Source organism: Ursus arctos, unplaced genomic scaffold (assembly GCF_023065955.2).
Source record: "Ursus arctos isolate Adak ecotype North America unplaced genomic scaffold, UrsArc2.0 scaffold_14, whole genome shotgun sequence".
Classification (NCBI taxonomy): Eukaryota; Metazoa; Chordata; class Mammalia; order Carnivora; family Ursidae; genus Ursus; species Ursus arctos.
Window position 1 is genome coordinate 30,067,912 of NW_026622808.1, and position 142,710 is coordinate 30,210,621.

Below are 142,710 nucleotides of genomic sequence, written 5' to 3' on the forward strand. Positions count from 1 at the left end.
TGGGCTGGAATGACACCTTGGCTCCAGCAGGTCTGAACACTGACCTCGGGGCAGACAGGGAAGTATCCAGATTCCAGGCCACATGGCAACCTCTGAGAGTATCTGCTGGCTTGAGTCCTTCTGAGGGGCCAGCCTACAAGCCGATGCTCTGTTTCCCGGCAGGGCAACTCAACTCTTGGTCTGGGGAACTTTTTTTTTTTTATAAAGAGATTTTATTTATTTATTTGACAGAGAGTGTGGGGGAGCAGGGAGGGAGAGAATGAGCAGGGGGAGAGGCAGGCAGAGGCAGAGGGAGAAGCAGGCTCCCTGCTGAGCAGGGAGCCCAATGTGGGGCTCGATCTGGATCATGACCTGAGCCAGAGGCAGACGCTTAACGACTGAGCCACCCAGGCGCCCCTGGTCTGGGTAACTTTACCAACAGGCCTTACGTCCCCGTGGAATGCAAGACAACGCTACTTCCCTTGTCATAGTGTTTGCTTTATTTAAATCCTGAGGTTAAAAATAAAACTGTTTCAAATGGTGCAGCAGACGCTATAAAGGAGTACGTTTGGGGTACAAAGCTTTCTCACCCCCATCGCGCAGGTGGGGTGCTGGCATTTGATGGGCTTCTGGGTAGTTCTTTGGCAGGTAAGAATGCAATGGGTTCCCAGACCCACTATCCCATAAGGCCTCGAGCATTGAGGATTCGTCAATGAAAGTGCAATTTGGATTTGGAAGCCGTCCAAGGGACGCGCGGGCGTTGCTCTGCGGCCCCCAGAGGCAGGAGCGTCTCTGAATAACACTCGTCAGGAATAACACTCGTCAGGAGGTTCTAAGGAAGCCTGTTCATCGGCCCTGTCTCCTGAAATCTAAACATAGACTATATTATTTTTAAAAAGCGATTACGAGGGAAAAAGGCGTTATTAATTCCGTCTTTCCCATCTCCTTGGAAGAATCACAATGCGATGAAAAAACTTCTCCAGGTTTCCACGAAGAAGCTAAGTGTTTTGTAAACGTGACTGGCTGGCTCACCAGTCTGTGCGGGGCGACCCCTGTTTCTCTGAATCACGGACGCCTCTCTCTGCTCTCTCAACCCCTTGGAGCCACGGATGGGGCTCTCGTGTCGTTACGAAGGTGGACTTTAAAAAATGAAACTCCTAAAAACACTGAAAAATCAGCGGCCATCTAACCAGTATCCCATAAGGCACAGACTTGGAGCCGTCACCCCCAAATGGGATTTCCTTTCATTTGAGTCTAGAACGGCTAGCCCACCCAGGGAGCGGATAACTGAAAAATTTCAGAAAAGCCATCCTCTTGATTTTTCAGTTATGTCATGTGGCTTTTCCTTTCCTACTTTTCAAACTCGGTAGGGTTTTTCAGTTCTAGATTCCTTCTTGGTCCGGTTGACCTGGAGTCCCACAGGCTCCGGCCACAAGCGTGCTGCAGTGGCCATGCTTTATCCCGACGCCCTTCCTCGCTGTGGGTGAGTGTGCCTGAGGGGCCGTGTTCTCGAGTAAGGTTAAGATTAGTGGCTGGGGCCCAGGCACAGGCGAACAACGCAGCGGGATCAGTGCTACAGAGGGAATGGCTGTTATTCAGAGAGCCGGGCCATCCGGGGGCTGCTGGATTTTTGCTTTGTTGTTTTGTTTTGTGTTGAATAGTGATCTGGGGTCCCATTGATGATTTCTAGTGTTACTCAGTCTACAGGCTGGGGCCACCGCCTTTAATAGTTGCTTTTCATTGTCCTCTGCATTTTTTTTTAAAGTACCCCAACCTGAAAAATCCTCAGTAAAGTCGGGAACCTGTTTAAAATAAGAATAAAGCTATTCATACAAGCCACGCTGAAACAGGCCACCACGTTCTCTAGTTGCATAATGCACAGCAAACTCGGGCTCACACGGCAAAGTAGCAAGGGAAAAAAAGTCTGTCCAGCACAAAAATAAATAGGTTGCGGAGTCAAGACGTGCCCGCTGGGGGAGCGGGCAGTCCTCTGAAAGCCTGTAGTCAACATTCCAGGGGGTACACACCACAAGGGGCCCCTGCTCTCTGGGGGGGGAGTGGCTCTGGGCTGGCTTTGCAAGAACCGAGTAGTTTTTAAGCTGTAGTTGGTCCCCTGCCGGGTTGAGTGACAGAGGTTCACCAGGGGGCTTGGATGGAATGTTCCAGAATGTTCCAGGCCGTTCGCAGGAAACACAGGGGCTGTTAGCTGCACAGGATGGTGGCAACACCATCCGCTGGCCAGTCTCCACGGCATCCTGGGAAAGCACTCAAAACAAGACTCCAGACTGCTTTGGGTTCTCTTTTGCTAGTTTTCTTGTGGTAAACCACTGATCCTGATGACCCTTTCCAGAGGAGAGGGTGGGCTCAAAGGCAGGGTAACTTGCTCTGGACAATCCTCAGGCTCTGTGGGACACGCGTGAGAACCAGCGTGAGGCTAGGGAGTCTCTGGGAGCCTGGCTGCTTTCTGCCTTGGTGCTGAGCACAGGCAAGGCCTTGGCCACCGGGAGATGCTCGGGACCCTAGTGGTTTCCTGCCAGAGGCGGCTGGCTGCTCCAAGGAAAGAGGGCAAGAGGTTCGGCTTCTCTCCGGGCTAATCTCTCGGGAAGGTTCTGTTCACCGCCCACTCCCCCGCCCTGTCTAAACTGACTGCAAGTGGCCAAGTCCCCTATTTGAGTGAAAGCTCCGAGTCCCCTCTGCTGGGTGGGGGCTGTGGGGTCTGCGCTGCACCCGGCCTGGTGGCCCCGACCTGTGCTTGACCTCTCAACATCAGCCCGACCAGGACCGTGGGTGACAGAATGAAGCTTCCACGTGGTGTGACTTGACTGGTCACCAGGCCAGCCGGGGGACGGGCTGGGCCCAGCGCTCAGATCCCCAGACACGCTGCCCGGCGCTCCCCCTCATCCCTGGGCAAAGTGGGCCCCGTCACCAGATGGTCGGCTCACCTGTGCAGGTCTGAGCCCTGACTCCAGGCTCCAGCCTCCCCGAGAGGCCAGCAAAGGTGAGCTCCCTACAGTGGGAGGAGAAAAGGCCCAGAGACAACAGGAAGACCATCTCCCTCTTGGCCAGGGAAGGGAAACTGGATTCATCGGCCCCCCGGGGAGATGGCTCCTGGCTGTCAGGTGTAGACTGAGCCAAAGGAAGTGGGCACACGGGCTGCCGGGGACCAGACGGGTGGGGAGTGGGGACCACGAAGTGACCTCAAGGCAAGTCATGAATTATGCCTGTTACACTTGAGTCACCAAAGACTTTTGTCAAGAAGGCCCGATTTTTGGACGTGGTTCTTACCCTGTTGACGATCATTAGTAAACGTGTCTGAGAATGAGGCGGAAGCTCTTGCTTACACACACAGACAGCCCAGCCGCTGAGTAGCGAGTCCTAAGGGCCACGCACAGTGCCGCTTTGTGGTCACGGTGTCGTCGTCCGCGCAGACAGCGCCTTCAGGACGCGTCCTCTGTGTGGTGGCTTTGGTTTCCCCGAGCATCTTCATTTCTGATTTCTTGGCCGATGTTTTCAACTACTGAGGGGCCTGAGTGAAGGGCTTTGCACGAGGACAGAACTTCCCAGATGGAAGGGCCAGGAAGAAAGTGTAGCTAGAGGCCCCTCCGAAATTGCTGCGTGTTGGAGCAGCCCCAAATTTACTGGGGCAGGAAGGGACAGAGGCCTGATGGGAAGAGGCTGGCTGGGGCTTCAGGAGCCCCCCCACCCCCATGCCGGGGCACCCTGACTCTCACGATGGCCCTGTGGCCTCCTTTTCTTGGGAAGAGGGCCTCGCAGCCTGAGGACTCAGAGGGTCTGGCCAGGACATCCCGGCTCATGGTCACCCAGACGCCTGACCCCCCTTGGGCAGAGGGGGCCCTTTCTCTCCACGCGCAGAAGCTGGGATCACTGACTCTGGCCTGTGCAACTCTCCATGGAGGCCGGGGACCAGCTGTGGCTCCAGGAGGGGCCGAGGGTCTCCTGAGTGTTTAAACCTTTGGCACAGTGTCCCTTTGGGTGTGAGGACAGTTGGGTCCCTAATCCCTGGAAATGTTGCTTGAACCCTTAAAAGCCACAGAAGCTAAGAGTGACGGTGCAGAGCCCTGAGGACACAGTGCTTTGAGGGGCGGCCGGGGGCCTGTCTCCCAGAGTCACACATTGGTCACATTCAGAGCGGCTGCTTTTGGGGGTTTTTTTTGTTTGTTTGTTTTTCAGTGCTTTATGTGAAAGGTGAGCAAGAGTAGTGTTTCCTGTGGATAAAGTGAAACTATTAGAATCTAGAATCCAGGTGCTTGAGGCTACGGGAAGTCACTTCCATCGTAGATCACAGGCCTGTCAACTGTCAAGTGATAAAACACTTTCTTGGAGACAAACCTGAGGAAACAGAAGTGGAAAAGGAGGGTGTCAGTCGGAGCGCCAAAAGCCGGGGGGCCACGGCGGCTGCTGGGGCCTCCTCAGGGGCGGGGGGGGGGCTGCAGGGACGTGGCTGGGTGTGCATGGGGGCTGGTGGGGGGGCCTCACAGGGGAGCAGAGGCCCGGGCCCCTCACCCCATTTCCTGTCTGTCCAGCAGAGCTCTGCCCAGGCAAGGGTCGGGGGTCCCGGGACGTCAGCGTGACTTCCCTGGGGCTTGGTACACGAACACAGACACCTGTTCTGAAGCTGTGGGGGATGTGGGGGCTGCAGGGGGCGGTGCAGGGAGTGGACTCTGAGAAGAGGTTTCTGGAGGAGGCCAGTATGGATTTCGGCCCTGCAGGGCACTAACTGCCATCCATGGTTTAGAAATCTCCAGCACGGAGTCAGGTCGGGGTGGGTCAGAGCACCGTGGCCGCCTCCAGCGGGAACCAGGGGCCTGCTTGGGGCATAGGACTGTGCTCTGCCCTCAGTGTGCCTCCCCTCGGCCTCTCCGACAACCCGCCGGGAATTTCAGTGAGCTGGGGGGTGACAATGCTCACTGTCTCTGCAGAGACAGGGCTCAGGGGCACTTGGAGCTCTGAAGGCAGCTCTCAGGATACGCTGCGCCTGTGCCCCAGGAGTCCAGCTAGTTCAAGGTATGCGTGTGCTCATGGGGGCTACATGGGGAAGGGGCAGGACAGGGGCCAAGTGGGAAGCTCCTCCTCTTAGCCCCTCCTCTGGTGGACGGCCTTGGCCACAATCCCTGGGCGTTCAAGGCCGGGAAGTGCTGAGGGGGTGGCACAGTTTTCCCCTAGAGTACCGTAGCCAGTTATTCCGCCAAAAGCCAAGTGAGCTGGGAAAGGTCTCCGTGTGGGGGGATGTGGCCGCTAGCTCAGGGCCCCACTCAGGGAGGACATGGCTGGGTGCTGGTCAGGCAGGACTCCTAAAAAAGGCGGCCCCAGCAAAGAGCTTATGCTGAAGCCAGAAGACACCAAAGGGATGGGTCCCAGCAACCTTAACTGCCCCATCTCGTGTCTCTATGAAGTGGGACCCAGGCTCATGGCAGATGGTCAACCCATGTGTTCCTCTCCCCAGTTTCCTTCCTCGGCTGCCCCTCCAGCCTGTCTCCCTACGTCCCCAACTTCCTGTCACCCAGCCCTTCACTCCTGGACCCGTATCTGGTGTTTTGATGCAGTTCCTCCCCCAGACAGTATACACTGCTCCGGCTGCCATGCCAAGAAGGCCCGGGGCCCCCATCACAGCTCTTGTCCTGGCCTTTGTTTCTCTCTTGATTGTCTGTCCGTCCATCCATTCATCCATCCACCTATCCATCCATCCACCCAACCATCCATCTATCCACCAACCCAACCATCCGTCCATCCATCCATCCATCCATCCATCCATCCATCCATCCATCCACTGTTTCTACTGAGCCCCTCCTTTGGGCCGGGCAGTGGGAGCCTGGACATCCAAGAGAGTCAGGAGGGCAGACTGGTGAAGTCCAGAGCCTGGAGGCAGGCCCTCTGGGTTCCAACCTGGCTCTACCAGCTGTGCGACCTGGGGGTGCGTTAACCCCCTGGTCCTCAGTCCCTCAGCAGTGCCATGAAAACGGTAGTTCCTATGACATGGGTACTGTGGGGCTTAAGTGAGTTAATAAGAGTGGAGGGCCGAGGATTCACCCGACATGTGCTAAGACTCTAAGTACTAGCCTGTGTTTTATAAAATCTGTAACAGACACTAGACCACCACAGTCTAGGGCTCTAAAACTTAAAAAAAAAACTATTAATAATAAATTACTGATAATTAGATAGTCTCTTTTAAATGTCCACCTCTGTTCTTGTGGCAGGCGGCAGGTGAGCTCTTCCGGCTGCTGACGGTGAGGTGGCCCTACCTGGAAAAGGTGTTGTCGAAGATGAGCATATAGATGCCCGGTGTGCGGACCTTGAGCTGGCCCTGGATGTTCTCCTTGTGGGAGCTGCAGCGGGTCGTGGGGATGAGGACCTGGGGCGAGAACGGGTCAGAAAGAGCGTCACGGGAGCCGAGGGCCTATGGGTCCTCTGGGCAGACCGTTATTTTGGGGAGGGAACGAGGCTAGGGGCCCTGTCTGAGGTCACAGCTGAGCAAGGCTGGGGCTGGGATCAGTCCCAGGACCCGGGGGGGTGGTGTCTGGGATCAGCCACAGCACTGGGGGGGTGGGTGTCTGGGATCAGCCCCAGGACTGTGGGGGTGGGTGTCTGGGATCAGCCCCAGGAGTGGGGGTGGGTGTCTGGGATCAGCCCCAGGACTGTGGGGGTGGGTGTCTGGGATCAGCCCCAGGAGTGGGGGTGGTGTCTGGGATCAGCCCCAGGAGTGGGGGTGGGTGTCTGGGATCAGCCCCAGGACTGGGGGTGGGTGTCTGGGATCAGCCCCAGGACTGGGGGGTGGGTGTCTGGGATCAGCCCCAGGACTGGGGGGGGGTGTCTGGGATCAGCCCCAGGACTGGGGGGGGGTTGTCTGGGATCAGCCCCAGGACTGGGGGGGGTGTCTGGGATCAGCCCCAGGACTGGGGGGGGGGTGTCTGGGATCAGCCCCAGGACGGTTAGGGGGAGTGTCTGGGATCAGCCCCAGGAGTCGGGGGGTGTCTTCCACATGCCCTGCATTTGTGGATCACCTGTGGTAGGGGAGGAGACTATGAGCACGAATTTCACCCAGAATCATGAACTAGTTCCCAGCCTCCTCTCATCACAGCCAGAATGTTCCACCATCTGGAGGAACAGGCTTTTTTTGGCTCCAGGAAGCCTGGGCTTATTCAAGGTGAAATCTACCTGTCTGGCTCCTGTTGGGCCTTGTGCTGCCCGGGGTGAGGGTGTCTCGTGGGACAGGCAGAGCCCCTGTCCACCCGCCATCTCTCCAGCACTTCGTGAACCGCTGAGCCCTGCCCGCTCTGGCCTGAACACGCCCGGCTCCACCCGTGGCTTCTCACGCGGCCCCAGCAGGCTGCCTCCCCTCCTGCACCCCACACGTCCGCGGGCCCCAGGGCCCTCTCATCTTTCCGGGCCTAAGCCTCAGCCTCCTATTTACCCTCTGCCTTCCCCAAGAATGAGAGATTAGTCCCAGGAAATATCTAAGGGCCTCACGGTCGGGGGGCAAAGCTGAGCACAGGGCGAGTGCCGGACGGGGCCAGGGTGTGTGTGTGGGGGGTCTCTCGATGGCCAGTCTCTCCCACGAGGGCAGCGTCTGCAACCTGCTGACCAACTAAGACACAGTTTAAAACTGAAGATATGGAGGGTGCCTGACTGGCTCAGTCAGCTGAGCATCTCATAGGAAATGAGGAAATGGGAAATTAGACAAAGCCAACCAAAATTCCGAAAGATTTTAGAAGTGATCAATACCCCAGTGGGTCTGGTCTCAGAAAGCATCCTTAAGCCATCCACGTGGGGCTGACTACACATGAATGGTCACACCGACCAGCGGCTTTGCAGACCACGGCTAACACCTTAGCAACCTGGAGCTCCTAGGGCGGCGAGCTGCCCCACAAGGGAGCATTTTTATTCTTTACAAAATTAAGTGCTGCTCCTTTCTCAGAAACACAACTTTGTGAAATTCCGTTATCTATTCCTTGTAAGCATTTTTCACCCTGCACAAAATGACTGAATCCAAAATGCCTGTAAGGATGTGATGGCTTTTTCAACTCACACTTGAACAGAGGCACATTTCTGGAAACCCTACACATTGGCCACAGAGTTCCCAAAGTGAAGTAAGTTTCCACCAAAGGTTCTGCCCTCAAAGATCTTGTGGTTTAACAGAGACAGCAGACAAAAAACCATTCAGTTGTAACAGTGAGCGGGTCACGAGGGGAGAACCGGGAGGGGTGCCCATCCCAGCCCCAGGGGGAGGAGGGGAGAGAGGCACGGTGTCAGGGAGGGTATCCTGGAGGGGGTGATGCTGAGCTTGGACAAGTTAGGTGATTCGAGAGAGGCCCGCCTGTCCCAGGCAGAGGGGAAAACACGTGCAAAGACATGGGAGAAGAGCTAAGATTTACTCTGCCCTGAGATAACCAGAAATAGACAAAATATACAGGACACCGGACATTAGGCAATGGAGGAGAGTGGTCTCTGAGGGAACAAGGTGAGCCCCGCAACTGCCCCAGCTCAGCACTTTGGGAGGAGACGACAGCAACAACCAGATGGGACAAACGGAAAACAAACAGTAAGAGGACAGACTCAAGCCCAGCCTGATCAATAAGCACATTAAATATCTAAACATCCCAAATAAAAAGCAGAGATGATCAAGCTGACCCAACCCCCATCACGCCCATAAGAAGAGACAGTTTAAATATAAAGACACAAATAGGTTCGAAGTAAAAGCACATAAAACGATATATTGTGGTAGCACTAAGCCAAAGAAAGCTGGATCGACTACGTTAATATCAGACAAAATAGATTTTATATCAAAGGATGTGGCCAGGGATGACTTCATAATGATAAAGGTGTTAATGCATCAGGATGATGGACGAATCCTCCACGTTTATGCCCCTAATGAGCTTCAAACACACGAAGCACAAGTGGTCAAACTCCAAGGAGAAATAGGTAAATTCACAAATAGGTAAATTCAACCCAACCGACACTGATGGAACACTCAGGACATACCTTCCCCAGTGCGCCGGGGACACCCAGGTAGGCCATCTTCTAGGCCATTAAAAAAAAAAACCCTACCTCATACTTAAAAGGATTCAAGTTGTACGGTCTGTTTTCTGACGACAATGGAATTAAGTTAGAAATAAACAGATCTCTGGAAAATACCATAAATATTTGTAAACTAAAGAACACACTCTTCAATAACACGTGGCTCAAGGAGAAATCAAACATCAAAAGAAAGATCCCACAGGCATGGGAGACAGCGTGTGCAGCGTGCTCCTGATACCGCAGGACATTTGCACTGGCTGGGAGCTGGCGCCGGTGAGGGAGTAGGAAGGGCCTGAGACAAGCCTGGAGGGGGAAAAGATTCACGAGGACTCACTCTGGGTAGGATCTGGGGCTAGCCACTTCTGTGCTTGGTCTCATTACGTTCCATTAAGGTTCTATCATACTCTAATTCCACCCGGGACTGAGAATTCTGGGAGGTTGCAACGTTGGTTCTGCTTCCGGGGTGTGAGACCTAACAATTGTGACCCTGGATGCTCCAGCGAGCACAGGTGGGAAGGAGCCGCTGGACAAGAAGGCCTGCTGTTTACACAGGGGCGTCTGGGCGCCCCACACCACACCTCAGCCTCAGCATTTACTACCTTGACTGCAAAACAACAACTGAGAGCTTGTTAGGCGGGCCCTCTGAAGAGGGTATGTCTATAACAATATGCTTCATTTCCTTAGAACATTCTAGATGATAGACTTTTCGTTCATCTCAGCTCCGGTTTTCCCACCATGGTCGAAATCTATGAGATCTTCTCTGGTGCCAAAGCTCCGCAGCTGAGGGGGTGGGGAGAGGATGGGCGTCTTGGGAGTAAACCCGAGGCAGGTCTCCGCTGGGTGAGCTCTGGGAGCACCTCCCACCAGCCTCTGGTGCCTGGGCGGCCGTGTCCTCGTCCATGCCATGTGTCTGCAAGACAGTCTAAGTTGGTTTTATCGATGTTTGGACGGGCTCCCGCGGCCTGACGCTCTGGTGCAAAGCAAGGGTCCTATGCTCGATGGAAGAAGTGAGTCACAAAAGGCTACACAGACAAACAGGCTGGTGGCTGCTCGGGGTGGGGGTTGCAGAGTGACTGCTCGTGGGTAGTTTCTTTTGGGGATGATGAAAATGATCTAACATTAGAGTGGCGACAGCTACACAACGCTACATATCTTCAACGGGTCGATTACTTGGCACATGAATTACATCTCAATAAAACTGTCTAGAAAACACAAAGTCAAGGGTCCTTGCTCCCAGTCCTGGCTCCTCCTCTGACTCCCTGCGTCCCCAGGCAGGCCGTCGAGCTTCTCTGGCCAAACATGGGTCCTCTGCCCGGAGAGAGGGCAGGGCCTGGGTCCTGTTTCGTGCTCCGTCCCCAGGCTTCAGGACAGTGGTCGGCACACGGACAGCCTCAAGTCCTGGATGGACTGTTTCTTCAGTCAAGTGTCTTCCCAAATTCACCACCTCTGATCTCAGTGCTGAGGCACGACCTTGACCGAGGAAGCACTCTGGAGAGGCGGTGGCCCCGGGAGGCCGGGCAGCGTCTGCTGGGTGCCGCCACAGATGGGGCTGGCCTTGTCCGTGTGGCTCCCTCTGCCAGGGTGCATCTCCTGGTCTGGCCCGAGGCCTCCTCCCCTGACGGCTGCCCCCCGGGTGCCCGCCCACCCCCAGCATGATACCCTCTATCTGGAGCCATGGCTGTTCACCAGGGGCTCTCGCCTCCAGGGCGGATGCCACGTTGTCCCTTCTCTTTCTAGCTCTGACGGGCACAACTGAGCCCGGGGTTGAGCCGAAGCTTGGCAGATGGCCCCGAGCAGACCGCAGGCCCCTGTGTCTGCGCCTCCGTCATCACGCCCTTGAGTGCTGGCATCTGCTCTGCACGCGGTTTCCTGTAAGGCCCAGGCTGGTCAGGGGATCCCGGGGGGAGTCCCCCAGACAGATGCTGAGGATGTGCATCTGGGGACAGGTTCCCAGGCTGATGTCCGTGCAGGGGGCCTCGGGCAGAAAAAACAGCCACTCCACGGCTGGCTGCTGATGCTGGGCTTAGGAGGGCACCTGATCGCACTTCTCACTGACCCTGAGTATGGGCGCCTTCTGCCCCCTGGCGTCCACTCTGAGAAACACACTGGTAGTCCTGACCCCCAGAGGCCACCTGGAAGTTGGAGAGGAGGAAGGCTTCTCCTCCAGGCCTCTGAGCCCGAGCCCTGAATCCTGGTTAGAACCACACGGATCTCCCAGGGCCATGAGGATTTGGTGGGTGAGTGACTGAGCAAGGGGAGAGGCCCACGGCTCGGCCACGTGTGGGCAGGCGGCACGGCAAAGGCCTGGACACGGGATGGGAGTCCCTTCCCCCCTCTCTGCCCCACACCAGTGTCTAGTGTGGGAGGACGTGGTGCTGGTGCTCGGTAGGCTTTGGGACTATGAGGACGAACAGCCAAGGCAGCGAGGCGAGCTCCTGGTCAGTGCAGAGCTGACAAGCACGCCGGTTATGCCGCCGCTTGACTAACTGCGCTGGCAAGTCACTCGGCATCTCAGTTACCTCGTCTGCAAACGAGGACGGGGGCCTGCCCCACACCACCCTCCCTGCGTGCAGCTGGCGGGGCTGCAACCGCACCTGTTCCCACCACCGCGAGCCCCACGACCTCCTGGGGCAGGGTCGGAACCTCAGGAAGGAAGGGCTCCAAGCGGGGAACGCGGTGTGGCCATGAGCCCCCCGAAAGGAAAGGAGGAGCAGAGCAGTTTCTAAATAAGAATAAACACGAAACTCCACAAAACAAGGCCAACTCAAGGAGGCTAGAATTCAATTTTCAGCGTGCATTTGCAGAGGACAAAAATGACAAAGCAGGCTCTACGATGAGCAGGTCCCAAGAGGGCGGAGACGCCAGGAGAGCAAGCCAGACATGCACTCTGGCACGTGGACGCGCCCTGCGCCGAGCCTGCTGGCCCTCAGCTCTAGGCCCCCCACCCTGGCCCTCGGTGTGAGCCCCCTGCAGCCAGCGGCCCACATGCAGGAGTGACACAGGGATATTCTCACACAGACCGCATGGGAGTCTGCTTCCGTGTGACTTCCAATCGCGCTCCCCCACCTTGCTTCTTGCCGTTGCTGGAACATGGAAGTTTCTGCACGTCTAGCAGCCCGACGTCCACTCTAAGCTCCCGGCTGGCCTGTCTGTCTTCACCGGTCCTTCCACCCACAATGATTCAAATGGGACTCGAGTTTCCACCCAAACCAGCTCCACCTCCTCTTGTACTGAGTCAGGTCAGCCACCCACCGAGTCCTGCTCAACCTTCTGTCCCGGGCTCTGGATCCCACCACCCTATCCTTTCTACTCTGGCTGCCAATCCCTTGGGCCAGGCCCGTGACTCTCAACCTTAGCTGCTCACTGGACTCACCTAGGGACGCCTGTGTCCCAGCCCCAGGGACCACTCTGATCGAGTGGTGTGGCTGTGGCCTTGGGAGTGAGTGTTTCTAATGTGTGGCCAAGACTGGGACCCATGGTGCTGGCCATCGTCAGCATCTCATGCTTAGCCTGTCTTAGGACTTTATGAACATGGGACCGGCCGCCAAGACTTCAAGTGTCACCACTCAAGTGCCACAATGGCTAGGTGTCTCTACCGACGTCTCTGAGGCGAGATGCTGAACACCGCAAGCTCATAACCCCCTCCACAGTGATCTATTCTTGCTCAGCACAGCTCTGTTAAAAAACGATCCTTAAACTGGCTCGCACGTCTGTATCCTCTAGGTCTTACCTAGTGATCTGTCCCAAGGTCAGATGGCAGTTCTCTGACACGGGAGCAAACTCCAGACACCTGAACAGAGTGCTCTCCAGCCTCCAGGCCTTTCCCTCCCCAAGCTGGCCAAGGCCAGGTGCTTTGTGGGCTCCATGGGACACAGCCCAGAGGGCTTGCCCATCTGCTTTGTCCCCGTGCCCCTCTCACGGCTGCGGCCCGAACATTCCAGGAGAGGCCTGCCCAACACAAGGCAGGATGGCCGCGGCCCTGCGCCAGTAAAGGCCCACCCGAGCACGCTGTGGTATGAGCAAGTGGGCCGCTGGTGGGGGCCGGCCTTACCTTACACTGATCCAGTGGTGTGTCCTCCGCCTCCTGGAAGACCACGCTGAAGGAGATACTCTTGGGGTCGGAGGAGAAGACCCAGCTGATGGTGAGGCCTGCCTCGGCTACGGTGATGGGGATGAGGCTGTAGGTGCTGGAACGCACGAACAGCTCCCGGTTGCTCTCCCCGAAGTTGGCGATCTCTTCCACCGTGAGGGGTAATTTTATCCTAAAATCCAAACACAGACAGGGCCCTGGTCAAACGGGCAACGGGCCTGAGTCTGCTGGCCAGGTCACCTGTGGCGCAGAGGTGGCTGGAAGCCGTGGAGGCTCTTGGGAGGCCGAACCCTGGGGAGCCTTGCCCGACCTGCTTAATTACGGGAGCAGCCTGGGTGCGCAGCTCCCGCCCACAGTGAGCACCGACTGTGTGCCGGGCATGGTGGTCGGCGCCGGGGACACAGAAGTCAAACGTCGGGATGACCATCCCTGCCCGCGTGGGGCTGGCACGTCCCTGCAGGCGGTCGGAGGTGAAGGCCGGCCTGAGATGCTCCGTGTGCCCACGGACGGAGGCGGCTCCAGAGGCCTCGGCTTTCAGGAGCATTCCCGAAGCGGCCCTGCTGCCCAGCTGGGTAGGGTAACTGGCTCTCTCCAGCTCTAGGGTAACTGGCACGGGCAGGAAGCACACCCATCATTAGAAACTTCCCACCCTCTCAGCCGTCCCTCTTCTCAGTGGAAATCTGGGGGCTGCTGGAAGATTCCAAGGGGGCACCCTGACTTTTCTTAAATGGGTTCCAGTACCTGCCTTTATCCTGTCTGCTATGGAGCTCACCCCCTCGTAAGTCTGAGGTTCCTCCTCTGTCCCTCTGCTGTTGGGTGTGAAGAGTGCCTCCGAGGGTGAGCTGGGTGTGAGTGAACAGGCTCCTGACTGAGCGGCGCCCCCTCCTGGACGGTCCGTGCTCATGCAGGTCACTGGGACAGGGCCTCCTGCCACCTCAGCAGTGGTGTGGCCTGGGGCCAGCCTTGTCTGCTCAACTGTGAACTGGGAAGGCGATGGCTGGGCTCCCTGCTCGCAGGCTTCATGTGCCAGATCCACGGCTGCATGAGCAGGCACGATGCTCCCATCCCACATGAGGAAGCCAAGGTCCAAACAGATTAAGAAACTGGATCCAGGCCCACCCAGGTCTGATATGAAACCATTACCTGTCCCCTACACTGAACTGCCTTTCATGGCCAAGATCTATTACTGTCCTCCTTAATGCAGCAGTGGAAACTAAAGCTCAGAGAGGTTAGGTAACTCGCCCAAGACTGCACAGCACGTAGGTCATGGGGCCGAAGAGTTCTGTCTGCCTTCAAAGCTGTGGAGACGGATGGAAATATTCTCAGAGCTATGCTGAGAAGAGTAACCAAGGATGAAAAAACCCAAAATGCTCTAGAGAGGCGCTCTGACAAAAATCATTCCACTTTTGTGAAGATTTAACTCCATGTAACGTTTTCCCATGTGTTCATCTAAGCTTCACTCCTAATTATAGTACAGAAAGGCCTGTCCGGGGGCGCCTGGGTGGCACAGCGGTTAAGCGTCTGCCTTCGGCTCAGGGCGTGATCCCGGCGTTATGGGATCGAGCCCCTCATCAGGCTCCTCCACTGTGAGTCTGCTTCTTCCTCTCCCACTCCCCCTGCTTGTGTTCCCTCTCTCGCTGGCTGTCTCTCGCTCTGTCAAATAAATAAATAAAATCTTTAAAAAAAAAAAAGGCCTGTCCAATGTTTACAATTTTCAAAAACCTGAGAGTAGGCAGAAGGGACCATTTTGGAAAAGAGGTCTTCCTTGTAGGGCGGAAATCTTACTGCACGGCCGTGTGTGCAGTCACCCTGACAGAAGGCCCCACCGATGCTGGGCCGTTTTATAATTTTACGTTCCAGAATTCTCCCCTTGCACCCAGTCCTTCAGATTGTGCTTCTAGTACTTTATTTTATTTTATTTTGCTTTTCTACACCTCATCTGTTCAGTGAGAAGACGATACTCAGTCTCCCCAAAGGAGAGGCTAAAAAAACAAATTAAGGGTTTGCCATCTCTGCTCAAATATAATCTTTTTTTTTTTTTTTTTTTGAGAGAGAACGTAAGCACGGGAGGAGGGGCAGAGGGAGAGAGAATATTAAGATATTAAGCAGGCTCCTCGTTGAGCATGGAGCCCAACACAGGGCTCGATCTCAGGACCCTGAGATCATGACCTGAGCCTAAATCAAGAGTCAGGAGCTTAACCAACTGAGCCACCCAAGTACGCCTCAAATATAATCTTAAATAAAAGGAGCCCACTGTCTACAGGACTCACGTCATAAATGTAAACTCTACCGGCTTCCAGGCTTCTGCCCTGTCCCTCCACAGTCACTCTCCACATGGCAACCAGAATGATCTTTTTTCAAATGTAAATTAGATTAAGTCATTGTTCTATTCCAAACCTCATTTTTGGGCTCCCATCTCCCTCAGATTAAAAGGCAGAGTGGCCAAAAAGGCCTGATGGGAGATGGGCCCCCTTCCCTCTCTGACTCAGTTTCTCTCACTCTCTCCGCTTCAGCCACACTGGCCTTTGCCCTGTTCCTTGAACATGCCAGATGCCATTCTACCCCAGGGCCTTTGCACGAACCGTTCCCTCTGCCTGAATGCTGTTCCCTCATAGAGCTGCAAGGCAACTCCCTCATCTTACCTTCTTAGGGCCACTTTATTCAAGATCACAAATTCCACCCTCCCCATCCTGCTTTGTTTCTTTTCCACAGCAAGCATCACCTTGGAATGTACTATGTCATTCACTTGTTTACTTACGTGTACTGTCCACCCCTGCTGGGATATAAACTAAACACGAGGGTGGGCATCTCTGTTTTGCTCACTGATGTGCTCCAGGGACCTAGAACATACCTGGCTCCTACTAGGTGCTGAGTAAGTAGCTGTGGGTGAGGGAGTGAATCTATTCAGTGACGATGAAGCCCTTATGCAGCCATGAGCCACAACACGGGAGAAGAAGGATGGGATATGTGAAAATACTCATGCAGTGGTGACGTTTTAAAAGACCATGAAATAAGATGTAGACTATTTTGTGTTGAAAATGATGTACATATGTATTTTTAAAAACTGGAAGGCTATACACTGAAGTGGTTTGCTTGTCTCTCTTTTCCTATTTTCTACAGGGAAAAAGGTACTGCTCTTATAGTAAGAAAAGCGAACAAAGTTATTTTCAAAAAAAGAACACAGGGCACAGGCAGGTGGGGGGCATGGGGAGCTTCTGAGGGTGAGGGAACTGTTCTCTGTCTTCACTGTGGTCACACGGGGGCGACACTGTTCTGTTCCAGACCTGGGTCGTCCCCCCACCCCCCGCCCCCGGCAGAACTGGGGCGCGGAGCCGGCTGGGCTCGGAGGCCCTTGAGATCACTTAAGCCACTGGCCGAGCTGGGCGTGGAGCTCGGCAGGACGACTGGTGATTACGCTGTATTATTTGTCAGAATCTAAGCACCAGACACATAAAGGGGGAATTTACTGTATATAAATCGTACCTTAAAAAAAAAAAAAAAAAGCAGAGACTGAAAGGCACCATCAGTGCCAAGTCAGAGCCTCTGGGGTGCTTCCGGCTCCTTCTCCCCAAGAGCAACAGCCTGGGGAGTCCCGCTCGGGGACCCGTCACTTACATCAGTTCTCCGGACTTCAGCAAGCAGATTTCGGCATCCTGCCCTGGCGGCATGTCTTCAGCGTCCTCGGGGGTTAGCAAGGTTGACATGGTGTCCCTGAAATGCCACACACAAGAACACACAGCCGTTTAGCCATCGGCACGTGGGGTCCCACGTCCTGGGGCCCCCAGCCTTGGAGTCACGTGGCCAGCCTCAGAATGCGCGGGATCCTGCAGTCCCAGAGGCCATGACAGAGGGTCCGGCAGGCTCTCTAGGTAGGGGCACAGGGGCCGGAGCTGAGCACTCAGGGCGGGGAGAAGACAACAGGGCCGCCGTGTCTTCCCTGGTGTCTTTCCAGTGACCAGGGGGAGGGGCTGCCCACAACTCGGACGGGCCACCCTCCTATCTCACACCAGCTGAGCACCATCAGCAGCACCTCGGGGTCCGGCCTGGCCAGCGCCTGGCTGTGACCAGCCAAACCTACTCTGGCCCATCTCCGGGGAGCAAGGACACATGCCCAGGAAACGGCGTAGCCCAAGAGGGAGCGGTGGGACAGAGAGTGGACCTAAGCCACACGGCCTCTCTCTGCTCATGACCCACCATCGGCTGCACTGAGAGCCAGCAGCGGGGGCCCGTCGGCAGTGCAGACACGCCACGCTTCCCATGGTGCTCCATGGAACACCAGGGCCAGGGGCGGAGGGCACCACACGCTCCCTCTCGGAGCGCCCCGGCACACTGCAACTTAAGTTCGAGGCTCTAGGAGGCGCTGCAGCAAAGACAGCTGCTGGACTTGAACTCCAGCGTTCGTGTGTTTTAAACTCCTACTGAGCTGCTTACTCTGGGAAGGCAGACGGCAGTCTCCCTCCTTCACTGACAGGGACACGGAGGCCAGAGCCCCACGCCTGACTCGAGCTCACTGCTCGTCCTGCCACAGCCGCACACCCGGCTCGGCCAATGGCTTGTGTGATCTCAGGGCCCTCAAGCCCCACCAGCTCAGGTGCCCAGGTCTGCTCAAGGGAAACTTAGTCCAGAAAAGAACCATTTGCCCCACGGACAAGTGTTAATAAGGAACGTCTCCCACCTAACACAGCTTCTTCCCAAACTGTCGCGATAACCCCCTTCTCAACCGCCCTAAAGGGCTCTCCCCAGATGTGCCCCGAACTGCCCCCTCCCACCCCTGACACGTACCCCTTGGGCTCTCACCAGCTTGGCCCCGGGGACACTTGCTCAACCTCTGAAGCCCCAAGGGAACACAAGCGAACGCAGTCTAGCCCCACCCCACCCACTGTTGTGCCCGGAGATGTCCGCCCAGGTCCGCGCTGGGACGCTCTCCATCTGAGTCAGCACCACACACACACACACACACACACACACACACACACACACACAGCTAGAAGGAGGGGGTCTGCGGCCCAGGCAAGGTCAGCGGCTGGCCGCAAGCATCCAGACCTCGTGCTCAGACGTTTCTGCCTCTACCACTTTCACACCCACTTGGGCACCAAGTTCACGGCTCCCCCCGGAGTGCAGCTGTGATGTGTGCTGGGAAATGACAGTGCTGTCTGGGCTGCGTGGCGTGCCAGCCACGGCCACGCCGGGGATGGGCTCTGCAGGATTCCCAGGGAATTCCTGCGCTCAGGTGAGCTCAGGACCTAATCTAACATCATCTCTGGGACATCAGAAAGTCACAACAGCCCAGCAGCCACACCCGACCGCTCACAGAGCTTCTCAGCTGTCACCTCTGCTTGCAAGGGATCCCCCGGCACATCTTGCTCACAGTTCACTGCCAGGAGAGTCCCAGGGCCAAGACCACTGCCATGGAGGCCAGTCCTTCCACAGCGAGAGGCTGCACGTGGTCTACCACAGTCTACGCCCTGCGTCTGAGCCCGAGGCTCCCCACTCAGTCAGGAGAACCTGAGGGTACACCTGAGCACCCAGGGGCTCTCTGGGTGGCAGCACGAAGGGGGAGTTCAGGGTTGGCAAAATTCAGTGAGTCTCCCCTCAGCCTGTCCTGGCTGTCACTCAGCCGTGGGGGCGGGAACACTGCAACGCGTCACAGCACACCTGCATGAACAGCACAGAGCCGTGAATCTGGGGGAGTCTGGGGGATGAGACAGGCAGCTTCACCAGGGGCGGACACACAGGCATCTGCAGCCTGCTCCCACCCCGCGTGCCCCTCCCTCCCACTCCCCCCGGGCCCCATCTGTCATTATCTCTTCTGGGTCCTCTCTCCCCTAGACCCAGAGGCCTTTGGAAGAAGGGGCTGCAGCTGAGCTGTCCCCACCCTACAGGACCGGCACGCGGCAGGTCGGCCACCACCATTTGCAGGAACCGAACAATGTACGTGCCCCTTGCTAAGAAGTGGAGATTCGGAAAAGGGCAGAGGAATGCTGACCAAGTCCAGGAGAGAACTGAGGCCGGGTGCCTAAAGGATGAGGCCCCCGAGTCACGCGTGGAGTGGCAGATGCAGGGTCGAGGAGCATGCCGACTGCTCACTTACAAGGCCTCTCTGCCTGCAGGAGGACAGGTACTGCCTGGGGAGAGGCCTCTGTCCTCTTGGGAAACCTCTGAGCGTAAGACGGGGCGTCACCGGACGGGCCCCAACATCACGCCTGCCCCCCACCAGACCCAGCAGCTGCTCTGCCATTTAGCCCCCCTGCCCCTGCCTCCTCCCCGTCTGCGGTGGGGCCGAGGCTGCTGGGGGTGACACTCTGCTCTCGGGGCGCCTCTGCGAGGGGGCGGTGGTGGGGGCCGGCACAGGGAGCCGCCAGGGCTGCCTAGATCACCAGACACCCACTGGCACCCTGTTGCCCGGCTGGGGCTGTCTGGGCACAGTCCCCGTCAGCCCATGGTAAGCGGGGGAGCCCGTCCTCACGAACACCCTGCCCTTCAGGGGCTGAGCGCCGGGAGCCCTGAGCAGTGGGGGCTCCATCTCTCTAGCAGGAGGTCCTTGGGGCTCCAGAGGGCAGGAGAGGGCATGTGGCTCCTGGTGGGGACGTCACTCCAAGGTGGTTCCGGTCTTGGTTTTATGACTGTGACTCTGGGTGCCTTTCCCTCCTCGGAGGTTGTTCTCTCTTCTCTACATGGGAGGAGGAGAGGGAACCGGATGGACTCCAGGCTCCTCTCCGAGCTCCAGGCTCAACTGGAAAAGGCTGGAGGTTCCAAAGGACTCCTCCCTCGGCCTTCTCCATGCTTCCCAAGGAAGGTACAGCAAGAATATGCTTGACCCACCTGCTGCCACCGAGGGCAAGCCTGGTGCCTCGCTGTTCTTCTTCCTCTCGGGCCCAGCCCCTCCACCCCCAACCTCCACCCTGCCCACCCCTTTCCGTGGCTCTTGTGACCACTGGCTTCCAGATCCCCATCCTTCTCCCGGGAGAAACAGAATTACAGAACGTCGGTGTGAGAGGCTGTTCAAGGGATCAAGTATACAACACCCCCCCCCACCTCCCCAGTACATGATGACCACAGATATGGGGGCCTGAGGAGCCAAGACAGGCCCAAGGCCACTCAGGCCTGCCTCAGCTCCTCTGCCTTCATCCTTGTGCAAAGTGCAAATGCCGTACAAGAGAAAGATAAGTTAACATCTGACAGAACAGGCTCTGAAGCTGTAATTGGTTCTCAGGCTTTTCCTGCATTGAGGATAAAAGAGGTCCTAACCCATCACTCCCTCTCCTCCTCCAGCTCCCCCTCTTGCAAGCCCTGATTACCAGCCAGTAGTGCTTCCCAGGGGAGGTACCCAGCCCCTCCCAGTCCTGGCTGAGGCCCTGCATGGGGGGAGTGGAGCAAGGTGGTCAAAGGTGGGGGATGCCATCCCAAGGGTAAGGATCAGAGACACAGAGGTTTCTTCTCAATGGCTTTGCAAACTGTGGGTCGTGACCCATTCAGTGGGTCATGAATCAATTTAGTAAGTTACGACCCCCATTAGAAGAACTGGAATGGAAAATGTCTACAAAGCAGTACACTGCGTGTTGTCAGGGGCAGGACTGTCACGGGGCTCTTGCTTTGCCTTCGTGTCTACACACGCACACCCGCGGGTAATCAGGTAAAATGTGTTATCTTACCGTGAGATGCAGCAGAAGAGCAACTCCTTTAGATGGCAGAGGACTAAAAACGAGCTTGAGAAGGACAGGGACAAAAGCCACTTCTTTTGTGGCCACTAGGGGGCACCCTCTCTCCTGCCAGAACCATTTCCTTCTGCTGCCACTGGGGTGTTTTCCTGAGAAGTTGAGACACATTCACTGCCCACAGCGCCCCTCCTTCCTCCCCTTGCTCCGGCCACGGAAGCCTCTGGCTGGCGATGGTGACTTTTGATGGCATGTCACCCCTTCCTGCTTAGCTTCCGTCCCTGAGCCTGTGGTCAGGAGAGCTGAACCTGTCTTGAGGCACACACATTTGTCAACCCGTTCCACCCTCTGGGGCTGGTCATCCCAGCATCCCCGGAGATCCTGCCCTACACACTGTCTATGCTCTATCGACGTCCAGATTATGTGCCCAGGGTGAGCCGGCTTTCTGTCCCATATGCCCCCAACAGAGGACATGACCAAAGGCTCCACTTGAGAACCACGTGAGAATTAAGTGGTGGCCACAGACAAGGCGACGGTGAGGAAGTCCCCGGCAATGCAGTCCAGGGGTCTGTGCCTGCCTGGATGAGGGGTCACGGTGTTGGGGGGGGCAGTCCCTCGGCTGGAATCCACCACAGCTTCCTCTCACAAATCAAAATGCCTCATCTGCTTTTCCATTGAATTACTGTACAACTTCAGTCCTGCAGATTGCCCCAGGGGTGGGGGGCAGATCCTCTGGCTGTTGGGATCGGTGGAGGAAGAAAGGATGCTTAAAAAGCCCCCATGGCCTGAGTGTCTTGCTGACAGCCTTCCCCGGAGGGCTCCACCTGCTCCTCGGCCTGCTAAGCAGCACAGTGAGAAGGGTTACTTCGCCTGATTACCCAGGGTCCCCGGTCCCCAGGTCAGCTTCTGTCCGTGGTCAGCAGACGGCTCTATGTTTACGACACACTGCCCAATTCAGCCGCCACTGGCCTTGTGGGGACGGCTGAACCCAAATTCATCACAATTTTTAAAAAGCCAACAATTTGGCTCCTTGGTTGCACGGTCCACACCTCAGGGGCTCAATGGCCACTGTGCGGGACGGCGCAGACCCAGGACACGTCCGTCCTCGCAGACGGTGCTCGTGAGCAGCACGGGCTCGGAACGTGGTGCTGAGCCCACTCTGTGGGATCTGAGGGTATTTTCCCATTTTACTATTCAAAGTAAGTTCCTGGTAGTTTTTCTTTCAATCATTGGCTTCCTTTTTGCCTAAAAACCGAGTGACGAAGAGCACTTCTGGTATTTTGATTTCTGATTGCTTAGTAACCACGGTCCGACCACAACACCCAAACTCGTATGCCCAACCTCAGAACCAACAGCTGGGCAGCACTGGGCTCGCCTCCCCGGCTCTAGTCGGAGCTGCCTTCTGGTCCGACTCTTTTTCTGAGGCTTTCGGTCCTAACTCATCCTCCACAGCCCCCATCAACCACCACTGCTTTGCAGGGAGACTTCTGCCAGCAACAGTAACCGCCTCAATCCCGGGTTCTGGGACTGACGTTCCTTCCACCTAGGGCTCTGGATCGGGAACGTCAGGGGCTTTGGAAAAGCGAACAGGTCAATGCACCCTGACTTCCAAGATGCACCTGCAGTGGGCATGGCTGCTGTTTCCTGGCTATCCTTACCCCAGTGCTGTTTAGAACATGTGCAAGTGTTCCAGGGGAAATCTAAGACATGTGATGGGGCCACTGCCCTTGGGAAGTTCAGAGTTTTGTTTCAAAGAAAAGTAATGCCCTTGACACACTAAGCACTACAAACTGGCACTGTGTACAGTGACTGAAATAAGATTCTGGCCCCCAGGGGGTGAGCGGCTCCCTCCTCCAATTTAGCTGCAAGCCTTTCACTGGAGAACTTTCTGCCGGAGAACAGTGATGACAAGCGCAGCCGTGATTGCCCAGATGCGCGCCCGCCCTCCCTGCAAGCCGGCACACAGCTGTGGAGGAGGCCGGGGCGAGGGCCCTTGCTTCCCACGGAGTACGAGTGCTTGTCCTTCCAAGACAGAACGGCCTGGCCGCGTGAGCGTTTGACAAGGCTCAGGCTGTTCTAACTCCCTCTGGGAACTGGTCCCAAATGACACAGTTGGCTTGACCCTGGGAAAAGCTCATCTCTCGAAACTCAAGAGATTCCAAAACGAAAGGCTGGCTCGCTCCAAAGGGATGTCTTGCTTTAAAAGGTCTCTTTCGGAGGATGGGTGCTTTGGCCTACCTCCCCTGCACTATTTGGCTCATTGTTCATCATCCGTTGGCCCCCGTGTCCACCCACCACCTGTCCAGGGGCACACTCTCTACAGAGCCTCACGGCTCCTGCTCTCAGGGAACAGCTCATTCATTTGCACGAGTGTGGTGGAAGGGTCTGAACTAGCCCATTTGAAAAAGCCTTGAAAATCCACTAGTGGTCTTCAAAGCTTCGACTAGCGCCCCCTGGGAGTAGTGCAGGGCGCACAGCTAGACAGATGCTGGGCGCTCCAGGGACGTGCATGCTCTCGGGCAAGTGAACTCATCTCTCGACCCTTCTGCTTACTCATCTGGAAAGGCTGACGGCTGGACGGCTGGACGGCTAGGTGGGAAGCACCCAGCACAGAGCCTGGCTCCCAGTGGAACAGAGTGCTAGTCCCTAGGTCCTGGGGTCATGCCTGGTCCCCGCTCCCAATGCCTGACAGCCCGCCCTTAGGAAGAGCCATAGGAGCCGCTGTGCCCAGCAGACACGCACCAGCTGTGACGGGGAGCGGGCTGAGTGGGGTGCAGAGTCAGGGGACGGGGGTCTGGTGAGTCGGCACGAGGGCAGCTGCTTCTGGGAAAGCAGAAATGGAGTTCATGCCTCTACCGAGCAGCCTTTCCCCAGAGGGGAGGTGCCGGAGAATGTGAGCCCGGCAGGCATCCCTCCAGCTCCTGCCTTCCGGGGCCTTCTTCCCCAGAAGCATCAGCATTGCTGGGGCAGGGCGTCTGACAACTAGAATGGTGCTGTCACCTGGTGGTCAAGATCTGGGGAGTTCCAGGAGTGGGGACAGCCTCAGGGAACCAGAGGACTCCAAGTCACGTGGGTGTAGGTAGCAGGGCTGCATCAGGCTGACCCGTCCCCAAGGAGCCCTCCGGTGCCCTAGCAACGACGACAGAGACCTGGGTTTGTTTCCTGGAAGCGCCCGTTTTTAGCTGTGTGCACGTGGGGCCCTCAGTGTTTTCATCTGTAAAATGGGGCAGTACCTACTCTGTAGGGCTGCTGTGAGGACAGGGGCTATCGTGTGGGAGCGGTGTGCATACCTGGAACCCGGACCCCAGCATGGGCTGCGCATTGGTCCAGGCCCCGATGGCTCCAAAGAGACATGACTAGCGAAGGAAATAATGTTAGGGTACAAATGTCACCATTCTCAGTGCGCTGCCTGAGCCAGACCTACTTATTGCTCCCCTTCAATTTTACAAATAAAAACCCTCTGAGGTCCTGAGAGGTGGTCATGTCCATAGCCAGGCAGCAGGGAGTGCAGGACAACAGGGCCACCGCTTCCTATCTCTGACCCCCAAATTACGTGGGTACAGGCTGGTCATGTGGATTCTGATGAACGAGGCAGGGGTGGGTAGGGCTGGGTCTCTTATGATCACCAACCAAGGGCTCTCAGAAGATAGTCAACGGAAACACGGACCACATCACAGAGAGACAGAAGCCGACCTTGCTGCTTTGAACAAGCTCATTTCTGGGACAAAGTGACAGAGCCTCTCCGCTGGTGAGTCATTCATTTTCTTGTTTGCGGCGTTAAAAGGCAGGTACAAACCTCAGGTTGCTGGGATCCTCTGATCCCTGCCTGCGGGTCAGTGTGGGGTAAAATGCCCAGGCTTTAGAGCTTGGCTGCTCTCGGTTTGAATTCCACCTCTGCCCCACAACTCGAGAACTGTGAAGTGACTTCACGCGGTTCTGGGCACAGAGTAAAGTGCTCATGAGCCGAAGGTATTGGCAGTGCCCTCCCGGGGAGATGGGGAGAGTCTAGCCACTCGCCACATCTGTTCGCTGCATAATCTGATTCTTGGTTTTCGTTTCCTTTGCATTATAATTTAGAACACAGGCTCTCAGACAGTTATCTCGTTTCTTTTCCCAATGTAAGTCAATATACCACTGCAAAAACCTTGGAAACGATAGAAAAATGTAAAAGGAGAAGGGAAATAAGTCATCACGAATTCCACAGCTAGAGGTAAACTGCTGATAAATTCTGGGCATTTTTTTTTTTTTATGTTTTAAAAAATAGAGTCAAAATTGAGGTGCCTGGCTGGCTCAGTTGGTAGAGTATTTGACTCTTAATCTCAGGGTTGTGAGTTCAAGTCCCATGTTGGGCATGGAACCCACTTAAAAAAAATATATATATATATATAATATATACATATGTAATCAAGATTACATAGCTCATCGTGGATTCTTTTTTTTTTTTTAATTTGGGGGGAGGGGCAGAGAGAGATAGGGAGAGAGAGAATCTTAAGTTCCCCACACCCAGCACAGAGCCCAACGCGGGGCTTGATCTCAGGATCCTGAGATCATGACCGGAGCCGAAACCAAGAATCTGATGCTTAACTGACTGAGCCCCCCAGGTGCCCTATCATCGTGGACTCTTAAACAAGGGTCCAGAGAATATGTGGCAGAGGGACTCAAAGGGCTGGCAAGCCCTCAGAACTCCAGGCAGGGATGCACGTTACTTCTGAGGAAAGTGTCTGAGGTTTTAGGACACTCTCAAAAGGGTTTATGATCATAGACAGTTAAGGATCACGATCAATTTTACATCCTTTCGGCCGTGTACTCAATGTGACAGTAAGAGCCACGGCTGACTGGGCACGTTTACTTTGTGCTGTCGCTGCTGTGAGTAGTTTCAGTGTAGTGCATTCTCCAAAATCATTTAAGGCACTTCCTACACATTTGACTTATGTTCTGTTTTATGTCTGAATTGCAATTTGCTAATTTATTTATTATCGGACATTTACACTGCTTCCAAAGTTGAATATATTACTTCAAAACAAACAAACAAAACCAAACTGCATCAATCAACACGGAACTCTGGCTATTCAAGATAAAGAAATGAGTGATTTTAACATTTCTAGAAGGGAAACTAACTTTTTTTAAAAAAAGATGTATCCATTTATTTGAGAGAAAGAGAGAGAGACAGCACGATCGGGGAGGAAGGGCAGAGGGAGAGGGAGAGAGAATCCCAAGCAGACTCCACACTGAGCAGGAAGCCTGACGTGGGGCTCGATCTCACAACCCCGAGATCATGACCTGAGCCCAAACCAAGAATCAGATGCTTAACCGACTGCACCACCCAGGCGCCCCAAAGGGAAACTCACATTTTTAGTCCTCTATCTGCACAGAAGTGTGCAGTCCCAATCTGTTAGCATAACTCATTACAAATGAATTTGCAGGGGCCCTTCGAGGAAATGTGTCATGTGAGTGTAAGCATGTCAGCAGCAGCCATAATAGGATTTTCTTATGAACAGGCAAGAGTTAAGTCAGCCCATAATGGAGATTTGATATGGCTCTCAAGGAAAGCAAAGCCACTCATTTCATAGTCTAAGCATGAAGCAGTAACACATATCCACTCTCAACTGACCTATTTAACCCAGCAGCCCGCAGAGCTGGTTGGGGCCTGAGGACTACAGCTGGCCTATCACCCTTACACATAGCACATTTTGCGGTCTAAGAGCAGGGACCTTTCACTGAGTAGTCTTATTCCAGAGGTGAGGTCCTTCCTTGGAGAGAAAGGGTGTCCTGTCCCCACGAGGACGGAGGGGACAGCGCGAAGGCTGATACCATCTCCAGTCAGGACAAGTCTTCGAGTCGATTAGAAAGGAGACATGATCTCTCCTTGGATATGCCCTTGTCTGGCCAGTTGACATTCTGACTTTGCTAAACCAGATGCCTGTTTTTCTGGAGACTTCTTAAGGTCCTAGCAGGATATGGCACTGAGTCACCAGAAATGAGCCACTGTGTGCTAAGTATCTGCAGGTCAGTGGCCTGACACCCTGCCACAGCCAGCCCTGCTCCCACGCCAGAGAACCTGCCCCCGGCCCCCCTGCAGCAGCCCACCCATTTCAACCAGATCTTCCACTTGTTAAAGGAGACCCCTTGAGCCTAAGTTGCTAGTCACACAAGCTAAAGTAATGTTCCCTTCTGGGGAAGATTCCCAAAGATGGGGAAGTCTTCCAGAAACCAGGCTCTGGTGGTGGAACAGGGCACGCCAGGCGATAAGGGGCAGGCTGGGCCGTGCTGTGAGGAGGGCTGCCTGATGCCCTGGCCGCGGCCGGCTCCGCCACGGTGCTGGGTAGCCAGGCGCTTTCTGTGCTTTGTTTCTCCCGCATCTAAGTCTAGGCAGTGGAGGGCAAGAAAAGACAGGATGGACTGTCTACCCAGGCGGAGAAGTCCTGGTCATCCCCCAAACCCCTTCAGGTCCCCAGAAGTCTCCTCGATGGACTCCCCCTAAAGGGGGGGCTACTCGCCTTAGCGACCACAAAGAGCAGGGGTCTAATTTAACAGAAGATGAGGCACAGGATGGGCAGACGAAGGCAGGCCTGCCCACTCCAAAGCGGTTCCGTACTTCCAGAAGGACACCACCCCCACTCTACCACATGGGGGACCTTTGCTTTCAAGACCAGTTGGCACAGGATTTTCTGGACTGTGAGTGGGGTCGGTTATGTGTTGTCTCCCAGGTGGGTGAGAGCCTTAGGATTTTAGGGCTAATTAAGGGTCCCTCATCCTGTCTGAGCCATCACTGCTCAGCACGGGCCGTCTCCAGTGCCCTGGACTGCGCTGTCCCCGAGCAGAATGGAGGTGGGTTCAGGAGATGACGACCTGCCCCCTACAAGTGGGGCAGCAGGACTGTGGGAGAACAGGAGGTGTCACTCTCGGCCCCGACTCTGATTCCTGTGTTTGCCTCCCAGATGTTCACGGGAACGCACGCCATGGAGGAGGACGACTACGTCGACCCCGTGTTCTTCAACACTTCCAGTAACGGCAGCCAGGAGCACGAACGCTTCCTGGAGTTCCGCAAGTTCTTCCTGCCCTCCGTGTACCTGGTGGTGTTCGTCTGTGGCCTGCTGGGGAACTCTCTGGTCCTGGCCGTCTACATCTTCTACCAGAAGCTGAAGAGCCTGACGGACGTGTTCCTGATGAACCTGCCCTTGGCCGACCTGGTGTTTGTCTGCACCCTGCCCTTCTGGGCCTACGCGAGCCTCCACGAGTGGGTCTTCGGCAGTGTCTTGTGCAAAACCCTGCTGGGCATCTACACGTTGAACTTCTACACATCCATGCTCATTCTCACCTGCATCACCGTGGACCGCTTCATGGCCGTGGTTCGGGCCACCAAGGCCTACAACCAGCAGGCCAGGCGGATGGCCTGGGGCAAAGCCATCTGCTTGGTCATCTGGGTCATCTCCTTGCTGGTTTCCCTGCCGCAGATCATCTATGGCAATGTCCGCTCTCTCGACAAGCTCATCTGTGGTTATCACGACGAGGAGATTACCACTGTCGTGCTCGCCACGCAGATGACGCTGGGGTTCTTCCTGCCGCTGTTCGCCATGGCTGTGTGCTACTCAGTCATCATCAAGACCCTGCTTCGTGCCCGAGGCTTCCGGAAGCACAAGTCTCTGAAGATCATCTTCCTGGTGGTGGCTGTGTTCCTGCTGACCCAGACGCCCTTCAACCTCGTGAAGCTCCTCCGTAGCACGAGCTGGGAGTACCACACCATGACCAGCTTCCACTACGCCACCATCATCACAGAGGCCGTCGCCTACCTGCGGGCCTGCCTTAATCCTGTGCTCTATGCCTTCGTTGGCCTGAAGTTTCGGAGGAACGTCTGGAAACTCATGAAGGACATTGGCTGCCTCCCTTACCTGGGGGTCTTGAGTCAATGGAAGTCTTCCGAGGATGCTTCCAAGAGTTGTTCCGCCTCTCACAACGTGGAGGCCACCAGCATGTTCCAGCTGTAGGGCTCTCCCGGGCTTGGAGAGCGGCTCGGGAGCTTCCGGGAGCACGGCTGCGTGCTCTGGATGCGATGAGGAAGGCTTTGTTTATGGCTTGCACATTCTCGTGGAGAAGTCACCCAACCCTGTAGCCGGGGTGGGACGCTGCTTCTCGGGCACGAACACCTTCTGTCCTCCTCTTGAACACCCAGGCCTGAAGCTCTGTGTGTGGGGGCTGGAAGCTCTGAAAACCGCAAGGGCTTTCCTTCCTCTATCCCCAAGAACGCTGGCTCCAAGGGAATGACAATGGGACCCTGAAGACCTTAGGCTCTCCTTCGTGGGGACGGGGGCTGAACACTGAAGAGGGGACATGGCCACACAGCTGCTGAGGGCACGTGATACTCCAGGCTCCCAGCTCAGAAGATGCCTCTGGCCACTGGGAAGCCGGGAGATTAGAGCAGCCATGAAAACAAGTGCTGGGCCCACATGGCTGGGACCTCGATCACCAGGTACCCGACAGAGAGAACAGGCTCTGCTTCACCTTGGGGTTGGGCCTTTATGTAGAGAGATGCTTACGTTCTCTTTGATTAATCCCGGAAGGAGGAACACCACGGAACATGAATGGGTCCAGTCAGCTGAGGATTCCAGGGGTCCACAGAATGTTAGGAAAATGTGCAAAGCAGAGTTTAAGGCGATCGTGAATCTAAGCGGCATTTCTGAAATGGAGTCTTTGGTGGGTCTGCTCATTTAAAAACTAAATTGTCCAATGCCTGATACACGCACGCACGTATAAATCATGTATTAGTGTTTAGAGAATACAAACACGCCTGTATCAAATAGCATATGATTTTCATGACAAAAAAATAAAAACTTTAAAATCTCTAAACTATGTTTGTCCTTAGGCACATTCTGCTTTCATGTCATGTGCCTGGAATATACCGGAAGTGGTTACTTAAAGGCTCGGAGCATAGGAAGCAAGTTAAAACTGTAACCTTTCGAGGCACTGCTCGATCAAGGAAATGGAATATGCCAGTGATCACTCCCTCACGGTGGCTTTCAACCTCCTGACCAACATGAAGTACCTTCGTGTGACCTCCGTAATATGGTCACAGGATGAGGCAACGCTAAATGCCAGACACCTGGGTACGTTTATTAGATCCCAGCGATCTGCTCGGTAGGTTAAGTTGCCTTTTTGGCTCATGCTTCACAAAACCACTCACCAAAACGGAGAGTGCTGATCGCCAGCCGTGCAAGCGAGGGCACAGGGTGGTGGGCCAGACTGGGCTTAGCAGCATGGCTCTGGGGTCCGGACTGACCGGAGTGGAATCCTAGCTCCGGCTCTCACTCGTTGGCTAGACCAGTCGGTACTCTCTTTAACCTCCTTTGTTTTGGTGAAACACGGGCCGTAAGGGCACCTGCCTCTGGGGGCTGGCGTGGGGAGGACCTGCGATGGTGCGCACCATATGCAGCCAGCACGGTGTGCATTCAGGGGCGGGAGGGCTGCAAGGACGGGAAGAGCAGCACGACAACCAGCGACCCGCGGAGGCCGCAGGTCATCCTTTGAGAGTCGGCAAGGCGTGGGAGGGTGTGCTTCGTGCCTCCAGGGTCGTGTGGCATGTTCCCCACACCCTGGTCCAGCTGCGCAGAGGCCGGGCCTTACCGGGCCCACATGACCCTCCCGACTGTCTCCCGCTCGGGCCTAAATGCACCCATGACAGCAGCCGCCTCCCCTGCACACAGGCCACACGGACCGAGGGCTTCCTCGCTCAACACCATCTGCCCTTTCTATGGTGACAAGGCTGATCTTTCTCATCTTTAGACACAAAATAAACAATCCCCCTCCCCCAAAACATACAAAAAACCAACCAGGAAAAAAAAGTACTGAACGGGTCTCAAAGTGGGAGTTCCTGTCACCCTCCTTTGTGAGCTCATCTTAAGGTTTAGCACTTCTGAGAGCGGGGCCACCAGCCCCTGACTTCCACAGAATGAGACAGGGCCCTACCTGGAAAGGAGGACGTGAGGAGGTGGGGAGCCAGGGCCCTGCGGTGCCTCTACACGTTCCCACAAGGGAAGCGGTGTGGTGTGACGGGCACAGCAGGGCTCTGGGGTCACTCAGACACCGGCTCACTGACTGCCCAGCTCTGTGCCTCCTTGGGCAAGCCAGTCAGCCTCCCCAGGCCTGGTTCACCACCCGCACCACGCCACACGCTCCCTCCAGAAGTGCTCAGGAGGCCTGCACTAGGAGCGCCAAGCTGGGGGCTGCCCGGCCAAGGCAACAGAAGGGCAGCTGTGGGGCTGCTGGCTTCTCCCTCACCAGGTGCCTGCCAGGCTGAGCCGAACCAGACCAGGAACCCAGCAGATCATGCCCCGCCGCGGGCCTACGTTATACGCCCTCTCCAGGCTCCCTGCAGGAAGGCTGTGCCCCTCCTTCTACAGCTTAGGAAAACCCAGGACAGCACAGCCATGGAATCTTCCTTTACCTTCTCTGCATCCTCAGTCCCTCATCATCCCTGTATCTCTGGGCCCTTATCTGCCACACCTGAGAGTGGGTATGTTCCCAAGCCCTCCCCTGGGTATACGGCATCACCGCCAACAGAGGCGGGCACAGCCCACACAGGTTACAGAAGGCTTTCACGTCCTGACTTTGTTCTGTCCGCATAACAGCCCCAGGAAGGACAAGTTCCCAGCCTCAACCCTGCTGGGCTCCTCCCCTTGACTCTGCTCACACATGATGGGGTACAGGTGAGGGGGGCGGACTGCAGAAGGGGGCCGGGCTGCCTTGCCACCGGGTGGCCTCAGGGTCTGAGGGTAAGCTCCTCCCCCACCATGTTCCCAGCACTTTGGGGCGGGCGGGGGGTGGTTAGAGGCCCTGGACGGTCGCGCTGCCTGAGACGTGGTGAGCCCAGGTGATTTTGGTAGGCATTCCGGACTGAGGCACAAAAGGGCTGAAGCTGCCCCTGTGGGCAGCGGGGTGGAGGAAGGGCAGGGAGCACGGGGTCCAGGAGCGGAGGGGGTGCTCGCTCTGACCTCCTCCGCCAGGGCCCCTCCAGGCAGCGCCCGTTCCGTTGGCCTGGTCCTCTATGGCCTGGGGTAACTCCCAACGCCGTTCGGTGGGAGGCCTGGCACTATCGTCCCCACTTTTCAGGTGAGGAAACTACTTTAGAGAGATGAACACCGGCTGAAGCTCACACAGCAGAGCGAGGGCTAGGACTCCAGTGAGCCGCCTCTCTCTCTGTTGGCCGACAGACGTTTCCTGCAGCTGGTGGACTTCAGGGACCCACCAGCTCTGTAGTAATCATCGAGGGGGAAGATGCTGGGTTACCCCAAGCACAAGGTGGCTTTCTAACCTTAACCATCCTTACCATATCCTGTTCTTGTGTTGTTTCTGAGACGCAGGGATCACATCTCCCGGTTGGTGACAAACCCACCATATCCCCCGCAAAGCACTGTGACCATGAAGTTCCAGTCATAAAACGATTACCAGCAAAGGGGCTCTGAGGCGCAGGGACAGGCTCCACGAGTTTGGCTCAGTATCACTGGGCATCTGCGTGGTCTTCCTTGGAGAAGGACTGGGGTGCTAGGGACCAGGTACAAAGGGCACAGCTCAGCCCCTGACCCCACGATGCGCGTGGAGCATCACAGACACAATGAGCCTCCATGGAAGCTTCCCGGGCTCCCGGGCCCCGGGCTCAGTGCTTGACGTGACACAGCCTGTTTGTCTGGTAACCAGAAGGGGAGGCCAGGCTTGGGTGGAACCTAAGCAGAGGCCAAGGGACCCAAAGCCCAGCTCTGCTACTGGCTGCCAAGAGCTTTCTTTCTGTCTCTGCCTGCCACCTCAGGCCCGAGCACACACTTGGTCCACGGAGAGGCCTCAGGGTGGGCCTGGGGGAGTGTGGGGAGCAGGTGTGAACAGGCATGTCTGGAGGGCTCTGAAGAATGCCATCTTTTCTCCCCAGGTGAAGGGCTGTGCTTCTGTTTCTTTTTTTTTTTTTTTTTTTTAAAGAATTTATTTATTTATTCGACAGAGACAGAGACAGCCAGCGAGAGAGGGAACACAAGCAGGGGGAGTGGGAGAGGAAGAAGCAGGCTCCTAGCAGAGGAGCCTGATGTGGGGCTCGATCCCATAACGCCAGGATCACGCCCTGAGCCGAAGGCAGACGCTTAACCGCTGTGCCACCCAGGCGCCCCTGTGCTTCTGTTTCTTGCCACCATCCTAGCTCTGAACACGTGGGGGGGTCGGGGGGCAGTAGATCAGGGGTGTGGGGACCTCTCCCTGTCCCTTCCCTGTGCCAGGAGGGGCAAGGCAGACAACTTCATTAGCCCAACAATGCGTCCATGTGGGGAGGAGTGGACACGGGGCAGGCTTCTGATTGGCAGATGGGGAAGTAGGACCCAGAGAAGAGAACCGAACTCTTTAGAACGGACCTCTAGCCCGTGGACAGAGGGAGGGCCTCTGGGCTCAAAGCCTCGTGCTCGCACTTACAGCCATGTGACCGGGAGCGGCTTATCTGGCCTCCAGAGGCTTCCGCAGCTTTACCTCCTACGCCTGGAAGGGATGGGCAGGGACTGAGCAAGGCCACACACAGAAGTGACCGGCACAGGGAAGGTGCCTGACAGAGTTACTTTCAACACCACTGCTGCCAAGCAGCCTTCTCTCCTTCGGGGATTTGGACACACATGCTGCTTAATCCCTTCTGGCTCACTTCTCACTTTGGACCTGCTCATTTCTTTCTCGAAGTTTCCTGTCAGGGAGGCTTACACAAATCCAGGGCTCTAGACCACTCACGTTTCCTCAGAGTCCTGGTGTTTCTGATTGGCCTTAAACTCAGGAAGAAAAAGAACGTACGAGAAAACTACCAGAGATGCTGGGGTCTTCTCTAACGCACAAAGATGGTGCTTGAGGGTTCAGGCCCTTAGCTGACTGGGAGGGCGGGCTCTTCCCCGAACAGATGGAGCGCAGGGACTGTATGCTGGCAGTTTCATTTCCCTGGAACACTTCCCGATTTCCCAGGACCAACACACAGGTATCTGTCAGTGGTCAAAGTGCTTTCTGTTTTTGTTCTTACTGGGAAAGGGGAAGGTGAGGGGTCACTGAGGCTCCGGCCCTGCTCCCCTCACCACCTAGGCACCTGGCGGGGAGTACGGTGGCCGGGTGATGGTGGCACACTGGCTCAGTGCTGCTGGAACAGAGCAGGCCCTGGGGAGAACACTGTAGGCTGTGCAGTCGGTGGGGCGGGGGCGGGGGGGCGCTTCAGAAGGGGAGGCAGGGGTTCCAGGAAGGAAAGGGCGAGGTCCAAAGCTGAGGAAGCGACAGTGCACAGGGCTGCAGGGCTGGGTGACCGTGCTGGCACTCTCCGTGAGGCCATGACGGGGAGTTCAGTCACCCTCTCGTCAGAAAACAGGGGAGAGGGGAAGGGTACACTTAAGCCTCAACGCTCCTGCCCCGAGAGCAGAGCTCTGTGAAGATTAAATGTATCTCCTCCCACATGGCAGAAATCCTACTGAATAATCCTAGCCCTCCTGAATTCTGGGCAGGAAGAGACAGACAGAGATCTCAACATGGGTGTTGGCAAGAGCGTCATGAAACTCCCCAAGTGCAGAGAGAGTGGGTAAATTCTTTCTTGGCTTTTAAACAGCCGGGACTTTATTGTAGAAACTGCATTTAAGCCCAAACACCAGGGGCTGAGAGACACTAAGCGAGGCTGCCATGGGGGGTGGGGGCTTGGCCTGTCCCTACGGGTCCCCGGCCACAAACTCTTGACGTTCTGGTGTGGTGGCACTTTGTGTGGTTCATTCCTCACAAATCTTGTTGGAAAACGGATGAGAGGCCGGCGGAGAGTAGGTACTAACGGACTGTCAGGACACAGAGACACCCGGGGGCGCGTATGCACAGTCGGGTGATGGTGTGAGGCAGCGGTGAGCGAGCGGCCGTCTGCGAGCCAAGGAGAGAGGCACCAGGAGAAGCCCACCCTGCCGACACCCTGGCCTTGGCCTTCCGGTCTCCAGAACGGCCCCGAGCACTGTTCAGAGGCACTTTCCCTTAAACACAGACAGCCGATCCTGCTTCCAAAGTCTCACTTTCCCGGTCCTTTAATCAGAAGGCACAAGGGCCCAGCACCCGAGGAACACGCACGAAATAAAGGCGAGGCCTACTCACTGTTCGGGCAAGTTCGGGTCAAGGGAGTCGGTTTCGGTGGGTGTTTCAGGCAAGGAGGAGCCGGACTCCTGGATCTGGCACAGCTCCTCATCTGTGATGATGTCAAACACGGCATCGTCCGGCGGCCTGCAGTCGGCGTCTACACCGGGGCCACGGAGGCAGATGGGGAGAGAAGAGACAGACACAGTGAAGCGCAGGACAGAGAGGGCGCACTGTGGGGGATGGGCTACCAGGACACGCCCCCAAGGCCCACTCGACCTACAGCTATTCTGTCTGGGTGTGAGAGAAATGGCTGCCAGGACATTCCCGAAAGCAGCGGGACTACGGGTGAAACTGCACACAACCTGCAAGATTTGTCTTAAGCTCCTCAATCGGGCCTTAAAGAGATTGCAAGCGCTTACATATTCTCTGAAGCCTCTTATTTAGAAGAAAAAAAAAACCTACCAAATCCTTATCAGGCAAAAACCTAAAAAAAGAAGAAACACACTTTGTACTGCTGAGTCTCGCTCCCTAAGACACAGACACGGCTTACTTACGCCTTTTTGAACACCAGATTCTGTCTGACCTGCATTTTCACCTCCATGCACTGGGGAACCTCCCTCTATTCAAGGTGGCAGCGACCACTGTGCCTCTGACCAGGGGCCTGGTGTCTAACTTTGCAGGCCACTCAGGAGGAAGGACGCCCTTTGTCCACTCCTGTGCTGGTCACCCACCTGCAAGTACTCTCCTGTCTATGTCATGGAAAATGTAATGGTAGGCCTGAGGCGAAGAAAAGGCAGAGAGAAGGAAAGACAGAAAGAAATACAGACAGACAAGGTGACAGGAAATGTCAGAAATCAAAACAAGTGACCTCAGTACTCTGGCAGAATGCCACCCTCTGTCTTTGCTGGAACACCTGCCGTGAGTCAGGGCAGGGGAGATTCCTGGACGGTTTACCAAGAACAGTTCATGCGAGCTACAAGTTCCCAGCTGGCCCCGCCATAGGGCTCCTGGGACAGGCTGTGCTTTAGATGGAACATCCTCTTGTCTGAGGCCTGCAAAATGGAGGGCTTGAGACACAGGCTGAGAAATGGGACCAAGGACTGATTTCTTTCCATACGCCCAGCCACACTTCTGAACCTGCCTTCTGAGGCTGGCAGAGGGAAGGAAGGAGGACAAGTAAAGAAGGGACAATGAGCATCAGGAGAGAAATCAAAGAAGACTTATATGGAGAGCTATACCATGTTCATGGATTGGAAGACTCAATTTTGTTAACATGTCAATTCTCCCCAACTTGATCTAGAGACTCAATGTGATCCCAATCAAAATTTCACTAGGATTTCTTATAGAAATTGATGATTCTAAAATTATATGGATAAGCAAAAAACCTAGAATAGCCAACACTTTCATAAAGAACAAAATTAGACGACCTGCGCTACCTGATTTAAAGACTCATTAGGAAACCATGGTGATCTCAACAGTGTGGTATTGGTGAGAGAAAAGGCACATGGATAAATGGAATAGGACAAAAAGTCTGGATACAGACCCGACCCAACTGATTTTTGACAAAGGTGCAAAGGCAATTCTATGAGAAAAGAACAGATTTTTCAACCAATGATGTTGGAACAACTGGACAACCATATGCAAAAAAATGAATCTCTATGTGTATCTTGTAGCATAAACAAAAATTTAACTCAAAATGGATCATAGACCTAAAACTATGAAATTTCTAGCAGAAAACAGGAGAAGATCTTTGTGTCTTTGGGTTAAGCAAAAATAGATATGATACCAAAAGAAAAAAAGTTGATCCATAAGGGGAAAAAATGGAATGGACTTCATCAGAATTAAAACCGTCTGCATTTTGAAGAACATTTCTGCTCTTCGTAAGAAAGTGAAAAGAGGTTTTTGGCTGGGAAAAAAGTATTTGTAAACACATATGTGATAAATAACTTCTATCCAGAATATATAAAGGACTCTCAAAACTTAGTGATAAAAAAAAATTTTTTTTAAATGGGTTTGAAGAAGATACAGGAATGCTATGCCCAGTACATTCCACCATCCCTGTCCTTTGTACCAAATACAAATAATGGGGTCTGCCAACTTCCTTGATGATCCAGTTAAACAAAAGAACTAACAGTATCTCTGAAGGCTGGCTGACCTGCATTTAGGCAGAGGCCAAGGAAGAGTCCATAGAGACCAGCTGCAGGAGGTGGTGATGCTTGAGCAAAGACAAGACCCTGCCATCTCGGCTCTGCCTCCCTGGTATTCTACATCCACAGTCTGGTCTATGAGAGGACAGCCTGGTCTGCTCGGTAGGACTGTGCTGGGAGCAGGAACAGGAGGAACCAGATCCCACTTCCTCTTACGGAGCAGAGTGAAAGGATAGGAGAATACATCCTCCTTGGTCACTGAGAGACAGTGTGAGCCACAGGGAGAAGGTGAAGGATGTGGTCATTTCCACACACAACTTTTGGCCTTTGGTTTCTCTGGTAGGAGGGCTGGGTATCGGGGCTGAGGCTCTGGAGACAATATTTTTCAAGGTGTGGGGTACATTCCACTGGAAGCATGTGAGTTAAGAGGTACACAGACCTCACATTAAATAACACTGAATCATACCAGGAGAACGTTATTCCCTTTTCAATTCTCTTTCAAGCTTAATTACATCAAAAAGAAAGTCTCAAATTGGTGCGATACACTTTTAGCACCTCTTTAATGCATAAGTTTGGAAAACCTTGAATTAAGCTCATTACAGCTAACTAGCCACACTGGAGTAGTGCGGGGGGGGGGGGGCACCTAAGAACACAGAAGGCAGGAGCAGGAGCCTGACCTTGGCCTCCAACGGCCTGGGGCCCAGCTTGGGCTGGCGACAGTGCAGGGCTGGGCTCCCCCTGGCTGGTGCTGGAACTGGCGCTGTCAGGGGAGCCGGGGCCGTCGCTGAACTTCCGGAAGCAGGCTCGGCAGCAGCGCTCCTTCTTGCCACTGGGCTTGGTCAGGACGTAGTTGTTGCAGCAGTAGTAGCAGAAGACGCGGCCGCAGATCCTGGGGTGAAACGAGCATGGGCTGTGAGGGTGACACACCGTGGGTCTTCTGATCTGCACTGGGCTCTAGAGGCCGCGTGGCTCTCATCGGGCCTGGCTCTGGCCCTCACTGAGGAGTGTGGCCTTATGGTCAATCTGATAAGATCCCAATAAAGCCATCTTGATAAGACCACTGGGAGAAAATGTTTTACTTCCCAAGGTCCTGAGAGGCAGGGGGATAAAGTATGTGGCTGAGCCCCCCTTCTCTGCCACAACAACACGGGCGTCCATTGCATGCCTCGGGGGCTGAGGCTCTAAGGGACCACAGACCCCCCTGGGCCTGTGCTGATGATATTCCACCTGCCTTGGCCCCAGCTGAGGTTTATTTTTGCCTACTCTTCTTTGGGCCCTAGGAGGGTCTCCGCTGTCCACGTTCCCCCAGCCAAGCCTCCGCCCAAGCTCTCCCCGGGCTCCAGTAATGCCACTTCCCCTCTGGTCCCTGTGGGCTGAGGGAGGCCAAGGGTTGCTGGTCCCCTTGATTCTGCCCACACCCCTGTATCAAACCCTCTTCCCCTTCAGGGATCCCCGCATGTCCTGCTAGGACCCTGCCTAACACACCCCCTCGCCTGGTTCCCTTAGGAGCAGACAGCAATGTGCTCTTCCCAGACAGACGGCGGCGGGGCCCGCGCCTGCCATCGATGCCCCGCTCAGCGCCTTTGCTCCGGTGCTGGGTCCCACCCGCAGACCTGCAGTGGTGCCGTCGCACCATCCAGCTGAACTCTCGCTTGCAGTTGTGACAGTGGCTCGCCTCCGCATCCCCGAGCCACCGCTCCTCAGCACTGAGCTTCTGCTGGAATTCCAGGGCATCTGACTTCTGCCAGAGAGCATCCTTGTCCCTGAGACAGAGCCACATCAGAAAAAGAGAAGAATCCGTGAAAACAACAGGATGATCCCCAATTCATTTCCAAAGCCTGATTCCGAATTTCCCAAGACATGGGAGGAAAATGGACTTTCCTTGGAGACACCCCCACTCTAGGCCTCGTCTGTCCCCCGCATCAGTCCCAGACTCAGCTGCTGGCACGCGCGTGACGGCAGAGGAAGGCCATGATGCAGGTACGCCCACAAGGGTCACACACACGGCTCAGGCGTCCAAGCGACAGTGCACATGGCCACCTGCAGTGGGCGTTGTAGCAGGCTGTCAAGGTTACATGACAGCCTGAGCACTGTGAGCCCGAGGACCACGAACGTACTGCCCGCACAAATCTGAAATGTGTTCAGGAACCTTTATGTGCTTATGCTTTGTTTCAGGAACAAGTGATCATCGGAGAAGACCCACGAGTTCACTGCCTGAGAGTCCGCTGGGCTGTTAACATCCCCTGCTCCTCCGAGAGACAGTATGTGCTCCAAGAAGCAAGACTGAAGCAAGAGGGCTTTTCAGAAAGGTCTGGCAGTGTCAGAACACGGCCGAGGGGCAGAGGCTTCCGTATTGCTGCTCACGGTCATTTTCGAGGCTTATGGCTTCTTCTTCTTTTTTTTTTTTAAAGATTTTATTTTATTTATTCAACAGAGATAGAGACAGCCAGCGAGAGAGGGAACACAAGCAGGGGGAGTGGGAGAGGAAGAAGCAGACTCATAGCGGAGGAGCCTGATGTGGGGCTCGATCCCATAACGCCGAGATCATGCCCTGAGCCGAAGGCAGACGCTTAACCGCTGTGCCACCCAGGCACCCCTCGAGGCTTATGGCTTCTGACTTGGGAAGGTTTTGTTCTTTTCAAGATGGAGCCCAGCCGCCTGCCATCCTAAGGTTACTGTAGCCCCAGCGGCATCTCAATCCCAAAGACCAACACCAGAGCCACTGAGGTCCTGTGAGAAACTGACACCATCACCAGCCAGAGACTCCAAATCCACAGACCTCTCTCCTTAAATACAAAAGCCAGGACAGGGCCGCCTGGGGTGGCTCAGTCAATTGAGCATCCGACTCCTAGTTTTGGCTCATGGGTTGTGAGATCGAGCCCCATGTTGGGCTCTGCACTCAGTGCGGAGTCTGCTTGGGATTCTCTTCCTTTCCTTCTCCCTCTGCCCCTCCTCCCCACACTCTCGCTTGCTTGCTCTCTCTCTCTCAAATAAATAAATCTTCAAAAGCCAGGACAAAAGCCAGGAATTGACTGGCTCTTCAAGGATGCTTGAAGCTGTCAGGAAACAGGACGACTCATGCCCTGGACCAGCATCATCCTCCCAGCTGGTTCTCAGCCCATCCCTTCAGTCCCCAGGAGGCCAGGCACCCACACCCTGGAACGTGGGAAGCTGTCAGGACCAGGGCTTTTCCATCCCACACCTCGGGAAGGTGTCTGAGTTCAGAGGTCATAAATGCCCTGAGTTCCAAGTCTGCCAATTGATGACATGTGAGCAGAAGCGTTACACTTCCAAATACCACCATTTTGCAACCCCAAATGAATTAGTAGCTTTAGGCACTGCTTATCCACTGCTGCTAACATCGCAGAGAATGGGCTCATCAGATCTTATGCAGCTCTTGAAAGAAAGACCCAAACTATAAACCAATTCTATGTAGCGTTCTTGAGAAAATTTTGAAACTGGGTCTGAGTAAGCCTAGAGCAGTGGTACTCAACTCTGGCTCACTGATGTCTGGACCCCACTCCAAGAAATTCCAACTGGGTTGGTCTGGGTAGGGTCTGGACATCGGTATCATTTTAGTAACTCCCCCAGCGATTCTAATGTGCATTTAGCGGGGAGAACCACGACTGTGGTTTTCACTAACAATTTACAGGAAATACGAAGGTCGGAAGAACATGTTAAATGGCACCATGGGGTTGCAATCAGCAAAATCCAGGCTGTGGGAGACCCGGCCAGATGTATGACCTAACTTCCTCAAAAGTCAGTTGCAAAGAAAAAAACAAGTTAGAGAGATGGTGGCCAAATCACAGCCTAGGGAAGAGAGATCTAACATATCACCCTGTAACGTATGGATCTGATCTAGACCCTCATTAGACCAATTATATTCTCAATCAGAAGTAAGGTGATCTGGGAAGTTGGGCCCTTTGCCTGTGTGGTGACAGGTGTCAGGAGCAGAACACACGCGTCCTCCAATTTCTGAGTGCCCTCCTGGCCCTTACGCTGGCCGTCTGCTACCTGTGGGCGCTGGAGTTTGGGAGGCCTGGTACTGGGGGAAAGCGGGGGGGAGGGGGGGAGGAGAAGGGGAAAGGGGCTCCCAAAAGAGGGACAAGGGAATGGAGAGATTTCTAAAGATACGAGATGTCACTTACTGTCACGCCTGTGGCTAAGCGCACAGAGATTTTGCAGATAATGCCCCAGCAGTATGGCGACACAAGCCCAGTGGAGCATGAGTGGGAACAGTGAAATCTACTCTTCAAGGCTGCCAAGGGCCTGGGTGGACCCCGTCCGTATGGGGGAGGGCCTCAACAACGCAGCACACGCAGACACGGGCCCATCTCCCTTGAGAGGCCTTTCAAGAGCAACTGCGTTTCTTTAAAGAGAAAGCCTGGCTCGGGGGAGGCCCCCCGCCGCCGCTGGTGCCGACGCTCACCTGAGCAGCTCGATCAGCCGTTCCTCCAGGTACTGCTTGGTTCTGTTCAGGTCATCCAGGTCTGCAAGCATCTTCTGGTCGTTCTTCTCCCGGTTTGTCACCTCCTGGCAGAGTCTGCTGTAATACTCTTGGATTTTTGTCGTGGCTTTTTCAAGTTCCTTCTGGGTCCTGATAGAGAAGTGGGAAGCCCACTGATGAGCCACTGCTTCCAGCTTCCCCTGTGCCTCTGGGCTAACTCGGGCCTCTAACAAGGTCCCGCTGCCCTCCGAGCCTTTTCCCTCTCACAGTGGGGCACCCCTCAGCACTACGCACCACAGGTTGTGCCTCAGCCCCGGCCTTCAAAACTCCCCTCGCACCCCCAAACTCTTCACACACCACCCCCCCCGCACCAAATACAATGGGCATTCTGGGAGAACAGGTGACCTCAGGCCGCTAAGAGCTCCCCAGGTGAGTTGAACTCTGCACTGGTTTTGGGGCAGGGGCTGAGGTTACGGGGGAGCCCAAGGGTGCAGTGCATGGGCTGGTGATGGAGGGGTTTGCAAGAGGAAAATGGAATTGGAACAGAACACAGATGTCTCTGCCTGGAGGCAACCACATGGACGAGGACCTGCCTCCCAGGTGACTTTGGGGCTCTACACACAGGGCGTGGTGCTGGGCAACCCAGCCGGCATTCGATGGGCACTGGCAGGCGCTGCCCCGACAGCCAGGAGGCCTAAGGAGCTCTGTTCCCTCGGCTCAGTCTGTGGCCAAGGGGCTGGCTGCACAAAGCACTGTCCTCCTGCCCTGGCCCGCTCCACTTGCAGCTCGCCTGTCCCCGAGGGCAGTGGTGCTCCAGGAACGCTCTACAAATCCCAAGGACCAGCAGGGCGTTCGTAAAAGCTCCATTAAGCACAGGGCTCTGCAGAGACTAAGTAATCCGTATCTAATCCAGCCTTCCTACACCCCGTATAAAGTTGCCAGAAGGTTCTTTACAAGACACTGTCCACCAAAATGATTTCATGGGTGTACAAGTGCATGTGCGTGTGCACACGTGCGCATGCACGCACACACAGTGAATAAAGTAAAACCTGATCCACGGCAGACAGAGTACGCAATATCGGGCAGCTAAAACAACAGCTCTGAGAGCTTACAAATAAGTACTGGTGTAGCATTTTTTTTTTTAAATGCCACCCACTTAGGAGGTTCTGGTACTTATACTGTCACGTGAATCTGACCCGGGCAGCCAGAGCCCTATGGCGTTTGACTCTGGAAGAATCAGAGAAGAACTGTGCATGTTGGGTGACTGAACACCCAACACGCTCTCGATCTCCCGCTGAGCCCGGGCCCGCCCTAGAAGCCGGGTGGTAGGAGGCAACGAGGGATGGGCAGAAAAGGTAAAGGCTCAGGACAGTCTGGCATGCCAGTCTTTGCTGGGGGTACAACAGGTGCCTGGGTCCCAGCATCTCCAGCAGGACTGCCTTGGCCTCATCACCAAATGGTGGGCTCACACTCGTAACTCCAGGTGGCCCCCCGGCCTAAAGACGAGGGGGCTCAGGGAAGTCTTGGGGCTGCACAAGCAGGACCACACTCCAAGGTTAGGACAGTCCTGATGAAGTGTGACAGCACGATGTGCTCGCCACAGACACAGCAGCAGTCTGCAGGCAGACCAGCTGGCCTGGGGCTGGGTACCCTCACTCACCCTCGGCATGTACCTGGGAGACCCCCCGCCCCACCCCCAGCCCTGCGGCCTCTCATTTCACAAAGGAAACCAGGAAGAGCTTGAGTCACAACTTGTAGCGGGGAAACACACACACACCCCCCAGGACCCTAACATGAGACCAGACACAGACGTATCTGTGCACTTTGCAGGGTCACTGTTGAGGAAACAGACTCTGGAGCCAAGCGGCCTGGGTTGCACCTCCCACCATCACCCATGTGCTGTCAGATGCCGGGAAAGCGACTTAACTCCTCTGAGCCTCACTCTCCTCGTCTATAAAACAGGGACAAGTCATAATTCCCTCTTCAAAGGACAGTCAGGAGCAAAAAAAGGGACAAATAGACGCGAAGTGTTTAAAACGGTGCCTGGCCCATTTGGGGCATTACTTAAGTGTTCGCTGTTATCACTACCATTATTATATTCCAACTTTTATTTCATGTCAGCTCTTCCAAAGCAGAAACGTGCCCCACCGGAGGTAGGAAAATGGCATCAAGAAAGGCTCAGCGGCTGCCTGCAGGGGGGTGAGAAACGGGCTGCCCGCCCTCTGTGGCATGCTTCTGGCAAAGCGCCTTCTGAGTTTGTGGCTTTTCTTGCAAGAAGACTTCAACCTGCTCTGAGTGGCTGAGTTTCTAAATGACTGCATCAAATACCCCCTTCCCTGAAGCCTCGGCCGCTGGGGCCGTGTGGGCGGAAGTGCATCACTAACCTGTCCAAGCTCTCGCGCAGGGCGGCCCCCTCCTCATCCTTCTTCTGCATGGCAGCCTGGCTCTCAGAAAGACGCTTGCTGGTGCCGCTCAGCTGCTCTCCCAGATCTGCCTGCGTGGCCTGGCACGGGACAGCAGGGAGAAGACACTCAACTGACGAGAGCCCGCGCCGCAGGCCAGAAAGGGGCTGGTGGGTTCTCCGCCCCACCTGGCCGGGTCACTTCTAACTGGAGGGGGTTTTGTTTTAGGTTCCAGAGCCTGAGAATCTTTGAGTGACCCACTCCTGTTTGTAATCCTATCTGTCAAATATTAATTTCAACTGGCAGTGGAGGTCGGAGGGGCAGCAGGAATCAGAATCCTGGGGTGGGGGCGGAGGTGGGGTGGCAGGGAGCAGGGTTCCCTGGAGATGGTGATTGCAGCCCCCGCGCTGAGCCCCCTCAGTTCAGGACCACTGATTCAGGGACGCCTGCGGAGGCAGCTAAGAAGGACACCTCATATCCTTTCCACCGGGCTGGCTGAGAAACACATCTGGCAGCTCCAGCCGAGTGTCCAGGAGGCGGAAGGGGCCGAGATGTGCACTCAAGACATCCACAGAGGTGAACGGGTGGGAGCTTTGTTTTGGGAATTGGGAGTCTTGCACACGGCCCTTCTAAATGGTCCAGTGGAAACCAAACCAGACCCCTCTCCCTGACGGGCCCATATCCTGGGGGTGGGAATGACCAGGCAGAGGTGGGCACGCCAGTGTTTCCTGCCCAGGCAGCCAGGCGGCCAGGCCGCAGACCAGCAAACTCCCCGGGGCCTACCTTCAGCCTCTCCACCGCCTCCTCGGCGGCCTGCAGCTGCCGGCCTCGCTCCTCAAGCTGGTCTCTGAGGCTCTGGCACTCTTCACTGGCAGTCTGGGGATGATGAGAGAGGGCTCGTGAAAGTGGGGTCCTTGCACAGAGACCCCCTCAGCCCCATTTCCCCAAACGGGTAAAAACAAGCTCCCTCTCTCTTTTTCACCAAACTCAATAAACCTTGGGCTTGACTGGTGACAACATCTTTCCAAGTTTACTAAGGGACTTAGCCTGGTCCTCACACTTAGGACTTCATTTCTGCAAGGAAACAAGTGCCCTGTGACCCACACAGAGCAGCACAGGATGGGGGCCATGGTATTGGAGGCACATCTGCAGAAATGCAACAGTTGTGTATCTGGGAGTGAGCACGGACCGCAGTGCTAATGGGCGAGTGAAAAGCTCTGGAAACCAAAGCCCCACAGCCATCCTGCTTGTGTCCTTGGTCTCCGCCACCCTTAACCCTTTCCCTTTGTGCAGTACCGAAAGCCCATGGTAAGCACTGGTCCCGTAAGCCCGTCCACCCCAAGAGCTTTGTGAAAACACACTGAGCCAGTTTCCCCAACAGCACCTGCCATCGGGATGGCACCGCAGGGACAGAAAACCCACAGACGAGACTTGCAGGCAGGGGCTGCTGGCACCTACAGTAGGTTCTAGAGACTAGGAGAGGGTCTAGGGCAAACCCACAGGCCCAGAAGGGCTGGGCATGTACATAAACGAGTATAAGGAAAACAACAGAAAGTGCATGCCTCCTTTACAGGGGGCATCCGCCACGCAGCTCTTCGTGACTTCTGCAGGGTGGGAACGAGGGCACAGGCTTTAGGATCTCCTGAATCTGTGAACACCCAGCTCTTTAACCGTTGGTTACTACTGTACAGCAGCCACTCTGTACAAGCCAAATCTGTCTGCAGCCAAGCTGAGTTTACACTTCCCGGCTAGGGCATCGCTCCCGACATGTGCCCCTAGTGTCCCTGTGAGGGAAAGAGTGCTGGGACCTCGAGAGCAGGACAGCTGCGTCTGCCCGGCCGCCCAGTACATTCTTGGGTCCTCAAGTGCCACGTGGCTGAAGGCACACCCTATCCTCTCGTGGACCCATCGGGCCCCACTGCAGGAGACCACCTCAGCCCGGGGGGGGGGGGGGCATCAAGGCGAGGCAGGACTACCTTCAGTCGGCTCTGGTGGTCCATGATCTCGGTGCTCAGCTGGAACTTGAGGGCATTGAGCTCCTCGTGTGCGGTCTCCTGGAGGCTCTGGGCCCGCTGCTCGGCCTGGGCCAGCTGGGCCTGCAGGCTGGGCAGGGAGCGGGCCGCCTCCTCGGCCACCTTCAGCCTCTCCTGCAAGCCGTCCCTCTCTCGCTGCAGTCCCGCCACTTGCTGTTCCAGGCCCTCTCGCTGCCTCGAGGCCTCCCGTTTGGTGTCATGGAGCTCCTGGACGGCGCGGGCCAGGGCCTCCTCGGCCCGCTTTTTCTCAGCAAGCTGCGTGCAGATATGGACGCCCAGCTCGTCAGTGGCTGGGCTGGCCATGGGCAGCTGCTCCTGTGGCTCGGCCTGTTCTAGCCGGGATTCTGGGGAGCTGCATTCTGCCCTTGACCGTTCCTCCTCCTCAGTCCTCTCCTCCCGCAGTGCCCCTTCCCGCTCCGAGCGCTGCAGTGGCTCCTGACCGTGGGCCCCCTTGAGAGCTTCGTTCTGCTCCTTCAGCTGCTGCACCAGGGCCCTGTGCTCCCTCAGAGCAGCCTCAGCCACGCTCAGCTGGCCCTGTACCTTCTCCCGGTCACCCAAGGCTGCCTGGAGCTTGGCCTGAAGGTCCAGCACCTCAGCCGGCAGGTGCCCAGCCTCTCCCTGCTGGGTCTCCACCTGGTCCTGACACAGGGCCAGCTGGGGGGCTGGGTCCTGGGGTGCACTGTCTTCAGGTGCACCGAGCCCCTGTTGGCCTTTCTCTGCAGCCGTGAGGGTCTCGATCAGCTGGGTTTGCTGGCGGCACTGGCTCTCAAGAGCCCTGAGCTCCCTCTCCCGGGCCTCGGCCAGCTGCCGGCACTGCCCCACCTCTTCCTGCAGCTGCTGGCACTCGGCCTCCTTGTTCCGCAGGGCGGCCTCCTTCTCGGCCATGTGGGCCCGCATGGTCTCCTTGGCCTTCCTCACAGCCAGGAGGCTTGCCTCCATCTGGTCACCCATGTGCCGGATGCTGGCCTGCTCAGACTCCAGGGAGGCCAGGGAGCCCCGGATGGCTGCCTCCCGCTGCTGCAGGGCCTGGTAATCAGACTGCAGGGCCTGCAGCTTGCCCTCGAGGAGCTGGTTGAGCTCCAGCACATTCTGTAGCTCCTTCTCCAGCTCCCTGTTGGCCTGCTGGAGCTTCTCCTCCTGACCGCTCCCTCGCATCTGGGCGTCTCCCGTCTGTCCCTCTTGGGCGCTTCTCTGCTCCTCCTCCAGCTTCTTGAAGACCGGTCGCAGGGTGGAATCTGGGGGGCCCCGGGCCTTGGGCTTCTCCCCTGCCATGGGCAGATCTGGGCCCGGCTGCCCGGCAAGCCGCTCCAGCAGCCCCACCTTCTGGCTCAGGTGGTCTTTGTCCCGAATGAGCTGCTTCTTCTGCTCCTCCAGGTCACCCACATGCTGGCTCAGCTGCGCCAGCTGGGGCTCCAGGAACCGCAGCTGCCGCGCCAGGGCCCTGGCCTCTTGCTCCAGCAGCTCCTTCTCCTCTCGCCGCTGCCGCTCCTCCTGCCTCACCTCCGCCAGCTCCTGCTCCACGGAACTCAGGTGGGCTAGAGCCTCCCGAAGCTGTCGCCGGAGCTGGGTTGCCTCCTGCCCCTTCGCAGCCAGCTCTTCCCGGAGCGGGGCCGTCTCCTTCAGCAGGCGCTCCAGGTCGGCCTGGGCCTCCTCCTTCAGCTGCAGCTCCTTGGCCAGCTGCTCCAGCTGCGCACTCTGCTGCCTATTGAGCTCCTGGGTCTTGGTGCTCTCTCTTTCCAGGGCTCGAAGCTTCTCCCGCAGCTCCTGGACCTCCGGGGCCAAGTCCCTGGGGAGGAGCTCTTGCTGCCCTTTTGGGTCCGGGGCCATATCTGCCTGCTGCTCAGCCGTGCCCGGCTGGCCTGGGACATGAGCTAACTGTTGGTTCTTCCGGCCCAGCAAGTCCCGTGTGGCCTCCAGCTTCTGCGCCAGGGGCCGGAGCATGGACTCCAGCCGCCGCAGGGCGGAGCGGTGGTCCTCTTCCTTCTCTGCTGTCCCCAGCTCCAGGGCCTGCAGGCACTTCTGGAGCTCCTTCACGGTGTCCTGGGTGGCCTGGGTCACCTCCCACTGCTTCTGGAGCTCGGCCATCATGCAAGTGAGGCGGGCGTTGTCCTCGGCAGCGGTGCGACCTCGCTCCCTCTCCACCTGCAGCTTCTCGCCCTGCAGGCTGACAGCTGCCCTCAGCTCCTGGTTCTCCCTGTCCAGCTGCTGCAACTGCTCCTGCAGCCGCTTCTCCCGCACCTCCAGCTGGTCCAGCTCCAGCCGCATCTCGTCGAAGCCCTCCAGCGCCTCGTTGTTTAAGGGGCTGCTCACGTCGAAGCTGGAGGCCATCTCCTGAGTCTGTGGAGGAAAAACAACACACAAGTGGCTCTGGGACAGAAGCTGCACGGCCACCGGAGAAAGCTTTAGAGGTTAATGAGAAGTCACTAAACTCGCGAGTCTATCGAGCCATTCGAAAGGCTAGAAGCACTTTGCTGGAAGCATCTGCCAAAGGAGGTCAGAGCACACCCTAAAGACATGATGTCGCACACGGGAGCTCCCTGGGCTCTCAGAACCTGCACGTCCCACCCAGCCTCCTGGAGCTTTGGAAGCATAACGGACATTGGTGCATAGATTATTAAGTTACGCTGAAACTCCTGTTCAGCACTGAACCTACCTACAGCTCCTGCTGTGATTCAACACAGAACAGGGTTCAGGCTCAATTTGTTCTCCTCTCTCAATGCTTCTACTATTTTTATGCTGTTGTATTTTTATTTTGTTTTGATTTACTGCACTGTCCTTACCTTTAAAACTATATGCGGCTATGATCCGCTCACATTTGTAACACAACTAACAAAATTCCCCCCACCCACGAACCTGACCGAGACTCACTCGCCTACATCAAGCCCTTAAGTGCTCCTTCCCCTGAGCCGCACCATCACCTTCTGAGCGAGAACGACTTCTATGACCCCCATCTTCCAGATGACAGCGCCGAAGTTTCGAGCGGGTAAGTGGTCCGCCCAGGGTCACACGACTGGTGGGGGACAGTCAGCGTCTGACTCTGCTGCTTTTCACCCAAGAGCTAAATTGCTTCCTTTAAAATACTTGAAAAGCTTCTAACAGAATTTAATTTTTCAAAGGCCTAAATTCTGGGGCGCCTGGGTGGCTCAGTCGTTAAGCGTCTGCCTTCAGGCTAAGGGCGTGATCCTAGGGTCCTGGGATTGAGCCCCGCATCAGGCTCCCTGCTCCACTGGGAAGCCTGCTTCTTCCTCTCCCACTCCCCCTGCCTGTGTTCCCTCTCTCGCTGGCTGTCTCTCTCTGTCAAATAAATAAATAAAATCTTTTAAAAAAATAAAAATTAAAAAAATAATAAAAGGCCTAAATTCTCTTGCGTCATAAAAACCCGGCCTCTAGGAAATAACGGGGATAACGGAGGGTTCATATTACTCAGGTTGGGGCAAAGGTGTCTGAGAACATCCCCCCGAGTCGCGAGCAGCCAGGGCACACACAGCCTGGTTCACGCTTTGGTGAGGAAATCCCCAGCCTTTCTGGCGTTACCTGCAGGTAGCTGCTCACCAAACTGCTCATGCTGGAGCTGCGGCTGGGGGGTCTCCACAGGTAAGCAGAAGAGCCGGGGGCCAGCGTCCTCCTGCGGGGCCACGGGACAGACAAGCTGCATCAGAGCAGGAAACACGCACACGCACACACGCACACACGCACACACACGGAGGCCTCGATTCTCACAAGGCACCCAGGTGGTGGATGGGGGCACTGCCCTCCCAGAGAGAGTGTACAGAGGCAAAAACCCAACAGCTTCTACCAAAGAGCACATGTACGCTGGTCTGCAGCTGACGGGCTCCACTGCGAAGTGTCAGCATAAGGCCTTTCCAGCTGCTGCCAAAGGAGAACTAAGTGGACATGTCATTGCCCAATTCGGGCTTGAAATCTTCTTTACATCTTTGGTGCCCGTCACAGTGTGTCTGCTAGTGAGGGAAAAGCAGCAGTCAGTCTGATAAGCCACAGGGACAGCGTGCTTGGGGGCAACACTGGAACGGTGACGGTGGCAGATCTAGCCTCATACCTCTGTACCACCGGGAAACAGACAAAGTGGGCTTTAGTCGTACAACAGAACGCTGTACGCCGGGCATCGGCAATCTTTTCTTATGAAGGGCCAGACAGGACAGACCTTACGCTTGCCAGCCTTCTGGTCTCTGTCACAACAACTCCTGCTACAGTGGCAGCAGGAGAGCAGCGATGGACAACAGGTAAATGAACCGGGAAAGCCATGTGACTGCCCCCCCCGCCCCCGTCTGTGGGCAGTGGCTGGCCGACCCACTCTCTACAGCTATAGAAAGCCATGCACAAACACAGATAAAAATCTAAAACAACGTGAAATGAGAAAAGCCAGTTGCAAAAGGATAGCTACCTACGATTCAATGTAGGCAAAATTTATAAATACATACAAAATAAAACCACACACATATAAAATATGTATAGATACACATTTAGTGACACACAAAGATATTCGGGAATGACGTGTGTCAACTACACAGGGCTGTGATTACTTCTAGATGGGAATTAGGGGACAGCATGACAGTGGGGTGGGGCTTTATTTGGATCCGTGACCTTTTATTTCCATATAAAGCAAAGAAACAAAAAAACACCACCAAAGAACCAGCTCAAAGGGGCTCCTGCTGGCCAAATAAGCATCAAAATAAATGATTACAGTGACAGAACATAGTCCACTGAATAAAATAAGAATCCATGAGTCAACTCTGCTATAAATGAATAAATACATACAGACAGACAGACACAGGGGTGCCTGGCTGGCTCAGTCAGCAGAGCGTGCGACTCCTGAACTCGGGGTTGTGAGTTCAAGCTCCACGTTGGGCACAGAGCTCACAAAAATCATATTAAGGAAAAAGAATCTTTTTGTTTTTTAATTTTACTTATTTATTTGAGAGAGTGTGTGCAACAGAGAGAGCATGAGCAGGGGGAGGGAGAAGCAGACTCCCCACTGAGCAGGGAGCCTGGGATCCCAGGACCCTGGCATCACGACCTGAGCCGAAGGCAGACGTTTAACCAACTGAGCTGCCCAGGCACCCCAACAACCTAATATTAAAGTATCTTCCTGTAAAAAACATACTGATTACAGAGGGAGAGACAGTAACTTTAGAGAAATCTGGCAAACGCCCCCTTAACCTCATGGTCATGGTCAACGGCCCCGGTGCTGGAACAAATCAACATCGTGTGTCTCTGGACATAACGTGCCGAGGACGACATGACATCCGGGTACTCCCGCCGGAAATGCTCACCCTGACCCTAACCATGAGGGGCCGCTACGCAAACTCCAACGAAGGAACATTTTACAAAGTAACCAGCCTGTGCTTTTCAAAAACGCCTACGCTGTGAAAGACAAAGACTGAGAAACTGTTCCAGATTCAAGAAGACCAGAGAGACTGGCATTAACCGCAGCATGTGCTCCTGGGCCGGCGCCGGGATGATAAAAGACGTTACTGGGATCATTCTTAGAATCTGAATAGGGGCTGTACAAAGGTGGCATTGTATCCATGTTAGTTTCCTGATCTTAATAACTGCACTGAGGTTATATGTAAGAGGGTAAGAGGGTGTCCTTGACTTGAAGTCCACAGTGAGTACTGCGGAGTCGAGGGGAATCGAGTCTGTAACTTTTTCCTCAAATGGCCTAGGGAATAAAGCAAGATGTACTGATAAAGAGAAAGAGTGATACAACATCGTAGTAAAATGCTGGTAACTGGGGAGTCGAGGTGAAGGCTGGATGAATGCTCTGTGGCATTTAAGGGGCAACTTTGCTGTAATTGTGAAAAGATTTCAAAATTAAAAAGTTTTAAAAAGGACATGTGCAGTAAATATGACAGAATGTTAGCTTTTCATCTTGGTGGTCGGCACAAGGGCGTCATCATATTCAGGACTTTCCTCTCCACAGAAAACATTTCCTAATAAAAAATATAAAAATTGACATTTAAAACAATCTGTATTAACAGAAAGCAAAACAAAGAAGGCCGGACTGGGGGTTGCCTGGGCGGCTCAGTTGGTTAAGCGGCCAACTCTTGATTTCGGCTCAGGTCATGATCTCAGGGTCATGAGATCGAGGCTCTGCGCCGGGCATGGAGCCTGCTTGAGGTTCTCTCTCCCCCTCTCCCTCTGCTCCTCCCACCCCATGTGTGCACACATGTGTGCATGCGCAGACTCTCATGTGCACGCGCAAACTCTCACGTGCACGCTCTCTCAAAAAAAAACAAAACTGCTGAACTGTAATTGAACTCGAGTCTGACACCCTGGTGGTGCTGGGCGACTGTGGGTAAGTCACCCACTGTCTGAGCCTGTCCCCTCCCAGAGTCCCCACCCTCCTGGGGTGGCAGGTGAGTGCTCTTTTCCAGCAACCCTTCCGTGGGTGAGCTGTAGCTCCCTCTCCACTGCCTGCAAGGTCTCCGTGGTAAGTCTGCAAGAACAGGACCAGGAAAAAGCCCACTGGCTCCCCGCTGGCCACCCCCAAATCCCTTAACACACTTGAAAAAACCTCAGGTTTTGCATATGCATCTCCACTGACTCATACCACCCGGCCGGTTAGGAGAGTCAGGAGAGTTTCGAGAGTTTTGGGTTGGAGACTTCAGATGTTACAAAACATTAGTCACGACTCAACAAAGTCTAGCAAATTAGCAGGCGTAAGAGTTGCAAAGCCTTATGTCATTTACTGCGTGACCGAACTGTTTTGAGTAGACTGGTGGCGACCTTTAGAACTTCAAACATCTCCTTCCCCTGTCTTTTCAACCAAAAAATCCTTCAAAATACCTGGCAAATGTCGGCCAGGCAGCGTCCAAGTCATAGCCCCTCGACGCCAGGTCAAACTGAACCTCGGTCAGCTCGTACAGCTGGCCCACGATGTCGGAGCTCAGCTTCGGTTTCAGAAAGGGGCTCCTTGCGTAGTACCAGTCACTGCAGGGAAGCAGGAAAAAGGAGCGGTGACAAGAATAATAAAGGTAAGGAAAGACTGAATTTGATACGGCTCTCCCTTACCGAATTCTCAGGTTACTAATGAGTTAAATTCAGACAGACAGACAGGGGGACACACACACACCCCAATTTGATTTTCACTGTAGGAGCGCATAACTTCCAAATAAGCTTGTTCTTCAAGGAAATCACTGAAATGAACTAGATGCTTATCCACTTATTATTTACATCGTATCTATTCTCCAGAAAGGATACGAGAAAACTTAAATCTGTTATTTGCCAGGAAGGGGGCAGTTAGAGGGGAAAGAACACTTCCTCTGTGAAACATAACCCCATCTTCTACTCCGTTTAGAGGATTCAATACAGGCTGGTGAGCTCGTGGCTAGGGTAGGTCCATACACCACAGAGTCGCCCTGTGAGGGGTTGGTGGTCGCACCACGCGAGGCAGTAAGAACTGAGAAAGGCCACACTGTGGGGTGTAAAGAGCTACTGGGCTGGCGTCCGTGAAAGGTGGCGCACTGGAAGTCGAGCTGCCGGGGACGGTTCTCACCAAACACCGTGAACAAAACAACCGTCGGATCAAACGTGCGGAAGTTCTCAACTCGCGTGAATTCACAGAGTCTGTCACACGCACAGAAATACGTCTTTATGCAAATCAATCTTAAGGTGACAAAACACAGGATTTTCCCCCAACCAGGTTTTTTTTTTTTTTAAATCCCCATGTGATTTCTTTGATTCACTGGAAGAACACTCCCTGGGGAGAAGGGAGGCAGCGCTGGAAAAGGCTGCCAGGAAACCCAAAGAGGTTCGGCTGTGAGGGGCCTAAGCCGCAGCTCCTTGTTGGACACCCCATTTACATGCTCAATCCCTTCCCTCCCTACCCCTCCCCCCACCAGGCTCTGGCACCAGCCACACAAAGGCTGAGCCCACCGACAACCTGGGCTCCATCTGGCTGCCCACCACCACGTCCGGAGAGCCCTGATACACCCGGCAGGCATTGACTCGGGGTCTCAGGTGAGGCCTCGGGCTTGGAGGTGTTAAAAACCCCACAGCTGATTCTGCTGAGAGAGCCCAGGACAGCAGCCCACTTGCCCCAGGTGGCTGTGGGGGCCTGCCCATTCATTAGGGCAGGCACCGAGGGTATGCCACCCACGAGGGAAGACCACCTGACATCAGGAGCGCAGAGATCTGGATCCAAGCTCCTGCTTGGCGACCCGGCATCGGTGGGGCCTAGAGAAAGGCACTCGACCCCTCTGAGCTTCATTTCGTCACCGGTGAGCATGCCGTGCTACCGCCCGACGTGCACGGAGGACGGCTGGCGGCTCCCCCGCTGGGGGCTCCCCGGTACTAATGAGCGGACTCGGGCTCACTGGGTAAACCCCAGCGCCGCCATGCATTTACCTGGTCACCTTGGAGTTCATGAAGCACTGCTGTAACGTGTCTGCCAGCCTCTGATGCACCAAGGAGTAGCGAATGAACGCCCTTCCTTTTCCCAGAGATGTTCGGAGCTGGAAAAAGCAGATGATGCTGAAAAGAAGGGCTGTTAGCATAACTCCACGCGTAGCCATGGCCTCCCGTCACCCCAGAGGGCAAGGCCTGCAGCAGGCAGACTTCTTGCAGGCTTCCATCTGAGAACAGTCTGTAGACTCTAGTAAACGAGTCAAGGGAGACCTGTTCACAAGAGGCTCTGGGTGCCCCAGGAAATGTCATTCTCCCTCCCCTGCTTCATCAGAAGCTCTGGGCTTCGAGTCACATGTGAAACTGTCTGATTTAATTTGGAATATTTAGAATAAAACTAGGCAGGTCAATGAAGGGCTCCTTGCACCACAAGTGAGCTTGAGCGAGACACGGTCTTAGTTTGGCTAATGTCTGGGCTTGTTTTTGAGGTGCTGGGAGAAGAGGCGCGTGGGAAGAGGCCAAGAGGTTGGCCTGGAGCCCCTGCGGGAGGGGGAGGAGAGAGGAGGGTGAGGGCAGGGGTGCGTCAGGGGGACTTTAAGAAGTTCTGATGGATGTGTGATGGCCTTCTGGGTGTTCTCAGAAACCCTCAGTAAAATCTGTATGTGTCAGTGCTTTCCTGGTTGGATTTGCTTCAGATATGCCAGCTCACTGCACCTAGTCAGAGGGGACCCAGGAGGTGAGGGAGAGCAGGGGTGTCTCTAGGTGGTCTGGTCAAACCAGGGTAAAGAACAAATGCATGTGGCTCTGCTTCAGGAAGTCTGAGGTGGACAACACAGGAGAGTCCAGGTGCAGGCCTGCCACTGAAACCTCACCACACAGTGCCAAACCCTTCTAAAGAGGTTTCTGGAAGCTTCTTGGAAGGTGGGGTGTGCTGGCCAGAGACTGTGCCACGAAGCTGCCACAGCAGGGCTCTGCCAGCGATGGGCACGCATGGCCAGTTTGCCGAATAGGACTCATTCCCAATGAGTCAGCCCCAGAAGTTAAGATAAGTGGGCAGGAATTCAAAACCTCTCAACCTACCAGTTCTGTCAGGCTCAGGGTCTGGGTCGGGTAAGTAAAGACCCACACACCCTCCTCACCTCTTCGAGGGTTAGAAATGTTTAACTTGGGTGGCGGGGGACGGGGGACAGATGGTCCTAACACCCCATACTATCGAGAAACCAGTCATGGCACTGGACTGAGACAGGAAGTGTGTGGTACACCCTAAGCACTGACATATTAACGAAGGTGTAAACACCCCGGTCTAGAGCACCTCTGAGCTCAGAGTTGTAGGTCTTCTTACTGCTGACTCAAGGAAACGATACCATGGTATGAAGTCACTTTAAAAAAATAAAAAGGTGTGAAATGTCACGAAGTAGAGAGGCTGTAAGCCATGTTTCCGTGTGCGCTCTGTGGGCCCGGGGCATGGTCAGGACACCCAGAAGCGAAGGTGGGTGGCAGCCAGACACACTGGCTTTAGAAAAACCATCATGGCACGCCTGCGGAGGGCTGGTCAGGGCAGACGCCCCGGGGAGAATCGTGGGGACACCCCCGTGTCCAAATACTTCTTCCACTGATGATCGAGGGCGAACGGAGTGTTCAGTGGTGACGCCCAGCACACTCAGGGCAGCCCAGAACAGCTGAGCAAGGCACTGTGAAGCCTAGCGTGCTGGTCAGATGGACACGTCCACATGTAGGCCCTATGGAACTTAGTAAGACCCTCCCACGACAGCCCATGTCCGTGAGCTCCCAAGGGATGGCCTTGTCCTTATTAGCAAAATGGCCACTGTAACAGCCTTTAGAACATGAAGACTTTTTCTACGGCAAACATTTGAGGCTGTGTCTTTAATCAGCCCTATTAACCAAACTGATGTGACATATGTACATATAAACGGAGCTCTTTATTTTAAGAGGTATCTTGAAACGCCCTCTGGGGGAGGGGATCCACAGTGTCTTCGTACCGCAAGTGAAAATACTGCCCAGCTTTTTTATTTTTGATGTTCTGAGATCACGGGTCCAGGGTCATGACCTAATTCCTTAAATTTTTGGCATCTGGCCCAAACTCATCTGCACTATACCAAGAAGCTACCCGATAGCAGTGAAGGGGAGGCCTGCAGGTTGCAGAGAGTGGACTCTGCTTTCAGCCAGATCACTGTGCCACCAGCCTGACGCCACGCTGCACCCTGGTTCGGACCCTGTCCATCTCGGGGGAAAAATGCACAGCTCAGGCTGAGCTTACTGTGAACCTCTGTAAGTGGCTGATTATAGCCTTAGTCTGTTTTAGCCCAAAAGGCTGCCTCCCGCCCCATGAGGGCCTGAGGGGCCCAGCAAGGCTTCTTATCCATTAACTTTTACCTTCTGGCCTGGACAACACTTGATGACGACAGTTAACCGGAATACCCAGCAGCCCTGTGGCCCAGTGCCCTTCCAAGTCATTCCACCCAAGAGTGCCCCGGAGAGCAGAGCCTTCCACAGGGATGAGGCAAGGGGAGCCCGTGGGAGGCAGAGCCCATGCAGCCACCAGACACCAGCACTGTCTGTGCAAGCAGGGAGTGCTCTTTGCTTCGAGGGGTCAGTTTCCCTGGCCTTGCATTGTCTAAAGGTCTGTGCCTTATGCGGAAAGGAGATTTACGCACTTTGTAACCCTGGGCCATGGGGACGAAGCTAAACTTATTTCCAGACTTCAGCTGTCTGAAGCCGTAAAGTCAAAGGCCTTTGTTGCTCTGAGGAGTGGAGGACAGGACAGTGACACTAAGAACTTCTTCCAGACTTCTGGAGAGGAGATGAGACCCCTCTCCAGGTGTGTGACACTCTATGTCAGGGACCCAATGGTCGCGCCAGGCAAGTTCTCACAACACTGTGACGCTGCACGGACGTGAAAGAAATCCAAGGAACAAACTCTTTTCCAAGGTCTTTCCTCATTTTCTCAGATGTCATGGAAAATGCTTGGCCCTCACTGTCAGCGTACCTAACGCCATCATTCTCTAGAAGAAGAAACCTATCTGGCTCCAGCTGGCAGGGAGCGGGAGGAGATCTCAGCGCACCTGACTCTGTGGCCTTCGTGGGAGGCCGGCCAAGGAGCACGGCGGCCGGCTTTAAAGTGACTCCAAACATACTGACAAGACGCTGAAAAGAGAGACGAAATGTAGAAACCCTTTAGGCCTCCCGCCCAAGATCTAGGGGTTTACTCACTCCTGAGTGTGCATAGTTTCTCACTCCCAGAGCAACTAGGCTGAACGGGCCGGGGGAGGGGGGGAGCGAGGGAAGGGGAGAGAGAGAAAGAGAGAGGAGAGAGGGAAAGAGAGAGAAAGAAGGAGAGAGAGAGAGAGTGAGGGAGAGAGAGGAGACGGGGCAGGAGAGAGATAGGAGAGAGGAAAGGAGGGAGAGAGAGACGGAAGGATGGACAGAGAGAGGCAGGGAGAAGAAAGAGAAAAAGAGAAAGGAGAGGGGGGAGAATATGTTGTTCTAGGGTTTTCTAAAACAGCAAAGCGCTGGCTGTCTGCTCAAGGGGCTCAGAACTCCATGTGGGAACGAGCTGAGCATAACCAGCATTTTAAGAAATGTCCCTTGAGGTCTCACATCACTCTCTTCATTACAAGTGCAAGTTTCCTGAACAAATTATAGGGAAAGCACCTAGTAAACTCTCAGAATTTCATCTAAGGAACGAATTCTTTTGAAAAGGCGGCCGCGTCCCGTGCTGTACGCCCGTGGGCCCCGCAGACAGCCTCAGTGTGAGCAGCCCGCTCCGAGAGCGCACGCTTGCGGTCTGCTGAACAGAGGCAGGACCGAGCCATCCCCTGCTTGGCGGCTTCCCTGAGCGAGCCCTGGGCACTGCGTGCGCCCGCATTTTCTTACTTCTTCACCAGCCGGCCACCCCCACCTCCTCACGGAGCTATCTGCACCACAGATCTGGGCAAGGGCTGCTTAAGGCAGCGAGACGAAGATGCGAGGACCTTGGCTGCTCTGCTCACCTCCGGAATGGACTTGACGAATCGGATCCCGTCATTGGCTCCTTTCACCTTGGCCAGGCAGGCGCAGAAGTAATCCCAGTAGTCCTTCCTGTTGCCCAGCAGGGTAGCCTTCTCCTTCTGATCAAACTGCGGAGACAGAGGAGGGTCAGGCCCGTGGCTGATCACCCCACCATTTCAATGATCGATAACAGCAACGGCTTCTTACTCACCTGTCCCAGACCAGGCCCTTTACGAGCGCCATTTTTACTGAATGGCAAAGGAGGGAGGGTGTTTCAACCCCCAGTTTACAGATGAGGAGACCGAGGCCGGGAAAGGTTAGGCAGCTGGCTAGGGTCACACAGCTAGTGGGATTCAGGAGGAACAGCTCCCCCAGAAAGCTCCCCGCTCTGTGCATAGAGCTGGGTGGCAGACCACCAAAGGGGCTGTTCACACAGGATGAGGACGTACAAGAGAAAAGCCTTGAAGGCAACATGAAGACTTTCGGCTTTGTCTCAACTTAGGGAAATGAGTTCAGGACATCTTACCCTGGCTACTCTCAAGTCTCAACACGGTTTTAATACAGACGTAATAAATCACATTAATGCTGGCTATGAGTCGTTTCAAATCCAAAACCAAAACGGGCTGACTGAAAGCGAGAAAGGTCCATAAATCGTGTCCCAGCGTAAAACAGAAGCAGCTGAAAAAGGACGGAAAGGTGAGAGTCTCAACACGTCGGGGCGTCGCCTCCAGCAGGCGCTCGTTCTCTAGACGGGCCTTGCTGGGATGTGACGTGGCACACGTCCGTGGTCAAAAGGATAAAGGTGCGTCTTTCTATAACATCACATTTTATAGTGTTTTTTTTCTGGTTAGGGAAGTTAAGATACATAGATTGTCAGAAAATCCTGATAAAACTAAAAAAAAAATATATATATATATATATATATAATGCCTAACATTCCCTCCCTAAGATAACTTCTGTTGACATTTTGGTCCATTTCCTTCCCGCCTCCAGTGATTGCCTATATTTTTCTGCATCTGCAGAACTCTCTAGATCCGTGCTTCTCCAAGCAAGCAGACATCAGCATGACACTGTGAGCACGTTCAGACAAAACTTCCTGGGCTGACCTCAGAGGCCCTGATTCAGCAGGTCAGGGTGGGCACGGAGAAGACATTTCTCACCCGCTCCCAGGTGATGCTGAGGCTGCTGGTCTGTGGACCCCACCACTCTGAGCAGCAAGGCTCTAAGATGGGAGCTTCTGGAGCATCTTCAGAGGGTCCACACACTTCCAGAGAGCGAGTGACTGGGTGTGTACCCATACAGGCATGTCTGTTTGGGGAGAGATCCCACGGCTTTCACCAGACTCTCAAAGGGGTATGCGACTGCCCCAGAGTTAAGATCCCTGCTAGCCAATGGCCTTGTGACTTGCCTCAAGATGACCTAAATCTCTAAAGAACGTTCTTGATGCCCACAACCATCCTAAGGGGCAACATTCCGATTCTCCAGAGGCTCGCGCTCGGAGGCTCAAGCTCCAAGCGACCGGGGACTGCTCCGACCTTCAGTCTAACCAGGAGGGCTTCGTAGCTTCCCCGAGCTGTCTGAACCACATCCTGAATGCTGATGAGTCACCCGAGAGGGAACCGAGAGAACAGAGCAGAGATCAGTGCAGTACAGGAGTCACTTACTTGGAGGAGATACTCAAGTTTGTAAGAAAACTTATGCAGGCTGGTGCTGTCGTCCGTAATGGGCTCCCCTGCGTCCTTAAATTCTTTGCTTAGCTCGGTCACAGCATCTTTAAGACAACAAACAGGAACACGTAACTGGCCTCAGAGAGAGAAGCAGAATGACACGGGAAGCAGGAGGAGTAAGCGGCCAGTGACGGCAGAGCACCGGGGAAGCAGAAAGTGGGATGTGACCCTAGAAGGAGGGAGTGCTGAGTCTGAAGGTGCTCAGGTGTCCCGAGAGCCCACAGGTACAATACCGCTGCTCCCTAACGGGGCTCATTTCTTGGTCCTCCCTGTAGGCCCACCACGTAAGTGGGCCTGGTAATACGCGTGCAGTTATTTGGCCAACGAAGGTCTGCTCTGTGCATGAGTCACTCGGCAGGCCCCTCTTACTGACTTCCAGACAGCCTTAGCCTTCCTTCTGGCCTTGTGTCTGGTTGTCCTTCACTATAACCCTACTGCTCAGTGCAGGCTAAGTTCCGGCTTCAGGAAGACCCAGAATGTGCAAATAAGAGTAATGAGAACAATCCCAAGAATGTCAACGATGACACCTGCTTCTGTGAGCTAAGTGCCCACCGGGGGCCAGGCCTGTGCATGTCCTTCTCATTTAATACGGCACTGCGAGGCGGGCATGGCTTTATTTACGCAAATTCAACACACAACTGGTTTTAAGATGCTCCCAACTGCAGAGCTGTTAAAATGGGGGGGAGGGGGAGAGTACAAGTGGAGAATGACGAAGGTTGGTATCATCATCCCCGTTTGGCAGATAAGGAACTCTGGGAGAGGTCAGAGCACTTGGCCAAAGACCCTGGGCTGCAAACGGCAGAGCTGGAATCAGAAGCCTGGTTTCTCCAGGGCTTTCTGACTCCAGAGCCCGCCTTTCCACTTCTAAGACAACTGGCTTCCCTGGGCAGAGAAGAGGGAAAACCACGTGTACTCTCGCTCGCAGCCTCTGCTGTGGCACAGAGGGACAGCGAGAAGCTGGGATCGGTGTGTAGATACTGGGAAGAGTGCCCCCGGCTGAGATGGTTGGGGCACGCTGCACAAAACCATCTTGCTCTGTGACGGCTCGTAAGGAGGAGCCCCCAGCCCCTGGCTCTCTAGAACCATAGCTGGAAAGCAGACTTGCCCAGCTCTGAAGCTGAGCCTAAGCTGCTCAAATTTAATCGACGCTGACCTCTCGGGCAGAGGTCAGCAAATGGCGAAGACAGGCTCTTGGGACTGATTCTTATACCAAGTGACTGCTGTCCAGCGGCACCCTCTAGAAGTGGTTGCTGCGGCTGGCATCCAGAGCCGGGGGGAGGCGGGGAGGGACCCGGCCAGGGACCGGGGAAGACGCACAGCCTTTCTCCCCCACCCTCAGGTGGAGTTAACGCTCACAGCATGATCTGGGAACTCCTGAAATTTTGAAAGAAGGAGCCTTGCGTATGAAATATGAAGTTTTCAGCTCTAATCTCTGCTAATCCAAATTCATCACTTATGAATAATCTCAGTTTTCTGTGAATTACACATCTGTGTCTGCCAACAATCTCGAGCAGCGGGTGTTGTCGTCAAGCTGACCTAGCACGTGAGGGAAGCTGGGACCTTGGGAAGATGACGGGACTTGTCCAACACCTTCCAGGGTCAAAAGGCAGAGCCAGGAGCTGACCCCAAGGCCCGTGACACTGCTGTCACCAGGAGGAAGAGCGGGCTGCCCTGCAGTGGCGTGAAGGCTAAGCAGTGCCCAAGGACACCTCAGTTAGGGATGCACCACTCCCACGCTCCACGCTACAGAGTTCTCGTGTGCTCGTGAAGCCAGTTCCCAACACATGCAAGGGAAGGGTCTTGAGAGAGTGGTGTCTCAAAGCACTCAGTGGGCTGCGTGCAGGACACTGAGACGGCCTTGGGATGTCAGGGACGACCAGACCAGCCAGGATGTGGGGTGGCAAAGGTTACCTGGACAAATGCCAACGCCTGCCTTCCTCCCTGGATCAGGAGTGCTAAGGGGTGGGGGGGTCCTCTCTTCCTCTCTCTCTCCTCCCAGTAAAGACCTCTGGGTCCCAAAGTCATCCTGGAGAACCAGAGACTGGCACGCAGAAAAGAAGGCCTACTTTGTGGAGAGACTTCTCAAGGCCAGTGGTGAACTCAGATTTGCAGAGATTGTCATTTTACTTTCTCTGCTTCTGTGTGTGTGTGTGTGTGTGTGTGTGTAGGCTTAAGAAAAAAACCCAGCTAATATTTTAGCCACAAGTAAGCTGGTGTGGTTAAGAATGTAGACTCTGGCACCTGGTGGGTGTGCAAACCCAGGCTCCGCCCAACTGGATGTGTGGCCTTGGGCAAGTCACTGAACTTCTCTGTGCCTGTTTCTGCACCTGCAGAATTGGGGTAATGGTTTCTACCTCACAGACCAAATGCGAGGACTCCATGAGTCATTATCCATAAGGCACATGTAGGACAGTGTCTGGTACATGTGAAATGCCAGGTGATGATTAGCTATTCAAGGCCCCAAATGCTATCTAAATGGGGAGATAAGCCTGGGAGCAATTTTTATCTCAGCGCCTTTTGACCTGCAGAATGAGAAGCCTACGGTGGCCGCCACTTGCCCGGTGGCCCTGGGTGTGACAGACTGCAGTTGGCCATCACTGTGCTTGAGCAGGTAGGAGCCTGGACCTTAAGCCCGTCGGGAGGGTATTGCTGTCATCCCTGCAACACGCAGGAAGCGGTCAGCTTCAGACCGTGCGGTAGCCAACGTGCTGGAGCTCCACAGAGGCCTGCAGACCCGCCCCGGGTATCTGGGGGGTGGGGGAACATGCCAGAATTCTGACCCCTGGGACATCACCCAGAAGGGTGAGGTCGGGCCCTGGGCTCTCCTCCTGAGGCTACTGCACTCCCTGTGCCCCTCCCCTGGCCTGCCCTTCTCCAGGGCGATGAGAGCTACGAGTCTCGGTGGGTTTGCTGAGCTCAGGGAAGTCCAGGAGGCAGCGAGCCCAGAATTACAGTGCGTCACAGGAGATAGGCTGTCCGTCTGCCAGGACTAGGGAGGACAGCAAAACAAGAAAGACGGGTGCCTGGTCATCCCGCTCCAAGGGAGGGAGAACACGCCTTCCCAAATGAGCCAACTCCACCGCGGCCCGAAGGCTCGTGATTCAGCCGAAGACCGAACAGGTGGCTTGAAAACACACACATACACACACACTGAAAGCAGAACCAGACCCAGAAAAGGGTACTGGATTTTGTTGACAAACTGGCTTCACAGTGCTCTGAGAGGAGGGCCAGCCCAGCTCTCCCAGCCTGACCCGGGGTGGGCACTCCCGCAGGATGTGTCCCGAGGGCTCCCATTACTCCCCTCCGCGTGACGAGGATGACAGGATGACAGCAGGAGCACAGCCCCAGCTCCCCCACAACCGAGCCCCACATGCCTCCCCACCCCCCAAACCGCCGCACCTTGCAAATCGCGGATGATTCTCTGGAGCTGGCTCTCTGCCATGGGGGAAGCCATCTCGACTGGCTGCAGGCCGCCTCTCTCGGCTGTGCGCCTCCTGCCCGGGTCCGATCAGCAGAGGTCAGACCCCATGGTGGCACCTGTACGAGGGGAGAAGGAGGCCATGGGGGAAGCAGTCACAGACACAATGTGAAGACAGCAGGACAGGAGCGTGCTCCGGGCACAAAGTCACCCCATCTCGGTGTCCTCCCTCAACGGGCAGGGCTTGACCTTTCTGTGGGTGCCTTGCTCGGTGGGCATCCCCTGGCTAGCTTCCGACCTGCTTATATTCAGACACAAGGACCTGGGTTGGGGCTTAAAAGGCAGCATGACTCGTTCCTTCTGAGCTTCTCTCCTCTTCCACCCTCTTAGGCAGGACAGCCTCACTCTTCTTCCACCTTTAGAAATGCCTCCTGGGGGCTCCCCTCACCCCCCGTACACCAAGGCCTGAACCAGGCCAACCCACACTCAGAGGGCCTGCTGAGCCAACAGAGCTGCCCACCACCAGACCCCTGTCTCCCCCCACCCAGCCCCATGTCCTCCCCAGGCTTGCTTCCTCTGAGGGACGGTCAGTAACCTCTGGCAGGGCGGTGGGGGAGGCGGGAGGCTGAGGACCCTTGGGGCTTCGGGATCAAGGAAAGCCGGCCTTGCCTGGTGGGGGAAGCAGCTCCCTCGTGGGGGCTCGGCAGCTCCAGCTGCCCAGAATCCAGCTCGGCCTGGCTGTGCAGACACCGCCTGGCCCGCACTGGGGGCCTGCGCAGCCCTCGGTCCGGTCAAAGGACACGTCTCTATTTTAAGCTTGGTTACAGTCCTCTTGCAGCTGGTGAGTCCTGAGTTACCGGCCCTGTTCGGGCAGCTGCTGAAGTGATCTAAGGACACAGTACTGGCTAAAGACCAACGGAGGTGAGGAGACATGAGTGGCACTGGGGAGAAGTCTGGATACGCACTGGGACACTCTCCTGTCCCTCCTTTAGAAGCTCCAATTCTTTCCTCAGCTGTCCGATGCAAGGTTGTGCAATGCTTGCTGGCAAAAGCCGGTAGCAAGGCTAAGGTGGCCATAGGGGCAGCCACCACTAAAGGAGGGACTACTGTGTGCCAGGTGCTGGGCCCTGTTAGGTGCTTGACACACGTGATCATTTTAATCTCGCAATCCCCCTAGTGCAGTAGATAACGTGCAAAGGACAGCCTGGTGTTCGAGAAGTTCCTGTGACTTGTCTAAGGCCATAGGCCAGTAAGGAGTAGAACTGTGGTTTGAACCCTGGTCAGTCTGATTCAAACCCTGCGGATTTATAGCTGAGCTACCGTCACTACTGCAAATGACCAACCACTTCCACGGGCTTCTAGGAACCGCCCCTCTAGCGTCTCCCAAATAATGTGCCGCCACCCTGAGTGTTTCTAACATGCGCTGGTCCTCACTTTCTCGCCGCCATATTACCCTTCTCTCTCCAAGAGTTCAGGAGAGAAGGCTCTGGGGTAGAAATGGTCCCAGGTTTCAAGTTCCTCCAAATATTTACATAAGCATTCCAGCGTAGGCCTGAAAGCAAGAAGGGCCGCTGGGGCCGGATATGCCAAGGCCTATTTTTAACCAACAAAACCAGCACAGCAGTGACTCCAGGCAAACAAGGCCCAAAGAGGGCTTCTCGGGCCTAGGGGGAGCAAGACAGGCACACACGAATACCACACTCTCAGCAATTCCTGACACGGAGCCCAAGAGACACAGGGGATCCACCGAGTGCCCTCCAAAGCCCCCTCACAAGTGATAGCACCCCGCCCATCACAGACAGCAAACTGAGGGTGGGAGTGGTTTTCAAGAAGCCAGCCTGCCCATCCCTGGGAGTTTCTCCAGGTCACCTGAGGAGCACAGCGCCTAAGCAGGGACCAGCCAGGGCCCTACAGAGACATCTCTGCAGGGGCTCTGTTGCCCAGAAGGACACTCTGTCCCTCCCAGAGAGGTAGAGAAAGTCGAGGGTCCTCACTGTCAACGCACAGTTGCCCCAGCTCCACGCTCTGTCCAAAGTGCCTACTCTGGGCAGGGAGGGGACACAGAGGCACACACGGCACCATCCAGCCCTGGAGGTGCTGAGCTGTGCTCCAAGGAGAAAGACAGAAAAATATCCAGATATCTGGACAACGGCAGGAGAGGTCCATACAGAGATATGAACAAAAAGTGATGGGTACTCAGCCATGAAAAGGGCTGAGCCACAGATACATACAACAAATGCTTTCTGCAGAGTGAAAACAGCCAGCCTGAAAGGTTACGTACTTGATGATTCCCTTTGCAGGCTATTCTTGCAAAGGCGAAATGCGGGGGAGAGATCCCCTGGGTGGTTGCCAGGGCCTGGGTGTGCAGGGAGGGCTTGACTCTCAGAGTCTCCAGAAACTGGGAGAGGCGGTTCTGTTCTGTGTTTTGCTTATGGTGGTGGTTATGGGACGGTATGTGTTTGACAAACATGTATTTGCCAGAACTCACAGATCGTGAATGGGGCCTCAACAAGACAGGCCGCACTGTGATGAATTCGGAAAGATGCCATGGGACCTAAGGAAGGGAAAATTAATGCTGCCTGGGCGAGGGAGAGGGTGGTAACCGAGCTGTGCCCGGCCTGCAAAGTAAGGATGAAGTCTCTGAAGAGACCCAAAGAGGAAAGGGCACCAGGATGGGGGGGGGGTTCAGGGGAGCACACAGGCTGCTTCTCTCCCCTCGTTCTCTCATCTGACTGTGGTCAGCGGAGGGCCTTGTCGTTTCTGGGAGAAATAAACTCAGAGGAAGACGACCCATACTCCCCAGGTCCTCAAAAGCAGCCCCCCGGGTGCGTGTGCATGCTTCAAACTAGGGTGAAACCCACACCCGTCGAAGAGGGCAGGCCGCGACTCCAGCAACACGCCGAGTGGCCTCACCCAGGCTCTGGCCGGGCCCTCTTCTCTGAGGCCTGGCCAGGAAGAGAACAAGGTCTGCAGACCAAAGTGGCGTCCTGGCATGACGGGCCTCAACAGGCAGAAGCGGGCTCAAGACTTGCTGGCCCTCTGGGGAAGCTGCCCAGTGCCCGCACACACGCGGGAGGCCTCCTCTGCCTGACCCTCGGAGCGCGCTCCGCTGATGCCAAGTTCCCAGGTCACGGGGTGAGCTGGGCCCAGCTACTGATGACGTAAGCTGGTTTTCCAAAATGCCTGAGTCACCACCCAGGTAACGCGCCCCAGGAAACTAGCTGCTGGGGCTGGTGGGCCCGGGTGGGCTTCCCCACCGCGGACACGGGTCCCACCTCGCAGGGTTTCACGAAGTTGGACTGGAGTTTCCTTTGAAGATCATGGTCACCATCAGGATGCTACTTTCCTGGACACGGGAAGGGTGGCTCTTAGCGCTTTGCCCCCCTCTTCCCTGGTCTGAGGTCATTATGAATCCCTGGAAGGCACAGAACGAGGCACCGTCTCTCTCGTCACTCTGTGGTCAACTTTCTTGTGTCTCCAGATAAACTTGCCCTTTGGTTGAGGGATGAGAGAGTTTTTATTCACAACACTCCTGACACCAACAGTATGGCTTTTCCCCACACCGACAACCAGTTCTGACTCCAGCTGGGTGTTCTTTAATTCAATTCAATCCTGACACTGACTCCCTGGACTTCGTGCAGACCCCACCAGTCAAACGCTCTGCCCACAAGACGTCCCTGGCTTCAGATGCTGGTCACAAGCCCCAGGCTGCTGCTCCCTGTAGTTCTGACCAACCGGCTATATACTGGGGCTCCCCATCGGGGCACCTGAGTGGCTCAGTCGTTAAGCATCTGCCTTCGGCTCAGGGCATGATCCCGGGGTCCTGGGATCGAGTCCCACGTTGGGCTCCCTGCTCTGCTGGGAGCCTGCTTCTTCCCCTCCCACTCCCCCTGCCTGTGTTCCCTCTCTCCCTGGCTGTCTCTCTCTGTCAAATAAATAAATAAATCTTAAAAATAAAATAAATAGACTCGGGGTCCCCATGAGCCCTTCCTCGGGTTTGATAATTTGCTAGAACAGCTCACAGAACTTGGAAAAACACTACTACTGATGAGGGAACAGAAGGCAAGCTGAGGACAAAGCAGAAACTGACACCCCGCAATCCCCCCCCCCCCCCCACCATGGGATGTAGGTGACATTCCTCAGGCACTCCTGGCTGCCCTAAAGGACAAAGAAATAGTTAACCTAGGGGGGCCTGGGTGGCACAGCGGTTAAGCGTCTGCCTTTGGCTCAGGGCGTGATCCCGGCCTTATGGGATCAAGCCCCACATCAGGCTCCTCCGCTATGAGCCTGCTTCTTCCTCTCCCACTCCCCCTGCTTGTGTTCCCTCTCTCACTGGCTGCCTCTATCTCTGTTGAATAAATAAATAAAACCTTTAAAAAAAAAAAAAAAAGAAATAGTTAACCTATAGATACCACAATCCTGCAAGACTTAAGTCTCCCTCAGTTTTACAAATGTCTTTAGCAGGGGCGCCTGGGTGGCACAGCGGTTAAGCGTCTGCCTTCGGCTCAGGGCGTGATCCCGGCGTTGTGGGATCGAGCCCCACGTCAGGCTCCTGCGCTGTGAGCCTGCTTCTTCCTCTCCCACTCCCCCTGCTTGTGTTCCCTCTCTCGCTGGCTGTCTCTATCTCTGTTGAATAAATAAATATAAAAAAAAAAAAAAGACAAATGTCTTTAGCAGTTTACAAGAACGAAGCATTTCTACCAATAACCTACCTTCCGGAAGGGAATGTAGATACAATTAAATGTCCTTATAATCTGCAGCCTCCAGGAAGTGCCCAACTACCTTCATGTTAATGCCTTACTAGAGGGGTAAACAACCTTAACTTGACAATGGCAAGGCCTCTGGTATCTTGTGAGTCTTCTTTAACACATGAAAGTATTTCCTCAACCTCCCTTTTTCCTTACCTCCCCCAACCCCATGGTATATAATCAGCCACCCCTCACAACACCGGTGCAGCAGCTCTTTCTGCCCACGGGTCCTGTGTCCGTGCTTTCATAAACCACCAATTGTGCACCAAAGACGCCTCAAGAATTCTTTCTTGGTCGTCGGCTCCGGACTCCCCCCCACTGAACCTCACGTGTATTCCATGTCCTCATCACTACGACCCGTTTATTTTACAGGATACAATTTGGGACCGGACAAGGGGAAGAGATGCGGGCTGGGGCGGGGGGAGGTTGGTTTGAGGGGTGTGGGGCTTCCATGCCCTCAGGGTTCCCCTACCTTCAGCCCTTCAGCTGTTCACTGACCCAGAAATTCTCAGAACCCCATCATTTAGGACTGTTTTTTTTTAATATTTTATTTATTTGACACAGAGACAGCCAGTGAGAGAGACAGCCAGTGAGAGAGAGACAAGCAGGGGAAGTGGGAGAGGAAGAAGCAGGCTCCCAGTGGAGGAGCCTGATGTGGGGCTCGATCCCAGAACGCCGGGATCACGCCCTGAGCCGAAGGCAGACGCTTAACGACTGTGCCACCCAGGCGTCCCCATTTAGGACTTTTTAACGGAAGGTTTCATTGCAGAGGCACGGCTAATTAAACACTGGCCACTGGAGATCAACTCCCATCTTCAGCCCCTCTCTGCTCCCAGAGGTCTGGGGTGGGGCTGAAAGGGCCAAACCTCTATTCACGTGGTTGGTTCCTCTGGCAATGAGCCCCATCCCAAAGCGATCCAGGGGCCCACCCAGTCACCATATTAGCATAACCTCAGGTGTGGTTAAAAGAGGCTTGTCGTGAATAACAAAAGACAGTCCCATTACTCAGGAAATTCCTAGGGTTCCAGAAGCTCTGTGGCGGGAACCGAGACAAACACCAAATATCTATTTCCTATTGTATCACAGAGATTACGTGAAGCAGCCCGATCCTGACAACCCATTAGCAGAAGGCTCTCGTAACTCAGGAGACACTTAGAGCTTCTATCCACACGGCCTTGGCCACGCACAGCTGCTTCAGCACCAGGGGAGTGACTCCAGGACTCCCATGCCTCCCAAGACCCCCAAGGCGCAGATCGCCTCCATGAACCCAGGGTCCTTGCTGCAGGACCTGTAAAAACCTCCATCGCTCATCTCTGGCAAGCTCTTTCAAATACCAGAGAAATTCATTTCCTAAAACTTGGGGGAACACTGGATTCTCTTGCCAACGACTCGGACTCGGAATTACGTTTTAGCTTATCCAGCATGTCTAAAAGCATCCGATATTCTGATAGAGTGCAACAGGGGCTAAATGCATTCTTAAAAATTATTATTACCTGGGACTATTGCCCGAGTTCCTAGTCATAGCTTCGGTATTATTCTAGAAGTAAAGAACCTTCCCCAAACTCCAGATTCCTCCTATACCTGCCCAGATGCCCTAACAATAGAGAGAGCAGTTTCGTCCCAAATTAAGATACAAAGACACCAACTGACTCCTGTAAGCTTATTTACACGCCCGTGCTAATGACTCAGATTCATAATGTTGCCCAGAAACCGGCTTTGGCAGGCGCAGCACAGCATCTGACGAGTCACAGTAAGGAAAGAAGGATCCGAAGGGGGAGGAGGAGGTTTGGGGCGTGGAAGACAACCTCGCCCTGTCTTCAGAATTTTTTCTACTGGCTCCTACCCCAATAGCTGAGAAGGGACCCGGAGAGGGCGCCGGGCCATTGGGCTCCTCCCCGCAATCCCAAACAAGGGGAAACATACCAGTGGTGAATTCCACCCCGACCAAGAAAGAATGTGAACAAGGGCAGTTCAGATCTGCAGAAGGCAGAAAGCCTCTCTGGAAGAGTCCATTGCCTTGGCCTGGTCCCACACACCCAGCAGCATCTAATCTAGTTGCTACCTCTGCGGGGGTGGGGGGCACTTGGCTGGTACCTGCAGCTGAGGCCCGGCGGTCCTGCTGGCTCAGTCCCGGAGCGTTGGCGCTGGGCAGGCTGCCCTCGGCAGAGCCTCCAGAGGGTGCCAAGGAGAGTGCTCAGGAGTCTGTCAGAGGCCAGCTCAGAGGCAGACATGAACACGTGAACAGAGGCTCAGGAGGCGACCCAACCCCTCAGACCTAATTAAAGTGTTGACCAACTGCGTGCCTCGGTCATCTTTCCCACACACTCCTTCTTGCTTGCGATATTTTGTAAAAGGGAGTGGAGACTTGAGCCTTTGCCATCCCTTCGTGAACCTTCTCGTGGCCCTCGCCCTCCCACCAACAATTCCAGGCTTCTAGGTCGCTGCCCCTGGACCACACACAGAACTGGCTCTGGTTCCAGCCCACTAGCCCACGAGGGCAGGGTCGAGACACCTGTGGATGGGAGGTGTTGCCTCTGGGGGAAGCTGACTGTCTTTTTTTAGGACAGGGTCAGGGCAGCTGCTCTGGAAGGAGCCACACATCCGTACCTGAGGTCTTGCCACCAGAAAGCCCAGAGAAACTATCCAGGAGGTGCGAGTGCATGTGTGGAACTCCGGGCAGTCTCCGGGACAGTTGCTTGAACACTCGAGAACTCGGCTGGAGCACCTGTGTCTTCCTGTGCCCACACAGCACAAACCCACCCGGATGCAGAAAACTGCAGAGCTCCAAAACCATATGCTCGGGCAACTCTCCTGACCGGAGGATCAAGGGGGTCAGTCCAGCCAGTGACAAATTACGAACTGAATCTCTGACAGAATATGCTTTAGCCACTAACCACGGCCTTGAGGAAGACTGCGTATAACCCGTATGTGTTAAGAGACTGTCAGCCGGGCAAGAGGGATTTGCTGGGCACCCCTAGTGAGAGGCAGACCTGAGCCAGGGGTGGGCCCTGGCCTTCAAGAGAGGAGAACAGACAGCATATACCCTACTAAGCTTACAGACGGATAAGAAATCACCTGAGGCCTGCGAAGGGCTTGGATGAAAAGGAGGTGAGCACAGAAGGCACCAGATTCTACTCTGCTCATAATTCTAAGCCCCACTGCCTTCCTTCCACGTTTGTGGCCATTCGCCAGTATGGTAATTTCTCGTTTAACCTGTTCTTCCCACCTGTCTGTAAGCTCCATCACTACTCACATTTCCCCAGCACCTAGCACAGTTCCGACCCGTGGACAGCCCGCGATAAATTACTTACTGAAGGAAGGAATCAGTCAGACAAAACCAAACACAGAGCCTCTTGCTCCACAAGCCAAACTAAATCTTAGGCATAGAAATGTACCAACATGTAAATAATGCTAATCACCCTTCCATGGCAGGAAACATGGGTAAATTTTCAAAAAATCTGATTTCTCTGATATTTCAATTTTCCTTTACTGGACATAAATTACTTTCACGTTGACTAAAATAACGCATTAAAAAATCACACTGTGATTACAGACATTATACCATCATTATTGTGGAAATACTATGGAATTATTATCCCAAGAAGAAACGGAATAATGTAACTTAGGGACTAGAGGGATGCAAGTGTGTCTACGGGAGAAAGTGTGCCCCACAACTCTGGCTGGACGCAGTCTTACCCAGAAGCCTCCTTCACCCTATCTGGACAAAGATAACCACTGGCCACTCCGGGCACCTCTCCCACTCACCCAATCTTCCCAAGGCCCTTCCCTTCCCTTTCTGCATTCCTGGGACTTGGATCTGGAAGCATAAACCAGGAACACTCCCAGGGTGGGGGAGGTACTGATGGGTCTGAACTCCGCTGTGCTCCTTGGATGCCAAGAGCAGCATCCGGGTACAGACAGGGCAGGGGGTGGGGCTATGCCGGCAGACAGGAAGGGTGAGCAAGACCCAGGATGGCTCTGAAGCTGGAGTTTGGCAATGGGCAAGAAAACTTTCCTTTCTTTTACCAACTGTAGCTGAGGCTTGCCAATCTGGACCCTATTCGGATTCTGGAATCAGACTAGTCATGTGAAATTTCCATTCCCTAGCGTGCAATGGGTAATTCGATAAAGATCGTGCCATGATTGGGTGAGAGCATGCTAAATTTAGCTCACCAAACTCTTTTCAGGCAATTTAAGCAAATCTGTCTATCCTGGGGAAGTTATTTGACCTTTTCCTAACTTGTGTGGGGTTTTTTCCCCCTGTTTTTTTGTTGGTTTCCCCCCATGTGCAATGTGGGGAGGTTATCCTTTATCTTCCTTAAGGAAGAGGCGGGGAAGGCAAGGAGCACACATTCCAAGGGGCTAACTTTGGCGGAGGCTTCCAAGTGCCCCCTCCCTGCTCTTGACCAAGGCTCCAGGCACCCTGGAAGCAGCCCATGGGGCTACAGGTTCAGCTCGAGGAAATGCCTTCTGGCTCCTTGTGAAACCACCACCTCTTGTTCGGCTGTCCAGCCTCCCTGGACCTCCCACAGGATGCTCCTCTTGGCCTACCCCCCCACCCCCGGCATACTAATGGCTTGTTTGGAATGCTTTTTCACCTCAGGTTTTTCTTTTGGATTCCACAGGCTCCCCTAACTCGGTTTTTTGCCCCAGGTCAAAGATGCCATACCCCAGGCTCCTGAGGTGGTCAGCCAGACCTGCCCGCGGGCCCCAGAACCAGACCACAGAGTCCCCTCAGAACCACGCTGATACACACGTCCTCATCCCTGCAAACAGGATCTGGCCAAACTAGAAACAGGTGCTTGGTGTGTTTCAAATGCCACAAAGGCCTTCGTGAACAGGGAAGACATTGGTGGTCACGAAAACCATGAGGTTGACTGGCTCCAACATGTGCAAGAGGGGAAAACACCTCCGGCCCCACGGAGCACGCCACCCTCATCTCGTAAAAGCCTTTAGCCCATGTGCTCTGAGGCTGAAGCTCCTGTTGTGGGGCAGTCTGGTGACAAACAGTGAGTCTAAAAGCAGCAGAAGGATAAATACGGACCCATGGAAACATTTCAGTACCCACCCCACTGATTCATTGACCTGTTCAAACAGAGGCTCTCTACCAATCAAAAGCTTGAAAAACAAAAACGAACAAACAAAAACTCCAAAAAACTGGCACTGAGATCCCAAACAGAAAACACTGTTCATCTCTGGAGCAACACAGTGACCTTCCGCACTACGTGAGCGGATGCTGACGAGGCCAAACTCCACTCATCTCTGCTCACGGGCGGCACCTGGCTGGTTACCCTTGTACCCAGTTAATGCACCTGCCCTGCTGTGCGTTCCGGGGCTCCTCCAGTGAATGTGGCCCCAAACTCTGAGTTCCTATCAGTGATTTTCACCACGAGACCACAGCTGGGCAATATGCTTCCTCAGTCTCATGTTTAAAGACATTCCAGCCTTGAGTCACCGAAGTCGTCCTTGGAATCACCAGAAAATACAGGTTACCCATCAGCCAAACTTCTCCCCTAAAGGGAAGAGAGAGACTGCCATTTCTCGGGTGCCTGTTATGTGTTCTGGAGGCAACAGCCCACAGCCTCGGTGACTGATACAGGTCAATGTCACCAGCTGCTCTGATCTTGTCTGTTTGGGGTGGTTCCTCTCATCACAAACATCGGGGGGGGGGTATTGTTCCCTAAAAGGACCAGGCTAAAAGCATGCCTCCTGAATCCATGCTATTGCCCCCAAACCAGCCACAAGGAGCAAAGGCCATCCAAGGAGCAGCTAGAAGATCGACTCTAAAGCAACTACAAAAATAAAGTCGAATACAACTTGCAGATTCTAACAGGTGGGCACATGTTCACCATACAATTCTGTCAGTGATTATGTTTATTTTCCTAATAAAATAGTGAGCACAATTTAAAAGCTACATGAAGCACTACACAAAGATGAACACTTTTACTAGAAGCAGAAAACCTGTTTCCTAAAGCAAGAGCCATTTCAGATCCTTGTAATCAGAGAAGGCCACATCCCTTCACTGAGATAGTTAACTCCGATTTCCAGGGTGATCACAACGATGGCCCACAACTGGACAGGGAATTCAGTAATTGATGAACAGTGGCTGTCACAGAAAGGGGGGGGGGTCGAGTAGAGTCCACTCAACATGGGCCCTCTTCGGAAGGTGGGAGCCACAGAAAACATTAAACCTCAGCCAGACGGCTCTTTCCTGACACCAACACGCAGAGGAAGCCGCATTAGACAGATGGCAGGAGAGTAAAGCTTGCTACAGAGACCACAGGGCTTGCAGGGGCAGGAGGGCAGTGAGCAGATTACAGCCTGATCCTCTGCCCTCAAAGAGCCCCTGACCCATTTCTCTGTGGGAAAGGAAACTGCCGTGGTAAGACAAGCTGAGGGGCAGAGGCTGCAGCCAACACAAGCAGTTTCTATAAGTGCTCAATTTTTTTCTGGAGGGGGCAGCCAATGGGAGCCGTGAAGAATGATGAGGGGCATCAGAGGACACATGTGCATTAACAGGGAGCCACGTGGTTAATGTGTCAACCACACACACTTTCCTCACACAAAAATAAAATAAAATCCAGCGCTTCCCCTACAACAACCCCCACCCTAAGTTCTGAATAGCATGGACTCTTATCTAGCCCAAGTCCCATGCAGTCACACCACAATCCCAAACCTACAGGTGTTTCAGGAAAAAGCACTGGGGCGGTGTCTCGAGATCCTGCACCTGGACACAAGGTAAAGAGAATGGGCCAAGGCCTGAAGATGGCCCGGGATGAACAAACTGTCCCCCTATGGGTGGAAGGGCGAAAAGAGGTCTGGGCTGTCCCGGCCCAGCTAAGCCAGGACCTTAACTTTTTAAGGTCAGCAGCCTTCCGGGCAACGCAAGCAGAAACTCCGGGACCTGGACTCCTGTGCCTAAAGGATCCAAAGCTTATTCTGAGACTCCCATATGGTGGGCTCCTTGGCGGCCCCTCAGCCATCGGAGGTCCTGGAACTGGTGTTTGGGGGTCTGTTTTTCTAACTGACCACCGGAGGCAGCCTGGGCTCCGGGATTAGTTTCAGCCCCGGCCTGAGGTGCCTCCCAGGCCCGCTGGGCAAGGGCAAGGGCTCGGGCGGGGTCCGGGGGAGACCCGCGATGGGCGGGGACGGTGAGGGCAACAGGTGAGAAGCCGCGCCCGGACGGAAGTTCTCAGCTCCCGGGCCGACAGCGGCCCAGGCTCCCCCAAGGTCCGGCCGGCCCCCCGCGGCACTTACGCGCTCGTGGGTCCACCGCTGGGCAGAAGCGAAACTTTCTGGGGCCCAGCGGAAGAGTGCGGTAGCGCGGCGTAGCCCGCCATGATACGCAGAGCCGCCGCAGGCGGGCGCGAACTACAACTCCCGTCATGCTCCGCAGGGCCAATGCCTACAAGTCCCGTCGGACCCCACCGCACAGGGGCTCCGGCTCCGACTCCCTGTTCTCTCCGCGGGGCTGAGGTTTGCATCTCCCACTGGCGCCGCGGTGCCACCGGCCCTAGCTTAAACCTTGCAGTGCCCGCGGGCTCGTGTGTCCACAGGTCATCTGTGTGGCACCTTGAAAGCAGTGCTGTCCCCGTGCGGCTTTTGAGAACTTGAAACGCGGCTAGTTCGGGTTGAATCGTACATGGGCTGTAAGTGCAAAATACACCTGACTTCCAAAGACTTAGTATGTAAAACATCATGTGAAATAGCTTATTACTACTTTTATACTGACTCCATGTTGAAACGGTAATATTTTTGATACGTTGGGTGGGCTAAATGAAAAGTATTATGTACAATACTATGTATTGCTGGGCTTCACATCTTTTTTTTTTTTTTTTTTAAGATTTTATTTATTTGTTTGACAGAGAGAGAGGCAGCCAGCGAGAGAGGGAACACAAGCAAGGAGAGTGTGAGAGGGAGAAGCAGGCTCCCAGAGGAGCAGGGAGCCCGATGCAGGGCTCAATCCCAGGACCCTGGGATCACGACCGGAGCGGAAGGCAGACGCCTAATGGCTGAGCCACCCAGGCGCCCCTGGGCTTCGCATCTTTTGATCCCCTCACTTCTTAACACAGGGATCTATTGGAATTCAATGCTCAAAAAGTAAGTGTTAATAAACTATCGCCCCTGATTTGGGGTGCCATGTGCCAGAGGACCCCATGTCCCTGGGGTCATCACCCCAAGTGCTTGGGGCCATGTCCCCGCTTGACCAGGGTTGTGAACTCACATCCTCAGGGCTGTGACACCTCATGCTCAGGTCCGTGACCCCATGTACTCTGAGTAGTGACCCCTTGTGCCAGGGGCTGTGACCCCACGTCCTCGGAGCTGTGACCCCTTGCCTCAGGCAGTGACCCCACATGACTGGGGCTATGAATGTTGGAGTGTGACCTCTCTGAGCCCTGGTGCCCTCCTTGGTCTAAGTGGGAAACAGAAACCTCACAGGATGATTATGAGAGGTAAAAATGTCTGGGCCCGGCACAGAGCAGATCTCAGTAAAAGTCCGTTTCCAATCTCCTGTGGGTGGCTTCAGTCAGATGCAATCTTCTGTGAGGCCAGGGTAGACACTGAAGCCTCACGAGGGGCTCTGAGATGCACGAGAATTCCCCACACGTCCACTGAGGTTGGTGCCCTGTATTAATGCTCGTGCTGCCACAACAAAGTCCCACAGCCTAGGTGGCTTAAACAGGTCTCCAGGCCAGAAGTCTACGATCAGGGTGTCTGCAGGGTTGACTCCTTCTGAGGCTGTGGGGGAGTACCTGTTCCATGCCTCTCCTAACTTCTAGTGGTTGGGGCAATCTTTGGTGTTCTTGACTTATGATAGTATAACTCCCGTCTTCACATGGCAATCTCCCTGTGTCTGGGTCTGTGTCCAAATTTCCTCTTTTTGTAGGGACACCAGTCATATTGGTTTATAGGCCTGCCCTCACCCATATGAGCTCAATTTACATATGCAGTAACCATATTTACAGAGAAGGTCACATTCAGAGGTACTGAGAATTAGGACTTAAACATAAGAATTTGGTGGGGAGTAGGGGGAGGACACAGTTCAACCCATATGTGCTGGAAGCTATAGGTTTATATCCCCTAAAGAACCTCATGGAAATGCAACTCATGAAATTATAGACCCATACGCTTTATTTTTTTAATCACAGGAAGAGATCTTAGAGATAACTGAGTTTAAACCTCTCCAGTTACGTTGAATAAATAAGGAGAGGAAGTGGCTTGCTAAAGATCCAGCCAGAAAGGAGAATGTGACTTCCTATAAAGACCAATGTGGATTTCCTCTGATTTTTAAATAAACAGAAGATGCTTTGAAAAATTAGTAATGTTCAGTGTTTTGTGTTTTTTTTTTTAAACTCACATTATCCTTACTATTGAAAAAAACCAGAGGCAGATTGTTGAGCCAATTGTAACCAAAGTGGGGGGAAAGATACAGGTGGGTACTTCCTTCTCCAAACTCCCATAGCTCATTGCAAAGTGCTTTGAAATGGTTTCAATGACAAGATTAAGGTGACGTATTCAAGGTGAGCGTTCCCAACTGTGTGGACAATCTACCCATGTAATTTACTCTGAGTCAAGAATGTTCATCCAAGTCATCTAGAAAGAGGGTCAGCGTTTCCCTGGGACTGGAGTAATCCTATGGAAATCTTTCCCCAAATAGGAATGACCAGAGACTGGCCAACTTGAGAGTGGGGCTAATTTGTCTTTGCAGTCTTACACACTCCCCCCACAACATGGGCTTCCTTCTGCCTTCACACAGAGTGGGCCTCCACGTGTGGCCAGGAACATTCTGGAGGTCTACATACCCCCTCTCACCCCCTGGCCCCATCTCTTATCCTTGCAACTATCCAGTTCGCCATGCCCATCCACTGCCCATATCTTCTTTCTAACCATGAGTGATGCTCAAATCTGATTTTCTGATATGGTCAAAGTCAAGGAACCAAGCTGCCATTGTCCTTTGGTCCCTCTGGCCACACTTTCTTTTGTGGAGGGGCTGGGGGTATGGAAGAGGGGATTACAGCCACCTTGCACCTAAAATCTGGGCTGGCCCCAAGGTAGAGAGGGGAGTTCAAGATAACCCTTGTTCCCCTTCCCAAACTTCTCCCAAACCTGCAAAGTATCTCCCACCAAGTTTTCAGGATACCTGAAATTCCTAGCAGGAAGTGTATCATTCCTTCTGATTGGAAGGCTGATCTCTGAAAAGTCCTTGTTCTGACACAATTAGTCACAAAATAGGAAAAAAACTTGGACTTGAAGACAGCCAACTTAGGTGCCAGGCCAGGGGAGAGATGAGCCATGCAGCACTCAGGACACACTTGGCCTCCTGGATGATTTTGCCCAAGGCCTAAAAAGAGCCAATTTCCCACCATCCTGAGCCACACAAGGGTTGTTCCACACTTTGTCCCCAATCTTCCTCCTGTATTTCTCCCTCTACCCTAAATCCTAATCCAGATCCCCCATAAGCAGAGAACATTTAGGTGTCTTTTATAATGACCTTGGGTAGAAATGAGGGGAACACAGCGAGAGGTGCGTCCATACATGCTAATCTTTTATTTGTGCATATGATACAATGATGCTTTCTGTCTTTATGAGACAATTACAGTAGTAATTCCTATTTGGAGCTGAATCACTGGCAAAGCAACTACTTTTATGCATATGACCTCATGTGCGCCTCCATGGCCTGGGTAGAGTCTGTCTTTGTGTTGTTGGCATTTATAGTTTTCCAGATGAGGACACTGAGGGTCTGCGAGGCCCAAGGTCACAGTGAGTCAGTAAAGGAGCTTGGAACTGGGGTTTGGGTCCAGGGCTCAGATCCTGAGAGCCTTCTCAGAGAGTCTACTTTGGCATCTCTTCTGCTGGGCTTTTCCAGACTCATGGGCCTCCTTGTCCTGCCATGGGTAAGGTTCCACAAATGAAAACTGTCAGGAGTTCGGCAAACCAGGCAATGTCTGGGCTGATGGGCTCTAGGGAAGAGTTCATGGGAAGCCATTGGGTGGTGTCTGGGGTTGACCGGAAGATGTAACGTAAGCAAGTGTGGAAAGAAAAAAACAGAAGTAGAAAAAAGCCAAAAAGATGGTCTCCCATGCACTTACTCAACCAACCACAAACGCTGCAGGACACCGAGGGAGGTTCTAGAGCTGCAACATGAGGCTTGTGCCCTTGAGGAACTTCTACTCTGGCCGGGGTCATCTGAGGTCTGGGGCTGCCCTGGGCTTGGAGTTCCTATTCAGAGACCAGCAAGGTTCCTCGCTTCTTGATTTTGCCCGAGAGAGTGGGGAGGTAGAAATGCCCTGAAGACATCTTCTCTAGGAACCATTGTGGATTGTGTGCCAGGAGTGGCAGGAGGTCTGCAGCCCTGTGTCCAGGGCACCTCTGATTGACTAGAGGGGGAGGGATGGGCCCACAAGAGTTTACCTGAGGTTGAACCGCGGTTCTGTGGTTGGAGAGAGGGGAATGCAGGAGGTTGTGGCCAATGAGGGTGTGGTCAACGTACGTAGAGAGTGTCCATTCGTATGCAGCTCTCTGGCTGTGCTTTTGAGAGCTCTTGCCCACAGCTCCCTCCCCGATGGGAAGCCCCTCTGTCTTCCCATTCACACCTCTGCTTCTCTGTGCCTCTGCCCTTGGGTTCCCAAGGAACTAGATTAGAAGGAGACACTCCACTCTCTACCCTTGGGGATGACAAAACATCACTAGAAATGTAAGGAGATGGACACGATTGTATTTAGTGACATGTTCTCAGGGGTATGGCTGAATGTGTTGAAAGAAATACTTAGCGAAGCATCTTTGGATGTGAAGGAATGGGATGGGGTGAGATGATGAAGCGAACTTCTCAAAAGGCATGCACTGTAGTGGTGCGAGACCCCAAAACTTGCCTTCTAGGAAGAGTGGGGTTAAGATCACAGTGCTTTGGTTTCGGAGCCGGAGTCCCCTGTCCCTTTTCTCCGTGGGCTCAGCCTGCCCTCTGAATAAAGGTTGGACAAAATTTTAAGAATATTAAGTTTGAAAGGGGCACTGAATGATTACCCTGATCAGAAGCCCATAGGCTTAGCTCTGAGTCCACAGCTACCTCATTGTCTCCTTCCTTTTGCTGTTTCTTCTATCTGTGGTGAGTGATGTCCTCACCTATTAGTTGGCAAGTCCATGAGAGCTTTATCCAGTCCTCTCCAACAGGTGCTACTGGCCTAATTTTTAAAACTAGACCTTCAGTCTTCCCCAGCCAGGTAAAATGCCTCTAAAGCTGGCCACCTAATTGCAAATGCATCATTGAAACTGTAGCTGGAGCTGAAGGGGTGAAAACTTTACATGCTCTCTAGTCTTCAGCTGACGGCTGTAATAGTAGCTACTTTTTTCAATAGTCATATATGGAGTGCCTACTGTGTGCAAAGTCCTGCTCAAGAGATTGTGGAAGACTTTGGGATTCCCATTTTCAAGGACTTACAGCCAAATATACGTAACTGGGGTGCAGGTCAGAATCACCTGGGGAGCTTTTCCAAAGGCCCCACTCCAGGGCTGAATCAGATTGGGATCAGGTCTGTGTGGTAGGGGAAAATTTCAAAGATGGGTTTTATCTATGTCCTGGGATATGACGCTGTGGGACAGTGTGAGAGGCAGGCATGTGTACCACTAACTACAAAGCAAGGTCAAGTATAGCCATTGCCACAGAGAGGGATAAGCATGGTGCTCTGAGAGCATAGACTAGGGAAGAAAGGTTAGTATCTATAAACTAGTAGCCTGGGGCAAGAAAGGTACACTGTGTTCCCTAGGCATGGGTCCCCAAAATGCATAAAATAGAAGAATAGTGACAGCTGTCATTCTTTGCTTGCAGTCAATACATAGTGATAGACTACTAAGGCCCATGCTTGGGAGGGTGCAAGACCAGGTTCCTGCTCTCAGGCACTCTGCAGTCCTATGGGACAGGAAGATAAGACATGCACAAGTGTAACTATGACACATGGCAGAGAGTGACAAATACTCTTTTAGAGGGGACAAGCAGAGTGCTGAGGGCTTCCTGAAGAGCTGGTCTTTCAGCTGGGGTTTGTAGGTAACGGAGTAGAAGGACAAGTGTTCCAGGCCCCAGTGACTGCATGACGGGGGCCCAGAGGACACCGGAGGAAGGGTGTCTGGAAGGATAGGAGAAGGGTGTGGCCTTTTGTGGTTGGATCCCGAGCTGCGTGGGGGTGATGGCAGAAGGTGGAATAACAGTGGAAAAGTTCATTGGCACCAGATTGCAGGGGCCCTGAAAGACTTGCTGATGTGTTTGGGCTTATTTGCATATATAGAGCCACTGAGGGTTCTGAAGCACCCTGGTGTCAATTCAGAGGACACTTGGTGGGGAAAGAGATGAGCGGCAGGAGGATGCTGAGGAAGTGAGGTCATTTGGGGATGGAACCATGGGCATGCAATGAACATGGGCAAGAACAACTCTGAGGGACATGGGGAAGGCAGAGTCAACAGGACTTGGCTGTGGGAGTGGAGGGAAGGGAAATGCAGGACTCAGAGATGACTCGAGTTTGGAGTGTCGGTGGCTGGGGGGAGCCGGTGCCGTCAACCAAGCAGGTGGAGAACATTTTAGGTGGAAAGTGATGAATCTAAAGTATCAGCTCAATATCCATCCAGAGAGGATGAGATGTTGCAGGCATCTTCATCCTGGATGCCTTGACCAAGGTGGGTGTTTACTTATCTGGACCTTCAGAGCTGGACTGTTGGTACCTGGAGGGTCGTGACAGTATCTTGTCATCTTTATGTCCTGCAAACAAGTGCTTCACGCGGAAGGTGGCTCTTATTGCATTCATTCTTTCCACAAAAGATTATTGACGGGCTGAATATGCAGGTGCCAGTTCACATGGCAGACACTGGAGCTATCAGATGGAACATGTCTCCCATCTAGTTATGTGTCTTCAGAATCCAGATTGTGTTCTGACTTGCTAATTTGAGGATGGACTTATCTTGACCCTGCAGAACAGTCTCACCCAGCAGTCACTGAGGAGGGCAGAGCCAACCCCTCCAAAGTCAGCTGGTACAACCCTCCAGGAGGGCAGGGGACAGACCATCTACCATCAGCCTGCATCTGCACAAACAGCATACACGTTGAGTCTCAGACCCTCACAAAGTCTTAAAGGATCCTCCTTTCTGGGAATCCTTTCAAGTTTTGGAAACTTCTGGACTAAACCATGTCTAAATGAATGAATTAGGGAAGGAATGAGTGATGAACTCAGAATCCAAGAAATATTTTTCTGGATGACAATATGAAGTTTCCAGGAGGGAGCCACTGTCTGCAGAAGAGGAGACATGAAGAACCTGATGGAGGAAGGTATTTCTTTCACCCCCATCCCCATGGCCATGGCATTCCCAGGGTGCCCTCCATGCTGTTCCTCCCTGGCCCACTTCTCCCTCCTCCCACTCCAGCAGCTCTGTCCACCTCCATTGGCACACCAAACTCCCTTTCAATAGAAGGAGGGACCCTCGTAGTTGAAGGCGCCTGTGGAGTGATGGGGAATGCTGGCTGCTTGCTGCCGGCAGAGCCAGAAGTGCCGGAGCAGACTTTTGAGATGTCTGCGGAACTTGACCCCAACAAAAACGTAGAGCACTGGGTTGAAGCAGCAGTGGGAGAAGGCAACGTTGCGGCAGATGAGCAAGGCATAATCCAGCTGCTGGCTGAGCTTGCAGCTCTGGATGACCCCAAGTTTCAGAAGTGTCTGCAGAAACAGGACCAGGTTGTAGGGAGCCCAGCTGAGAAAGTAGGCTGCCACGATGGTGAAGATGAGCCTGACTGTACGGGGCCGCCGTTTGGACCGTGAGCGGAACAGGGTCTTGAGAATTTCCACGTAGCAGAACAGGATAATCCCAATGGAGAGCAGGAAGAAGATGTTGTGCTGGTAGACCGAGGCTAGGAACCACTTGCTTTCTGAGTAGTCACAGCCTGAAGAAAACACCTTGTGGAAGACAGCATCAGGGATGGAGGACAGGATGCTGGTTGCCCACACGGCCGTGGTCACCAGCACACGGCACTGGAGGGTGTGGACACGCAGGGATGAGAGGGGCCTCACCACTGACAGGTAGCGGTGGATGGTCATGATGGTCAAGAAGAAGATGCTGCTATAGAGGCTGATGGAGAAGATCATGTTGAGGAGCTTGCAGAGGAAATCCCCCAGCACCCAGCCCCAGTGGTACGCCATGATCCACACTGGCAACAAGCAGGAGAACACCAGATCTGAGAGGCACAGGTTGAGGATGAAGACATTGGTGAGGGATTCCAGGCTCTCATACTTCACCAGGACCCACAACACCAGGCTGTTGCCCACCAGGCTGAGGAGGAACACCAGCAAGTACAGGATGGTGGTGCTGAAGGTGGCAAAGGTGAAGGTCTTGCTCTCACACAGAAAGCTCTGATAATCATAATCAAAAGAGGTGGTGGACTCTGGGGTGCCTGAGGGCTCCATCTAGACAAGGAGAGCATCTGAAATGACAGAGATGCAGAGTTTCAAACCACATGGTTAGGCTAGGATCCATAGGACCCGTATTACCAAAAAAAAATGTGTGGTCCATGGTCCAGCTACCTGTGGTGACTTATCTGTAATGAGGCTAGGAACTTTGCCAGAACACGAAGTCACTAAGCATACTGTTTAGGTTGGTAGGCATTTTTTCTTAGCGAGGCTCTCCTGATGAAGGAAGTGGTACATTCATTTACATTCTGTCATATGCCCCCTTTCTCCTTGGAGACTGGCATTTGAGTAGCGCTAAACTAGACTGGTCTCCCACTGGGTGTATGAGAAAGAGCAATGGAACTAGATTCAAAGAACTGAGGTTAAATTTGGGCCCCATTACCATATTTCTGGGCTAGCTATCTAACCTTTCTGAACCTCAGGTCCTTGCCTATAAAATAGGGCTAATGATCCCCAAACTGTTCCTTCATTTATTTAGCAAATATCTAGTGAGCATTTACTCTGCCTGCCTGCCTCCCTCCCTTTGTCTCTCCCTCTGTCCATCCCTTCTTTTCTTCCTCCACTCTCTCCTTTCCTTTCTTCCATGAAGTAGAGAAATCCTGATGGCAGGATTATTTCAGGAAACTTGCTGTCTCTTGAAACAGGTCCAAAAAGAAAGGAGCAAACATCTCTCATGTAAATGTAGGTATGAAATAATCTCAAGACTACGATGAACATTGAGACTGGGAGACCAAATCGTCACCAACACAGACGTTCCCTGAAAGGGAAGTACATGCAGAGTGACCTCCAATGGCCAAAGGAGCCATGAGGCCAAAGAAAAAGGCCCACAAAGTCTAGCTTGCCAAGAAATGGTTTATTAAAGGGGCTTTATGGACAGAAGTTTGTCTTGGGTGGTTGCAAGATGAGTAGATCTCTGCACCCCACCTCCCGTAAGGCCTAATTTTTATAGCCCTAGAGGCTGGGGAGTGCATAATGGGAGATGACTGGGAGGAAATATTTGAGAATAGTTGTGTGTCATAGCCATATCTCCAGAGTAGATCAAAGCCGTTATGCCCCAAGTGTATACTTAAGGGTAATTTATTATGCAAGTGGTTAGACAAAAGGAAAGAATGGTGGTGGTGGTGGTGGTGGTGGTGGTGGTGGTGGTGGTGGTGTGGGGGGTGGGGGAGGACTGTACTCAAGAGGGCTCTAGGTCACAGAGTGGTCATCATGGCAGATTTGTCCAAGATGGCGTCAGGCTGGTTCACACACTCAATAACACAGAGGATAAACTCTCCGAGCAGAAGCTGCCTCATTCGGGAGTTTGGTCTACAGAACATCCTATAGAGGCAAAAAAAACCTGGCAATAACCTAAGTGTCCAGTTGGAGGGGAGTAGCTAAGAAAACTGTATTGAGTCACATTGATTCAATCCTCTGAGTTAGTGAAGTTTGGGAAACCATGACACTTGAAGGCCAGAGAGAGGAGAGGGAGTGACTAAAGAGCCGGAACTCTGGTTGAAAGAGGTGAGTGAAGCTGCTGGGCCTTTGTGAAGGAAGACGGGAGATGGGGTGAAGGAGCTGCCTATACCAAGTAAGAGCCTTCTGATGACCTACTGCATGCCAGGCACTGTGCCAGCACAGGCTACTCACCTGCTCCTTCCGTCCTGCGACTATCTATAAGGCACAGCCACCCCCACCTTACAGAAGAGGAAACTAAGGCTCAGACTGGTGAAGTGACCTTCTTGACGGTACAAAGCCAGTAAGCAGGAAGGAGAGCCAAGCTGGGAGCCGAACCTGGGCTCTCCTGCCTTGTCCTTGGAGGAGGAGAATCAGAGAAATCGCCTGAATTTCTCACTTACCTAGTTTTGAATGGGGGGAGGGGATAACAAGGGGGCCTCAGACGTGTCCTATTTTAGATACTAAGTCAATTCGTGTCTCCAAACACCGAAGTGAAGATGGTCGAAAATATCACATATGGTTGGTTTCTTTTGTATTCTTTTGATCTCCAAAGAGGAATACATAAGCTTTTGTATGTTTACTGTCCACTTGTGTTTTCTTATTTTGAATATGTTTATGGATATTGTTCATTTTTCTGCTTGGAATAATAATGCTTTTCTTATGGATTTTTAAGCGCATTTTTAAGTCTTGTCACCCCGTGGTGCTCCTTAGCTTTTAATTCTGACCATGCCTTTTTTTTTTTTTTGTACATTTAGAAAGTGGGAGTCTACATTTTAAAGAGGAGCTCATCTGACTCAATCCAATAGTGCTTGATGACCTCTGACATATGCCAGGCCCTGTGACAGATGCTGGATCCTAGGGTGGAAACATGACTAATAAATCATTTCTATCTGTAAGAGGCTTATAGAATGAAATGAGAAATTGTACAAATGTCTGGAATTTTCTGTAGTGTGACAGGTTGGAAATGCAGATATTTTGGGACAGGGGCCTTGTAAGCACCCCTCATATCATACAGCTGATCCCCAAAGTCTGCTGCCTAGCTCTTGGCTTCCCCTGACCTAGGGTCAGTGTAGGCTGACCCATCTTCTTACTATCAGCAGCCGAGCTACGTGGTTGGCAATGTCTCAAAATTAAGTGGCTTCTCCTGACAAAGAAGATATCTTGTCCCTCTTTTATTTCAATTTACTAAACACAAGTTGCTTTACAAACTCTCAGTGTTGTAACATCTCTCATGAGTACAGAACAAAACAACACAAGGAGGGTTTGGCTTCCTTGGCTGATGATTCGTGTTGTGTTGCCAACACAAGATAATCACATGTCTCTACGTTTAGTGGAGTTCACATTTTCTCCTCAACTGTACAGAATAAAAGAAATCCTTGGGCTGGTCTGGGATGACTGGGAGCCAGTGGCCAATCTACTCAACTTCCATTTCTCCCGCCTTACCTAGTCTTTTCCTGATCTGTGGTCCTGAATTAATGCAGCTTGAATGGGTTGGTAAGAAGGCTTTCCAGTTCCTGTTTTGCCAGGTTATCAAGTATTGCATTATTTACTGTGAAGAAGATACTCTAAGTGGGTTTCACTTCTCAGTAATGGTTGAGTAAGCTCAGATATGACCAACCATTCTACAGATAAGAACTGTAAACCCTGGGACAGACACCAAAACCGAACCCCAAAACCTTCTTCCTGGTACTGTTGAGCAACCAAAAGATGGTGAATACTGGAAGGGACCAGGCATTTGAAAGAGGAGAGCAGCTCAAAGGCATGAATGGGATTCCCATTTTTATGGATTTGGCCTCGGGGCGGGAGCCAGTCATAAGGGGCAACTAAAATTCCAGTAGCAAAGTCACAATTGCTTGGTCTTGAAAAACCGGAGGGGAGCTTATAGGGGAACTATAGCCATTGGAGAGGGGACCTCACAGAGAGGAAAGGGCTAGAGAGTGAGAACCCCAGGATCTGTGTGTTTACTCTGCCAAAATGTTTGGCTGACCTCTGAACCACGAATGCCCCCGTGAACGCCAGAGGCACTGAACTCAGATTAAGCGGCTGCCCATTTCAGGGGAGGCAGAGTTGAGAGTCTGAGCCGACCACCTTAGTTGTGTGATAAAACAAATATAAAACAATCATTACTTTCAGAAGCATGAAACGGAATCCAGTCTGCACAACATAGCATCCACAGCGATCAGGCTACAATACAAAATCCCTCGGCGTGTGGAGAAATAGGAGAACGTGGTCCATCCTCAAAAGGAAAAAACCGATCAAAAAAACTGACCCTGAGATGACCCAGAAGTTAGAATTTGCGAATAAGCATGGAAATGCAACTCTCTTCCCTGTGTTCAAGGGACGGAAGGAAAAATATATCCCTAATGAACGGAAAGAGAAATCTCGGCAGAGAAAGACAAAATATATGAAAGACCCAAAAGGAAGTAGAAACCAGTAACAATAAGATATCTGGAAAAGCCAAAATAATTTGGAAGTAAAACCACATACTTCTAAAGAATCTGAATCAAAGAAAAAAAAATCACAGGCGAATTGTAAAATATTTGGAACCTAATAATGCTGAAAATCGCACATATGAAAATTCATGGCACACAACGGAAGCATACCTGGAAATGTATACCTTTAAATGCTTATATTAGAAAAAAGAAAGTTCTAAAATTAATGATCTAAAATCAATGACTCAGAAGCAAGGGGAAAAAAAGAGCAAATTAAACCCAAAGAAAGTAGAAGGAAGGAAATAAAGATAAAAGAAGTAAAGAAATAGGGAATAAAAAGAGGAAATGTGTAAAACCAAAACTGGTTGTTGGAAAAAGTTTTTAAAAATGTAATAAAACTCTAGCTAGATAGAGAACAAAAAGAGAGAGGACACAAATTCTGAGTAGCAGGTGTGAAAGAATGGGCATTGCTACAGATCTTACAGATTTTAAGTGACTAACAAAGAAATATTATGATCAATTTTACATTAGATTCAGCAACTTAAATACAATGGGCACATTTCTTTAAAAATTCACCCTACCAAAGTGGACATGAGGTGATACAGCAAATCTATAAAGTCCTACCTTTATTAGAGAACTTCAATCAACTATAAAAAAAAAAAACTTTCTCCCAAAGAAAACTCCAGAGCTAGATGATTTTTCTCATGCATTCTGTCAAACTTTTAAGGAAGAAAAAACATCAATCTTATACAAACGATCTGAGGTACGGGACAGAATACTTCTCAAATCATTTCAGGAGGCTAGCATAACCCTGATACCAAAACCAGACAAAAACATCACAATAAAGGAAACTACAAAACCAATATCCCTCATGAGTGTAGACACAAAATTCCTTAACTGTGTATTAGCACATCCAGCAATATATTTTAAAAGGATAATACATCATGACCAAGTGGTACTTATCCCAGAAATATGAGAATGGTTTAACATTTGAAAAATCAAGCAATTTAGGGGCACCTGGGTGGCTCAGTTGGTTAAGTGTCTGCCTTTGGCTCAGGTCATGATCTCAGGGTTCTGGGATCAAGCCCTGTGGCGGGCTGCCTGCTCAGCAGGGAGTCTGTTTCTCCCTCTGCCCTCCCCTCACTTTCTTTCTCTCTCTCAATTAAGTAAATAAAATCTTTTAAAAAATCAAGCAATTTAAGTCACTGTATTGACCGAATAAAGACAAAAACTGTATGACATTTTTTGATCACTGCAGAAAAGTACTGGACAGAACCTAATACCAATTCATGATGTAAACTCTCAGCAAATCAGAAATTAAAGGGATATTGGACATCTACAGAAGCTATTTCATTTTTCTGTTGGTTATTCATTGCTTTACACAAAATGTCGCAGGCGCTTCTGGTCTGGGCTTGCAGGGTCTCCGGGATACACAAGGGAGAATGGTGTCAAACCCCCAGCTACTAAGAGTTACATTCTAGGAGCCTGGTCCCCTTTTGGCTTCTCACTTCTCTCCCTCCCTGTCTCCACTTGCCCACCTCAACCCCAAAAGGGCAAATTTAGCTTTCCAGTCCACAGTATGTTTCTGGATCGAGAAACACAGATCTAAACCATCTGACCACTGATAATAGCAACGCCAGACCTAAAGGCTAGGAACCAGATAACCCCCTATACTTTCTTCAGCAGAAGGAAAAGAAAAACATGCACATGAAAGGTCTACTCAAAGTGCACAGACCAGGTTTTCAGCAAGGCAGTTTTGGGGGAATCCCCAGACTTAGGGGCTCAGAGCCTCTGGAAATAGAGCTCAGGACTCTGCATATTTACTAGCTCTCCAGTTGATTCTCATGCCCACCTGGAGTTGAAGAACCGCTGGTACAAGCTGTTAACATTGGAGGAAAACATAAGGTAGACATGTTTGTAAAGGAACTTACCAGATCTACACCCCTTTACATGCGTCTTGAGGCAGAAATGGTGCTTCTCTGTTGCATATTGTGCTCCAAGAAACTGAAACACTGCCCTGCTCAGAAGGCTGGAGGAAGGTAAGGGGAGCTATTGCGTAAGGTCTCAGAGGGAGGCAGGGAGCCTTGACTAATTCCCCCTCTCCCTCTTCTGGCTTCCCCGCTTGACCCGCCCCCAACCTCCCTACTCCCGCCCAAATCCTGGTATCAGAACCTGGCCCCATCACTGGGCACCTGGCCTGTCTCCAAAATCATCTGAGCCCCTAGGTCCCACTGAGAATGCAGTCAGGTAATTTTGGAGTTGACAGGAATCCGAAAGGATACATTTTTCAAACGTTGTACTCGGATTTTAGCAAAAATTATATTTTATTAACATACCAGTTACATATGATGATGATGATGATGATGATGATTTTAAATGGAGATAATATTCATGGAACAAAAAATTTACCATTTTAAATTGTAGAATTCTGTAGTGTTTAGCACACTCACAATATTTACAACCATCACCGCTATTCAATTCTGGAACATTTTCAGCACCCCCAAGAGAAATCCCGTACTTGTTAGCAATCAATCCCTTTCCCGTTTCCCTCCTTCCCCCCCAGCAACCACTAATCTACTTGCTGTCTTTATGGTTTTGTGTATTCTGAACATTTCGTCTAAGTGGAATCATACCATATGTGACCTTTGGTGATTGGCCTCTTTCACTTAGTCTAATGTTTTGAAGGCTCATCCATATTGTGGCATGTATCACTACTTCATTCCATTTTATTGGAATTATTATTATTTTTTATTATTTATCCATTTATTATTTATCCATTTATTATTTACTTATTATCCATTTATTATTTATCCATTCCACAGTGGAATACTATTCCGCTGTGTGGCTACACCACGTTTCATTTACCCATTCATCATTTGAGGGACATTTGGGTTATTTCCACTCTGGGACTATTTATGAACAATGCTACCCTCAACATTGATGGACAAGTTTTTGTGTGGACATATATTTTCAATTCTCTTGCATACGTACCCAAGAGTGGAATTGCGGGGCTATATGGTAACTCTATGTTTAAACTTTCTGGGGAACTGCCAGACTGCTTTGCACAGAGCTGTACCATTTTACTTTCCCACCAACAGTGCATGAGGGTTCCAGTATCTCCCTATCTTCACCAACACTTGTCCATTTTCTCTCTTTCTTTCTTTTTTTAATTATAGGGTATGAAATGGTAGCTCACCATGATTTCGATCATCTCCTTCATGAATAACAATGGTAAGTATCTTTTCATGTGCTTATTGGTCATTTGGGTATTTCCTTGAGAAGTGTCCATGCAGAAACTTTGCCTTTTTCAAGTTAGGGTTATTTGGTGTTTTATTATTAAATTGTAAGCATTATTTATATATTCTAGATACTAGAGTCTTCTCAGATATATAATTTGCAAATAACTTGAGTGAGACCTTTTTAAATTTGTTGATAGTGCCCTTTCATACAAAAAAGTTTTTAATTTTGATGAAGACCCATTTATATATACGTTTTTAATTCTTGTGATAAACTATATTAGGGTAATGCTAGCTTCACAGGATGAGTTAGGAAGTGTTCCCCCTGCTTCTATCTTCTGAAAGAGATTGGAGGGAATCAATGTAATTTCTTCTTTAAATGTTTGGTAGAATTCACCCATGGACCCATCTGGGTCTGGTGATTTCTGTTTTGGAAAGTTATTAATTATTGATTCAATTTCTTAATAGATATAAGCCTGTTTGCATTGTCTGTTTCTTCTTGTGTGCATTTTGACAGGTTATATATTAGAAGGAATTGGTCCATAGGTGATCAAATTTGTGGGCATAGTATTGTTCATAATAGTCCCCTATTACCTTTTAATGTTGATGGAGTTTATAGTGATTCTCCTCTTTCATTTCTAGTGTTAGTAATTTGAATCCTCTTTTTCTTAGTCTGACTAGACGCTTACAGATTTTATCAAAATTTTCAAAGAAACCACCTTTGGTTTTATTGATTTTCTCTACAAAAATGGATCATATTATGCACGCTGATTTATCATTTTTCCTTTAAATAAAGCGGCACGAACATCTTCCCAAGCCTATTTTATTTTAGCAGTTGAAAAATCTTCCACTGCATTGTGGTGTCATATTTTACTTATTTCCCTGTCAATGGACAGGGACCCTGGACACCCAGTTTGCTTCCAAGTTTTAAAATTACCCCACTGATACAGGGAACATCAATGAAGATATACCTTTAATGCCCTGGTATTGATATTTCTATAGGATGGATTTTCAGATGTGGTGGATTTCTGGGTCACATGTGAATTTTACATTTTGTGTATGTGAAAATGTATGTGAATTTTATGTTTTGGTACATATTGTCAGATTGCCATCTCTCAAGGGTGTATTTATTTACATTTCCACAGTAGTGTACAAATGTCCGCATTTCTGTGCACCTGGTCAAAATCAGATGTTACTAGCTTTAAAGTTTTAGGCATTCTGAAAGAAGTAGAGATGTATCACATTGTTTTGATTCAAACTTTATATGATTTTTAGCTGGGAATTTTTCCCCACAGCTTTATTGGCCAATTATGTGCGTGCGTGATTGCTCTTTGCCAAGGTCGGTAATTACTGAGAGGACTCATATAGGAAGCATGCAACAAATGTTTATTTCCTATATATGAAGACGCAGTTTGAAACTAAGGTGTTCACAATTCCTCATGTTTGGTTTCAGTGTGAAAAAGAAGTCATGTTTTTGCCTTAAACAGAAAGTTCTAAAACACTGGTCGGGCTGGACGAAGGTGGAACTGAGTTCCAGCCTCATGGAGACTCGACGTGCAGAAGGGGAAGTTCAGTCTTGGGTACAACACAACATGGACAGCGGCCTGGTAACCACAGTTCGGGTCTGGACCCACCTGTGGGGAAGTGGGATTCAGGGCGGAGACTAGCATCAGAGGTCTTCGGCATCAGAGTGGGACCCGTGGCAGGAATTAACTGCTGTAATAGGAACTGTTGACTCTAGATCCCCTGGGTCTCACAATCTAATTGGGCCAAGTACAAGATAGATGATTCTGTTTGAGTCCATACACATGAGACCAGGCATAAGCATATGTACATGAAAGGTCTTGCAGCTTTGGGAGCCCTTGGAAGTACATCCAGGCTTCACTGGGTGGTACATTCACGAGGAACATCTTCAGTCATGGAAGTGATGAGGGCCACCTTGAGGAGCCACAGAGGCCACGGATCTCATGGAGGGGTTAGAAGGGAAGAGCACTGCAGTTTGTGGATGACAACACAGAAGACCACTCTGGTCACCTCATCATTAACTGAACTCAGCTTTGGGGGCTGGGGAGGACAGTGCTGAGGTCCTGTTGGGGTGGGGTTGGGGGGGGGAGTGTGTGCTAGAGCCATTGTAATCTGGACTTTGAGGTTAGCATGATCTTATTTGAAACTGAGGCTGGAGAGCTTGGGGTCCCTCTAGTTATGCCACAGTCTAAGGCAGAGTTAGATCTATGGGAGAAAATTAAATAGTCTTAGCTTTAAGAGTTATAGGAAGACATGACTCCATGAAGGTCACAGTATGTCACTGCACAATACGGCCTCGGTTATTTTCAAAAAATTAAGTTTATTAGACTATTATTATTGAATAAGTAATAGAGTCATAGGAGTCAATGTAGATCAAAGATTAAAAATCAAAGATCCATATTGGAAAAAACAGGAATCCACAACTCCATATTAATAATAAGTAGGTAAGCAAATAGGTGAGCAGGGAGGGCTCTGTTTACAGGAGAGGCCAGTAGGTAACCATGATGGTGGAGCTGGGGTTGGAAAATCGCTGTACAACCTCACAGGAAAGGCTGATCCAGGCAAGAGCCTCTGACAGATGCTAACTCTAGGGGTGGGAATTTTTGATGAGGGGCAGGATATCTGCATGGTTCTAAATTGTTTCCGCACAGACCACTCATTAGTTACAAAGGCAACTATAGTAATTTTATAGCAGAGAAATCAGACAGCACCTTGACCAAATGATCAAATTTAACATCCCCAACGAGGGGCAGGTGGATGTCATGTGCCTCCAGAGGCGATGTCGGGAAGAGGACACAATATGGCTCATATAATATTCCAGACAGGGATGCATGACCTGAATCTGAAGATGGTGAATCATCAGACAGACCCAAGTGAGGAACGTCCTGTTAAAAAGCAGGGAGCTCTGTTCCTCAAAAATGTCAATGTCAAGGAAGGTGAAGAAGGCTGAGGAATGTTCCTGATTAAAGGAGGTAAAGGGACATGACAACTGAATGCAGCATGGGGCCCTAGACTTGATTCTGTGCTAGAGGAAAAAGCATTATGAAGAACATGATTGCATCAACTGACTAAGACGGGACACCCATAAGTAGATTAGATACAAGGGCTAGGTCAACACTGAGCCTACTGACGTTGATCACTGCAGTGTAGTTACGTAAGAAAATGTTCCCATTCTTTGGAAGTGCACCCTAAAATATATAGGGGTAATGGGTTCTACAGTTTACTTTCAAATAACTCAGAAAGGATGGTCCGGACCCAATGCACATGATACCGCCTGTGGGGTAAAATGTTAGTAATAGGTGAATCTGTGAGAAGAGTTTGAAAGTGCTGTTGGTGTGGTTCTTATACTTGTCAATTTTTCTGTTTGAAATTATTTTCAAATGAAGAGTGAAAAAGCTTAAAAAAAGACCAAATGTGTGCAGTGCAAAATCTTACTTCCAATCCGCCCCATGCCCCAAAAACTTGTATTAATTCCTTGTGTTCCTTTCTAAAGTGTCCTTTTGCAAACACAAGCGTGGACATTTACGCTCAGGTTATTTTTGCATGAAGTCACAATCTACAGATTTTTAGCCTCTCAAAAAGCCACACCAATAGTGTCTTCCTTTTTAATTTCTCCACAAATCTTCGTTATCAGCATAACATGCAGGAGTATCCCCCTTTTGCTGAGTCGGCAATAAAAATTGCCAAGTTATGATGACATCTTGCCTCCTCCTCCCTGTGGAGGTGAGTGACCCACAGCTCTTCTGGTTCATCCTGGGAAGCACTGAGCCTGTCTAAAGCAGTGGTCCGTGCCCATGACTCATCAGGTGAATCTTGGGAGCTGATAATCAGCCAAAAGCTGGAATGGCCAACCTAAAGAAACGAGGCAGCCAAGGCATCTATAACTTGGAGTGGGAAAAAGAGAGTGTCTCCTAAGTTGTATTCCTTGGTGCCTTCTGAAGCATGGAGCTCAAGCCAGCAAGAAGAAAACAGATCCTCAGACACCCCTCTGGAGACTCTGAGTCCATAACTGCAAGGTGTCTAAGGTAGTTGGGATCCTCACCTGTCCAACGGGAGGGTACACACAGAGAAATATCCGTGTAGGGAGCCACCATCACTCTGCCAAGTATTGAACAGATCAGAAGCCAACACTCTGTAGAAAGCATCATCAAACTTCAGACTTTACACATGAGCCAGCAGAGATGCCTGGATGTGAAGTCACTTGCCCACAGTCAAAGATCAAGAAAACAGTAGCTAAGTGGGCTTCAACCCAGCATGTCTGGCTCCAAGGTCTCAGGTTTCTGGGGGAAGGCTTGGTTTAAGGTGAGCCACGGCGCTGTCCAAGGTTCAGCATGGGGATGTGATGCCGTCCTGACTCTGCAGGCGGGGGCGGATGGTCTCCCTCCACTCCAGTCCCCCGCTGCTCTTAGAAACACTGCCACAGGCGCAGCCCTCATTACATATGCCAGACCAGCACTGCAAGATTTCATTTCAACATGGATTTTTCCTTCCATACAAAATGTATAACCCATATAACAATGAAAGACTATTTGGTGACAGCTTTAACACTTGAAGGGATGGCACAACCACTCTGGAAAACAGTTTGGCAGTTTCTGAAAAAGTTAAACACACACCTGCATGATCCGGTTATTCTATCCCTAGGTATTTACTCAAGAGAACCCAAAACAGTGTCCATGCAAAATTTTGTTCATGAGTGATCATAGCTGCTTTATTTGTAATAGGGCAAAACTTGAAGCAGCCCAGGCATCCATCATCAGGAGAATGGGTAAAGAGACTGTGGAATATCCGTCCATCCATCCATCCATACAGACCATAGCAATAAAAAGCAGGAGACTATTGACACATGCTGCCACACGGACGAATCTCTAGATAACGATGCCGAGTGAAAGAGGCGAGGAACAGTCCATACGGTGTGATTCTATTCATATAAAGTTGTAAAAAACTAATCTATGGGGACAGCATGTCAGTGTTGCCTGGGATGAGGATGGAGGGAGGGTTCGATTACAAAGGGAAACAAGAAGCTCAGGGGTGGTGATAGAGACCTTGTTATCTTGATTCTGGTGATAGTTTCATGAATTTACACATGTCGAAATGAACAAATGGTGCACTTTAAATATGTGTGGGTCATTGTACTTTAATTATACCTTGTGACGGTCAGTTTTATGTGTCAGTTTAGCTAGGCTACAGTACTCAGTCAAACGCTAATCTAGGTGATGTAGGTAGGATTAACATCTATCGTCAGTTTGACATACAAAAGGAGATAATCTTTGATGTCTGATGCACCCCATCCAATCAGTTGAAAGAACTGGATGCAGAACTAAAGTTTCTCTGAGGAAGACTTACCTGTGGGCTGGGTAGTTAGCTTTTGCTGGAGTCTCCCACCTGCCCTTCGTGATGGGCTGCCCCACAGTGTTTGGACTTGCTTGGTCAGTGCCTGCAATTATGTGAGACAATTTCTTGCGATGAATCTATCTATCTATCTATCTATCTATCTATCTATCTATCTATCTATCTATCTATCATTTATCTATATCTCCTCCACCCTCTGATGGAACCCTGACTTATATATAGATCTGGTAACAGAAGCAGTTCTAGAAAAACAGAATCTTAGGGAAGAGTTTTCTGAGTTGGTGCTGGGTTTTCTAAAATTAATTCTCTAATACGATTAAATTTAAAGACATTAATGACTCTACTTTCAGTGGTAAACAGGACATTCGTTACCTGAGGTGGTGGTAGAGATATGCAAAATGTTGCTACTGTATACTCTTTTTAAAGATTTTTTATTTATTTTATATATTGAGAGAGTGTGTGTGCACAAGCGGGGGGAGGGCAGATGGAGAGGGAGAGGGAGAGACTCTCAAGCAGACTCCGTGATGAGTGTGGAGCAGGATGTGGCATTCAGTCTTAACGACCCTCAGATGATGACCTGAGCCGAAATCAAGAGTCAGATGCTTAACCAATTAAGCTACCCAGGTACTCCACGAATGTCTCCTCTTAATCAAATACTTCTACAGGTAAAGTTCTGGGTGGTCATGTATTTGATATCTTAGGACATTTAGTCATACTAGGGTATATAATGAGAAAGGGGACAAAGAAAAGGATGAGCTCAGGGCTTCCATTTACCAGCTCAAGCTCTGCATAAATGACCTGAAAGCTTCTGTATCTGTCCTTAAAGAAACCCTATTTCCCATAGCCACGGGGCTGAGATTTCTGAACACCAAACCAACTCTCAACCTGCAGGTATTTGAATTACAATGCAGATCAAATCCAAGGTGTCTACTGTTACAGTGAGGGCATTGTTTGGGAAGTCACGGGATTCTGAAAATTGGAATGGGGACATATAAGAAGATCTCAAGGAAGCTGAGGGGATAGAATCCCTAAATCCTCCTGAGTCTTCTTTGCCAGTAGAAGCAGTCCTTCTACCTCTGTCTCACTCACCAAGTCATCATGAAATGGATGTGGTATAGATGAGATGAGGCCCAAGCAGTCCCTGAAGACACGAGTAAGTCATACGAAGAAGTAGCCCAAATGCATGACCCCTACTTTTTCTTGTACATTGCCTCGCTCTCCAGCCACACACTTATGACCTCACTAGCAGTTCCCTAGGACCCGCTGAATGAAGAAGAAAAAAAAACTCATGTCTGGTTTACAGCTGGTACTGCATGACACACAGGTACCACCCACAAATGGTGGCATCCCTCCCTGGGACATCCTGGGATGGCAGCGAGGAAGGCAAATCCTCTCCGTGAGCAGAGTTTTGAGCAGTCCCCCTGGCTGTTCATTTTGCTTGGAAGGAGAAATAGGTACTCAAACGCCCAGTCCTGCTGTTTATAGATAGCCTCTGAGTTCAGTCCCCATAGACCTCATCCTGTACAGAGCAAGTTGGCTAGTTGACGTCAGAAAGAAAATCCTATTTCCCTGATTTCCACATTCTGGGACAGAGAGGTAAAGAATTCTGTCACTTCTATGGAACATGCAGTTTACAGGTTCATTTCCTACTTCTACCAAAAAGAGGAAAGGGCGCTTGGCCATTTTTCACTTCCACTTGGCTGAGGCCTGAATACCTATGACCAATGTCCCCTCCAAGATTTTTTTCTTTGGTACTAATTGAGGTATGCGTAAGGTAGATTGTACATTTACTAATACATTTATACTAACACCTGTGCGTACGTTTACAATCATAAAGTCATATTTCCACCTGACCTGATACAACTGTCTTGCATACAGCTGCAAATATGCTAACTCTTTACCCAGACAGGTGGCAAAGTCTTTGCGTGATATTCATTCTTTGCCTTGATACTGTGTAACTTGAATACGTGATTTAAAGTTACCTATTATTATGATGACACCTTATGTTAGATGATAGGAGAGTAAGAGAGGGAAGAAAACAAAAATATTTGCTTAATGTATGTGTATATAACATATATACGTACATAAACATGTATATAAACATATTCATAATGAAACAAGGAAGAAATATTCATAATAATTATGGTTCTCATTTCTGTATCTGGTCACATGGTCATAGCTTGTATTTACAGCTATTTTCTTCCACTACCTGTTCCATATTCCCTTTGCCCTTAGCAAGTGTCTCAGCCGGCCATGGTTCTTTGTCTGGTGGGTGACCCAAAACGTCATAACTAAAATCGGGACCGTTAGCAATTCTGCTTGAATTGGGTTGTTGTGGTTTCCCACTGATTTAAATCATAGGACTTGGTAATACATGGTAAGAGACATCCTAAGGGATCTGATCTCCTGTACTCCAGATACGTTCTTTCTTACTTCTCTGGTACAGTAGCAGATCAGTTTCCTCTGGGTGGCCAGGATCAATCACCCAGCCGGCACAATGACTCTCTTCTTTGCCTGTTGATTCAGAGGCAAGAGGATTCCAAAGTGGCCAGGTGGTCACCTCAACTTCTGGTTCAGTGGCATCATTGTTGCGTCTCCTGGTGGAAGCATGTGCATTGTGTCTAAGGGCTCTCCCAGCCAACCCCTGCTCCCTTTCCCTTTATCCTTTCAGGCATTTCCCCCCCGATAAATCTCCTGTACTTCTGATCCTCACTTGGTGTCTGCATTTGAAATTCTAAGGGAGGAGATGCTCAAGGGCCATCTGAGGGTCTCAAGTCTGGCATGGGGCCATCCTTCTCTCAGGAGGAATAGGGCCCTGAGCAAGGAGCAGGGCGAGGAGGCTGACAGCATTCAGAAGGCCCACTCACCTCTCTGTTGGAACTTCCAGTCTGTCTCCGGCGGGTTGGCTTGATGCCCATACAGAGGGAAGGCGAAAGACAGACCTGGAGGGACGAACGGGAGACTCCCCTTCAGAGCCTTGGGTGATCCATCCCAGTCCTGCCTCCTTTGATGCGTGCTAGCACTTGCCCACTGCACTCCACCACACATGCTGTTTCCTCTGCATGTGAGGCTCTCTTGCTTCCCTCTCTCCTCGTTCATTACCACCCCTCCTTGGTTTAAACTTCACCCCTTTGAACATGTCAAGCTCTTTGTTGATTGTGTTCTTTTGTACCAAGACATTTCCCTACTTATGGCAACATTTTACTCCAATAATGACTTGTTTAATCATCATAATGCCAGTAGGCAGCATTTACTGAGCACTGACCGCATGCCAGGCATTGTGTAACTATTTGCTAGACTTTACTCTAGACTATACTCTCCATGAGGGCAAGGACCATCCTCTGTCTTGTTTGTGTCTCTATCTCTCCAGGGCCTAGGACAGTGCCTGGAACATACTAGAAGCTCAACAAACATGCGTGGAGTAAAAATCCCCACAATGAGCCTGCAAATGCTGTACTCCTCCTTCCACTGAGTGGAGAAATCTAATTCCCCTCTCTTTGAATGTGGGCTGGTCTTGGTGACTTGCTTGATGCACAGAATGTGCTGGAAGTGACATTCTGGGATTTTTAGGTTATAAGAAGCCTTGCTGCCTCCAGCTGGGTCCCTTGGAACATTCTCGTTGGGCACCCTGAACCGTCACCTACAGAGTCCAACTGCACGAGGCTGTCATGCTGGCCACGCTGCATGTGTGATGGCTGGTAGTTCCAACCGAGCTCAGCTATCCAGTATCGCCTTCTCTACTGAGGGCCAGACCTGTGAGGGGAGCCGCCCTGGAGAAGCCCACTGACTAGCTCAACAGTTCCAAGGGGACTCGGGTTCTTGAGTCACAAAATGATGAGATAGAATTAAATAGCTCTTATTTCGGCCTCTCTATTTGGGGTGCTTCATTACACACCAACAGTTAGAATACAGGGGCGCCTGGGTGGCTCAGTCGTTAAGCGTCTGCCTTCGGCTCAGGGCGTGATCCTGGCGTTCTGGGATCGTGTCCCACATCGGGCTCCTCCGCTGGGAGCCTGCTTCTTCCTCTCCCACTCCCCTGCTGTGTTCCCTCTCTTGCTGGCTGTCTCTCTGTCACATGAATAAATAAAATCTTAAAAAAAAATAGTCAGAATACATAATATTGGTGAGGGGGAAATCCCCAGGCTGATTTTCCATCTCACCTTCACCCATCCCACACTCTTGGGTTTCCTTTGAGAGCTGTCACCACCAGGGGTCTTGCTAACTCTCCGGCAATTTACCTTTGATGTGGCTTGCAGAGAGGCACCTTTTCTACTTAGCTTCCATTCGCAACACTGCCGGGAAATCCCCCAAGAGTAGACCTGCCTTGCTCTGTGGCAAAGCTCCAACAGTTGCGTTGTCCTGGGTTACCTGCGCCATCATCAGATGGCCCCCTTCAGCCCTGGGTGACAACGAAATCACCAGCTCTCAGGTGGAGGCCCTTTTCCGTTGACGCCTGCTTTGCCTACCCGACCACTCTCGAGCCTCGTTAGGTGGTTTCACGCTGAGAGCTGGGGAAGCACAGGCAGCTGGCTGGGGCCACCCCTGGGTCCACTGTTGCCTTGCTCCCCCAGTCAGACCTGTCCCAGGCAGAGCAAAGCCTCGTTGGAGTCATCAGGATTTGTTGGTGAGGAGCTTCAGAGGGCGGCCACGGGGTGCAGTGAGAGGACTGGAGTCTGGTGGGCGTGCTATGACAGTGCGAAGAGCTCTGGAAGGAGCCTTTTGAAGGTTTCCTGCAGTACCAAAGACTCAACAGACATTTAAGAAGCTTGAGAGCTCTTGGCCTCTCCAGGGCCTCTGGAAGGGGCTGGTGGGGATGCCCCTGGGGCATGGGGGCATTTGCCAGCTCATTCTGAGCAGGAAGTCTACCCTCTTCTCACCCTCCTCACGGCTCTTCAAACACACATGGGTGTGTGGGGGCGGGTGACAGCATTCCTGGCAGAGGTCACAGAGTTTGGAGAAGAGCAAGTACAGGATGTGTTTGTGATGCTGCAAGACAGGCACATCAGGGCCAGAACCTGTAGAGTCTTGGACACTCCTTGACGCTCCCAGGGCACAGCCATCATTCCTTAGTGGGAAGTCAGTGTGGAAACTGCACTATGTGGGGCTCATGATGAATGCAATTTCCAAGGCCCTGCTCAGACCTACAGAAACAAGTTCTTCAGGTGGGGTCTGGCCTCTGCATTTGTAACAAGTGTGGGGGAGGGTTGGCTAGAAGAAGGAAGCTAGGCAGTGTAGAGATTAGTATCATGGGCTCTGGAGTTGGACTGTAGGGTTCAGACCCCAGGATATAAGAGTCATGTAATTTTGGTGTCTCAGTTCCCCTGTATGCATTGCAGATAATGACAGTGTCAACTTCACTGACTTGTAATGAGGATTTAATCAAGTAAATGAGTTAGGTACTTCGAACAATGCCCAGTGAGTGCTCAGTAGCTGCTAACTCCAGCTACTTGGATGGTGGTGGTAGATGCAAGGCAGAAAGCTGTACCTTCAGTGCCCGGTCAGATCTCAATGCATGTGTGAATGGAGGACAAGAGCAAAACATATTCAGCCACACCATTGGCCCAATTATGCCATAAGCATTTATTTTTGCAGCCAGCCCTGGCATATTCTCTATGTATTTGTGTAATTAATTGAGAGAGAGAGAGCATGTGCAAGCAGGGGAAGGGCAGAGGGAGAGGGAGAGAGAGAATCTCAAGCAGCCTCCATGCACACCACATAGCCCAACTTGGGGCTTGATCTCACGACCCTGAGAGCATGACCTGGGCTGAAATCAAGAGTGGGACGCTTAACTGACAACCATGCAGGGGCCCCAGCCCTGGCATTATTCTAGGTGCCAGGTGTCCCAAAAGGAACACATTGTTCCCTGCTCTTGAGATGCTCATGGGCTCACAGACGTGGAAATGGATTCGGGTGCAGTGTGTTAAGTGTGATGTGAGGGGCAGGCTCCTAGAGGAGATGATGTCAAAGGGAGATCTGGGAGATGAGTGGAAGTTATCCAGGGAAAGGGGGCTGAACGCCAGGTGTAGGGGATGCTTATGCAATAGTGTGCATTCTGGACCACTCCGTGATTCAGAGTGGGGTACGTGCAAAGGAGGCAGGGCTGTCAGGGTTTGCGGCTTGAAAGATGAGCGGCATCAGCTGGTTGGGTTGAGCTGGGTTGCCCCATGTCTTCAGTTCTCAGCTCAGGCACTGTGTGTCCTTACCACAAAAGTCACCTTCTGTCTCTCTTTTTTCCCCTTTGCTCAAACAAACTGCTGGTTACCAGAGGGGAGGTGGATGGGGGATGGGTGAGATGGGTGATGGGGATTAAGGAGTGCACTTGTGATGAGCACCGGGTGATGTGTGGACGTGCTGAATTGTGTTGTACACCTGAAACTAATATTACACTCTATGTTAACTAACTGGCATTTAAATAAAAACTTTAAAAAAAGTCACGTTGTGTGTCATGGAATAACACTCCTCCTGGGTTATTCAATCAACACACTGTTTTGGTGCTCAGAGTATGAAACGTCACAGAGGTCCAAATCCCTGCCCGAGGAAACATATGATCCCCTTCAAATGGAGGAGTGTTAAATAATTTGGGATCCTTGTTTCAAAACTACCACATGGAGATTCAGGGAAGACTTCCTGGAGGTGATGACATGGGCTGAGTCTGGAAAGGTGAGTAGGAGTGAACAGAGAGAGAAGAGGTGGAAGGACATGGCATTTAAGGACCAGCACATGTAGAAATCAGGGGACAGGAAGCCTCAGGACTGGTTCAAAGGACTCTAACTATGGCTCAAGAGGAGACAGCACATCCCGGCAGGAGCCACGGGAGATGAGGCAGGAGAGGGAGGCAAAGCTAAGGAGTTTGAAATTCATCCTGAATGGAGAACCAGTGAAGGGTTTCAAGCAGAGGAATAAGGTGATCAGTGGACTCACTAGGATGCTCTTGGCTGCAAGTGACAGAGCACACAGCTGAAGTGGCTTAAGTAATGGGAAGCTGTTAATTTCCCACGAGAATGTAATGCTAGGGTGGGTTCAGCAACTCACAATGTCATCAGGAGCCAAGGCCCTTTCTATCTCAGTGCCTCTGTAGAATCATTCCTCATGATTGCAAAATGGCTGCTGTGGCACCAGGAATCATGGCTGTGTACAACATCCAGAGCAGGTAATAAGGAGGCATATGTCTAAACAAGTGGCTCTCATTGGGCACAATTTTGCAATGTCTGGGGGCATTTTTGGTCAGCACAACTGGGAGGAAGCTAATGACATCTCGCAGGTCAAGGCCAGGGACCCTGCTAAACAGAACAAACTCCCGTGAAAGAAAATTACTCAAATGGCAAGAGCATCATGGTTGATAAAAACCCTGGTCTAAACTGATAGGGTGCTTTTGGCTTATATGGGGAGGTGAAGTTGGCTCCCCTCACTGTATATTGGGAGCTTGGAACCCCAAGATCTAGTTTCACGGCCCAGCTGCTGAGGCATCCTAGACATTTTAGATGCACAAATGTGTGATCAAGCTACAACCGCATGAAGTTCCAGACAGACTGAAATGTAAGGAATGAAAGCATAAAACCTGAAAACCAGAAATAGCTATCAGACGGATGGGGAAAGACTTACTTACACGTTTACGTCTATTGCATAAAATCATAAATACAATATGTCTATCATCCTCAGCATGGGCCATTTCAGAAGGCATTATTATCTGCCACACACTGAATTGCTTTGCAGGACATAGCTTCCTTCCTCCCTGATACATCTTTACTCGCTGGAATTTCCATTCCAGTGTCATATTAAATGTAGTGTCTTTGTTTCCTTTCAATTTTTCAAAGCAGAGGAAGTTAGACTGACCTGTCATGATAGGGGCAGTGATGTGGGGAGAGGACGAGGGGATGGATTTTGAAAGCAGGTATCGCCAATATACAAGAAATACACCTTGTCTACCATCAACATAGACCCTGAAATGTTTCTGATACTTCCGCTGGAGGTTTCTGGTTTGACCTAGTTCTTTTAGAAATGCGATGCTGACTTGATACCTTTTCCCTAAACTGCTTCCTTTTCCTGTTTCTCATTTACCATGGTGTCTTACACTAGTTTTGTTTTTGAAAATGGGCTCTGCTGATTAGGTGTGGGTATAAGTGTACCATGGGCATGTATGCATGCATGTGTTCATATGTGTGTGTGTATGTGGGGGGTAGTTCATATATGTTTCCATGTCAGCACAAGTTAGCTGACAAAGCTCTGGGCTCCTTCAATAATAAAGATGTGGCTCTCCTTCCAGCACACCCTTACTATGAAATCAAAGGCTGAAAAGAATATAATAAAAATAATAAACCAACTTCCTGTGCCTGAAAATCTTCACCAAGGGCATTATTGGAAAAGAAACAGCATACTTAAAAATAATCCAAAGATCAAAGGAGTCTCAAGGGAAATAAACACACACACACACACACACACACACACACACACACACACACTGGATGGAATAAAAATGAGTCAGTAATGGAGCACTGAGAGGGAAATTTATAGCCCTAACTGCTTACATTAGAAAAGAGAAACTCTCACATAAATAATCTAAGCTCCTATCTTAAGAGCCTGGAAAAAGAAAAGTAAAAATAAACTCAAAGTAAGTAGAAGGAAGGAAAAAAATAAAGAGCAGAATTAATAACATTGAAAACATAAAAACAAGAGAGAAATGAATGAGTTTGTTCTTTGAGAAGGTCAATAAAAGTGATATTTCTCTAGAAAGATTGACCAAAAAAAAAAAAAAAAAAAAGAAAGAAAAGAAAAAAAGGCACAAATTGCTAAAATCAGGAATGAAACAGAAGACATCACTACAGACCCTGCAGACATCACAAGATAGAACAAAATCCTACAAACAACTCTACAGCTTAGATGAAGTGCTGATTGCACATCACAGGCTACCACAGCTTACCCAATACCAAATAAATAACTCAAATAGCCCTGTAACTGTTAAGGAAACTGAAGTCATAACTTCAAAACTTCCGAGAAAGAAATTTCCAGGTCCAGAGAATTTGAATGGAGAATTCTTCCAAATGTGTAAAGGATGAACACTAATTTTACATAATCCCCTCCAGAAAATAGCAGAGAACATTTCTCAATTCATTTTGTGAGACCAGTAGTACCCTGATACCAAAACTAGACAAAAATAGTACAAAAGATACAGAAATAGAACTACAGACCAACATCCCTCACAAATATAAGTAAAAATATCTTTAAATATTAGCAAACAGAACATGGAATTTGTTCTAGAGATGCAAGGCTGGATGGATACTCAAAGTCAATCAATGTAATTCACTATATGAAAAAGCTGAAGAAGAAAAACCATGTGATTATAACGACTGATACAGTGAAAGCATTTGAGAAAATACAACACCCATTCATGATAAAACTCTCAGAAAAACTAGGGATGGGGCGACTTTTTCGAGTTGATAAGAATTATCTACAACAGGGGTGCCTGGGTGGCACAGCGGTTAAGCATCTGCCTTCGGCTCAGGGTGTGATCCCGGTGTTATGGGATCGAGCCCCACATCAGGCTCCTCCACTATGAGCCTGCTTCTTCCTCTCCCACTCCTCCTGCTTGTGTTCCCTCTCTCGCTGGCTGTCTCTATCTCTGTCGAATAAATAAATAAAATCTTTAAAAAAAATTAACTTAAAATGCATCATGGATATACATGTATATGTAAAATTATAAAAACACAAGAGATGATTTTGGGGACCTACAGCTTGGTGAAGAGCTCTCAGACATAACACCAAAGTGTAATAAGCATAAGACAGATAAATGAGACTACATCAAAATGAAAAATGTTTGTCCTGCAAAGAACCCGGTTAAGACAAGCCCTAGACTGGGAGAAAATATTTGCAAACCACATATGAGACAAAGGATTCTGAATATATACATTTAGAATATATAGGATCCTTGACAGTCAGTAGTTAAAAAAAAAAAAAAAAAAAAAAAACCAAACCCAAACAATTCGGTTAAAATTGGCAAAGGACTTGAAGAGACATCTCACCGAAGAGGGTGTACAGACAGCGAACAAGTGCATAGAAAAACACCTGACATCGCCAGCCCTGAGGGCAGTGCACATTGAAACGATAATGAGATACCACCACGTACCTATAAGAGTAGATAAAATCAGACATAGAGGCAACAGCAAATTCTGGCAAGGATGTGGAGACACTAGGTCTTCTGCACATTGCTGCTGGAAATGTGAAAGGACACAGCCACTCTGGAAAAGAGGATGGCAGTGTCTCACCAAACTGAATGCACACTCTTGGGCGTGTATCCCAGAGAAATGAAAACTTCCTCTCACAAAAATGTATAGGTAAATATTTACAGAAGACGAACTCTGAAGAGCCCTGAATTGGAAACAATCAGAATGTCTCCTAATGGGTAAATGACTTAATGGCACACAGTGGGCTACTGCTTGGTAATAGAAAGGAACAGGCTTTTGCTGTATGCAATTCCTTGGACAGATCGCAGGGGTTTTATGGTGAGTAAAAAAACCCTGCAATCGCCAAAGGTCACATGCTGTGCAATTCCATTTGCATACCATTCTTGAAATGACAAAATGGTAGAGACAGAAAGCAGATCGGTGGTTGCCAGGGGATATCGGGATGGCGTGGCGAGAGAACAGTTGTGCAATTTGATGCGGGGGAGGGGGGTGGTTACAGGGATCTGAGCACGTAATACAATGGAACAGAACTACACGCACATCGTATCAATGTCAAATCCCCGGTTTTGACATCACACTATGGTGATGGAAGATGCGGCCATTGGTGGAAAATGAGGGTTAGGCAGGATTTCTCTCTCGCTATTTTTACAACTTCCTGTGAATCTTCAGCTACTTCGAAGTTCAACACACAAGCGATGGTCCTGCCACTGTCCAGCTTTAAGAGCTGCAACAATTATTTATAGCTCACAGCTGTGGTTTTACAACTTCAGAGTGTTTGTGTATCACTTCTGCTGTACTAAACATGCCCGTCTCCAGGCCCGTGGCCCAGAAGTCCCAAGGCAGTAGGTAGCTGGGAGGGGTGGGGATCCGCAAGTCCGATGAGCTCAGCAGGTGATCGGGCTGCACAGGAGAGGGGGCGGGGGGGGGGGGTCTTCAGCTCACACGCTGAGAAACTCAAGACTCTGGCTTGGCTCTTGAGCACTTAGTGGACAGTACAAACCCTGCCGTGTAACAAAAACCTCTGCTCCCCAGTTCCAGGACCAGGGTAAGGCTGACCAGGGTAAGGAGCTGAGGCTGTGATATTTAAGGAGGCGCTTACTCCCAGGTCCCTGCAAGTGCAGAGCTGGCAGCTTCCTGATTCTGAGAGTGAGCGTCTGCTGAAATGCAGCACCCAGCTGCCTCCGCCTGGTCCTGGCCCTGCTCCCCACCCATGGACTTAGACAAAAAAGTTTGAAGCAGCTTTCTTCATTACACCCCCAAACTGGAAACAGCCAAATGTCCATGGACCAACAGATTGTGGCCGAGTCATACGACAGAATAGTGGCCAGCAACGAAAGGCACAAGCTACTAATACATGCGAGGATACACGGGACTCTCACAAACAGTATGCCGCGTAATGCAAGAGAGTACATATCCTGAACAAAACTTGGGGAACTCTGGGAAAGACAAAATGAATCTATAGTGATAGAAATTCTAGGAAAGACTAACCTCATTTACAACTCACCCAGAGCAAATCAGTGGGTTCCCCGGGATGGGTGATTTGTCTGGGCAGGTGGGTGATTACAAGGGCACTTTTTGGGGCATCGGGAATGTTTCATATCTTCCACTGGCATACACGTGTGGAAATGTCCATTTAACGCGGGTGCATTTTATCACATGTGAATTACAGATCTCCACGAAGCTGGTTAAAGAAACAAAACAGAAAAACAAACAGAACCCCCAGTTGCCTCAGACACATCCGAACCCTGGGCTTTGCGGGGAAGGCCTTCTCTTCTTGATGGGCTGCAGGTCCCACCCAATCGACTAGGAAGAGCCTTGGTGAGGGGTCAGGACACCCGGATCCTCGTGTTGGTTCTAGTGATAACTGTGGACGACACATTGGACTCTCTGAGTCCCAGTTCCCTCCTCTTCTGTGAGTCCTTCCCAGGACTGGTGGAAACCACAAATACCCAAAGTACATCCCGTCCCCTGGTAAAGAGCTGGCCATCTTTCAGGAAGTCTTACCAGTTCTCAGACGGAAGCTTCCCTTTGCGCAGCCCTTTGATTTCACGTCCGGAATGGCTCTAGGAATACTAGATTTCGAGAGGAATTGGGTATATGCAGATGTAAGCTACAGACATCATTTTTTACCCATGTATTTGGCAAATATTAGAAATTCATAATATCAAAGGCTGACAAGAAGGGAGAATGTGAGGACCCTCAGGGCAAGGCTGGTGAGAGTGTGAACCGAGTAGCCCTTGGAGGACAGCCTGGGAGGAGTTAGGGCTGCAAAAACCCTCTGATCCCCCAGCGTCACTCTGGGGGTCCTCATTTAGAGAAAATCTGCACCGGCCATAAGGAGACAGTTGGGGAGAGAGACACCTACTGCAGTGTTGTGTTTGATGACAAAGAGTGGAGACAACCTAGGTGTCTGTCATTAGGGAATGGATATATAAAATGTTGGACCGGTAATGCCGTAAGGCAAAGCAGCAACCGGAAATAGATTCACGACAGCTACATGGCTGTAGCTCGAAAATACTGAGGAGAGAAAAGTATTCTAGATTGTATTTATGGCACAGTGTCGTTCAGGTAAACTAAACGCATGCAGACCGGGGTTTTAGGAATAGAAATATATATTCCATATGGAAGGGGAAGCACCTAAGGGTGAGGAGGGACTGGGCTGGGAATGGGTGGTGCAGAAAGCCTAACAAAATAAAAGAAAGAGATAGAAGGACCCAGCATGGGTCAATGGCTGCAGCCTGCCATGGGGAGGAAAACATCCAGTGAAATCCTGTGCCCGTGAGCAGCTTGCAAAGATGATTTTGAGGACCGGTCAGATCCAGAACTGGGAACACATCTTCAGAGTCCGTGGTATTCGATGTGGGCTACACGGAATCACTGGGGGAGTTTGCAAATGCTGACGTCTGAGCCTCACAGCCAGAGACTGCAGGTTAATTGGCCTGGAATTCCGGACTGGAGCCCCAGGGTTTTTAAAAAGTCGCTTCCCCCTTCCCTCTGCCTCCCCAACAGCAGCCACAATTGAGAGCCACTGCCCGGGGCTCAGCTTTTGTAAGTAAAACAATGACTCCAGATAATCCTGTAATTTAGGCAAGTTTGGAAGACCCTTGAGCCTACAGCTCCCGCAGCTGTAAAATGGAGAGAAGACACTCATCTTGCAGAGCCCACGGGTTAGATGTGATGTGGGTCATCGGTTGCCACTTAGTGGCTCAACAAATGGTAAGCACTATTTTGCAAAAAAAAAAAAAAGAAAAGAAAAGAAAAAGAAAAGGGAGATTATTGAAATCATCAGCATCAAAGTTCAAAGATAGAACTGTGAATCCTGGTAAGCTCACATATTTCCCTGGGAAGGAGGAAAGCTTCTATCTGGGTAAAACGAGGGGCTGGACCTCTCCGGTTCTCAGTGTCCCCACCAGGTCGGGAAGCTGGCCTTCTTGGCAGTTACAGTCTGAAGATGCTAGAGAATTTACTGTTGGCTACTGCCCTCTATTGAAATAATGCTGTCACTTCTGATTGGAGAATACTCAGACTTTGCCATATAATTCCACTTGAACTTCAGCTCATGGGGGGGGGAAAGGCTGACCCCTTCGTGAGCACTCACAGAGAATATTGCCCCTTAAAGGAATTCCTATAATCACAGTAGCTAATATGTGACCCTTTCTTACGTGTGTTCTAGGCATTTGACGTATGTCGATCCTCACCTCAAACACAACTCATCTCACTGCAAACATAAGAGGCAGGTGTTATTATTATCGATGTTATACAGACGAGGGACCTGAGACACAGAGAGGCAGCTAACTTGCTGAAAGTCCCACAGCTGGGAAGCAGCAAAGCTGGGTCCAGAATCTAGTCCTAACCGGCTCTGCTCTTCTGCCTCTCGAATGCCTCTGATTCCTTTGATCTGATCAGGACAATTGTTCTGTAGTCTCTGTGGTTGTCCAAATATTTTTTTCCCCACTTAAAACACCCTCAAGTCTGTGCCCCATCCCTGGTAGCTCCTTCCCTTCACAGCAAAATTCTTTGGAAGAATAGTCCTCCTCCATGCTCCCCAGCAGCTGGTCTGCCATTAGTTCTCACTTCCGAATTCCTCAGGCGTCTGGCTTTGCCCCGCTTCTCTGATTTCTATGTGCTCTCCCCAAACGTCCTCACTCAGTCCAGGGTTCATAATCACATATAATACCGGCATTAAACCAAGGTAGTGTGGGGGGTACTTCCTAATCCAAAGGCATTTTCACAGAAATCGAGACCCTGCCTAGATGTCACGAAAATCTCATGGTGCAGGAAGGGCCAGATGAATTCACGACCTCTGCTGAATTCCCCTGCCTTCACCCCCTGGCTGGCCCAGGGCACCTGCACCCCCAAACACACATGGCTTCTCCGGGCCTTCCCATGCACTTCCCCCTTGTGTCCACTAGGAGGCAGTCTTCGCTTCTTATAGCTTCCATTCCTCCCTCTTCACAGGCCCAGGGCACAACCCCAGCTATTGAGCTGTGGGTATGTGGATACGTGTGAGCAGAGACGCGCTTAAGTGCAAATTACACACCAGATGTTGAAGCTTTAGTACAAAAAAGAGAATGTAAAATATCCTACGAATAAATGTAATAAACTGACTACAAGTTGAAATGATATCTTAGATATATTAGATTAAAATTAATTTTGCCTATTTTAGATTTTCAAAAATGTGGCTACTGAAAAGTTTAAAACTGCACATGTGACTCACTTAATATTTTTATTGGACAGTCCTGGCTTAGAGGCTCCCTCCAATGGCAAATTCTAGGGAGGCCTGCAAAACCTTGGGGTTCTAAGGAACCCAGTTTGAAAACCATTTGCTTGACTTGACTCATGAAGAAACCGAGGCCCAGACTGACCCACAACTTTTCCAATTTCATCCAAGTGCTGGAATCTTGGGTCTAGATTAGAAGCAGGGTGTCCTACACTCTGTTAGTTTTCCCTCTCTATCTTGGAGGTCCTTGAATGCCATCTGGGGACACAGGCACAATGGGCCTTGAAGGTCCTTTATCGTGAAATGTCACCACCTTAGGTTCTCTCCCTGGCTCCCTCCTGCAGGTCTCCTACATGCCAACGGGCTGCTCTCTGCTGTGTGAGCATTTCCCTGCTTCCTGCTGGGAACCCCAGTCCACGCTGGGAACTATCTGGTGGCCCCCTCCACACTGCTGATGGCCCGACTGGAGACCCCGAAGACAAGCCGTGACAGCTGAGCCCTCCTCATCCTTTTGTCTTAACTCCCCTCTTGACTTGCCGTCCCAGTCCTACCCAGGGGCCATGGTAGCTCCGGCCGGGACCAGTCCAATCCAGCAGGAAGGATGGGAACGGCCAGCCAGAGGGCCACGGGCTGACCACGCCGTGCCACCGCCGAGAGCTCACGTAGCCCACCCTCCTGCCCGCAGAGGGGTGACCGGTGATCACATGGCCAGTGATTCACATAGGAACTGAAAGCACCCCTTGCCATGGCGACTTCTCGAAAACGGACACATGAATCAGCAGCAGGGAAACGGGGAGGCGAGGCCGGCCCCGAGCCGCAGTCGGGGAATTGGAGCACAGGCCACCTCCGCCATAGTCCGGCAGAGCTTCAGCATCGTGGCTCGGGGTGGTGGTATTCATGGTATGAGCTGAACTTCAGAACACAAGTGTGAATTGTGTGTTTGTATATGTGTGTCTGCCCAGGTGAGAAGACGTCCCTGTCACTGGCTTGTTTCCTCCTCATCATGGAGGCCCTATGCAAGGGGGAACAAAGGGTCTCAGCCAGCCCCCCAGGCCCTAGATTCTGGGTCGAGTTGCCGTGGGGGTCCAGTCCCTGGGCACGGCCAGGGTTGCTTGGCCGGGGTCACTGTGCCGTGCCTGCCACCTCCTCTCTCCCAGCTCTGGGGTCACAGAGAGAATAGCTGAATCATGAAGCCGTTAAGAGGACTTGTGCCCGTGGGTCAGCAGTCACAAGACGATGTTCTCATGAGTTCGGCCGCGACTCTAGCTGTGCAACCTTGGGCTAGTCACTGTACGTCTCTGAGGCTCAGTTTCTCAGATGATGTTTATATTAATTATTTATCCCTTAAAAAACAAAACTCCTTCAAAACTTAGTGCCTTAAGCCATGAACATTGATTATTTTACACGGTTGCTGTGGCTCTGGAATTTGCGAGCCACTCAGCTGGGAAGTTTGGGCTCGTGAGCTTTCATGGCATGAGGCCTGGATGGTCACTGGGGCTGTGGTCACCTGAAGGCTTGACTGCGGCTGGAGGATCTGTTTTCAAGACAGCTCATTGACACGACGCCGGCAGGAGGCCCTTAGTTCCTGGCCACACGATTTCTCCATGGGGCTGCTTGAGTGTCCTCCTGACACGATGGCTGGCTTCTCCCAAAGTGAGCAATCTAGGAGAGCAAGCCGGAAGCCACATTATCTTGTAAGACCTGGCCTGGCAAGCCAAGCCCTATCATTTCTGTATGATCTTACTTGTTACACAAGTCAGCCTTATTCAAGGATGTGAATATCACAACGACCCATCGGGGGTCATCTCGAATGCTACAGCGGCATTAATACTATCTTCCGTGCCCATCTCACAGAGTCATCGTGAGGTTTTGTTTGCATACCCACTGCAAAGAAAGCCATTCATCAGAGGATGCACCTGCCAAGAGTCAAGGCAGCAGCTGCGAAAACAGCTGTAAAAGGGGGCTATTGGGGCTAGACCCTGAGACCATCAGTCAAAGCTCAATGAGGAGCACAAGGGGGGGCCAAGTGGGAAACTCGATAGCTCAGAGGCCTCCAGCACTTTTTGTTGTCCCATACGAGGGTACAATGTGGAGACACTTGGGAGAGTGTCTGGCAATGGACTCATTGTATATGGCTGCTCAGCAAAGGGAGGTTTTGTTCATCCATTAGAGTTCTAAGGAAAACATGTGGGTCATAGTCTCAGGAATTCCAGGAGGGAGGCTAGGCAAAGACGGAGGTTGAATTGTGCCTTAGCCCTTAGTTCTGACGTTCAGATGGGTTGGTATGTTCTTCATGAACTATGGTGGGCTGCATAAATGGGAAGGTCCATTGTCGTTACCTCCTGGCAAGACTCCGCCAGATCATTCCTCAAAGAATCTCTCCACCCAATTTCTTAAACAGCCACTAAAAGAAATTAGATGTCTTCAATGTTTTGCAATGATCGGAAACAACTTCTCGAAGTTGACCCTGTATCTTTCCTGGCTCATTGATGCCCACTTCTCCATATGTATATTCTGGTTACTACTGCTGAATAATAAATTGCTCCAAAACATAGGGGTGTAGAACAGCAGCCATTTGACTTTGCTCATGATTTTTTGGGGTTAGGACTTGTGAAAAGGCTCAGCTAGACCCTTCACCTGTGAGATTTCTCATGTGGTTGCAGTATGATGTCAACTGAGGCTTCGATCATCTGAAGGTCAGGTTGGGCTGGATGTCCAAGATGGTGCACACACATGGCTGGCGGCTGAGGCTGGCTGCGGGCCAGAAGTTCAGCCGGGTTGTCCCCATGAGTGCCTACACATAGCCCTCTCCAGCATGGCCATCTCAGAGTTGGATTTCTTATATGATACTGGATTCTTCTGCAGCTAGTGTTCTGAAAGAAGTGGCATCTACATAAGCCTTTTGGGAAGGCCAGCAGGGTAACTTCTCCCACAGTTTATTAGTGATATACTACCATGGCCCCCTGGGTACCAGCGAACTATCAGGCTAGCACAGATTTAAGGGGATGCGAACTAGACTCCACTTCCTGATGGCAGAGTGGCAAGGTCCCATTGCAGATGGGCATGTGGGATGGGACAAGTCACTATGGCCATCTTTAGAAGATACAATCTTCCACAAAGGACGACAGTCGTTTCCCATACTCCAAGGCCTGTACTGAGTACTGCACGAACAACTTGTTTCATAGAGTCAAAGACTATTTAGAGCTGGAGAGTCTTAAAGATTCTCTGGTTTAATCACTTTATTTTATTTTTTTATTTAATTCAATTAATTAATTTATTTATTTTTAAGATTTTACTTATTTATTTGAGAGAGAGAGAGTAAAAGAATGAGCAGGGAGAGCAGCAGAGGGAGAGAGAGAAGCAGACTCCCCACTGAGCAGGGAGCCTGATGTGGGGCTCGATCCCAGGACTCCAGGATCATGACCTGAGCCAAAGGCAGACGCTTAACGACTGAGCCACCCAGGTGCCCCAAATCACTTTATTTTAAGATGAGGAGAATTGAGGATTCAAGAGCTGAAGTTGCTTGCCCCAGACCCCGCACCCGGTCAGAGGGACAGCAGCACTGGGAATCCCAGTCTCTTATCCACCTGTGCTTCATCTTGCCCTTGGCAAACTCTGGTGTTGCTGGCATCATTTCTCTTCCTTCTTCCCAACAGGAGAATGATTTTGCTCAAGTATCTACCCTGCCCACAAGGCTTATGGGCCCAAATGGAGCTTACCCTGTGGGGTTTCTCTGTCCATACCCAAGGTCAATATGGCAGGAGCCATTTTGCCACCAGGCTGCAAATGAAGCCGCCATCCCGAGGGAGGCAGAGTTAGAAAGTCACCAGAAAACGGAGCTCCTGCTGCTGTTGGATGAGGTCAGTCGCAGGCCTGCTCTGCTGAACTTCCCATCTGGTGAGTCAACAATCTCCTTATCGTTAAAGCCACTCTGTTCAGGTTCTGGTTACCTGCAGTCGAATGCATCCTAATTAAAATACTTCTATTTCTGGGATTAGTCCTGACCTTAGAAAGGGCATTTAAGGAGATTTAGCTCAACAGTCCAGCCTTTTTATGGCCAGCGTGTCCTGACCTGAACTTGGTTTCTGGTAACTGGAATTTCCTCTCACTCCCTGTGCCCAGTCTCTACCTACAGTAGCTCAGTCCCTCCAGAACCCATTCTTATTACTCTGTTATATTCAGTTTCTGCTCAGGGCTGGAGTCCTCTCCTCTTCCAAAATTTCACACCAGTGGTGGCTATGGCCCTATAACCCACTGTTGTCCCAGGTGCCCTCCAACCTGTTGCCCATCTTTCTGGATTTGCAAGGATCACCACTCTTGGGTTGTCTGCGTTGAGTTCTGAGTTCTGCCCCTCTTGGTACATGGCTGGCTGGACCCCAGTGCCAGACGCTCGCCTGGTTTAGGTCTGTTGTTGTACCCTGCAGACCGCCAGTCCTGCCTGTTGGACTGGATTTCCTCCCTGCACCTGCAGCTAGGCAGATGAGGCCTGTCCCTCCCACAATTCCCTTTATATCTTCATGGGAGGGGGGTCTCCTTGTACATCTTCCTGGTAGACACTTTGAGGGAAAATGCTTGGTTTGGGAGGTGTAACATCCCATAATTATACTTGCAAATATTTCACAGTGCACAAGGCACATGTTTTAACATATTTCATCCCTGCTGGTTGGGAAGTCAGGTCACGTGGGGATTTTGAAAGCAAAACGAGAAAATCCATTTATATCAGTTCTCACTGGGATATGTTTTGCTCGAGGTCTCTGCTTGCATCCTTACCACCTCTTTGTGGCCCCAAATGATCCCCCTGCACTGGGAAGTATGGCCTGCTTGCCAAAAAGAAGACTGTATTTAGGGCAGAATTCATTCTGAGACTTGCTTTTATGGTAATCTTGGAGTTAGAATGAGGTTACAGGTTGGTAGTGACTTTCAATTCCTTTAAATAATGACAACTGTTGGTATTGACCAAAGGAACTGCATGTTTGTACATGACTACACTGGCTTAGGTCCGTTATAACACTGGGAAGTAGGAGATGCACATGCATTAATGGGCAGTGGGGAATTTGCTCAAGATTTCAGTGAGGTGAGGGAGGGGACCCGGGAAACTTAACCTCACATGTACGCGTCCAGCAAGTCCCTTGAAATCTTCCTCTGGGCTATGGTGGCATATCCGCTCTGGGCCGAAGGCCCAGAGCACCCAGCCCTACCCTCCTTCTTCCTCTTTCAGATTCTGGAAAAACTCCTTCCTTCTGCAGAAAACTTGCAGCTCCAAGTCCAGGCTAGAAGCTCCCTTTCTTCCCTTTGAATAGTGAACTTCTCAAAGTAACTTTCATATCATCTTCATAGTCTTTGCAATGACCTTGAAAATGCTGATCAGTGAAAACTAAGGGTGATGATTCAAAGTTCTTGATAAAGACTGAAGCATCATGAGTTCTAATCTCTCTGCACTTCCTTGTAGTGGTTCCGGGGTGTCAGCGTTGGAGAGAAGGATGGCAGGCTTGGCCTGGTTCCCCGTCTCTGCAGCCTCCTCCTTTCTGCAGCTGACATCACCCCCAAGTCCCTTTCTGCCAGATTTCTAAGGAGGCTGCAGCCCAGACCATGAGGCTCACATCCATGGGGTCCTTTGTGTGCTCTGATTCTAACCATGCTCCAGTTCTAGCTGGTGGGTCTTGGCCTCATTTCTTAGATCTTCTCTCTTCCCTATAGAAGTTTGCTCATCCCTCAGTCTTACCATGAATGGGCTCTGCCTTGTCCCCAACACCCTTCTCCATGTCTTTGGGAGTTGGATTCCTGCCCCAGACTCCAGCCCAGCTGGGATGCTGAGACTTGATGGATGCTAGATCTTTCTGATGAAAACTGATGGGCACCTGGGCTCACAAGGGCACCTCTCACTTCCCAGTTTGGTCACGTACAACCGTGAGGTTTCTCTGGTTAATATTAGCAGCTCCCATTAGTTACAGGAGTCAAGGGCCAGCTCCTTCTCACAGTCCAGGTTACCATAAATGCATCTCTCAGACTGAACTCTTCTGTCCAAACAGACATTGATTAGCAAGTAGGCACAAATCAGTCACACCACCTCCTGTGGGCTTGATGAAATCCAAACTCCCTGTTCTTTAGGGTGCTCCAACAAGATCATGCATGAAAGGAAGTCTCACCTGAGGCAAATGTGATAATTCTCTACTAGTGGGATTGGCGAGCCACCTGGTGAGACTCAGGTTGGCCTACATCCTCTGGAATCAGCAGCTAGACACGTAGGCCCTGGGCAACATTCCTAAGTGGGAAGCAGGAAAGTCTCACTAGATTCTAGTACCCTGTCCACATGTTCGTGGAGTTTCTTCATGCTTCACCCATGAGAACCCATCCCTCCATACATGATGCAAACTAACACCACCTCTGGCATTGATCAGAAAGACAGCTGAAGCACTGTGGGAATCCTCTGGCCTTCTGATTAAACTCAAATTACCACCCCCGGAGTTGCCCTGGTTGGGGGTAACTGGCCTCCTCTAGGGTATAGATTAAACGGGACAGACTCACATTTAGATCACGCTTTTTTTGCCGAAGCATTTAAAGTAAATTGCAGATACCACAGTACCAGGGCACTCGGCCTCTATATTAATAATAATAAACAGCATTTTTGGCTTTATGAGATGCCATGCCATGGCCTTCCGCCCCTTGCAAAGTAAGTTGCCTGAATTATTTCTAACCTCCCGGCCCCCACCAGAAGTTTCACATGGACTCACCAACAGTGCCACTAGCTAGGGCTCCGCATGCCCCACTTCCGTGTCCCCTTCCATTTCCAGCCCCCTTTGCAACCTGCACGCATTGCTTTAAGCGCCTACAACCACAAGCACCATTTCAGAGGCCAGCGGCTTCTTCCCCACTCCAACCCTTCCTGTGGCCAGTGACCACATGAACAAGGGACCTGTCTCGGCCAATCACAGGGGCCTTGTCTTTTTGGCCAATGTGATTGGCCAGGAGGGCACATGGTCTGCAAAGCCAATCAGGAGAGCTCCTGGTTTTCCCAGCCTAGTATTGGAAAAGATGGCCACCTGGCTGGGGTTCAGGTCCAGTGCCGCCTGCCTGGGGGACATTGACCTTGTGGGGTCAGCTACATTGTGAGAATGAATCCAGTAAGCAGAAAGAGAATCAGAAGCATTGTTTGTTTGTGCCCTCCCCACTGAATTCTTATGTTGAAGTCCTGATCCCCAAGGTGACTGACAGTATTAGGAGGTGGGACCTTTGGGAGGTAAGTAGGTTTGGATGCGGTCAAGAGGGTGGGGCCCCCAAGAAGGAATTAGTGCCCCTACAGGAAGAGGAAGAGAGGCCAGCGCTCACTGTCTCTGCACCCGTGTGCACTCATGCAAAGCAGAGCTCCTTCGAGGGCAGGTCAGGAGGTGGCTGTCTACAAGCCCCGAGGCAGGCCCTCCCCCAGAATGAGTGTGCCAGTGCTTTGATCTTGGACTTCTTGGCCTCCAGAGCTGTGAGAGATAGATGCCCGCCGTTCAGACCACCCAGCCTGTGGCACTCTGTTATAGCACCCATGTACAAAGATGTACATGGAGACAGGAAGTCCTCCCAACAGTTGAATCTCTAAATCCTGTCCTCCTTGGGCCCAGCTGCAGCTCTGCCCTCTGTGTGGTTTGGTTATGCAGCCCACAGATTCCCTTTTTGCTCATGCTGGTTTGAGCTAAGTTTCTGATTAATTTGTCCACCATCACCAGTTAGCAATTGCTTTATGGCACAAAACTTTCACTCCTTTTGGGAGCCCCATGCTGCCGGGCCTCTGGTGCTTGACGCTACGGACCAGTCCTCCAACCCTGTCCTCCTGATGCTGCCCAAAATGTCCACATCCTAACCTGAGGACCATCTAGGTCAAAACAGAGACCCCAGTATTGCAGTGCAGTTGGCTTGTGGCCAGCGTGTCTGATAGATGCCCACTCTTGGGGTTAGCAGGGTGTTCCACCTCTGGGGTCGCCCACAACTAATTCATGCACATCGTAGATCCATGAAGTCCTGAGTAGTGATGTTGGTTTCTTATTTTCAAAAGTACTGCCAGACAAGGTATCACCCTGTCATCCTCTTCAGAAACCATTTCTGCCTCCTGGGAGGGATGTCCTCCCCCCCAGGACCTGAGGCTAATTCTATTCCCTCAGTGCTAGCCTACTCTCCTTTCCTATGCATCCCCAGTCCCCAGTGTGTGCACTGTGGCTAACTTGCCTGCGACCTCCAAGAGAGACCTCATACTGTGGAAGCTCAGTGAGGCCCGTGTGTCTGGTGCTCTGTACCCATGTGAACACCCCAGCCTCATGTTTCTGCTACTGATGCAGTACACGGCTGACTCGCCCTGAGCTGTGGGCTCAGCAAGCAGGACCCTCTCGATCTGTATCTGTACTTTCCACATAGAGGAAGCCAGATAGCATCATGTGTCAATGGTTTGTTTCTATCTCGCTGATCAAGAAGTTGAAAGAACAAAGTCTGCTGCATCTTTTCTCCTTTGATTGATTACGGCCAAGGGCCCCAGGACAGCTGATGAAGAACCTCAGGTTTAGTTTTCCCGTCTGTAGAATGGAACCACTATGAAAACGTGGCTCGGACCTCACCTCCAACAGTACTGGATATCTTGGACATGCAGCAGAAACTCCAGAGTGCCTCAGGGCCCTTGAGAGAAGGGAGTTTCCTGAGAGGACAGCGGTGTGTAGTGTCACAGGTGGTTTGGGGCACATCCATGCTCTTGACTTCTCTCGCGGCCTCACGGCTTCATGTCACCCTCCCTCTCCTCTTACTCCCAGGCAGACAATCATCTCTGGTTTCTCCAGCCCTGCATTCCAGAGGAAAGTGGTCTGACCAGCAGACACTGGAGATGTCCCCTACTGTTCATTCTCTCTCGTATGATCTAGTCCTGGGCTTTTAGGCAGACACATTGCTTCATAGCCTAGGACTAACACTTCCCAGCCCTCCCTGTACCTATGTGTGGCCAAGTGACCATATTTTGGCCAGTGATTCATACAAGTGAAAGTTATCTGTGTGACTTCCAGGCTGTGCTGTTAAAGGGAAGAGGCATATCCTCTGGGTCATTTTTCCTTTCCCACCTGGCAGAAAGTAGAAACAGTGTGGAAACAGTGAGGACAACACCACGGTTGGCAGAGCAACAAGATAGAAAGAGCCTGGGCCATTGACACCTTTGCACAATAGAGCTGCTGTATCAGCTTAGACTTCACATGAGAAAAAAGGAAATGTACATTTGTATCAGCCATGTCATTGGGGTTTGGTTTGGGCAGCCGAGCCCCTGTTACATTTAGAAAATTACTGCCTCAACTAGAAAACCTATGGTTGGACTCTCTTGTGTTGTTACCCACTCTTGGCCCCATCAGTGGCCACCTTTGCACAGAGAATAGTTTAGCAATTCCTCCCGGGGTCGGGGCGATGGGAAGAGCCGTTTGAGTCAGGAAGGGATATATAGCACGGCAGGGCAGGGATCAAAAGAACAAACCTTGCATGGCATTAGTCACACATTGCAAGATGCCATGGGTCATTCTCACTAGGCTAATAGAAAAGGATGTCAACTGGGCTTGTTTGCAAATATTTGGAGTTCCCAGATGGCAAGCAGGATGAAACAGCAACAGGTTGGACATCCAGAAAGGCAGGCCAAATGGCGCCAGGGGCTGGGGACATCAGCAGCAGGAATTGGTGGCATCATTAATCTGACTCAGTGGCCTCCCTCCTGGTGAGGGACTGGATTGGCTTAGCTAATGCTGTCACCTTGGTTTGGTCTGTTCCCTTTATATCAGGTCGTGTCATGAGCCACTAGCAGTTTATGGTGGGGTGTCCACTCCTGGTCCCCTCAGTGGGCACCCCTGTCCAAACGTCACCCCAGAACTATTTTCTCCAGGTGGGTGGGTGGGGTTTTAGGCCAGGGAGTTTCAGTTAAAGGGGACATTGGGCATGAAGAAAAATACCTAACGCATCGAGGAATTGGCAGCAGCCACATTCAGTCATTTGGGCAGGTTTTAGCACCGAGCGGGTTCTATTCAAAGCAAGAGAGGGGAACTGGGAGTGGATGAGACCAGGAGTCTGTGGCATGAGTCGAGCGAGGCCCCTGGCTTCAGCTGGAGCCTGCACAGTAATGCCCTGTCTCTGAGCGGGGAGAGAGGATGGAAGATTCTAGCTAGAACATGGCAGAGAGGAATCCTATTCTAGGGGGACCTAAAGAGGCTGTCAGGCCCAGGGGAAAAGGCCCACCCCGGGGTACAAGATAAGTCTAAGTCTCAGAAGCAAGACTATTGAAGAGTCCAGTCCACTCTGCTGGATTCATCCTCCCTCTTGCCCTGCTGCCAGTATTTTTTCATTTATTCTCACTGTGGCACCTAACCATGGCTCACCGGCCACCCAGACAAGGCACAGTGGTCCAGCTTCCTCCTCCTCAGAGTAACTGCTGGAACAGAGAGGCTACTAAGGTCACTTGCTTCTGTACCTTAAGGTTTCAAAATGATGACGAGTAGGGTGGAGAGATGGAACAGACATTCTAATTGCCCAACAGCCCTACCCATTCTCTTCTTCTTTCTTAAGAAGAGAAAGCCAAATTAGCCTCTCTGCAGCTCAGGGTGGCCAAGCGATAAAGTAGAAGGAATGGCCTGTTAGAAAAATCTTTTAGAGAAGCTGGGTTGGCTGGTAGAACCACTGTTTTTCCCTCTCCCATTTCCTGCTGCTGCTGGCTTGGAGCGCGGATGGGCAGGCTGCATCTCCGTCTGGGAGGAGCCGTCTGGGATCACAAGGTGATCTGACAGATGGAAGCCCCACCCTGAGAGGGAGGAACAGAGAGGTCAGAGTCAGAGTCCCACATAGCCTGGGGGTCAGCCTCCAGGTTTTCCATACCTAAATAAGGAACAAACTTCTATCTTGTGGAAGCTCTTGCTATACGCAGTGTGCTTTCTGGACCAGCAGCATGGGCATCCCTCAGGAGCTTGTTAAAAATGCTGAAGCTCAGGGCCTGCCCCAGACCTTGTGAATCAGAATCTGCATTTTAACAAGGTCCACAGGTGATTCATGTATGTACACATGATGGTTTGAGAAGCACTTAAACCATGATGGTTTCAGCCACCATTATAGTGTTTATCTTGTTTGTAGCTGAATCTCACTGTTGTGGACAGAAAGGATGATTCCCATGCAGGGTCACCAAGAAAACGGGGCCAAAGAATGAATCTGCTGGGAAGCTCACCACTGGACTCTCCCACCTGTCCCTTCCCTGCTTCCAGGAAAAGCATGCATGACTTTCCAGAAAACCCTCATTTCTCCAAGTCTTACTATGAGGGGCTCGAGGAGCCCTAACCAGGGTTGTCCTGGGGCCCAAGTTCTTGAAAAGCAAGGGTGCTGTCAGCTGCTATTACCTCCACCTCAACCTCCTGTCTCCAGACCAAAAGGTGTCGGAGGACAGATGATGGTGTTAGCTCAGAGAAGGTGGGTGAGGAGGCCCACAGTCATTCTGAAACCTTAAGGCATCACAAAATAGATCATCCTTCCCAGAAGCCTTGGCCTTCTGTTTTTAAACACAGGCGTTTCTAGGCTTTGTTTCTGGGGCTGCCGTCACACTCAGCCCCTCTGTGACTCAGACTTGATTGCCTGGGAGGGTCAGACTCTCTGGTACAGAACTCCCAGCTCTTCCATATCTGCCCAGATGGAGTGGGGGAGTGTTGGAAAGGAAGCACCTGAGGATGACATTCTGGAAAATGGTTCTTGACATGCTACCAACTAGATGCAGCTCTTCAAATGGATCACTCAAGGGCGTCCAACTCTAGTCAGGCAGCTGAACGTAATGGTTAAGAACACGAGTCTAGGATTCCAGGAGATCTGGTTTCAAGCCCTGGTCCTGGCCTTTACTCCCTTCTGAACTTGGTCAAGTCTCTAATTTCTCTGAGCCTTGTCTCCGAGCGCCGGGTGGCCTTTCAATAAATCCCAGTCCTGCTGAAGTTGGCCTGGGTTTCCTCATCTGTATACAGAGTAATAATAATAATAAAATAACAACAACATCTTCTTTGGGGGATTGCTGTGGGCTCAGGTACTTGATCTTGTGCATCGTTAAATCCTGCTTAGGGGCAGGTATGCTAGCTTCCCGGGTCTGGTACACCCGCAGCTCTCAAACAGTAATGCCCAAATTCATCACCGGGAGGTTTTGGTAAAAGGCAGTTTCCGATTCGGCTTGGACATCTGAAAGCTTCCCCGTGCTGCTGGCGACCCCACCACAAACAGCAAGACTGTCTACTAGCGACTTGTGGGTATTCTTTAGTCCTGGCTCCTCAGCTGTTCAAATGTTGGCTCTGCAATTTCAGACGCTGTAGTTACAGAAAGCAGAGAACTGCCCCTTGTTGCCTGGGCTGGCCATAAGATTTCTGTTTCTGCTTTGTTGTTAATAACCTACTAAAGGTAGAACTTCATTTTGGATAAAATGCCTATATCCTGGCCAAGACAGGGAGTGACGACAGCGGGATTAGGCTCCCTCTGGGTTTCTTGTGGTGCACAATTTCCTCATGTGTAGAGGCTACCTCTCAGTTTGATGTGGCAGTTTTGCTGTGGTTTTGTCTTTCAACACACTTCCTGCTTTTCTTGCAAAACAAAGACTGCTTAGTCCTCTGTTGGTGGCCAAAGCCCAAATAATTACAGGTTTCCTCAAGGGCTTGAGCGGGGCCTGGCGGCACATCCTCGGTCCTCAGTGTGTGAAGCCTTTGGCCTCTTTCTCTTTGAACAGCGGGGTTAGGATTAGCATGGGCTTTAATTTCTACTGGAGCAAATGATTGCAATTCTGTTAGAGGAACATGAGGTTAGCAGCTCCTCACAGCTTCAGATTTCAAGTGGAAATCTTGCTCAGCCCCTCAATGGTGACAGAAAGTAGAAGCCAGCCATTTTCGTAGTGGAGATTGCCTGGGTCACATGATGTCAGTGGCAGTACTCACAGTTGCTAGAAATTCAGAGATTCATAAGCTACTGGAGCTGAACAGGACCTGAGAACTTCTAAAGCCAACTCCTCTATGTTTCAGAGGTGGAAACTGAAGTCCAGAGAGGTCAAGTGACTTGCCCAAGGTCACATAGCTAGCCCAGCTCTCATGGTCATTTAGAATCACCCCACACATACTTCAGGGGAATTTCTTTCACCTTGGTCACCCCCATTTCCTACAACTTCTCACCACCATGTGATAAGAGGAGTGTATTAAGCATTTCTCTCTTTTCTTTATGAGTTTTTCCATTATGGAAATAACACAAACCGTATTACAGTCTGTTGGAAAACAGAGGGAAATAAATCACCCACACAATCTCTTTTTGATGAGATGCCTATCTATTACTTTGAAATCCTTTGCTGTTTTTCTTATTTTGCTTTTTAATTATTAAAATATAGGTGCTTGGAAATAAAATTTCCAAAAGAATAGAGTGCCATAGAAAGTAAGTCTTCCCCAATCCTTTGCTAGTTTTCCTTCTGATTGGCACCTTCTTTTGACTGTTTCTGTTTCTATTTCTTTGGGTATTTACCTCGACTGATAATGCTAAATCACACACTCCATCCACGGCTTCATATGGCAGTTTTAAGCATTATCTACAGATTTTTAGCTGCGACAGGTGAATAACTTATTCACTTATCAACCCCCTTCTCCCACCTCCAAATCATTGATAGGTGTGTTTTTTTATTTTTATTTCTTCTGACAGTTAACCTTATGATTTTATATGTCATTCAGTCTCTGTTTCCTGACTCATTAATTGCAGGTAGTAATTCTTGGTTCCTCACCATGTAAGACGGGTAATGAATACTCTTTACCTCCTTCCACTACTTCTCTCTCTTCTGCTGCCCACCCTTTCTCACTTATACCACTTCTTTTACCTTGTCAAGTTTATAGCACATTCTCTTTAGTAAATTTGTCCTCCACGCTTTGTCAGTAAGTTAATTCTGATCATGGGAAGCCAGTGAACAAACAGTATTTAAAATACAAAGATAGTGTAAATATTATTCCCTAAGAAGCAGGTGTTACGTTGAGATCTGTAGAGGGGATTGTTCCAATGTCAGGGTCAAGTGGGTCTTCTTAGACTCCATCAACTATACAAAATCATGATTTTTTGGGGGGTTAGTTTTATATTTGGGCCATGATATAGGTATATACTTTATAATCTGATATATAAACATATGTAAGTATATATTATATTGTAAATAAAACATATATATATTTCCACAGCTTACCATTTTCTGAAATTTTTAGTTGGTTGACAATAGAAGCATATGCCTTCTTCATAATATCACAAATACCTTCCACCTTGTTAATTATATCATATATTGAGTGCTCCAAAATATATGGACTCTTGGCTAAGCCAACTTCACATCTGTACTGAAGTTTGAGTTTCTTTTAATTGTATTTCTAGGCTGGTTTAATTTTTTGTTTCCTCTTGTCTTCCTCTTTCTTAGGTAGCACATCATCAAATAATTTTGTTTATTTCCACAAAGAATACATAGAAGTCAATTCTCTATTGACTAGAAGTCAATTCTCTCTAAGCCTTTATTTCTCCTCTACACTGGATGAATAGTTTGGCAACACGTCAAATTCTAGGTAGAAAATGATTTCTTTGGACTTTGAAGGTAATGGCTCCATTGGCTTCCAGCACTGGGTGCTGCTGCTGAGAATAATGCCAGTCTTGTTCTTATTCTTTCATTGGTTATCTGTTTCTTGTCTCTCTCGCAATGTAATTAGGATCATCTTTATTATCCGTGCTCTGAAATTCCATGAAGTGGTTTCTGTGAATTATTCTCTGTTCCCTGTGCTGGGTCCTTGGGGTCTGTCCATCTAAAACGTTTGCCTTTCTTCCACACTGGGAGATTTTCTTCAATTACTTCTTCGATAATTTCCTGCTCTCCATTTTCATTTTTCTCCTTCTCTGAAGCCCCTGTCCCATAAATGTTGGCCCACCTCCACTGACCCTTTCTGTCTCTTTTTCTCCAATTAGCCACCTTTTGTCATTTTACTATCTATTCTGCAAGATATTCTTGATGTTTTGATGTCATCTTTCTATTGTTTGAGGTTTTTTGAAATTGCATGAAGTATATTATAATAATGAAGCTAATACATTATTTATATAATTAGAATTAAATTTATTTGAAATAATTAAAACACATTATTTTATAATAAATTATTTAACAAAATATAGAATTTATTATAATAATTAAAAATACATTTCAAAAGGGATTTAAAACAGGCTCTTAGTTTCCAAGGGAGGGATTTCTTTTAAATAGACTGTTTTTGTGTTGTGGATAGTATCATCTTCACTCTCCATGAGGATAATTAGAGTTTGGGGTTTTTACTTAATTCTTCTTCCATTACTTAGCCCTAACTCCTTGAGGTTCATTTATTCTGTTTGCTTATCTGGTCCTTGTCTTTTATTTTCCTGTGTGAATGGTGATTCGGGGCAGTCCTTACCTATTTACATATGCCAGGCTGGATGTTGTAATCGGAGTAACTGGGCAGTGTTTCCCCTTCTGTGAGTGAGAGTTGATTGCAAGCTCTCCAGCCGTGGAGGAGGCATTGACCAACAGACTTCAGTGTAAGCTGGAAAGTGGGCAGAAGCACGTAGTCTCACCCTCACCCTACTCCCAATCCACCCCCACTACTCAACTGCAACCCCCCAACCCGTGCTGTAAACCCTAGCCCTTCAGACCAGCTTTTGTTTATTTTTTAAAAATTATTTTTCCAGCCTCATCTTTGGTGTAATCACTACATGACTGTCAGAATTTGTAGGTTTCATTTTGTAAATCTATACTATCGATATTATATTATTGATACTGATGAATTCATCCTTGTACCTTGTGGTGGTTTTGAAACATGTTTGTAATTCTTTGACACTCCTCACAGGAGGATGTAGAGTCTGTGTCCTTGCCTCCTGAAACTGGGCAAGCTCTCATGACTGTTTCAATGAGCAGAATGTGACAGGAGTGGTGCTGTGTGACTTCCGAAGTCAGATCAGAAAAGGTCATGCAGTTTCTGCCAGTCTCTCTTTAGGACACTGAGTCCAAGGCTCCACATGCCACAGAAGAGATCTGTCCATGCTAAAGTCTCTTTGGGGAGAGACCACATAGAAAGACAGGTAGGTAGATAGATCAATCGATCCAGAAATGGAAGGATAGATCCGTAGGTAGCTAAATATATCCATAGGTGGCTGGATGAATAGATTGAACCCCTAGTTATTTCAGTCTTCCTAGGCTCTAAGACATGTGAGTGAAGAACCCTTGAGGATGACCCTGGCCCAGCCTCTGTCTTTCTGCAACTGCATGACAGACAAGGCAAGAACCACCTTGCTTAGCCCAGTACACTCCAGATCACTTTTGCTTTAAGCCACCATTTGGGGTGGTTTGTTACACATTAGCACATGTTAGCAATAGCTAATCAGAACACACCTTATTAGTACATTTAATAAAATAGTTTATATTTATGGAAGAAAATGACAATAGTGTCCTATAACCTGGAACTCCCTTCTCTATGCTTCTAGTTTGAGCTCCCTGTCCATACTCCAGGCAAAATTCCTCCTTTGGTAGCAATAACTCCATGAATAGGAATTGTTTCTGGCCCAGAAACATAAATGGTTCTCATCAATGGTAATTGCTATTTCCATTATTAGTGGAATGCTACTAAACAAATGAAGACCTTCAAATTCTTCTGCTTCACACCCTCGCCCACCCCATACCTTCTCCCTTACTCTCCTGCTTGAGAAGGACTCATGAAGTTTTAGAACCTGAAAGGAATCTAAGGGAACATCAGAACCAACCTACTTACTTTAGAGATGAGGAAACTGCTGTTGCACACTTGATAAATTGGTGATACGGAACTAGAACCCAGGTCTCCAGGCAACCAGATCAATGCCACTCCATTTCATCACTTCCTGCCCTGGACGGGGTCATCTTTCAGACCCAGAGCAAGGGCCTGACTCTCTAGGCTGACCTACCCACGAGGTCCTATTGTAATCAAGAGAAAGATGCTTAGTGTCCTGCCCATGCACCTGTTTATTAATGGGTCAAATCAAGACCCCATTGCTAGTCCACTTGTGTAAACAGCTATTACGCACAAAGAGAACCGCATAAAATAAAGCCAACATAAAAAGGGCTTCTTTTCATTGAAAGAGGGAAGTGAGAGTTGCCTGTGCTTTTCAATATTAATTATATGATGTGGCAGGGGAGGTGTGGGAATTGAAACCGATCTGAAATTCTCCCTTGCCTACAAATCTAATAAACGCCAAAGGTTTTTATTTTATTTTTTTAAACAGGCAGAAGTACTCTTGCAGCGACGTACTCAAACTAGCGAAGGACCAAATGCCACAGTATATGCTACTTTGCAAAGTGCTGTCAAAAGCAGAGCTGGAAAATTCTTGACATCATCAAGTGGCTTCCCCCCAGAAATGGTATGAATGGGAGTCGGGCGGGGGGAGCACGAGGCTGTGGACAGGAAGCTGAGTGCACAGATTCTGAAAAAAGGATTACTGAAATCGCCATTTGTAAGGCGGCAGATGGGGAAGGGGGGGTTCTAGGTAGAAACCCTTCCTACCAGCACACTGAGGATAAAAACAATTCACAGCAAGTACGAAGAAGAAACAAGCATTGCCTATAGTCTCTCCCTCACTGATAAAACTAGTAGGTTATCACGTGTTCTTTCGTATCACCAAAATCATGTGTTACATACAATTTTGCCGCCTTTTCTTCGCCGAGTGTTCTATCGTAAAAATTATCCCACATCATGAGAAATTATCCACAAACATCATTTTAAGAACCATGTACTGTTTGCTGACTATACCATACTTATTTCCTTATTGCTGGATATTTTCCCTGATTTTTCAATATTATGAATAACTCATCATTAAACCACTTTGGGTCCTACCCGTGGTTTTCCAGAAATACACTTCTCTCTTAGTCTTTCCATATAGATTTTGATAAAGAGAGAGGACACTTCATCTGCTATGAAAGTAGAGGTAAATAAGCCGATAAGATGCATATATTATATTATAATGCCTATTGTACAAAAGGTTGTAAGCAATGCTCATTTTCTTCTTGTCACTTGCTGTGAGGAGTATCTCTATTTGACAGATAAGGAACCTGAGGCTCGAAGACATTAAGTGATTTGCTCGAGGTCACTGAGCCAGGATTTTAACTCTGGTGAGCCAACTCCAGAGCCCACACTTCTTCTTCTTTTTTTTTTTTAAAGATTTTATTTATTTATTCGACAGAGATAGAGACAGCCAGCGAGAGAGGGAACACAAGCAGGGGGAGTGGGAGAGGAAGAAGCAGGCTCATAGCGGAGGAGCCTGATGTGGGACTCGATCCCATAACGCCGGGATCACGCCCTGAGCTGAAGGCAGACGCTCAACCGCTGTGCCACCCAGGCACCCCCAGAGCCCACACTTCTAGTCGCTTTGCTCTGCTGCCCTAATAACCTGTGGTTCATCATCAACAAAACCGTGTTACAGAACAACACAGGAAAGCGTGCCTAGTAAGATTAAGAGGACAAAAGCAGCTTATATAGCAATGCATTCACTTTGGTTCTTTTTTTTTCTTTAAAGTATATATAAAATTCACAGGACAAATCAAACGTCTGTCAAGATGAGGGGATTATTTGCGATTTTAATTTTCTTCTTTGTGATTTTTCAGATGCTCCTATAATGACCATTTCTTGCTCTTGAAGTCAGAAAAATTCGGAAGTATCACTGTCCTTTAGTTATTCAGCTGATATGAGGGTGCCAGAGAAGAGGGCAAATGCCGGCTCTGGGCTGCGGGGGGAGGGGACATGGGGGGAAGCAGGAGGACTTCAGGGAAGAGGGGGTGTTTGAATTGGGCCTTGAAGTGCTGTGAAATTAACACAGAAGAAAACCAAGGACAGAATGATGGTTTTCTGCTGCTTCCAAACACATCCTCTTGTTTCTGGAGTCCTAGGGCCATATTGTCCCCCTGGAGTCTTTGAGTGTCTATGCTGCCAAGTCCGCATGGTTTCTCTTGGGGAAAGGGCTCCCAAGGTGCAAGAGAGTGATTTCCATAGTTACCTGGGGTGAGGGGTATGGACTCTCCTGGTCCTTGAGAATGTGTCCCCCTGCTCAGGTCATGGTGGTCTCCATGACACCATGGTTGGGGCACAGTGGACAATGTCTGTGGTTTGCAGAAGCCACTTTAGAAATGTCTGCAATTTCCTATTGCTAGAAATGACTGCACTCCACGCAGAGGTGGGATGGCTTAAATGTCAAAAAGCACACCCCACCACTGGAACTCTGAGCCCACAGAAAGAGACCCTCTAGGGGCCCATGGAGTGGTCCTTCTGAGGCTGGCTCTGTGATGACAGTGGATTTCACACCTGGCCAAGCGCTTCTGGTGCACAGGGTTCCCGCAAGAGCGTCTCAGCAGCTCTGGACCCCATAGAGAACTATAGACATTGTTCACAGAGATGACACTGAACTGTATCTGGCAAGTTCCTTGGAAAAAACATCACTGCCAACTAAACCAGAGACATCCGTCTCTCCAGCAGGAAAGCAGTTCCCACCTCCCAGGTCTTGAAGAAATTCCCCTTGTGTCAGCTGTTGGTCATCATATGCTTCCCAGTCATTTGCTTCTGGAAATGTGTAAGGTAGCTGGCTGTGGAATCTCCCAGAACTTGGGGAGGGAGGCCCATGCCTCACCCATGTCTCAGTACCTTGCCATCAGCCACGTAAAGGTAAATTTAAAACTGACTTTTCCTAGTGGCTGAAAGGGAAAGAGAGCCTTCCCTTCCCTTTCACAGAGTGTTCCTGGTGGTGGGGGCAGGGGGGGGGGGTGGACCTAGTATTTGTGAATTCTTCCTCAGTCCATTTGACATGTAGGTAAATATTGGTAAACTTCTTGCCAGCTTTAAAACCCCGGCATATTCTTTAAGGGCTTAATGTTTCTTTTCTCTCTTTGAAATGCAAACCTCAATGTCTGTGGTCAGACTTTGCCTGTCACCATGATGAAAGCTGTAACCACCTGCTTGTCATAGAGGCAAAGGTGATAGTCTAGCACAGCCGGCCCCCACCCCCCCCCACCCCCTGTTGGCAGGTGAACCCGGGCGAGCCATGGGAGAATTCACATGGCGATGTCAGGCCCTCCTGGGAGAAGACAAGTTACCCTTAGTCTTGGACACATGTTCCTAATGGATTGTGGCTGCTTGGCGGCATAAAAATGGCCAGCTCTCTTTCTGGCTTTGTAACTTTGTCAGAGCATTATATGTACACGCATACATAATGTGCAATCTGCTTCAATGCTTACTCAATAATAAAACAGTGTTCTTTTTCTTCTTACTCTTGTGGAGAAGGCTTTCTGGATGGGCAGGTTTTTCACTGCCCCGACACCCATGAGCACCAGCTTTTTAGCTGGGTACAAAGGCCGTCCATGACCTGGGACGAACAGTGACAATTTGGAGCCAGTTTTCCAGCATGCGGTGCTTCTGAGACCGTGAATCCCTCTCCCCACCGACTTTCTCTGCCTGCTCCCCGGGCCAGCCCTGGGCTCCTACTTCCTGGCCCTGCGTGGACAGGACTGCGTCTGGGAGCAGCTCTCTGTGTCTGGGTCAGTGACCGGGCTCTCCTTTGTTTCCCAGGCCTCCCTCACTGTGCTTCAAGGCCTCTCTGGCCTGGGCCAGCTGTCTTAGAGCCACGATGCTGCCAAGGATGCCTGTAAACCCGGCCCTGATGTATACAAATAAGACAGCACCTGCCCATCCCTCCTCTCCCCCTCCAGGCAAGCTGGGCCTGCGGTAGCAAGGGGGTGTGATGGGTGTCACATCCCACTTGGGCGGGAAGGGGCTGTGCACAGCTGGGTAAAGAGACCACATCGGCTCTCAGCTGTCACCTTTGTTGGCCCTTCAGAGTCAGAGGTGACTCTCTACCCAGTGTGTTCTTCACGTCGAGGTCTCTGACCCTAAAGCGGGTTCTTTCCAGGATGCTGGCTGCTGCGGTGGGTCAGTACGAAGGGAGGCAGATTAGACAGAGGCATCTGGAAGATTCGGTGCTCCGCCCCCCCGCTCCCCCCCCCCCCCCCCCCCCCCGCCGCCTCTCATTCTCTCTCTGTTTTTTTCCTTTTTCTTTTCTCTGCTGTGGTGATAAGCCAGATGGGAACCAAGGCTGCTTTTCTCTGCCAGAAGTTTCCCTTCTAGTCATTCGGACACACCCAGCGGCTTTTTGCTACCCGCAGAGGTGCCTTTGTGTCCTTGAGAAACCTCCTCCCCCTCTCCTCACACTGTTAAGGGGCATAAGCCACTAGGATGACTCATTAGACAGTCTGATCCCAAATTGTTCATACCTGGCCTCAGAGTGGCCACGGCTGGGGGTGGGGGGTGGAGTCTGGTGTTGGGGCACATCCAGAGTCACACAAACGGGTGAGGTTGGAGTCTTGAGTACTAGTTCAGGAAAAAATATCGTGGCTCCCTCCGTCAGCTCCTTGCTCTTCCCTCTCTCCTGGAGACAGAAAAGATCCGTTCCCTCAATTTTTCTGCTTCTCCAAAAAGAGAACTTCCTCCAGAGGTTCTGGGGATTGGTTCGAGAATCCTGAAAGGAGAAGAATTAAGATAAACACAGTTTCAAATAGGCACACCTTCTAATGTACAATAGATATGCCCCGGAGTAACAATTTCCGTGGAAGGAATTCTTTTTCAAATGCAGGAAGTGGGCTTTATTATTTCGTTTAGTCTTGTGATAAACCTGTTTGCAGAGAAAGCATCCAGGTATAATGAAGTCATTGATTCAATAATTTCCCCAATTTGAAGTTCAGATCTTTACATAGATGTTTTCTTCAGTGCTTTTTTTTTTTTTTTTAATTAATAATGTGGTCTGGTACAGCGTCCTGAAATCTTTAACTTTTTTTAAGGTTATAAAGTAATGTATATTCATAGTATCATTTTTCATACAGAAGTTTTAAATTTTAATGGATCTGTATCCACCTTTCCCTTTATGGTCTGTATTTTTCCTTCTCCTGGGAGATTGTGTAAATGGCTGTAATATTTTCACTGTTAGGTATTCATGTCGCTGCAATGTGTCTTTGCGGCTCCTCCTGTTGGGAGGTACGATCTTTCTCTATCCTCGAGTCTCCATACTTCCTTCGGCCCAAGGAAGGAAGCAGAAGTGATGCTGTGGCTGTTCTGAGCACGGAGGACTTTGGTGCTGAGCTGTCTTGGAGCTCTGCCCGCTGCCATGTAAATGAACCAAGCTAGCCTACTAGCTTGATGAGATATATGAGATCTATGGCCCTGTCATCCCAGTGGCCCCAGCCATCACCCGGTTCCCAGCCAACCTGGCCGCTGGCCAAGGTTGCCTGCGTGAGCCCAGCAAAGACCGTAAGAACTGCCCAGCTAAGCCCAGCCAAAATTGCTGACCAGCGGAATCACCAACAATTAAAAATGATTATTATGTCCTGAAGTTTGGGGCTGGTTCGTGAGGCAGCAATATTTAAACAAGACATGGTTTGTTAAAAAGAGTCCTCCTTATCTCGAAATCCTAAAGCGTCTTCTATATTCTCAAGGTTTCGCCATTTTGCTTGTCATATTTACGTACTATAATCCATCTGGAATTAATTTTTTATTGTGTGAGGTAGAGACCGAATGCATTTCTGCTATTTGATTTTTTTCTGTATTTTTAAATATTTGAAATATTTCATCATAAATATGAGTCATTTTTTAAGAAGATGTAACTGCTATAGATTTACAGCAAAAATAAAAACAAGGGGCGCCTGGGTAGCGCAGTCGTTAAGTGTCTGCCTTCGGCTCAGGGAGTGATCCTGGCGTTCCGGGATCGAGCCCCACATCGGGCTCCTCTGCTGGGAGCCTGCTTCTTCCTCTCCCACTCCCCCTGCTTGTGTTCCCTCTCTGGCTGGCTGTCTCTCTGTGTCAAATAAATAAAAATAAAATCTTTAAAAAAATAAAAAATAAAATAAAAAAAATAAAAACATAATTTCGCCACTAATAACACCACTTAGCAATAACCGCTTATAACGTTGTGAAGGGGGTGGGGTAAAATTGAGATCAAACTGTTTTCCATTTTTCTCACTTAATGCCGCACTGTGTTTCCCTAGAGCCAAATTATCCAAGCTAATTTTTAAGGATTATGTATAGTTTGTCCTATGGGTATACCATATTTACTTAACCAGGCACTTACTGGAGTATGAATGCTGGTATGGCACTGACTGTCCTTTTTTTTTTTTTTTTAATATTTTATTTATTTATTTGAGAGAGAGTACACATGCGAGTGGGGTGAGGGGCAGAGGGAGAAGGAGAGGGAGAGAGAATCTCAAGCAGACTCCTCACTGAGCACAGAGCCCAATATGGGGCTCGATCTCACGACCCCGAGATCATGACCTGAGCCAAAATCAAGAGTTGGGAGCTTAACCCACTGAGCCACCCAGACACCCCACACCACTGAATATTCTTGTACAAATGTTTCTGATTAGTCCTTTAGGATCATATCTAGAAATGAAGTTTTGGGGTCAAAAAGTAGGAAGATTTTAAGATCTAAAATGCAGTTCGAGAAAATCGCTCTCTGGAGAGCATGCCAGTTCCCACCTGCCTTCACCAGCTGTGTGTGAACAGATCCGTTCAGCCCCACTTCGTCCTCATACTTTTGCTGAAATAAAGGAATAATCCAATATCAGATGATTCATCGAGTCAGAACAGGATCACACGCTAATGAAAACACAGAGAACACAGGAAGAAGCACATAGCAAGAGGAAAAGCCTGTAGTGATTTATTAACATAGTAGCTTCAGTTCCTCCTCTTAAATTTTTTTGACAAAAAAAAAAAAAGGATAGAGAGAAAGAAAGAAAGAAAGAAAGAAAGAAAGAAAGAAAGAAAGAAAGAAAATTGCACCAGTACATAGAGGCCATTCCTGCCCGGGGCAGCACCCTGCTACATGCAGTCTGAACCAAGAGTTGGGCACGGATGTTTGGGACATAGGAAGGATTCCGACTGAGCTATTGCTCAGAGCAAAAGAGGAACACACTGGGGCATCTGCCTGTCTGCTCAGAAGAGGTCAGAGGGGCCAGATGGTCACTCATGCAAACATACCAGTGTCTGTTATTAGCCGTCACCGCACCAGAGGCTGGGAACACAAAAGTGACCAGCCTAGAGAGAAACTTCGCAGTCACAGAGATGAGAGCTCTTAGAGGATCCAACAATAGGAAACTATGAAAGCACAGGGAAGAGTGCCCCACATAGCCTGGGTGTCAGGGATAGCTTCCTGGAAGAGTGCATGTCCAGGTGGGTCTTTGAGTACATACGGCTCGGCCAGGCAGAGAGTGGAACAGGTGTTTGAGGTAGCTACAGGACAATGAGAGTCCAGGGTGAAAGGTGGAGAACTCGGTGGAAGGGGCTGGGTCATGAGAAGCTTCCTACGGCTTGCCCTGTATCCTTTCCAGGCCCTCCCTGATCTGGTCCCACCACCTTTTTGAGCCCATCCCTCCTCAGCCACCGCCCTCTCCCCCTAAACCCTGCTCTAGCCACATTGGTGTCTCTGCTATTCTGCGGGCACACTTCCATCCCGACCTCTGCACTTGCTCTTCTCTCTGCCCAGCACGCTCTTCTCCCAGGTAGGTGTAAGGCTTTGTTCCTCACCTCCCTCAGGTCTCTGCCCCAAATGTCATCGTCTAAGCAGAGACACTTCCTCTGACAAGCATATCAGATAGCTTGCCACTCTGGTCCCCTGCCCTACTGTTCCCTGTCCTCTAACCCTGCTTTAATTTTCTTCTCTTTGCTGTCTCCCATGCCTACTATCTACTAGAACGGGAGCTCCACGAAGATAGGGACATTGCTTTTTCATTGTTCAACCAAATAAAATCTACCAAATAGTCTCTTCCCTGTGCCTACAACACTGTCTGAGGCATAGCAGGTGCTTGATAAAAATTTGCGGAACAAAAGGGTGGATTTTGTCATAAAGACGGTGAGGATCCATTGAAGGAGATTCTAGTTTGGAGAGGAACAGTCGGATTTGCACTTTAGACAGCTCTCTCGGGCTTGCTGCTTCTTTTCTCTTACTGCACCAGTTGCGTGCAACAAGTACCAAGCAGTTTCAGTCCCATTTTGCAACAAGGAAGTTGCCAGTGAAGTGTTGAGTATGAGGGTGGAAAAGTGGGTGGGTCGTGAAGTGGAGACAGAATGGGGGCAAGTCTTTTAGGAACCCTGAATGTAAAGAAGAAGGGCAAAGTTTGGGCTGCAACTTAGGGGGAAAACGAAGATGATTTAAGAAAAATTAGGTCTACCTGATTCCAGAATTATTATTCTTTTTCAAAGGTTTTTTTAAACCTTTTTGTTGCAAAATAATGATAGATTCCCAGGTAGTGAATAGTAAGTACTGGGAAGTCCAAGGACCCTTCACTCAGTTTCTCCAATGGTTACATAGTAGGTAATTGTAGTATAATAGTAACGGGAATCTTATTCTGGTCCAACCCTACCTTCATTTTTAAAAAAATTATGTACCATTTCTATGTCACTTTCATCGCATGTGTGGATTCCTGAAATCACCATCACAATCAAGATACAGAACTGCTCCAACACCACAAAGCACAAAAAGGCTACTCCTTGATAATCACACTGAGCCTCCAGCCCCCCTCTACCCCAAACCCCTGGCAACCACCAATTTGTTTTCCATCTCCGTAATTTTCTCATTTCAAGAATGTTTTACAAATGCAATCATAGAGCGCAGAATGCTTTGAGGTTTTTTTGCCCCCTCAGCATACTGCCCTTGAGATCCATATCGAAGTTATGTGTATCAGTAGTCCATCCCTACAACTTGCTAAGTAGCACCCCATAGTGTGGACGGACCACAGTTTAACCAGTCACTCATTAAATGACATTTTAGTTGTTTTTCAGTTCGGGGCTATGGCAAATGAATCTGCTGTTAACAATCCTGTACACGTTTTTGTGTGCACCTAAGTTTTTATATCTCTGGGATAAATGCCAAGTATTTTCCATCGCTATGTCATATGGTGGTTGCTGATTTTCTTTTTAAAGAAACTAACAAACTCTTGTCCAGGTGGTTGCAACATTTACATTCTCAAGAGCATTATACATGTAACCCGGTTTCTCTGCATCCTGGCCAACAGGAGGTATGGGATTATTTCCTCGTGGTCTGAATTTGTATTCTCCTAACGGCTAGTGATGTTGAATATCATCTCATGTGCTTATTTGCTATCTCCGTGTCCTCTTCAGTGAACTGTGTCTTCATGTCTCTGCCCATTTTCGAATTGGATTTTTCAAACATGTCGAGTTGTGAGAGAGCTTTATATATCAGAGATAGGAATTTTATCAGATACGTGGTTTACCAATTTTCTCCCCGTTTGTAGCTTGACTTTTCATCCTCATAACAGGGTCTTTTGAAGAGTTAGAGTTTTTTCATTTGGATGAAACCCAGCCTTTCAATTTTTCAGTTGATGGATTATGCTTTGGCGTCATGCCTGAGAACTCTTCACAAGGCATAGGTTTCAAAGATTTTCTTTTATGTTATTTCCTGAAAGTTCTATAGTTTTATGTTTTACATTAAATCGGGAATCCCTTTCGAGTTACTTTTTTAAAAAATGTGAGGTTAGGTTGAGGTTAGTGTTTTGCCTATAGATATACCATTACTCAACCTCAGTCTGTTGAAAAGACAGTGCTTCTTCTAATGATTGCCTTGACACCTTTGTCAAAGTCAATTGGCTCTTCTTGGGTGGGTTCTTTATTCTCTTACATCATCGTATGTGTCTCTCCTGCCAATCCCACACAATCTTGATTACTGTACTTAACATAATAAGTCCAATCCCACACAATCTTGATTACTGTACTTACATAATAAATAGGGTGGAGTGATTTCTCTCATTTTGTTATTTTTTTTTAAACGTCGTAAATATTCTACTTCCTTTGCTTTCCATATAAATTGTAGAACAATCTTGTCTGTATCTGTAAAAATCTTTCTGGGATTTTGGAAGGAATTATGTTAGACTTATATCAATTTGGGGAGAAGAGACAGCTTTATTATGTTGAGTCTTCCAATCCACGAACATGGTAAGTCTCTCCGTTTATTTAGATCTTAGATTTCTTTCCTCAATATTTTGCAGTGCTCAGTATACTCATTTTATACAGGCTGTGTTAGGTTTACATCTAAGTATTTGCTGGGTTTGTTTGGTTTTTTTTTTTTTTTGAGTGATTATAAATGGTATTATATTTTTAATTTTGGGGTCCATTCCTCATTGATAATATGCACAAATAGAACTTATTTATGTATATTTGTCTTGATTCCTGTGACACTGTTGAAGTCACTTACTAGTTTTAGAGGTGTCTGTTTTTTGGTAGATTCCTTGGGTATATTCTCCATAGACAATCATGTCATCTGCGAGTAGAGACCATTTTATTTCTTTCAGTCCAATATATGTGCATTTTATTTCCTTTGCTTGGCTTAGTCCACAGGTAGCATTTCCTGTACTATGTTAGCTAAAGTGGTAAGAGCAGATATTTTTGCCTTTTTCTCAAACTTACAGGGAAAGTAGTCAGTCTCTCACCATTAAGTGTAATGTTAGGTGTAGGTATTTTGTGGATGTTCTTTATGAAGTTGAAATTTCCTTCTATTACTATTTTCCTGAGAGGTTTTACCATGAACGGGTGTTGAATTTTATCAAATGTTGAAATTTTTTATTATCACATTGGCTAAATAGATAGCCAGGTAGTTTCTTAGTGACCCATGATCCTAGTTTCTAAGTATTCAAACTTTTTTAAATATTTCTGACAACTTTTGATATTTTGCCTTCCCAAATCAAATCCTAAATGAAATCTTGGTTCAGGCTGACCTTGAGATTTCCTAGAGGGTCCTTGAAAAATCAAAAAGAATTTGTTCTTTCACCTTGTAAAAAGAGAGAGATGTTAAAAATAATTAGATTTATTTGATATGTTGAGTTGCATGGGAAGCATTGTCAAATAACAAGAAATGTCTAAACTTCACTAGGTTATATTTGTATGGGTAAAATATTATTAATATAAATATTGGGGGCACCTGGGTGGCTCAGGTGGTTGGGTGTTCACCTTCAGCTCAGGTCATGGTGTCTAGGTCCTGGGATTGGGCCCCGGGTCAGGCTCCCTGCTTAGTGGGGAATCTACTTCTCCCTCGCCCCCTGCTTCTCCCCTCCATTTGTGCTCTCTCTCTCATGAATGAATGAATAAATAAATAAATAAAATGAATAAATTAAATCTTAAAAATACATATAAATATTGTATTGATGGTCTGACTTTCCTAGAAATTTTTAGTGCCCTCTCAGTCCATGATACGTCCAGGGGCTACCTTTTCTGATATTAGGCAATAGTTACCAGTCATAATTACAGCTATTATTTTTAAAAGTTGAATGCCACAGAAACAACCATATTTCTTTGCCAAAGGAACACTAATCAGATCTTTAACCACATCATTTTAAGTCTTCTGTTATCTACAGACAGTTTTTAATTTACTCTGATGCTTCCCTAAGAACATTTACAATCGACTGTAGGCCAAAATGCTTGTCATCAGCCAAAAGGGACTGTTTCATCTCAGAAACCGATGGAAAGAACTATGTCAGGTACTCTGGGGCACAGGCTTCTGATGGTTACTTAAATAACTTTGACCCGTACCATTGGACTGAATCAGGATTTCCAGAACTCTCAAACAGAAACTGATGGTTTCATGAATCTGCTAACTGAAAATCAAGCATAACAAGAACTAATAACATAAGACTAAATTATCTGATAAAGGATGATTTCTCACTTTTGTTTGGACTATCAGTGATGCTTTAGTGTTCTATTTTCTGGTTATAAAGAATTCGTTTCTCTTTTTTCTTAAACTACCTATAACTCATGACAATTTAGTAGATTATACTTTTGTAAGCAGAAATGAAGCATTTATATTTTTCTCCTTGCCAGAATTCAGAAACTCTTATTGAGTATGCTTATTTTCATAGCAATACAATTATTTGCGTAGGTTCAATAAGAATCTGTCTTCCTTGTAATCACTAGGAAAAAAAAGATTACACAACCAAGACTTGGACTGGAATGTCATATTTAAGAAAGATGGATAGAATCAGATATGACCTGACAGTTTTAAGGAATGAATGATGACTTTATGGAATCAATGTTTACAAAGCCCTCTTGAGAAAACAGTCCTGGTTTACAAAACTCTCTTGGGAAAACTTGGCTTACAGTGTTCTCAAGCCTTATGAGTGAGCAAAAATGTCACTTTCTGGCAGGCCCAGGATATTTCGGGGGCCCCAAGAAGTGAGGAATTCACCTTAATCTGTAAGTATTGCAGGTGAAGTCTAGTGGCAAGTTCTTGGATTAATGTCTTAGCCTTCAGAGGCTTTTAAAAGTTCAATCTGAGATTTCTCTTAGCAAAACAAACTAAAAAAAAGCCTATGTGGTCAATAACCTTTCTTTCTGCATTTGTGTAAATAATCAGGCTATCTAATGAGATTGTACATATTTTGTAAAAAAAGAATAATCTTATTTTGATTATCTGAGCCAAAGGGGAAGTGACCATAAAAATGTTATGTTTTAATAGAAAACGATAACACATCCTATGCGTTATCAGATCCTGGTGTTCATTGTTTTTGAGCTATTTTTTAACTCTTTATAAACTAGGTGGTTTTGTTACCTACCTGTAAATTGGACTGGAACCTATTATCTTACACATTTTGTCAGTCATTACCAAAGTCTCAATTCTTCTACTATGCTTCAGTGTCTAGATCAACTGTCCAAACTAATGTTTCCAATTTTTCTCCCATCCTCCTGAATTGGTGTTGATGAGAGCTAAAACCTGACTGTCCAGATCTTTATTGGGAGTCCCGATTGCCTTGTAGTTAGGCTTTCCCCTCCGGGTCTAAAGAAGCCTCATGAGCTGAAGCCGGATGGCTTAATATAGGACTCATCACCACAGCAGATCCCGTGGACAGTCTTTGTGCCTAGAGCTACTGCTCTGTGGGCTACTCAGGGTCACCTCCTACTTCATCCATGCTCTGTTCCAGGAAATATTCATGACTGTGGACAATCTTATCAAAACTTCTTTAATGTTGATGCCACCACCAAAAGTGTTCAAGCTGCAAATAGGGAAATCTGTCACATTGCCATCCTCATTCAACTGTCCAAAGATTGTTCGAGTCCAGTGTCCACAAATCTCCTCAACTGGCTGTCCTCTGAACCCAGAAGCTGGGTTTATAATGCTCCTATCATTAGTCTTCTTTTTCTTTCCATAGAAACCACCCCCCTCATTGATGCCTGCTTTCTGGCATTGTTATGTCTGAACACATGATTCAGTTAGTACATCAACAACAGAAATATGCTGAAACAAACTACATAGGCAAACTTTCGTATGTAAATCTTCTCCCAGCCTTATGTGTTTTATAAACCAGGAATGTTTATCTTGAGGACTTGGGAGCCATCCTTTTGAAATGTCATCATCAAGAAAGACAAGGCACCCATCTCCCAGTCTCCTTGGGAGGGCAGGAGCCTAACCTTGATAAGCACCAATTGCAAACATAGATGGTCTTAATCCCATTGACCACCCAACTTAGATCCTCCAGTACTTTTTCACTGTCTCACTCCAGCACTTAAGAACTCTCTTGCTTTTTATTTCAATAGAGTTGAGTTCAATCAATCTTCCCTAATGCAAAAGTTTTGATCTCTAATAGAGATCTAATAGAATCGTCTTGAATAAAATCTTTTTTGCCTCTTTATCTCTATCTGGCAATTTTTCTTTGATATCCTCCAGTCTACTGTTGAACTCACCCTCTGAAGATTTTGTTTTTGTTTTTTTAAGTTTGGTTATTGTATTTTTCAGTTCTAAAATTTCCATGCGGTTCTTATGTTTTCTATTTCTTTGCTGAGACTCTATTTTTCTTTTTTTCCAGGGTGCTCATAATTGCTTGTTGAAGCATTTTTATGATAGCTGCTTGAAATTGTTGTCAAATAATTGTAAATCTCTTTAAAAATTCAGTTTCAGATCTTCCTGGTCCTTGGTAGGATCAGTGGCTTTTTAATTAAAACCTAGAAGTTTTGATAGCTATAAATGCTTACATTAAAATAGATGAAAGATCTCACATCAACAACCTAACTTTACACCTTAAGGAACTAGGGGAAAAAAAGAGCAAACTAAACCCAAAGCTAGTAGAAGGAAGGAAATAATAAAGATTAGGGTAGAGATAAATGTTTTTAAAAGAGAAAAACAATAGAGAATATCAACAAAACCAAGATTTAGTTCTTTTAAAAAAATAAAAATTGACAAATCTTTAGCTACATTGACAAGAAAAAAAGAGAACAAGCTCAAATAACTAAAATCAGAAATGAAAGTGGGGACATTATTACCAATTTTATAGAAATACAAGGATTATAAGAAAGTAATATAAACAACTGCATGCCAGCAAATTGGATAACCTAGATGAAATGGATAAGTTCCTAAAGACACACAAACTACCAAAATGAATCATGAAGAAATAGGAAATGTGAACAGACTACAAGTAGTTCGGAGATTGAATCAATCATCAAAAGCCTCTCAACAAAGAAAAGCCCTGGACTAGATAGCTTAACTGGTTAATTCTACCAAACATTTAAAGAAGAAGTAACACCAATCCTTCTTGAACTTTTCAAAAAAAAATTAAAGAGGAAGGAATAGTTCCTAATTCATATCTATGGGGCCAGCGTTATCCCAATACCAAATTCAGAAAAAGAGACAAGAAAACTACAAACCAATATCCCTGTGTATCTATGCTGTGAAAATCCT

General features: G+C 50.2%; 3 protein-coding genes across 10 annotated transcripts; 1 reads left to right on the forward strand and 2 right to left on the reverse strand.

The window, feature by feature from the left end:
- Window positions 1–456: 456 nt before the first annotated feature.
- FYCO1 (FYVE and coiled-coil domain autophagy adaptor 1) lies at window positions 457–75,530 on the reverse strand. 8 transcript variants are annotated; one of them, XM_026500650.4, is made up of 18 exons: window positions 75,406–75,530; window positions 63,382–63,519; window positions 59,920–60,026; window positions 58,258–58,383; window positions 54,251–54,357; window positions 52,691–52,834; window positions 49,436–49,508; window positions 45,827–48,220; window positions 44,634–44,726; window positions 43,833–43,951; window positions 41,431–41,598; window positions 38,615–38,764; window positions 37,679–37,890; window positions 34,873–35,011; window positions 16,718–16,813; window positions 13,064–13,274; window positions 6,240–6,349; window positions 457–4,329 (listed from the first exon to the last, which is right to left on the reverse strand). In XM_026500650.4, exons 2-18 carry the CDS (start codon window positions 63,434–63,436, stop codon window positions 4,254–4,256), a joined length of 4,380 nt encoding a protein of 1,459 aa, XP_026356435.3. In that variant the 5' UTR covers window positions 63,437–63,519; window positions 75,406–75,530; the 3' UTR covers window positions 457–4,253. The 8 variants fall into 8 exon arrangements, with proteins under 8 accessions (XP_026356435.3, XP_026356434.3, XP_048082825.2 ...); XM_026500649.4 differs by having other exon boundaries at window positions 49,418–49,508; XM_048226868.2 differs by lacking the exon at window positions 75,406–75,530 and adding an exon at window positions 70,243–71,556.
- On the forward strand, window positions 21,361–29,601 carry CXCR6 (C-X-C motif chemokine receptor 6). Its single transcript, XM_026500652.4, has 2 exons — window positions 21,361–24,505; window positions 27,696–29,601. The coding sequence occupies exon 2, from the start codon at window positions 27,696–27,698 to the stop codon at window positions 28,740–28,742; it is 1,047 nt and encodes a 348-aa protein (XP_026356437.1). The 5' UTR covers window positions 21,361–24,505; the 3' UTR covers window positions 28,743–29,601.
- A 3,145-nt stretch (window positions 75,531–78,675) lies between the features above and the next one.
- On the reverse strand, window positions 78,676–89,475 carry XCR1 (X-C motif chemokine receptor 1). The gene is made up of 2 exons (XM_026500356.4): window positions 89,389–89,475; window positions 78,676–83,602 (listed from the first exon to the last, which is right to left on the reverse strand). The coding sequence occupies exon 2, from the start codon at window positions 83,583–83,585 to the stop codon at window positions 82,590–82,592; it is 996 nt and encodes a 331-aa protein (XP_026356141.1). The 5' UTR covers window positions 83,586–83,602; window positions 89,389–89,475; the 3' UTR covers window positions 78,676–82,589.
- Between the last annotated feature and the right edge of the window lie 53,235 nt (window positions 89,476–142,710).

Coding starts and splice junctions, on each gene's coding strand:
- FYCO1 (XM_026500649.4), bottom strand. CDS start 63,436: ATGGCTTCCCCCATGGCAGAGAGCCAGCTCCAGAGAATCATCCGCGAT. Junction 35,012..37,678: donor CCAGGCCGTTGGAGGCCAAG/GTCAGGCTCCTG, acceptor GCCCCGGTGTAG/ACGCCGACTGCAGGCCGCCG. Junction 16,814..34,872: donor GACCCGAACTTGCCCGAACA/GTGAGTAGGCCT, acceptor GTGGCATTTCAG/GGACACCATGTCAACCTTGC.
- CXCR6 (XM_026500652.4), top strand. CDS start 27,696: ATGTTCACGGGAACGCACGCCATGGAGGAGGACGACTACGTCGACCCC.
- XCR1 (XM_026500356.4), bottom strand. CDS start 83,585: ATGGAGCCCTCAGGCACCCCAGAGTCCACCACCTCTTTTGATTATGAT.